The following is a 101,942-nucleotide window of genomic DNA, read 5'->3' as shown; positions in this document are numbered from 1 at the left end:
GAGGGATGGATTTTGTTGTAAGGGGTGTGCCGAAGGTAATCCAAGGGATATGATCTGCAGGAATGTTGGTGGGGCCCGCGTGAGTAGTTGCATTTTCTTCAGTGAAGAAGATCCCGCAGCATGCACTATCATGTAATGAGTGTATACACCATTGCTTGGTGTGTGTACCTTGAGGTGGAGACTACACCTTATTGAATCTCTACAAGTGCTGAATTTATTCAGTATTTTTCTTCTCTGTCTTTATGGGTTTTGATTTATAGATTCTGTACTGGAGTTTAATGAATGATATAATAAAAGCGTCAAGCGTATAAATTATCCAATGAGGTGGAGAATGCGTCCTTCTGGATATCTACAATGTAATTCTAGAGCAACATCCCCACTTTTGTCAATGAGTCTATACAGCATTGTTTAGTGTATATCACTTCTTTGTCCAAGCTCTATGCATTTTGACTTGGGATTGTGCGAGGGCAATGAATTTTCCTAGAGATGAACGATCTTTATATGTACTGTATACAACTTGTTTTAGTGTATAGTCCTTCCACGTTGTATTTCCATTAATTTTTATGAGGGTAAAAAATAAGGGAAGTTATATATTCCTTTTTCTTCCTGGGGCCACCCACCTTTAGTACTTTTATGATTACTCTTTCACACTACAAGTGGGTGTCCCACGGCATAAAATGGGCTAATATATCATTTCTCAAAAATAGAAGTCGAATATTAAAATAGGGAAATGATTCCAACACAAACATGTTTTGATACACGATGCTCATGTTTCTTGTCTTTTACATTTAAAGAGCTGTAAAAGTGTTTTTACTAGCACTTACCTGGCAATAAATGCTAAAAGAAAAGAAACATGAGCGTCTTGTATCAAAACATGTTTGTGCTGAAATCATTTCCCTTAAAATATAGGGTTTTGCTAACGAGTGCCCTTAGTTAAGGAGCATTAAAAGCTCTCTTTTTTACTCGTTTTTAGATGGCTGCCCCTCTTTTCCCACATTTTATTAAATGCCCGCTACTTTTGTCAACATCAAGAAAATATTGAAGCTTTAGAAGGGTGTCTATATCAAAAATAACTTTCTATTATTAGCATAGTTAAATTGTAAGAATAGTTGCTTTGATCTCGACACTCCTCAAAAGCCTCTCTTTTCTTACCTCTACCTATAATAGAGTTAGTATAGGAAAAGACAAAACCAAAGGGTGGAAATTCAGGGAAAGGGGTAGAAGAGAAATCATGTGATGGGTGGCCATACACCCGTATTTTTCAAAATGTACGGTTTGGCCCACTCCATAGGATGTTCCAAACCATCCATTTGTTGGGCCACAATGTAAATAGGTTGTGCCCCAAAAATCATGTTCATTGGCTGATCATAACCCTCCGATCCATAGTATGATCCTGAACCTTCAATCTATTGAAGTTTGCTATGGATCGGAGGGATATGATCATCCTACGGAAATGATTTTTGGGGCGCAACCTATTTACGTTGTGGCCCAATAAATGGACGGTTTGGATCATCCTATGGAGTGGGCCGCATCGTACATTTTGAAAATTACGGGTTTGTACTGCCACCCATCAGCCCATCACAACTAGAAAAAATGGAAAATAATGACAATAGATTTTTGGTCCATTTTTTACTTTTTACAGCCCCGTCCAGTGCATTTATGACTCATCTTTTATACTAAAGTGGGCTCTCCCAAGTAATAACAGGGTTGAATATGTCACAAAAACCACATCCTCTTATTTTGTAGAACGAATGGGACATTGGGACATAGACCTGGGAAACGTGACCTGTGCTCGCAGGTCGACCCAACCCACCTGCAAATTTGCGGGCACAGGTCGGGGTTTAAGTGACCCGCCAAAACCGATCCGCGGGTGACCCAACCCGCAAAAACACTGGTCGGGTCGGGTTAACCCGCGGGCACTTGCGATTTTTTGGATTTTTTTAACATTTCTTATTTTAAAATAGAAAATGAGATCAAGGGCTAAGAGCATCTCACTTTTTGAGCTGGAATAGTGCACTTGTGTTTGGAAATCAACCCTTCTAACAGCATCTCACTTTTTGAGGAGTTCCAACTTCCAGCAGGAGCATTAGTAATTTACTATGTATGAATACACTCCCTATTTTTCAAAATGGATGATTGGAAGGTACAACCCACACCATAGGATGATCCAAACCGTGCATTTGATGGGCCATAATGTAAATAGGTTGTGCCCAAAAAATCATTAGGATAGGATGATTCTAACCTTCCGATCTAAAGAGGGACTGAAAATATGGAAACTTCTATAGATCGAACGGTTGAGATCGTCCTATGGCAATATTTTTGGGGCACGCTATATTTACGTTGTGGCCCATCAATGGACGGTTTGGATCATCCTATGGTGTAGGTTGTACCTTCCATTTTGAAAATTAGGGGGTGAATTCATACATAGAAGGGGATGAATTTATCACCGCCCAATAAAAACTCTGTTTTGGAAAAACATGCGGGTAACCCGCGGGTCGACCCGACCCACTTGCACTGGGTATGGGTCATCTGGTTGCTGACCCGTAGGAATGCGGGTCATTTTGATCCGCAACCCGCGTGACCGCCTCCCACTAAGCCGCTAACTTTTCATTCAGGAAAAAGGGAACAAAAATCCGGCTTCCTAAATTGGACCTATCCAAACCCTAAATGCAGACAAAATTTGGGCAAAAATCGAAGGGGGGGTAGAAAACTCCCGTAGAATATGATCCAGCTATATATATGGGAGACCCACTTTTGTTTTGATATGAGCACTCCTCTCTTTAATAGGTAGGGGTAAGAAAAGAGAGGCTTTTGAGGAGTGTCGATATCAAAGCAACTATTCTTACAATTTAACTATGCTAATAATAGAAAGCTGTTTTTGATATAGACACCCCTCTAAAGCTTCAATCTTTTCTTGATTTTGACAAAAGTAGCGGGCATTTAATAGAGCTTTTAATGCTCCTTAACGAGTGCATGTAATATATTTGATGACTTCATTATTTAAGGTAGGTTTATAATTTAGGGCGTCATTATATTTGGGAAAGGGGTGTATTTTTCCATCACCTCATTACTCAGGAGGAAGTCATAATCAATAAAAGAACACTTTAAGTGGGGTGACCACATTAATAAGAAAACTAAAGTTGCTCATTTGGTAAAGGGAAATATTTTTCCTCCACCACCTGAATGTGAAGTCATTTCCATTTTCCAAGAGACAAAAAGAAAGGAGGATAGAATGCATCCGTTTTAGGAAAAGAGAATTAACAGGTGATGGAAATGCTAGAAGAGATGGGTGGAATATCATTTCAATTTGGTAAAAATTATGGATGTGGAAAATGATAAAATACCCCTGACTAAAGGGTTAGTATTTAAAAAACAAAAAAACAAATTATCTTTTTCAATTGCGCTAGATCAACATCGACCTCTCTCTATGCCTAGCCAATACAACATCAGAGGAAAGCCTCAGGTCAACTTGGCATCGAAATATCAAGTTAGGTGAGACTTCAGGGTCGGACCTGCAGAGTGCATTTATCGACGTGTCCTTTTTTTTTATCTCTACGCATTTCACCGTTCTACCAAAAATTCCTTCTACCCTTATCCTACTTCAGTATGGTAGTTTCCACCGCTTGTCCAAGCTTGAGCCATGGGACTTGACAACACCATCATCAACCAAAGTCGAAATATCAAGTTAGGTGAGACTTCAGGGTCGGACAGGGGTACCTACGTGCTTTATGCCCAATTGTTGAGTTGGGTGTCTTGAATTAAAACCCGTTTAGGGTCCGAAATATTGTGTGCGACCCGGATTAGGCCCGTTTATTCGCCCCTGGCAGGTTGACCCGGCCCGTTTTATGTGTTTTTCGGCTTGATAAGACTAACTTATGGCCCGCTTTATATAAAGGCGCTTTAAGGTCTTATTTCGTGTGTAAGTCTTGTAAAGAGGGTTGAGAGCTCAAAAGAAAGGGGAAAAGGGTGTGCTAGGGTTTCAGTAATGATAATAGACCAAAATAATCTGAACCCAAATAGTTCCTGATCATGAAGAGATACAAGTCCAGTTGGAAATGAAACAAAACTTTTTCAGTAGCAATAATAGACCAAAATAATATGAAGCCAAACAGTTCCTGATCATGAAGAGATACAAGTCCAGGTTCAAATGAAACAAAACCTTTTAGACCAAAATAATATGAAGCCAAACAGTTCCTGATCATGAATAGATACAAAGTCCAGGCCTTGCTAGTACAATAGGCTTCCTACAACAACAAGGGAGCTAACAAGACCAGCTCTCAGACCAAATAAATCATCCCTGTATTCTCAATTTCCCATAAAAGTGTTTTAATTGTCTCTAACTGATTAAAAGTTTTGCATCTGAAAAGTTTAAATAAAATAAAATAAATAAATGACAAAGAGACGCATGGAGATCACTGTTCAACTAATTTACCTCAAAAAAAAAAAAAATACTCTGGATGATACTAAATGATGAGGTGACCCAAGTTTCACCAAAATGCATTAGCAACAAGAGAAGCTCACTACTGATGTAATATCTCAATTCTCAACTAACTAGTTAAATAGGAGGCTTGACGAGCATGAATAGAATCTGATGAATGAGCAATTTTAAGTTTGGAGCCATGAAAGTTTCTTTGCCCATTCCTCTCCTAGGAGGATCACCTAAATTAAGAAATAGTGTCCAGCTGGTCAATCGGAGCCAAATCTGAAAACATAAGGGCAAATCACTTTGGGTGCATTTGAATTACCGGAATCAGGATTCGCTAGATCACATTCCATACCTATTCCAATTCCCCTGTAAATGGAATGGAAATTCCAATTCCAGTGTTTGGTTAGCACTGAAATTCATCAAGGGAATCTGTTATGACTCTCATTCTAGCATTTGGTATAAGGCAGACTAATGTCGGAATGGAATCAAATTTTTAATAAAATTTTCATATTTATCCTTAACATAGATTTAAGCCCACCCCCTAAAAAAACATAGAATCGTACTAATACTCCACATGCATTCACATCTACCTTCGTCGGAAAAGTTCAAATTTCAAACAAACCCGGAAACATTTGTGGTGAAGAAGCTTTAGAAACTTACGAGTTGCCATGATACGACCACAACCAAGACAAATGCAAACAAGGGTGGCAAGCAATAACACCCTGTAGCAAACAATTTAATCATGGTCAACCTTGTTAAGCATATGAATGAACAAAAGTTGAAAAAAATAATAAAAATACTTCAACTATAATAAAGGAACTTAATCATAATGAAAAATTGATAATTTTTATAATTATAATTTTCAGTCAACAAATTAGTTTTAGTTGTGGTGATAGCTCACAAGAAAATAGAAAACATAATCAATTTAAAAATTCCAGGGGAAAGAATATTTATTTTCAAAAAGGCATATTCATGCATGAATTTAAAAATCATCTTCTTGCATATTGTTCCAATGAATTTGGTTTTGTTTCAGCTTTCAGCTCCCGGGTCATCCACCAATTATAAAAATGGTAATTTTTATAATTACCATTTTCAGTCAACAAATTAGTTGTACTTGTGGCGTTAGCTCAAAAGAAAATAGAAAACATAACCAATTTATGAATACCAGGGGAAAGAATATTTACTATAAAAAAGGCAGATTCCTGCATGAATTAAAAAATCATCGTCTTGCATATTGTTCCAATGAATTTGGTTTTGTTTCAGCTTTTAGCTCCTGTGACATTCACCATTCTCTAGCACGTTCGACCAAAGTCGTCCCTGCAACTTTGATCATTTGGTCATTGATCATGTTGCGTTTCACAAAATACTCCTTTAGTATGCCAAATTGCCTACTAAATCAACACATGCTTAGTCATCATCACTTCCATCAACACATGCTTGATGGGAGACCATCCCTAAGCATTTCAAAGTTTTGGTTTAGTATCATTTTGGCTCTATTAATATCAAGGTGTCCATTGTGACCTGGTGGTCACGGGTTCGAGTCACGGAAATAGCCTCTCTGCAAAGCAAGGGTAAGGCTGCATACATCTAGCCCTCCCCAGACCCCGCAAGGGTGGGAGCCTCATGCACTGGGCCGCCCCTCAAGCATCATCACTTTTTTATTATACAATTTGGGCCATATTTTCATAAGAGTGTCATTATTAAGTCCAGGTGCCAATATCACTTTGGGACATTATTATCGTGGGCGTACCATTATCAATAGTGGCTATGCCCCATCAAGCATTTATGATATAAGGTGATGATGCTTAAGGGAAGAGTGGCCTGCAAGTAGTTTCTATGATGAGTTAGGAGTCGTAGTTTATTTCAAGTCCTAGTTTACTTGTAGGCAGAATCCATGTGATAGCAGTTTTATTTCAATGAGTTAGTAGTTTAAGTATAATTGTAAGGGATTTGCTAGGGACCATCGCAGAAGGCATTTCGTAGGTCGGCTGTTGCAATTCTGTCGCAGAGGGGATCAACAAGGTGATTCACACTTGCGTGTGGAATGATGATAGTATATGATACCACCTGTAGGAGTGTTCACCTAATTAACTAGGAGCAATTTTGTGTGGAATGATGATAGTATATGATACCACCTTTAGGAGTGTTCACCTAATTAACTAGGAGCAACTGTGCCGACCAAAGACATTTAGTGGTCTCGGTATTAAGAACAGCATAATCCAAAATGTAGCTCTTCTTGCAAAGACGTGATAGTGACTTTTCAAAAACAACGAGGAGTTATGGCCTAAGGTAATTTACTCTGATTTTCAAAGGGCCAGAGAGTGCCATTGACTAGACGAATGGGTGGCTGATGGCTTGTTCTCCTATGTGGAAGGCCTGAAAGTTTGAATTTCAAACCTTCTCCTCTCACATATCTTTTCTGACGGCAATCGGTAATCTTCTATTGGACGTAGAAATGGTGTGGGATTCTTTGGACACATCCTTCCCTAATTTTTTTTCCACATGCCATCAATCTAGGGCTTCGGTTGCTGACTATCTTGATGGTGAGAGCCCCAATCGAGTTATTATTTCATTTTTGGCTAACAATACGTCTCTTAGGCTATGTTTGGTTGTGCGGAAGTGGCTTGGAGATATGTCAAAAGGGAGGAGAGAAGCATAGAAGATGTCTAGAATTACAACTCTGAGAACAGTGGAATAGTGGTAAATAGTGTTTGGTTGGGTGTAGACACCCCATTTTGACCGGACCCAAATTCGTAGAGTTTGTGTGAAACCTTGTCAAATTGGTGAGTTGGGATCCCAAATTGAACCCTAGGGTAGCTTAAGGTCTCCCATAGGTCTCCGTAAAATTTCGTCGAGATCCGAGCGCGTTTGCTTAGTGAACGAGCCAAGGGAGTGAGCGCAATGCAAACCAGAAGGGGGGTGAAGCATCTGAAAAGGGGGTTGTCCACAGAAAAAGGGAGGCAAATATATCATTTTTTCGTAGAAAAGGAGGATTCATTTTCGTGAAGGAAATTTCGAGAGGGAGAGGGGAGAAGGAGGAGATTTGAAGGGGAAATCTCAGATTTGGATCTGAGATTTTGAGAGAAAATCTCAGATCTGGATCTGAGATTTTCAGAGATTAAGGAAGAAATGGAGGATCTCATTTTTGTTTTTCTCAGAGAGAGAGAGGAGGAGAAAAACCCATTTTGCAGAGAGAAATCACAGAGGGAGAGAGAGAGGCTCGGTGATTTTCCTTTCTTCTTCACTCTCCTCCGGCCAGCCACCTCTGACCACCATCATCCCGGCCATCCATCTACACCACCACCACCATCGCTTCCCCATCTCAGAGACCCCATTGGATTAAACTCATTTCCCTTTTATCCCCATCGAAACCCCCTTGCCACCATTGCAGCCGCCATCTCCATCCCAAACCCCATTCCATTTCCGCCCAATCCGCCACCTCCATCTCCACCTTGCCGTCGATCATCTTCAACCCCGATCGCCACCTTCTTCCACCGCCATCATCCTCCCCATCTATTCTATCATCCCCTCATCTTCCTCAAAACCCACCCCATTTCTAAATCTCTCCTATGCCATTTTCTGGTCACCCTTTCCACCATCAAACCCACTCTCAATTTCCAACCTCCACCACTCTCTTCTTCGTCTACCACTACCACAAAACCCTAACCCATTCTCCATATTTTCCGATCGGAAAACCTCCATCTCCGACCCAATTCTGATCTGAAGATTTTTCATGAGAATCAGAGTATTTTCTCTGTCGGTGGCCGTTCTAGCTTCAATTTCTTCTTTCCGAGCATCTTTTCTTCACGCAGCAGAAATTTTATTTGAATCCAATCATTCCAAACTAGGAGAAGTAGCGTGCACTTGTAGTTCAAGATATTATAGAAAAGAAAGCTATAATCAAGAGCTGATTCCGGATATTCGATTCAGAGGAAAAAAAAAGAGCTTGATGAGGTGAGCTTAAGAAAAGAAAGAGCAAAGGTAAGAAGCAGAATTCAACACAAAAAAATAAAAAATAAAAATCAGGTATCTTCTCTGTTTATCTTCAATACAGTTTTTGCTTTGAATTTACCCTAAATTCTTATGATTTTGGCGCTTGTGTCGGGATAATTGAGCTTCTGAATATGTTTGTTATTTAGCTTGTTTTAATTCTGTGCTTTTGATTCTCGAAATCCTGATAAACTGATAAAGTTTTAGTGATACTCTTGTTTTAATTGAAGCTAGTGGTTTGGTTTGGTTTGGGTAATATTGTTGCTGGATCATGGACTTGTTCAAATTTCACATGTTCTTAATAAGTACCTTACAACAGGGAAAACCATGAACATGGTATTATTTCAAGTTACATGTTGATTGACCTTCATTGAGATTAATCACATTGGAGGGCTGATACTTGCCCCCCATATCATTAGAGCATGGTCATGGGTCTGTCATTCAGTCTATGACTTTCCTTGTGATTTGTGTGTTTGTAATTCTTGAAGTGATTTTTGCACCTCTACATGAGGACTCATGGGTCTTGCATTCTGCTTTGGTTAAGGCTATGTTTTTTTTTTAGGCTTGGTAGCTGGGCATATCTTTCAAATGAAACTATTCAGAAACTCTATTATCTATCTGCCTGTTCCGAAAATGATATGAAATCAGTTGTCATTTCCTCAATATCTTCGTGAGGGTCTTTTGCATTTAGAATAGCATTCTTCAAGAGTATTCTAAATGATTATAAGGTTGAATGATTGCTATTGCTAAAACAGGTTATCTTGGCTGTCAATTAAATTCCCAACTTGTGTTATTATATGTCATTGTCCAATCTGTTGAAGATTAATGTAATATAATGGAGGGTTGGTTGCTATTATCTTCATGCACCTCATGTGCTCATGTGTATGTGAATTGCATAGTTTTTTAATGCCCAGTTTCACAATATTGAATCTTGATTTCTCCTCAAAAAGTTTAAAACTTGTGCTTTTAGAGATTCGGCTTATTTGCTAAGAGTTGGGCCTTTATGTTTCTTGATGTTCTATTTCTCTGAAACTATTCTTGTCCTCACTTTGAGATAGTATACCAATTTTGTTGTTGCTCAGAGAATCCATGGGAGGTGATATTCTAATGATAGCCTTGAGGTGGCATTGAACATGTGTTTAATGACATTCATTTTTTGAGTTTAGGACTTTGTGATGCCATTTTTCTTCATAGAGGGTCAGCAGTTAATCAAGCAACCGGGCGAGGAAGGCGATAGCCCAAGCCCATCCTTAGGGGACTTGCTCAGTCTTAGTAGAGCTTCCCCTCTTTTATTTAGAGACTTCTCTAGTCTTTTAGAAACCTTTAAGTGGTAGTTTCTCTTCCTCATTTAGGAGACCATTGTGGTCTTATTAGCGAGTTCCGTGCTAGGAGATACACTCTGTCTCATTGAGGTAGTTCTCTTTTGGAGACAAGCCTCATTTTGGACCTACCCTTAGGGAGGTCGCTTTAGTTTGGTAGGGAGTACACCCATAGGAGGCATGCCTTGCCTCATTTATAAAGCCCCTATTTGGAGACAAGCCTTGTCTCATTTAGAGGGTTTCCTTTTTTAGAAGGCTTACCCAGCCTTATGTTGGAGCAGCTCCTTTCAGAGAGTCTTTGACTCATTCCTCCTTTAAGTTGTAGTATTAGAGAGTCTTTAACTCATTTATCCTTTTAGTGGTGTTATTAGAGAGTCCTTGACAAATTTGTCCTTTTAGGAGTGTTATCGGAGAGTCTTTGACTCATTCATCTTTTCGTGGTATTATTAGAGAGCCTCTGTTTCAGTTATACTCCTTCCTTGGTATTATCTGTTAGGAGTTTCTCCTTAGTGTTGTCGTCATTCTTCTTTGTTAGAGACTAGCACAGTCTCATTAGAGCTTTTCTTATTTGCGATCTTAGATCATTCCCTCGTCTTTGGCATTAGTTTACTTGGTTTATGGGTTTCCCTTGTTAGCCCTAGGGTTCGGCCCTAGGGTTTTGCTTTGTATATTCCCTTAGGTCTTTGACCAAAAGGGTGAAAACTCTTTAAACTTCAAAAGCATTGGAAAAAAGTTTTAAAATCCAAAAACATTGAATATTTTAAAACTCAAAAACATTAGAAATTTAAAACATCAAAAAAATTTGAAAAACCTTAAAAAATCCTAAAGTGTTGAGTGTTTTAGAAGTAGTAATTAGGAGAGTTCATTTCGAACTACGTTGGCTTGATCCTCTTCCACGAGGTACGTAGTGCAACTTGGGATCTATATCCCAAGTCCAGCCAAACTTTTTGTAAATAATGTTTTAAACCTTCTTCAAAAACCTTTAGAATCTTATTTTTAAAAGATCTTTCTCTAGAGTTAGGAGTTTCTCCTAGATAGAGAGTTTTAGAGTTAGGGTTTTTCTTTTGATAGGTTGTTTGATTGTTTGTTTGTTGTGTGCTTGTTTTAGAGTTATTGGTCTGTCCTAGAGTTATATGAGCGCCTCCGTCCGGTCAGTCGGCGATCCACATCGCCGAGTGATGACTAGAGTAGGATACGCTAGTCCACCCTTGGTTTTCTTTAGAAAATACAGCCTAGTTACACATAGGTTATAGGAATCACCTGCATTAGCTTAGGGCTAATCTGCATTTAGTTAGGGTATATAGGGTGTCATAAAATTCACAATTCACTGAAATTTAAATAATCGTACAAGAAACTTTAATAACTGGTCCGGTCTTTTAGATCGAGTCTAGGATAGAGGTCTAGGTGTCTTAGGCATCCTAGCTTAGAATAGGTGCGAAGAACTACGTGGCTCTGATTCTTGCGGAGGCGGGGATACGTAGGCTTCTTTGGATGAATACCAGACCATCCGAAGACTCGGGCTAACCATTTAGAGTCTTAGGATTGTTGTGTAGTTATTGTATTTTTTTTATGTGTTTTCTTACTTTTTTGTACTGATCCTATACCTTTAGCTATAGCCTGCATGTGTTTGCACATCAGAACTTAGACACCCATTAGGCATGTCACTCATAACCTAGCTATGCTTAGGTGACACATCTTTTATTTTATTTTATGTGTACTTATTATTTTATCCTCAGGAAATGCATGCTTAGGTAGACGACTCCTGAGGATTATTCCCAGTTCACATGATTTTTACCCAAACTTCTTTGGAGTTAATAATAAATAGCATAAGAGACCAAGTGCTTGCACTCAGACGAATTGGGGGTGCTCTCAGACCTTCTCCATTCGTAACCAGGCACGAACCCATATATATTTCTGGTTATCCATTGCACAGAGGATTTGATTTTAGGGTTCCATGGCATATCCATGGATGACGACTCTGAGTTTATTTTAGGTATGTCTCGGTTTCGAGCTTTGGCTCCGGATCAAGACATATCTCTTTCTTTTTATATCGCCACTCGTGCTATGCTATGAGGGTGGCATCCATTTTGAGAGTTCCTTGGCAGAGCTCTCCTTCACACGTGGATGATCCAGAGGGTGTTAGGGACTCGTTCCCTCGCCGTCCTCGGATCGGGGTCTACATTGGGTGACAGTTCTCTCGGAGAGTAGTAGAAAAAGTAGGGGTGTCATTACCAATATAGAGTGGAGAGAGAGATAGGGAGGAGAGAGAAAGACAGAAAGAGAGAAAGATAGAAAAGAAAAACCTTTTCTTCTACCAAAATTTTCTCATTTTGATAGAATTTTAGTTGGACGATGAGAAGAACGGACATGAGTGCCACAAGGGCGCTGCATGGGCAAAAAAACAATAATGATGTCTCAATCATGTTGGGAAGTCTCCTAAAATTTCAACTCAATATTGGCAACCAAAAAAGGAATTGGCAACCGTCGGCATTTGAAATTCCAATGGATGTCTAGCGTTTGTGCAACCAAACACTTCCTTAGAAATTTTAGAGAGTTCCTTGGGCTATCTTGATGGTGAGGCACTGACTCAAGTACTCTGGCCGAATAATTGCTCAACTGATGAGATGGATATGTCTACCACACTAATAAAAGACTTCGTCAAATCCTTACCTCCAAATCACCCCTAACCAAACACAACATTTCAAAACAACTGAAGGGGGTCCAGTCAGGGGCTCCTCCAGTTCCCTCCAATGAATAGAGAGTTTCTCCATAGGCTTCGAGGCTGGCATACTCGAATGGAGTGCCTGATCATCTTCCTCTGGTTCCCTGAATCATTTCGCAAATTCAGCCTCACCCTAGGAAGGTTCTTTCTTGTTGCAAAGGACAAGATAGGAATTTCTATCACCCTTCGATCAAACCTCAACCAATTTGTAAGAAGGATCCTTCACCATTTCCCGTTCAGCACTTCTAATTAAGACCTCTGCTTCTTTCTAATTAAGATTTAAGACCTCTGCTTCTTTTCTCAAGAAGAACTAATGCCATGCAACTTGGAAGGAAGAACTGGTCCGCGCCATCTTCCAAAACAATACACATCACCCTTTACTCACCTCTCCTCTCAACTCAACTCAACTTAACTCAACTATGCCTTTGTCCCAAACTAGTTGGGGTCGACCTTTAGAAAATTTTCATGAAGAAGGTGAAAGAATCTACCCAACTCAAATTGGCTAAGTCTAATCCTGGCACTAGTTGGGTTCATTTCCTCTCCATGAAAAATAATTTTATGGCATCATTTCTGCAAAAGTTATCCCTAGTCTCAAGTGCATCACTGAAAGAACACTAAAAAATTCACCAACAAATTCCCAACCCTTTCGCCTACTATTGCGCAAAATACCATTTGCAAGATATAGACAACAAGACACTCGCTAGTCTTGAAGAGAACAATGAAACTTTCTATCAATTGTCTCCACAACTTGCTTTGCTTTCATTCCAAGGAACATACACCGATGCTATAATGTCTACATGCTCTGTTGTAAATTTGCTAAGCTTGTCAACTAAAATGTGTCCATTAAATTTAGGGTACTGATATTGGCACCATCATGTTTTGATAATTGCACTAACTCATCTTGTATTTTATTGTTTAAAGCTTGCCAAAAGTTTTTACATTTCCCCAAAAAACTCTCATAAGCCAATTCATTAAAGAAAGACAAGCTGAGTTCATGCAATTATTAAAACATGGTAGTGCCAATATCAGTAGCCTAAATTTACCATTCGTTGATTCAAGTATAAAAATCGAAAATCTAATAAACTAATTGCTTTCGGAGAGAGCGGATGATTGACGGAGATACACTATCCAATCAATCGATAACATCCCTATTTGCATACGATTATCACTGGATTTTTGGAAGGGGATTAGGGTTTTTGTGTTGGTTTGTCTTTTTCGTAATTTGGTAATCCCATTTTGATACTGGATAACCCCAACTCCAGAGACTTGAAAACCCCCTTCCAAAACTCCAGTACCCTTGGGCAATTTTAAGGGACTTGATAAGTCCATTCGTAAATTGGTAACCCCATTTTGATACTAGATAACCTCAATCCCAAATACTTGACTATCCCCTTCCAAAACTCTAGTACCCTCGGGCAATTTTTCAGGGACTTGATAAGCCCATTCGGAAATTGGTAACCCCATTTTGATACTTGATAATCCCAATCCTAGAGACTTGAAAACCCCCTTCCAAAACTCCAGTACCCTCAGCCAATTTTCAAGGACTTGATAAGCCCATTCAGAAATTGGTAACTCCTTTTTTTATACTAGATAACCCCAATCCTAAAGACTTGAAAACCCTCTTCCAAAACTCTAGTACCCTTGGCCAATTTCCAGGGACTTGATCACCCCATTCGGAAATTGGTAACCCCATTTTTTATACTAGATAACCCCATTCCTAGAGACTTGAAAACCCTCTTCCAAAACTTCAGTACTCTCGGCCAATTTTCAAGCACTTGATAAGCCCATTCGAAAATTGGTAACCCTACTTTTGAGAGTTACTAACCCCCTTCCAAAAAGTTGATAAACCCCTTTTGCTACAAAACCCCTTGCCTATAGCAACTCTTCTAATAGCATTACAATTTTGCTCATGATAGAAATAACAAAAGAAATGGATGTTGTTTTCATTAAATGTGCTTCATTATTAAAGATTTTTTTGATACGGTTGTTGAGAGGTTGCTCGTTTTTTTGGAATTGAACACCCAAAAAAGTGGAGTGGCCTTCTTAGACAAAAGGTGTGGGGATATTATTTTCACTAGTGTGACACCCCGTGCGATGCACAGGGCGAAAAGAAATATGTTTTAAATTTTTTATTTTTTTTTAAAGATGCAGTTTGGAAATGTAGGCTATGCTAAAGAAAAAAAGAGGAAAACAATAGTAGAACAAATATAAACTATTCTTATGGGAAAACGCTGTAATATCCTCAAATACAGAGCAAGAAATATGGAAAAAGAATCATACATACAGCTAGGTAAAAAGGAGCGCCCTCATGGTGATGGAGATAGCATGGCTTCTGAAGACAACATTTGAAGTGCTATTTGGTCATTCAACTGGGATAGGAGGATGATTTGCATAAGTGGCAGTCCAATATATGTAAATAACATCATAAAATAAGTCAGGATAAGGATTATTCATCCAAATAAAAGAAAATGGTTCAAGTTTTGTAGTGCTCTATTAGTGGGTGGGTGTTTAAGTGATCTCTATCTTACGTGTTATTGGAATTTGGAAGTAGGATTTCACTTATTAAAAAAGAAAAGAAAAGTGGCCTTTGGATTCTTATTTGAAGGTCACTTGCTCTGTAAGTTGGATTTATCTCTATATTTATCTTGTTTCCTTTAAAAGGAAGAATTTCAGTTATGCAATGAAAAAAAGTGAAAAGAATTAATTTGGCATGTGAATTTCTGAGTATATCATTGTCTTTCCGACAATTTTTAGTAACACCATCCAACGTATTACTCTGTTGGTTAGCATTCAAGTGATCCTCTACATGATTTGTTCTGTTTTGCCCCACAGATTTTGGTGATTCGTTCTTAAGTTACTGTATATTAATATTTTACACTTTTCCATTCACTTTAACGGGTTTGGACACACTGAAGAAGAATGGCATCTTCATTATGCTGTCCATTGTGTCTGGATAAATAGGTCCTAGAATATGGGATGCCGGCATGAACACCAAAAGAGAAATAAGAATACACCTATAAATCGCCAAGACCCTGAAAATTTTCAATTTGAATTCCGAAGAACATTTGCTGTTCTTCTTTCTTCCCTATGTTGTTTCTTCTTTATGCTGCTCGTAAGGACAACAAAAGCATCCCATCTATCCCAACTCTTAGAAACCTTCCCAAGGGCAGATTGAGTGCTGATAGTATTTCAATAAAATAGAGTGTGCCACTATATATCTGAAGTAAAAGTAACCAAAAATACATATGTAAGAGGCAGCAGTCATCTTGGCGATTCAACATTAAGAAAAACTACAGAACAATAGGGATTGAATTGAAATGAGAAAAAAATCATACCGGAAGCCATGAACTGGGGTTTTTTTTTTCCTTTTTCTCTGAGTTTCTCTTTGCTACACAACCGTCGGTGATGGGGACCGGTTTCTTTCTCTTCAAGCGTGGATTCTCAAAGATTGAAACGAATTTGTTGTGAGCAAATAGGACCCAAGAGTTCCCTTTTATAAGCATTTGTGGGAAGAGATGGACTCCTCATCGCGCCGATCCCTCTCCCCAAACGTCTCTTTTTTTTTTAAACGTTTATACCTTTTCACACCAAATGATCTTGACCGTCGATCTTGCAACAGCCATATCCACCGTTAGGATTATTTCCTAACATTCTCCCACTTGGCTAGCAAGATCTTTGAGCTAAACATAAGGATCATAACTTTAAATTAGTTAGATAATAAACACAACATTCCGTTTAGCAAAAACTACCAACAATAAACCATGTAACCATTGGGTCACCAATTCTACCCAATAGCCTACCCCATGATTATATTATTAGTAATTCTTACTAACATGAATGTAAAAGCAAACATGTATAAGATGTAAACATGGTCCAAAATAGTCATACAGACACATTCTACCTCTTATTAATAATCCATTTACAAAATGTGCACGAAATGGAGCGGTAGAAAATAATCATAATATATATCAGAATCATAAAATATAATGTGATCACAACAGTGTATCTCAATACCAAATGCAGACTCCCACTATCATAGGCTATCAAAAGTGTCAACCAATCTCATGCGCGCTACATGCTCTCTGAAGAGCTTTGGTGACAAGCCTTTAGTCAAGGGATCCGCCAACATAAGTGGGGTGCTTATGTATTCCACAGATACATGCTGATTCTGAACTCTTTCCCTCAAAACAAGATACTTTAGATCTATATGCTTCGAGCCGTCTCCAGACTTGTTGTTCTTGGAAAAGAAAACTGCAGCGGAATTATCACAGAGAAGTTTCAGCGGCCTCTCAATAGAATCAATCAAATTAAGCCCTGAAAGAAAATTTCGCAGCCATAAGGCGTGAACCGAAGCCTCCGAACATGAAATAAACTCTGCCTCCATAGTGGATGAAGCCGTCATTCCCTGCTTGACGCTTCTCCAAGAAATAAGTCCTCCTGAAAGCATAAAAATATAACCAGAAGTGGACCGATGGGTGTCCCGACAACCAGCGAAGTCGGAATCAGAATAGCCAATCACCTCAAGACTATCCGATCTCCTAAATGTGAGCATGAAATCTGAAGTTCCTCGCAGGTAACGCATAACCTTTTTGGCTGCCTTCCAGTGATCCAGACCTGGGTCACTTTGGTATCTACCAAGCATGCCAACTGCAAATGAAATATCTGGACGGGTACAGACCTGAGCATACATGAGACTACCAACAGTGGAAGCATAAGGAATATGTCTCATCTCATCCCATTCCAGTGTGTTCCTGGGACATTGTAACTGACTGAATACATCGCCCTTAACTATAGGGGCAAGACTAGGGGAGCACCTCTCCATGTTGAATCTCTTAAGGACTTTTTCTATATAGGTCTTCTGAGAAAATCCCAGCAATCCTCGAGTCCTATCTCGATGAATCTCTATTCCTATAACATAGGAAGCTTCACCAAGATCTTTCATATCAAAATTCCTTGAGAGGAATTGTTTTGTTTCTTTCAGCATGCCTAGGTTACTACTGACAAGTAGTATATCATCAACATATAACACTAGGATGATGAATCGACTCCCACTAACCTTAAGATATATGCATTGATCTACAGCATTTTCCTTGAACCCAAAACTAGACACTACCTCATGAAATTTCAGATACCACTGCCTAGAAGCCTGCTTAAGTTCGTAAATGGACTTTTTAAGTCTTTCCTTGATACTGGAGAGCAAGTTGTTAGAGAAATAATTCTGTATCTGTTGGAAAGAAAAAGCAGTAACCAGTTTGCTTCAAGGCGCGAAATCGCTTTCCTTAAGACAGATTTCGCCCCCACTAGAAGTGTGCAAAGGGGATCCGCGAACTGCCTCCAAGATACAATGAAGCCAGTAGGAATATCCTACTAATTTGACGACGCTATGCACAAGCGGAGTCAAATCCGAAATGCCCTTAGAATCTTACAAGCCTGAGAGAATCAGTCTAATTTCTGTTACTGTAGTATAACAGTAATTAGATAAACAATAAGAAAATAGTTTAGTAAAACGAATTTTGGTGGGAGCAAGAAAGAGAGTATAATGCACTAGAAGTCTTAAGAATTTATCCAGAAATGGGTAAATTCGATTGTACTTTGAAATGGTTGGGTTCTACAACTTTTATAGAGCCTCTGGTGTCTTTTCAATGTGAAAAGCACCCCTGTATAGAGTCTTTCCAGATCGGTTTGAATTCTGGCCGTTAGATCGCGCCCATACGCGATTCAACGAACCAGATCAATCCTAGAGAGTCTGTTGGGATATTTAAATTCCCGTCCTCCCATCTAACCGTTAGATGATCCATCTATGGTACAGATCGCACCCCTTAGATCCTTGACCGTTGGGAAGGGACACAACCCAATGGATCGCACCCACTGACCGTTGGAGCACTGGGCCCGCTGGGCCGACCGTTGTGCTCGAATCAAAGCCCAACCCAATCGAACTATTCGACACTGGGCTTGATGGGCCTTTGAACTATTCGGCCCACCCACTAGACCGATCCACAATCGTCTAGATCCAACGGTCCAGATCAGATCTGAAAAAATTAAAGGCTCCAATCGCTCCTCGCTACGATGCGGCGTGCGAAGTGCAAAGTGCGCCTAAAAAAGCGCCAATAAAGCGCCACTATGCGCCCTATAGCCCATTGCCCACGCCGCGCGTGCGCGTGCGCGAACGGTGCGTTGCACCGTCCCGCGGGTCCAACCATGGGTTCAACCCAATGTGCAATCAAACAAGTAATAGAAAAGTGTAGTGCTTTATAAGCTCTTCTCTTTCTTTTCTCTCATCCGATTGGGGACTATCTTTTCAACTACATTACACTATTCTCTTTCTCTTGCAAAAAGCAACTATTTCCAAAGAAAAGTTTTTCTTTTTCCAAAACACACTTAAAGAAAATATTTTCCAAAAATTGTTTTGACCAAAAACACTTGATTTTGAAAAATCTTTAACAAAAGTCTCTTTGAAGTCTATTCCCTCTTTTTGAGTGAACCCCTTAGCGACTAGTCTGGCCTTATATCTTTCAATACCGCCCTTAGAGTCTCGTTTGGTCTTGAAGACCCATTTACAGCCTACAGGCTTGACCCCTATGAAGTAACAAGAGATGGTCCTAGCGTCTAACTTTCTCAACTGGGGGTTATATATTTTGGCTTCAGCCGTACAACCCCAAACATGCAAATATCCTAGCTTCGGCTTTTTACCGGCCCATAACTCATAAGGGGTCTTAGCCACAGCTTTACTCGGTACAAGGTTTAGGATATGAACGGCTGTTTTCAATGCTTCTCCCCACAAGGACTCAGGCAATGGTGAATTGCAAACCATGCTCCTCACCATATCCATAAGAGTACGGTTTTGTCTCTCAGCAACACCATTTTGCTCAGGTGTACCTGGCATCGTGTACTGAGAGACAATACCGTTCTCCTGTAGGTAAAGTGCGAACGCACCTGGACTGCGGCCCGTATCGGATTATCTGCCATAGTACTCCCCACCTCTATCGGACCTCACAACCTTAATCTTTCGGTCAAGTTGTAACTCAATCTCAGCCTTATAGATCTTAAAGGTATCCAGTGCTTCCGATTTTTCTTTGATGAGATAGACGTAGCTAAAATGTGAGAAGTCATCGATAAAGGTAATGAAATATCTCTCGCCACTTAGGGCAGGAGTAGGAAATGGCCCACATATATCAGTGTGAATAACTTCTAACAGGCCGGTACTCCTAGTGGCGCCCCTCTTACTAGTTTTGGTTTGTTTACCCTTAAGACACTGCCTACAAATCCCGAAATCAGAAAAGTCAAGAGGAGGAAGAACTCCATCCTTTACCAGTCTTTCCATACGACTAATGGAAATGTGGCCTAAACGCTTATGCCACAAACTGGAAGAGTTTTCATCAACTCGACCCCGTTTATTGCCACAGTAACTGATTTCCTCATTCACATGCATGGATAACAGAGAATGTGCAAACGAGCTATCTAAATTAATCATATATAGATTGCCCACAAGAGGACCAGAACCAACAACATTGGAATCATGGAGTAATGTAAAACCTTTACTCCCAAACTTAAATTCAAATCCAGAGGAATCAAGTCTGGATACAGATATAAGGTTTCTGCTCATGGCAGGTACATAAAATGTGTCTTCCAAATACATAATGAAGCCACCATCTAATAGAAGACGAAAAGTGCCAATAGCCTTGACGTCTGCTTCTACTCCATTTCCCATCTTAATGGTTCGCTCCCCTTTCCTGAGTCTCCGTCTCTCTTGAAATCCCTGCAAGGAATTCGAGATGTGAATAGTGGAACCTGTATCTATCCACCAGGTATTTCTAGGAGCATTTACAAGGAAAGATTCATGACAAACAAAAACTGAATTATTACCTTTCTTATGCAGCCACTCTTCATACTTGGAGCACTCTTTCTTTATGTGATCAAGTTTCTTACAGAAATGGCACCTAATGCGACTTTTCATCCCACCGGTCAAGCCCTGAGCCGAACCACTTACTACCTTCTTCTTGCCTTTCCCAAAGCCCTTTCCTTTGGTTTTCTTCTTGAAGTGACCCTTCGATGTTCCCTCTGTGGTGTAATGAGCACTTTCAGGTTGCTCGGTCTTCAACCTCTCTTCTTCTTGAACACACATGGCTATGAGTTCACTCATTTCCCACTTCTCTTTCTGCGTATTGTAATTAATTTTAAATGGAGTAAACTGCGCAGGAAGAGATGTCATCATGAAATGAACAAGGAGATCCTCAGAGATCTCCATGTTCATTTTCTTTAGCTGGGAGGCAATGTCATTCATTCGCATAATGTGCTCTCTCACACCACTACTACCATTGTACTTCATAGTGATCATCTTCATCATCAGTGTACTGGCAAGAGCCCTAGACGATCCCTTAAACTGATCATCTACTGCCTGTAGGTACTCTCTAGCAGTAAATGCCTCATTTTCCTCTGAGTCGGGAATGCCTCCTCTGATAGAGGTAGAGATCGTGCTTTTCATAATCATAAGGCTCATGCGGTTTGACCGTTCCCATTTTTCATAGGTAGCCAAATCCGCAGCAGTACTTTCATTAGAAGGCACTTCAGGTTTGTCATTCCTAAGTGCATAATCTAGGTCCAAACACCCTAAGACTATGTGAATATGATCCTTCCATTTTCCGAAATTAGTCCCACTCAAAACCTCGATCCCGGACAAATAACTAGAGATAGAACTAGGGTTCAATGCTGTAGACGAAAAAGATAGACAGTTACAATTTTGCTCACTATCTAAGACACCATTTAAATCCACAAAAGGAGTTTATTCATTAAAATCCACGATTTAATGTAATCCAACTTTAAAATAAATGACTAAAGTAAACAGAAACACAAAATACATAATTGTGTTCTTGATGGAACACCCGATGTGTCACCGTGGGATGTCCGTTGGGCCATGCCACGATACACATTTGGTTTCATTTTTAAGTCAATTTATCTTTAGGGAAGTCAGTTTGATTGCCTAGAATCACAGAAACACATAAATGTGATTCTAAGGAGACACCAGCGTATCATCATGGGTCGTCCGTTGGGCCGTGCCACGACACACATTTGGCTCTCATCCATGAGACTAACTAGGGCCAAATAACTCTATACTTAAGGTACACATCACCGTTGGGCATAAGCGCAACCCCAAACCAAGTTATCCAGGTCTAGCCCTCTCACACCGCATATTTGTGCAAAGCAACAGTCATCCGTTGGGCTGAGTGTTGCTCTTGGACAAATGGGCGGAATTTAAAGTGGTTAATGTGTCACTATATGCGACATTGTTCTTTATTTAAACCACTAATCCTAAGCGATTCAGTTTCCCAGTCGGAATCACAATTCTTTGTTCATTCACAACTAAAATAATGAACAAAGTGTACAAACATGTGTACATAAAACCCGTTTTCAAGTTCCATAAAAAAACAGACATCAAATTTGGATTCAGAGGGGTGGAATCCCCTAAATCCGGATTTACCCAGCCCAAAACCCAAAAAACATTTGACTCAAAATCAAACAAATAAAACCAAATTTTGTTAAATTTACACTGTAACCATATAATACAGTGCTCAAATGTAAAAACGGACTCCAAAAATGGGTTCAGGAGGGTTCCAAACCCCTAGAACCAATATTAGTCAGACCCAAAACCCCAAAAATGGCAGAAATGGCCCAAAAAATGGTCCTGGGCCGGTTTGGGTTGGGTCTGTTGGGCCCAAACAGGTTTTATGGGCCTTATCTGTTAACTGGGCCTTTCAAAAATTCGCGGATCCTTGATAGATCCTTAACGGGCCTGCGCGGCCCATCGGCCTCGGCCCATCACTATTCATCATCTTCTCCAACAGCAGTTATTAATTCCAGAAAATCCCAGAAAAACAACAAATTTCAATTTCAATTTCTGGGTTCATTTGACATCGGATTTAGGCACAGTTTGTTGCATTGGACTCGTCTCTCGACGAACTTCACATCCATGCCGGAAAATCACCGGCCGGAGCAACCGTTTTCCGGTGGCACGCCGTTTTCAGGCGATGTCAAAAATTCCCAAAAAAATAAAATTTTCAATCAGATTTTCTCGCCTTTTTCTCGCTAGAACCGTGGCTCTGATACCACATGTAAGAGGCAACAGTCATCTTGGCGATTCAACATTGAGAAAAACTACAGAACAATAGGGATTGAATTGAAATGAGAAAAAAATCATACCGGAAGCCATGAATTGGGTTTTTTTTTTCCTTTTTCTCTGAGTTTCTCTTCGCTACACAACCGTCGGTGATGGGGACCGGTTTCTTTCTCTTCAAGCGTGGATTCTCAAAGATTGAAACGAATTTGTTGTGAGCAAATAGGACCCAAGAGTTCCCTTTTATAAGCGTTTGTGGGAAGAGATGCGACTCCTCATCGCGCCGATCCCTCGCCCCAAACGTCTCTTTTTTTTAAAACGTTTATACCTTTTCACACCAAATGATCTTGACCGTCGATCTTGCAACAGTCATATCCACCGTTAGGACTATTTCCTAACATTCCTTATAATGAGTGTCATGTGAACAGAGATTGTCACAAACCTAAGGAGACAAAGAGAATGGAAATTTATTTAATTAATGATATTAGAGATTTTTTTTTTACAATTTGAAAATAATGATATTAGAGAAGAAAGATGAACGAAAAAGGCTATCATTAATTCACCTTTACGGTATCAGCGACTCCTTAGAAACTTGACCAATTTGACAATACAACACCCTATTATTTTAGAAGAGTAAAAGAGGAATCAGAAATCCAATTGAATATTTCGATCCAAAACAACAAAATAAAGCCAAAAGAGGGGGCGGCGGGCGCGCAAACAGTTGGGAAATAAATAAACGAATAGGGTGATAAACAGATATGATATTTACTCAAGATAGGGTGACAAACAGTTGGGAAATAAATAAACGAATAGGGTGATAAACAGATATGATATTTATTCAAGATAGGGTGATAAACAGTTGGGAAATAAATAAACGAATAGGGTGATAAACAGATATGATATTCGGCAAAAAATTAGGAATGCAAAACGGAAATCTTTGGTGGTCGGAAGGAGAACGCATCTCAATTTCTCAATTCCTCAATTCCCTCAAGATGATCTGCAATCAAGATCAAATGTAAATAGTAGGTTGTAGTGATAGAGAGAGTGAGATAAATGTAGAGGGAATGGGGTTGTGATATAGAATTTTTGTACACGTCATGCATAGCACGGGTGGGGCCCTCATGATTAGATGGGGTAGGGCCTACCATTTTGCACCTGATTTTTTTTTATGTAGTGAGCCCGATAATCACCCAAACCCGCACATAGGATTGGGTCCATCATTTTACACCCATGCTATTCATGGACCAAGAATGCTAGTTTGATCGCTAATTTGCAACTAACTATATGATTTTCATTCCCAAAATGCACTCCCACTAAAAATTACAGTTTTTACCCTTTTTTATTCATTAAAAAGAAGGGGTGCAGCTCGAGACAATATTTGGGAATTTGGGTTGAGCTTTTGCCTTGCCGACCCCAACTAGTTTGGAACAAAGGCTTAGTTGAGTTGAGTTGAGTTGGGCTGAGCTTTTATGTTAAATTCGGGTCTGATTCAGGTTGATTCCAATTTATTTTTGAGCAAAGCTCAACCCGACCTGACCCAAGTTGCACCTCTATTAAAAAGATGGTGCTTCGGGTTGCAAATGAATCAAATGCTACTGTTATTAGACTACGGGGCTGTTTGGATATGCGGATTTTAGAATCCAGGTTTTTAGTTTGAAAACAGTATAAAAGAGGGTTCATGATCATGTTGTCGTATGTTGTCTTGGCAATGTTTCTTGGATTTTAAGTGAGAAATTCAGGTTTTAAAAATCTCTCCTGCATCCTGAGATTTCTAAAACCGAGAGATTTTTAAAACCTGAAAATATGGGAGGATTTGCTGCTTTCTTGCTGACGGAAAGAAGGGCGAGTAGTTAAAAACGAGTCAAAAACGACGGCTGATCTGCTTCTTCTCTTGTCTCTTAGCTACAGTTTTGAAGAAATCCAGGATTCTAAAATCAGCGTATCTAAACGGTGCCTAATTGTTTGGGGGACTTGAGCACTTCTACCAATCCATTCCCAAAATGCCCCCACTCTATGACTGCAAATGCACAATCCCTAGCTTTGTTTAAGAAATGCCCTCAAATTTAAATGCACCGGATTTGTAAATGCAAACCCTGATGACATCATTTGGAAATTATGATATCAATTTATGATACGTAAGAAAATACCATCTGATTAGGACACGTGTCACTGTATACGTGCACACTTTCCACGTTTGTTTTCAATCCTTGTATTTAATGGGGCTTCACTATTGTATTTTGATCGCGCTCTCCCTCTCTCTCCCTCTCTCTCTCTCTCTCTAGGGAGTTCAGATCTTGATCTCTCAAGAATGGCAGAGAAGGTCTACTCGTCATTCTCAATTTGTCTATAGAATCTCCCCAATTTTACAATCAAAGGTGGGTTTTGATCAAAACCCACCTTTGATTTTGGAATTTTTCAATAGCCTGGGTTCAATCCTTTTGTGTGTGTGTGCGCGCGCGCTCGTGTGATATTTGAACTCAAATCACCTTTTTTCCTTAATTTTTTTTGTTTTGGCACAAATTGGGTTTGTTTTTTCTTTTGTCTTCCCCACATTAAAAACCTTAATTTCTCCTTGTCTTCCCCTAAAGTCCACAAATTTCTTCATAATTACAGTGGGTTTTGCTTCTCTTGCACTTTTGTTTGTTCCCTTCAAGAACCCACCTCTCTCTAAACTTGTTTTTATATTAATTTTGTCACAGGTTTCCACCTTGATATTGGATGTTGATCTTGATTGCCATCGATGCTGTAAGAAGATAAAAAAAACTCTCTCCAAGTTCTGTGGTGAGTACTCTCTCCTCTCTATATATAGGGAAATGATATCAGCACAACCATGTTTTGATAATTGCACAAACCTACCTTGTATTTTCCTTTTTAACTGGCTTGTGAGAGCCTTTGAGGGACTGTAATAGCCTTTGACAGCTCTTTAAATAATAAAAGACAAGATGGGTTAGTGCAAATATCAAAAATGGTTGTGCTGATATCATTTCTCCATATATATATATATATATATATATATATATATATATATATATATATATATATATATATCTCTGCAGTACTCATTGCAACCAAAGAATAAGAAGATTTTAGATAAATTGATTCAAATTTACAAAACTGAGTTCTTTATGAATTTTACCATTTGAGAACGAGAGATATCAGAAGCCAGACTTTTGACAAGAAGCAAAAGAAGGTAATAATCTCAGGCCCTTTTGATCCGGAAGAGCTTGCCAAAAAACTCCGCTGCAAGGCCGGAGAATGCATTCAAAAAATCGAAATCAAAGAAGAGAAGCCCAACCCACCAAAAAAAACAGTGGTGAAACCCAACCCAACAAAACCTGAGGACCCACCGGTGGTGACCCACCCAGAACCGTTTCGTCCATGCTACCCACTGTACCTACCTTACTATCCAGCGTACCCACCATGCCAACCTTATGTTCCGGTTCCAGTTCCAGTGGTACCTTATTATGATGGTTATCCGAGGGATGGATTTTGTTGTAAGGGGTGTGCCGAAGGTAATCCAAGGGATATGATCTGCAGGAATGTTGGTTGGGCCCGCGTGAGTAGTTGCAATTTCTTCAGTGAAGAAGATCCCGCAGCATGCACTATCATGTAATGAGTGTATACACCATTGCTTGGTGTGTGTACCTTGAGGTGGAGACTACACCTTATTGAATCTCTACAAGTGCTGAATTTATTCAGTATTTTTCTTCTCTGTCTTTATGGGTTTTGATTTATAGATTCTGTACTGGAGTTTAATGAATGATATAATAAAAGCGTCAAGCGTATAAATTATCCATTGAGGTGGAGAATGCGTCGTTCTGGATATCTACAATGTAATTCTAGAGCAACATCCCCACTTTTGTCAATTAGTTGTATATACAGCATTGTCAATGGTTAAGAACTTAAGATCATCCTATGAAGATGATTTGCAGGGTACAAACTATTCACACTGTGGCCGGTGCATAAGATGAACAGTTTCTGAAAAATACTGGACTTCATATGAAATCTCAGTAAGTTATGGAAGAACAAGATGGAAATGTTGAAGACCAAAGCATTGCCTCTGACGACTCTCTGCCAAGGAAGAATCTGATGCGGAATTGGAAAGAACAAAGTAGACAACATAAAGACAAAACATTTTGCAAAGCTGAGGCAAAAGTGGTCCCCGGGATTTGAACCAGCCCAAAAAGCTTCACCAAGCATGAAACTAGGGATACAGTCCCCTTTCAAAGGTCTCATTCCTTCTAAGACCTGAGTCCATGATGACTTCCTCAGCATCTGCCCCATCCTTTTACTAGTATTAAAAATGCAAGGGAGAAATTGAAATGGGAGTCATTATCAATATCTAGGGGTACTTTGCTAAGGACAAAAGATGGGTCTAGAGATAAAGATAAGGGTATGATTTGTCTAAAGATGAAATAAAAGGGTCGTATTGAGAGTGAAATGAGGGGTTCTAAGTTTCCACCTTTATCCACATCTTAATGACAGATGACCTCATTATAAGAGAAACCCCATTATTAAATGCAACTTCTTCTCAAATGCAGTCATCTCTCAATATGATCAATGCTTTGTCCATGTTTAAGCAATCATTATGACCACCAACAAACGCCAAAACACAGTCGAGCTCCACCTTAAAAGTATTGCTGAGTGAATTCTGTATTTCTTCTTCTTTATCTTTATGGGTTTCAATTATAGAAACTATACTTGAGTTTTTAGAATGAGAATATACAGCGTTGTATAGTGTATAAATAATCCCATGAGGTGAAGAATGCATCTTTTTGAATATCTATATAATGTAATGTAATTCTAAATTTCTAATGCAATTTCCTCACTTTTGTGAATGAGTTCTATACACCATTATTTAGTGTATGTCACTTCTTTTTCCTCCCTCGGTATTTTGACTTGGGATTGGAATGAATTTTTCACACAGGTAAAGTACCTGTGATTGGACGAAAGAATATACACCAGATAAATATATACTGTTTACATCATCCTAATTTATTTAGGGAAATGATATCAACACAACCATACTTTAATAATTGCACAAACAGAGTTTCTCTTCTTTTTTGAAAAATACTGGACTCTACGGGCTTACACCACGTGAAAACTCCCTTTCTAATTGCCTTGTAAGAAATTTTTGGAACAGTAATATAATAACCTTTGACAACACTTTAAATAATAAATGGCATGGTGGGTTTGTGCAATTATAAAAGGGATTTGTTGTCCATCGCAAAAGGCATTTCACTAAACGTCTCTTGCATGAGAGAGCAGCCACCTCGAGAATAATGACAAAATGTGTTGGAAACCCTATGTGGCTGCTCTCTCATTCCGCGAAATGCCTTTTGCGATGTTCCACTATACTGAGAATGGCTGGAGAAGCAACGTTGAAACTCTGACATACAAAGTACTTGGCATATACGCAGACTATCAATATCCTACGCCGATATTAGAGAAGACTCGGATAAGCTGATCGGAAAGGATGCCCTTGTCAGTTATGAAGGTTGTGGGATCGTGGTAGGGCATGCCGATCAACTGCTGGAACATGATATGGTACCCATCTTTGATCGTTGGTTTGATCATAGGTCCGTCAAGAGGGATTTCCAATAAAGTACACCATTCTTCAAAAGTGGGACAAATTTCTTCGGTGCCGAAATAGAAGACATCATAACGGGAGTCCCAGAATTGCTCGGAGAAGATTTTGGTCTACCTGGATGAAGATAAGAAAAGGGAAGAACTTCTCACTAGGATTAGCCAACCATCCGAGGAACTCAGAATTCTCAGTAGAATGGTAACGTTGGTAGTCCCCTCGAAACCATAAGCCGCCCTATACAGGAGATAAGGAGTCAGAGGTAATAAAACACTAGGAAACCTAGAGAAAAATCATTTTGTTTGTTGTTTTCGTTTTCTTTTAAACATAAAAAATACTTTTAGGAAGAGATGGGGTGGTGCCCCAGGACAAGCATCAGGTATGAGGGAATGGGCCTGAATCCTTAGTTCAGAAATATGGTGAGAAATGATCCAAAGGAAGGGACCCGAAATTGAAATTTTAGTAAAGAAGAGATGGTGAAAGGATGCCCTAGCTACAGTGTAGGCCACCGGAATGAAGGGACTGTTTATAGGGCTTACAACCTTCCCTAGGGTTTATGATTGTTTATCACAGAGATTAAATTTGATGATATGGGTCGCAATCATGTACCCTGTGATTCAGATTAGGGTGGTGAAATCCCTAGTGAGAATTGGCAGTCCGGAGACACCTTTATAGACTCAATGGACATACCCTACATGGGCCAAAGGCTTAGGTGTGTCCCTATTACTTGGAATCCTTACATCACTCAACACGAGTTATGGCAAACCTAGTCTAGGTTCAACATACCCTAGATAGGCATGGTATATTGCTATGTGAATATGTTGGGGTATGCAATAGGAAAGGCCAAAGTTCTCTCTTAGCGCTAGTCCGTGGTCCGATATACCCACCGAGAATCCCATCCTTAAGGTACTTGGACACGAATCGAAACTTGTTTTACTCACTAAAAAGTGCTAGGCTAAGAGGTGGAACAGTTCACAAACACGGTGTCATATCCGACGGCAAGCATGTCATCACTCGTGCAAGCTACAAGATAGTCCTGTGTGCTAATAACTCCGGAGGTAAAATAGGTATGCAATAATGAGTGTGTGCAAGTGACGGTGATATGTGAGCAATGGGCTGCCTAGGTTGCCTCCCGGGGCATTTTCGCACATTCGGCTGCAATTTTGAGCATTGGCTCAAGCAAACAAGCAAACATGGAAAGAAAGGTTCTAGTGCTTTGGTTTCTACATTGCAATTAGGTGTTTTAGGTTTTGGCAAGAAAGCCAAAAAAATACATCTTTTCCTTTTCTTTTTCCTTTCTCTGTTTGCTAATCGCAACTTGCGAATGGTTCGCAACTTACGATTACCTCCAAACACAACCTGAGGTCAAGGCTAATCATAACAAAAGTTTTAAATCCAAAATTTTTTGAGTTTCCTCAAATATGGCCATTTCAAGTCATTTCAGAGCTTTATCCTTGGGGTTTCCCCAACAAAGTCACCAGTCTGTGGATCTTGCGATCCGGGAGGTCGTTCCTCTCGTACCATGCCCTCACAAGGGGATCGTTTGGTGTCTCGGGGTATGTTTCTCTCTCTTTTGTCTTTATTGGGGCGTTCGCTCTAGCCCCCGTTAGTTGATTTTTGAACACGTCTGCGTTTCTGCTGGACTTGGAATAAAATTTGAAATTCACCAAAAATAAAATGGCTAGAGTCGCCAGCTAGGTTAACTCTGTAAACATGGTCTCAACAGAAACCTGGGTAAGGGATATGGTTACATGGGGGAAGGTGTTAGGCACCCCTCATGCTAGGGTAAACCCATTCAAACTATGGAGGCAAAAAATGGACTAATTTGTGAAGGTTTATACACGTCCATTTTACCTCCACAAATCTTAGGGTAGGGATGATCCTATGGATCTGATTTTTTGTGGACACCCTATCTATGTGAGGACCATTCAAATGAATGGTTTGGATCACCCAAACAATGTGGGCCCCCACTGTATTTTAAGCTAGTGTGTAGGAAATGTTCTCTCTCTCTCTCTCTCTCTCTCTCTCTCTCTCTCTCTCTCTCTCTCTCTCTCTCTCTCTCTCTCTCTCTCTCTCTCTCTCTTTATATATATATATATATGAGAAAAGTGTCTCTAGTCTGCCGACTAGAGATTATTCTCTAGTCTACCGACCCAAAACACATGGGTCCCACATTTTTTGTGGTGATCTAAAGCATTCATTTGATAGGCCCCATCATAGATAGGGTGTCCACAAAAAATTAGCTTCATAAGATCATCTTAACCCTTCGATTTGTGGAGCTAAAAAATGGACAGATTTGTGGCAGTTTATAGCCGTTCATTTTAAGGTCCACAAATTATAGGGTTGGGATGATCCTATGGAGCTGATTTTTTGTGGACACCGCCTCTATGTCAAGGCCCATCAAATGATTGCTTTGCATCACCCAATTAAGGTGGGACCTATGTGTTTTTGGTCGGCGGACTAGAGAATGATCTCTAATCATATTTGAATTCATATTATATATAAAAAACAACTCATGGGAGTTTTGCATGATATGACAATGGTATGTAAAGACACATCACTGTTACGTGCGTTAAAGATTGATGGTGACTGTGGACAACTTAGCACTATTTCATGTGATTTGGAACATCCTACATGACACAATGATCTAGACCGTTCATATTATAGGCCCCACGACCGGGATGTGGCTTAAAATTTGCATTCATCAGGCAACTCAACTCATCGGATCACGAACATAAATATATGTCGTCATATAAGTTCTTCCTAAACATCTTTTTCTCTTTCTAATGCCATTATTTATTATTTGAACATGTGCCCCAGCATGCCTATTGAACTTATATATAGGAGAGGGAGGATGATAGGCCATGTCCTAAAAATTGGCCCCTGAGGATGATCTTAACCCTTTGATTAGTAGTAATTTTTTTTAAAATTAACAGGTGACGGAAATGCTAGAAGAGATGGTTGGAATATCATTTCAATTTGGTAAAAATTATGGATGTGGAAAATGATAAAATACCCCTAAGTAAAGGGTTAGTATTTAAAAAACAAAAAAACAAATTATCTTCCATGTAGGTGTCTGTCAACTTGGCATCGAAATATCAAGTTCGGTGAGACTTCAGGGTCGGACCTGCAGAGTGCATTTATCGACGTGTCCTTTTTTTTTATCTCTACGCATTTAACCGTTCTACCAAAAATTCCATCTACCCTTATCGTACTTCAGTATGGTAGTTTCCACCGCTTGTCCAAGCTTGAGCCATGGGACTTGACAACACCATCATCAGCCAAAGTCGAAATATCAAGTTAGGTGAGACTTCAGGGTCGGACAGGGGTACCTACGTGCTTTAAGCCCAATTGTTGAGTTGGGTGTCTTGAATTAAAACCCGTTTAGGGTCCAAAATATTGTGTGCGATCCGGATTAGGCCCGTTTATTCGCCCCGGCCGCTTGACCCGGCCCGTTTTATGTGTTTTTCGTCCCGATAAGACTAACCTATGGCCCGCTTTATATAAAGGCGCTTTTAGGGCTTATTTCGTGTGTAAGTCTTGTAAAGAGGGTTGAGAGCTCAAAAGAAAGGGGAAAGGGTGTGCTAAGGTTTCTAGTGGGTTTGGTGTGAGAGAGAGACTGATCTTCCCTTGTAATCCCTGAATCTTATAGTGGATTTTCTCGTCGCCTCTGCAGTGGAGTAGGCTTTTGCCGAACCACATAAATTTTTGTGTCTTTGTGTGATTGCTTGTGTTTATTCTTTCGTTTTACTTTGCCATTGAAATCACATATTGTTATTTGGGTTTTTCCCAACACCAATCAATCTGGATAATGCTTGCATCCTATGTCTTATCATAGTTTTTGGCATAAAATTAGCCAATGCTTATTCTTCCACTATACACGACCCAAATGTCTATCCCATCATTTTTAACAAAAAAATATTACATTCTCTTCCTCCTCTCTAAAGGCCAACCACAATTTTCGCCCATCACATTTTGGTGTGTCCCATCACTTGTACCGAGACAAATTTGTGGTGTAACTTCCTAAATAAAGTTTTGAGAAGTTGCATCTATTACTTATCTTTCATAGAATACATCTATCAACCACCGTCGACAACATTATTAATAGAATTCATATATCAACCACCATCGACAACATTATTAATAATAAGCACTATACATATGAGAACGACTATAAAGAAACTCACTTTAATTGATAGATGGTAAAAGACAATTTGTGGGTCCTACAAGGGGTGTAAAGGAGCTTTTATGCGAGATCAAGACCGTCAGTCTTCTAGAGAACCTCATGACTCGACCCATATGGTTTTGGTCACATCTCAAACAGATATCCCATGGGTCCAGTAAAGGGCTGTGAAAATCAACGGTTTTGGCACTTTTGGCAGAATCCTAAATGAGGCATGATGGAAGCTTGACGGATCAAGGGCCTAGATCATCCCATAAAGGTGATTTCAACACCTTCTGGCCGGCCCTTGAATCGACGGATCCAATCACATATACGAGGAAAAAGTGGGGCCCAATAAGTGTCTTTTTGAAAGGAGCATAAAAGCAAATTACTTTTTAGGATTTTCCGGCCAACAACAGTTGATATCATTAGTTTAAGATAAGCTAGGCAGCTAATTTCTATTAGCATTAGCTCTTCCTAATGTTGAATACAATCCAACGGTCAGATCTTCATAGAGCTAGCATATTCTAACAGATAATATACCATGTTCAAATAATCCTAAGTCCTTGATCCATCAAGCCTCTTTCAGGGTCCTGTCAACAGAAGCTTAGTTGTTGATTTTTGTACTTCTTTATATTAACATCTGTTCATCATGGTAGCTTTGTTAGCCCTGTCATTCTCTATACATGCATAAGAAAAATTTTAATATTTTTACCCTGGAATTTCTTTTCCACAGAATATTACTTTTTATCAATTTTTCCTATAATTTCCTCCCTAGATCCAAACTCCCCTTTGTTTTCACGAATCAAAATTGAAAACTTAAGGCATATTTGGCAACCAGGTAAAAAAAAACCTATATATATTCTAAACAAGAATTTATTTTTCTTAGATTTCTAGCCACATCTTGTGCTTTCCTCAATCATTTTCCCCTCAAATCGATCTATCTCACTAGCCTGTATGCTTTATTTCATGGTTTCTGAACATACCCTTAGGGGGGCTCTTTGGATGTAGGGAAATTTTTATTTTTATTTTTTTCATGTAAAAAGTGATTGTTAGTGAATGTTTTCCCAAAATCGAGAATTTTTCTTATTTTCAAGGAAAAATTAGAAATTAGAATGCTTTTTTTTTTATTTGCGATAATATATCAAAAGTTGTAATATATTTTGGGTGATGATTTTTTCGCCCTCTGTAGGATAATGCGCCCCCTGTTAACGCGATTCACGTTAATTGGGTCCCACTCTTGTTTGATGTGGACCGTCTAGTAGCAATATATTACTAAAATAGCCAACCATCCAATTCTAACATCTAATAATCCGTGTTATTTTAATACGAATTATAAAAAAAAACTACACATAAGCAAACAGTTCACATTCAGTGACAAAAACTACACATTATTTGAAGCTACATATGATTGGCTTGATTTTTGGGTCATAGGAGATCCAAAACTAGGCTTGTCAATGAACAGTTAGGATCAATCAAAAGTGAACCCACTATACTGTGGTCGTTGTGACACATTATATCGACAGTCCTTTTTGTAGTGGCCCATTTTGCCACACTGGAAACAAGTGCCTTTGCGCTTCTTGTTCTTATCAGAACCCTTGCCATTTTGATGCTTCCTCTTCCGATTACCTTTCCAAGGTTTAGTATGGGGGTTTGAATCTGTTACATTGGCAACTTCCACCATCATATGGACTTTAGAGGATTGATTTGCCATATCATCTTTATTGTCTTGCAGCCTTGATTCTTCCTCAACTTGGAGGGTTTGAATCAAATATTCGAGTGTCATTTCCTCTTTAGTCTTTCCAAGATGGTGGTAATTTGTCAATGATAGATGGAATAATGACAGTGTCATCAAGGTTCACCCATTGTTGGTGAACTTGACTAATGATATGTTGGATCTCATGGACTTGATCCACTACCAACTTATCATCAGTCATCTTGAAATTTAAAAAATAACTTACAACAAACTTTTTGGCGCCGGCATTTTCCGATAGATACTTCGTCTCCAAAGCCGTCCAAAGTTGTCCCGCCGAACCCATGCTTTGGTAGATATCAAACAATTCATCCGTCATAGCATTGAGGATGTGTCCTTTGCACAGATAATCGTCTTGTTCCCACTTACTCCTTCTACGGGCTTAGGCAAGCGTCTCGTTTTCAACTTCTGCCGGTTTGGGTGAAGTCGGTACATATACCACTTTGAGAGTGGTGAGAATGAAATGTACTTTTTTCTGCCATCTTTTGAAGTTCCCCTTGTTGAATCATTCCAACTTTACAAAAGCTTGTGTCATCTGCTTCATCGATTGCGCCATGAAGATCTCCAACAGTGGAATATCGTGTTAAGATTGTTGGAGAATTTTTGTGTAGTGGTTGAGAAGAAGATAAGAAGATGCTTCAAGGCGCGTAAACCTCTCCTTAAGACAATATTCGCCCCCACTAGTAGTGTGGAAAAGGGACCACGAACTCGCCTCCAAGATACAATGAAGCCTGGTTCCAAACCGATTGCTTGACGACGTTTTGCACTGAACGGAATCAAGCCTGAATCACCTTTGAATTTTTCAAGTATTTGAGACCCAAGTGTTCTGTTTCTGCAGAAAACAGAATACTTGAAGAGAACTTCTAAAACAGTAAAAACAGAAACTTTGTAGGGGTTTAGAGAGAGAGAATTGTGCTGGAAATAGTAATTTTGGGTATACCAAAGTGGAAACCCGAAATCTGTGTAGAATGAGTATTTTCTACTGTTTTTATAGAGCTTCTAGTGGCTTTTCCCGTTGGAAAACACTCTTTCTGGACATCCTTTTAGCAGGCTTGAATTCTGACCATTAGATCGTGTCTAATCGCGACTCTACAGATCAAATCAATCCTGGAGTGACCGTTGGCTTGTGTAAAAACCTTTCCAACTCCGAACCGCTAGATTGCCCATCCATGGTGCAGATCGCACCCTTTGAGCCTTTGAATATATGAGACACCATCCAACGGTCATCTTCCACTAGCCGTTACACTACGATCTGCAAAGTGTGCCTTAAAAAGCGCTACTATGCGCCCTATAGCCCATTGCCCACCCCGCGGGTGTGCAGGTGTGCGAACGGTGTGTTGCACCGTCCCGCGGTTCAACCCAAGGCTAAGGCCCGTTGTGCACCATAATAAAGAAGAGAAAAGAGTGAAGCTTTATAAGCCCAATTTTTCTTTTCTTATGAGTCGGTACGGGACTATTTTTTTCACACTACTTTTGCACTCTTATCTTTCTCTTGCAAAAAGCAAATCTTTCCAAAGAAAAGTTTTTCCTTTCCCAAAATACACTTAGAAAATATTTTCCAAACACTTTTTTTTGACCAAAAAATAACATTTTGAAAATCAAAATCTAATAGAAACTATTTTCTGTTCTGAAGGAGTTATGTACTTAATGTTTTTGTTGACATGCTGTTGGGTGTGAATTTAGCAATGTGATTAAGGGGATAGATTTTGTATTCAATTTATATATTGACAGAGAGTTTCCATAGTTATATTATTTTGTAAGATGATTCATTCAAAAGGATGTAAATTTTTTCATTCAATTTTTTTATAGAGAATTTTTGAGACTTCGTATTATTATAAGATGATTCATTCAATAAATGTGCTATATTCCTGCTCACTTCCACTGTTTACTCTAAAAACCTGAAAATATTCCATAGTTTCTTTAGGGAAATGATATCAGCTCAACCATGTTATAATAAGGAAAATGATATCTGCGCTGAGGTGTTTCGATAAACAAGCGCTCCACTTGGTTGTCGTGTAGTATTTAAAGGGATTTCAGAGGATATTACGATTCTCAAAAAGTTCTTTAAACTCTTTAAATATTACACGACAAACAAGTGGAGCGCATGTTTATCGAAACACCTTGGCGCAGATATCATTTCCCTATAATAATTGAACAGACCCAGCTTGTCTCTTCTTGTGAGAGCTTTTTGTGAATTGTAATAACCTTTTCACTGCTCTTTAAATGCTAAAAGACAAGATACATTAGTGAAAATATCAGAACATGGTTATGCTGATATCATTTGCCCTTTTTTATAACTAGTAAAAAGGCCCGTGCACCGCACGTGCAGCGTCTTAATGAACTATTTGGCAGAAAATGAATTTAATAATAATAATCTTTAAGCAAGAAAGGCAAGTTTATGAAGGTCGCACATTTTTTTGAAAAGTATAATACAGAAAAAGCCTAAGATGACCATACTCCAAGCATGAGGCGTCACATAAGTGCAATTACAACTTCAAAATAACATGTATCAAAAGCATCTGTAAATTTGTATTCTAATGGAAAGTATTGTTGAAACTACATATATATAATCTGTATTCTAATGGAAACTATTGTTGAAACTACATATGTTCATGGAAATCATGAAGTCACATAAATTTTAACTCATACGCGCTTTGACCTATGTATCATGCAGAATCTCTTGCTGAACACTGATTTGAACAATTCCTCACTTTGGATGGAAAATTGGTCTCAAAATCTTGTAGAGTGCAAGTACAATTTTGGAAGATCGTCAAAATCTTTAGAATGAAAAGTTTACAAAAGGTACATGTTCTACGGATCATCATCACAATAAATTTTTACAAAGAATAACACATATATAAGTAATCTATAAATGATATCCATTAACTTATCTTTTGAAAACATCATTGTATTCAAAATGAAAGTTTTTGAGTAATAGGACATGATAGAAAACATCATTGTACTGGAAAAAGAAAGTTTTGAGAAATAGGACATAATAGAAAACATGTCGTACGTTAGAAAAAGATTAAAAAAAACTGGGCGTTAGCTAAAGACTTGCATAGGGGCCTCCCATTATCCCTATTAGTAAGTGATGCTTGCTGCTTGCTGTCTACTTTGCAAGCCATCACTGCCCCTTTGGACTTTTCTATCTTGTCATTGTGCAGAGAACAAAAGGATAAAAATACATTTTTAGCATTTTAAAGGATGATAATTTCAATCGAAAAACTTTGTTTCTATATTCTTGCGAAACCTTCACTTTTTTTTTAATGTGAAAAGAATTAAGATTGATTTTTTTAGGCAGGAAACATGATGTTTTAATTCATTATAGTGTAAATTTAGCAATTCAAATTGGATATGCTGTATGAAAAATATATTTTTATACATTAGGGAAATGATATCAACACAAACAAATAAATCAATACCCATTACGCCTACATATCAAATAAATCAGTTCAACATTCCTAAGCTTCAACGCTAATCATCCCATTAGACCAAATAAACCAAGCCAACCTTGCTCAAACTCAAAACCCATAACCCAATCGATCAATTGGGTCTGTTCTCCACAGGTTAGCAGGCATGAATTTATTTTATCTTTGACAAGACTCATTGTGCTGTGTTCTTGGATAAAAATATTAGCAGAACAAAATTAGTGAACAATAGACAAGATAATCTCTTGCACATATAAGGCCAAAACCATCAAAATCCACAACCTGATCTGGTCCCACCATTATATAATATAAAACCCAATGCCCAAAAATCATAAAACAACCCCTTTTTCATCAAATTTATAACCTTCCAGTGCAATTCATAAGCTAAAATATGATTTCCAAATCAAAGAAATAGCTCATCCAATGCATTTGAAAATACCCACCAACAGAAAGAAGAAAATAAAAACGAACATTGTCAACCTCCAACTCTTCTTATCTGTGAAACCTTCAAGCATGCCCCACTGATAAAAGCGGATACAGTAAATCAAGGGCATGAAAGTCCTTTAAGTCCACACAATACCACCTTTTAATAAAAAGCCTTCTTACTTAAACCCATCACAAAAAAGAAACCTCTCAACAGAGAGCCATAATGCAAAGGAAAGATACAAAAATGTCTTTACCTTGAGTTACATCGAAGAAAATGCTTCTTTGTTGCTCACCCAACTCTTCTTTTGCACCAACTTGTTCTTCAGGTTGAAGTTCCTTTTTAGTTTTGATCTTTCGTGTCCTCATTTTCAAGCTCACCCATTCCTCTACTTCCTCTAATTCTGTTTCCATTGAAAAAAAAATGGAAAACCAGAGGTGGAAAAAATGCAAAGAAATGTAAATGCCAACTAAACAATAATGGGAAAGAAAGCTAATGACAAATGCATTCAGTCTTCCTGAACTAATTATGTAATGGGAAAAACAATAAAAAAGTTAATCTGCAAGTAGGTGCAGGTTATGGAGTAGAGGACAAAACTCTCTCTCTCTCTCTCTCTCTCTCTCTCTCTCTCTCTCTCTCTCTCTCTCTCTCTCTCTCTCTCTCTCTCTCTCTCTCTCATGCTTACACACCCCCATGACTTTTATCAGAGTCATTTATTATTAGGAAAATGGTATAGCACAACCATGTTTTAATAATGGCACGAACTAAGCTTGTCTTGTCTTTTAAAATTGCTTTTCAGAGCTTTGTGGGAACAGTAATAACCTTGGCAGCTCTTTATATGATATAAGACAAGACGAGTTAATGCAATTATTAAAACATGTCTGTGCTGATATAAGCATAGAAAATTGATTCTATACAAATTTTCCATTTTCCAACTAAATAACGTAAGTTGACAAGTAATGAAAATAAGGTGATCGAGTTAGAGAATTGGCAATATCAAATACGTTGATTCTAATCCAAGCTTACTATTGAACCTGAACAATAGAAGGACAATGATATATTGCATTCCCATACTACAGTAATGACTGTACTCGTTTTGTACACTTCTCTAATTGAAATAAGCCTAACAGCTCTGAAACTCAGCAATCATATAGGGTTTGATATCATGCAATCCAAACATGGCCTTTTGTGAATCTTATTGATTTTTCATAAACATATATAATACTAATATGCCCCCTACCATTTACCAAATAAAATAAAATTTTAAAAGTCAATTTAGGACCAAAATAGCAAAATGATCCCAACGGTCCGGTCTGTAGAAATTTCCATAATGTAATTCTGATTTATAGTTGTAGAAGTTTAGCATGTCTTTTATTTTGTCATTAGCTTATCAAAACCTTTTAGGAAGTGCAATAACCCTAGTACAATTATTAAAATATTGTGGTGTTGATGTCATTTCGCTTTCAATATAAGCTTTGAATGCAGCTTTTTTTTTTTTTTTTTTCTAATGCTAAGTGGGTGGACAGTCTCTACAACATTCCTCTCAAGCTGGTACATTCCTCTCAAGCTGGTGTATAGATGTCATCTATGCCCAACTTGGAACAAATACTTCCATATTGACAGTGCAACAGCCCTTGTAAATATGTCTACCAGTTCATCTTTAGATTTCATATATGGTGTACCTATCACTTTTACCTTGTCTTGGTCACTATGACAGTCGTCTTCAATGTGCTCTGTCTTTTCATAAAACATGGGATCGATGGCAATGTATATAGCAGATTGATTGTCTCTGTGCATCTTCATAGGTTGGAAATATCGAAACCCAAATCTTCCATCAATCCTTTTAACTATATTAACTGACCCATTGTGCTTTTAACAGAAATCGTTTTCCTAGGGATCCTTTGAGGTATCCTAGGATACATTGAAAACTTCCCAATGATCATCAAAGGGTCGTGTGTGATACATCGGTGCATCTATAGACTTGGCTCCCAACATATCCATCGATGAAAATTTATGCACAAGTACAACAGACTATAACGATGGAGATTGGGTGCGGCACATGGACCCTTGAAAATTAATCGGGGCACAGGATCCATCGATCAATGGAGGTGAAGGTAGAAGACTCACATTTGAGGAATGATGACTGAAGGTCCCCCTTGATAAAACCAGCTACAAGGACCAATGAGGGCACCCTTCTAGCTTGGTTTTACAAAGGCGCCCTTCATTCTATTCATCCTCTAATCAGAATCATGACCATATAATTTTAATCAACAATAAGGAATTACGGAATAATTTTGTATTCAATTTCTTTTTTGGATTGCAGGAAAAGCATTTCCGACGTAAATTTCTTTTCCTGGAAAAAAAATTCCTTATATTTATGGTTTATTTAGTGTAATTTCATCTTAAATTGAAGGTCCCTCCTAATAAAATTAGAGCAAGCAGCTTCAATTTATCTTTTTCATGTGTCCAATTCAATGAAAAAAAAATAAGAAATTTAGGAAATATTTTTTCCTTACCATTTTTTTTTCCTGGAAAATTCCAGCAAACCAAAGAGGCCCTTATTGAGAGAGTTTCCATAGCCCTTCATTCAATTAGAACCCAATTTCCTATTTCTTGATGTATTCTAAGGGGAGGGAAGTGATACTATGAGAAGCTCTGAAAATCAAAATCTTAATCTTGACACACCCACAAGATCTCAGAATGATTTTAGAGTGGCTCGTGAGATAATAAATGTGATCTCACAAAGTTCAAGTATACCATACCAGTGCCTTAAATCATGCATTAATGCATCAAAAAAAGAGTCAAACATGAAAGATTTGACAAAAATGAAAACACATATGAGAATTATCAGTGTTGATCATTCCATTAGGCATAAGTTAAGCCAACAGAAAGCACTCACACATAGCTGTCTATCAAAGATTCCCTCATCTCATCAACAATTGCGCTTGGTTGAGCTTCCCTCAATTTGAAAACGCTCTCAATGACAGAGAGCTCAGTTGCAGTAGTGTCTGAACCACAGAAAGCCGTCCAGTCATTGACAATCATACCAGCAGCGACGACTTCACTGCCTCTGTTTACAGTTCCGGCCACAAGAGGAACTTGAAGCAGCGTTGAAAGTTCGTCAAGGTCCTCTATCGATGTATGAGGGTGTACCTGTTTCAAGCAAGGTTAATTTCGGCCGAAATCATTTAAAAAATGATAAATTTCGGTTTTTGAAATTTCCACCGATATTTCAAAATTACTGAAATTTCTGTTATTTCGGTGGGGAATTAAAAAAATCAGTGAAATTTTTTCAAATTTTCAAATTTTTTCAAATTTCTGAGGACATTTGTAAAATTTCAGTGGAAATTTTGTGAAAATGGGAAAAACGAAATTTTAACCGAGATTTCGGAATAATTTCGCAAAAATCTTGTAAATTTCCAATAAATTTTTTGTCGGCCTTAGCTGAATTGTTTCAGTTTCGGCAGAAATTTAAAACTATGGTTTCAAGCGGGGTTTGGATGGGAATGGGTTTTTAAAAGAACGCAGTTTTAGAGCGCTTTGAAGGGAAAAAAACATTACCAATCCGCCTCTGTTGGAGAATGCACAGTAACTACCCACGAGAATGTTTCCAGTAATTGTCTGTCGGAAAACCTCTACTCCAAGAACATCAGCAATCAGCTCCTCAGTTTCCTGGAAATCATAAGAAAAATAAGAAATGCAGAATATGGATTTTAATAGCAGTGTCGCTTTTAATTACCTCCATGCAAGTTGAAAAGAGGGAAAAGTAGAGAAAGGAAAGTGACGGAGAAATGGGAAGAAGAGAACATAAATAGATGATGAAATCCTGTGGTTTATCATCTAACACCACAATCATATCATACAAGTGGGTGGACAGTTTTTTTTTCTTTTCTAATGCTAAGTGGGTGGACAGTCTCTTCAACATTCCTCTCAAGCTGGTGTATAGATGTCATCTATGCCCAACTTGGAACAAATACTTCCATATTGACAGTGCAACAGCCCTTGTAAATATGTCTACCAGTTAATCTTTAGATTTCATATATGGTGTACCTATCACTTTTATCTTGTCTTGGTCACTATGACAGTCCTCTTCAATGTGCTTTGTCTTTTCATAAAACATGGGATCGATGGCAATGTATATAGCAGATTGATTGTCTCTGTGCATCTTCATAGGTTGGAAATATCGAAACCCAAATCTTCCATCAATGCTTTTAACTATATTAACTGACCCATTGTGTGGGCCGTCGTAGGGTACTCTACTTATCCACTAGATCGCAAAACTACATTTTGTTGTGCCAACTAGATTTCCTCCAATGATTGTAGAATAACCAGTAGTTGATTGTCTATATGAAGATGATCCAACCCAATATACATTTGAAAAACTTTACTTTTAAATGCTTGTTTTTTTTAACAGAAATCCTTTTCCTAGGGATCCTTTGAGGTATCCTAGGATACATCGAAAACTTCCCAATGATCATCAAAGGGTCGTGTGATAGTGATGTAGATCAGGTTTCCAACTAGGCGACATCTGCAAAGATCTTCGAACGGTTATATTTTGTCCTTGACCAGCTGTGTCGCGTGATATATCGGTGCATCTATAGACTTGGCTCCCAACATATCCATCGATGAAAATTTATGCACAAGTACAACACACTATCACGATGGAGATTGGGTGGGGCACATGGACCCTTGAAAATTAATCGGGGCACAGGATCTATCGATAAGAGTGAATTAAAAATAAGACAACGAGAGATCAATGGAGGTGAAGGTAGAAGACTCAGCTATCATACCGTTTGACGCACCCGAATCAATTATCCAAAGAGAGGCACAGTCAGAAACAAGCAAGGAAACATTACACGTATGAGCCATTGTAGCCAAAGAGGAGGATGGGCAAGGAAAGGTCGGATGAAAGGTTTCTAAAAGATTCTCATAAGTCATAATCGTCCCAAGAAAGCACAACTAAATCATGAATAGGGTAGTTGAGTCTCAAAGGAAACATGAGGGGAAGTGTCATTTCCATCAATGTAATGAAAAGGCTTGTCGAAGTTTTCCCAACATTAATCAGAAGAGGGATTCATCCATGCACAATAAGTACACCTCTGATCACACCATCCGCGCCACCATTGCAACTTCTCCATGAGTCATGGCCAAGACCATTTCCGCCACGACCAGTCACCACTACCACGCCCAACAGTCACAATGTGATTGTTAACAGTTCATTAGCAGTCCACAAACAGTCCAATCAGGTAATCACTAATCACAGCCCAACAATAACTTAATTGTCACGTACCAATCTGCTTTGTCATAATGTAACAGTCCTATACATATTCATAATATGTCCACAACACAGTCCGTTTGATTTATCAATGATAAATTGAATGTGCTTTAAGAAACCTCCTTTAATTACTACAGAGGAGGAGAACAGATGGACAGCTTAAACTCCACAGATTACAATGGGCCCAATGACGAATTGGATCCACAAAGAATGAAAGTGAGAGTTGAAGGTCTAGAGTAGATCTATTGAATAAGGGCTTAGATCGACAGAAAGGAAGGAGGTGGGAGATGGGAGTTATGGGAATAGGATGGTCGACACCAAATTTTTCTAATACCAAGAAGAACTAGATTCAGCATCCAAAAGCATGAAAAATCATATAACAGCATAAGCTTTTAGAAATGAACAGATCTGTCAGAGTACAGGGAGAATCCATCACAAACGACATGCATGGTACAAGATAACATAGGAATCAGTAATAGTTGTCAATGATATGCATCTCTACTTGAAAAATGTTTCCCACGGTTATCTAGAAAAAAAAAGAATAAACTGAAACACCAAATAGAATAAAATCCCATCCATAAAGTGAAAATGAGAAGCCGTTAAAACCAATGTTTAAAAACCCAGATGCGGGTCAAAACACAGCCGAAGAAAATCCTAGTCAACTCGGCAAGACACGGCTGAGTACTCGGGTGATGTGATCATAGCTAGGGAGAGTCAAAGGAGTTTTTATTGACTTTGTAAGGCAAAACATGGAACGCGCGGCCAAGGAAAAGGATAGTCGACTCGGGGGAGTCGACGATGACGAGGGGGAGTTTTGAAAATATGCTTGAAACCACAACTGCAAAAACCATCAAGGTTACACATTTTTACAAATGTATAAATCAAATATTGAGTCAAATTGTACAGCAATGTAACACTATGAACCCCTGAACTCACAGATACAGTTTGTTTTCTTGAAAAGTAAAAAAAAAAAAAAAAAGGGATAGCAATTTTACCCTGTCTAGATCTGTATGTGTAAGAGCGACATGATCATTGCAAGCTATACAATTTCCGAGAGCTGATAGTCTCTCTTCAATGCGCTGAACAACCACTTGATCTGGTAAACTGTTCCTCAAATGTTGAAGCTCTATAAAAGCAGCAATGAAAAATTTTAGGGTGCCAAATCTCGGTTACGAATCAATTATCTTGATACAGGTCTTAATATAGAAATGATGAAAGTATTCCACCAACGGGCTGCTTTAGATAACAGAAGGAAATAGCATCTAGGTGTTCAGAGCGCATGTAGTAACATATTCGTGCTTGTAACAAAAACAATCATCAATCTCAAGAATAATATTATAAATTATAATAAAGAACAGCAATCATTATTCTCAAAGTGTTAGGCAGGATTTCGCACTATTAGTTAAAACCATGGTTTTAAATTTCAGCCGAATTTTAGATTTTGGTTGGGACCGAAACCGAAATCGCCAAAAATTCGAAATTTCATCCAAAGTCCCAAATTTCGGCGGTAATATCGGCCGAAATTTCGTGAAAATGTGATTTTTTACTTTTTTTTCCCAAAATTTCAGCTGAAATTACTGAAATTTTGCAGTACATAAATGAAATTTGCTGTTATTTATTACCGAATTTCGGTTTCGGCTATGTCCGAAACCGAAATTTAAATCCTTGGTTAAAACTTAAACCAACATAACATTGAAACACAGGTACCCACAGTAGCAGTTAAGTGCATGAGATGCACCAAACAATAAACAAGGAGAGCTCCCTCCAGACAACTAACAGTGCATAATGGGCATCCTTGTCTTGAGCTATTCTCTGTGGAAGGCTCAATTAGATACAAGTATTCATATCAAATGCATATCGCCTGCGTAATAAAATCATATTACATTGTGCCGGTGTATTAAGAATACAATCTATATTTTGGTAAAATTAATCATTTCTACGAGGCTATTTAGGACAATATTACAGACAAGTCTGAATTTTTCTCACTAGCGAAGAAACGCATGTGTAGGGTCATTTGGCTGGACTGAAATCGATTTCAGTGGGAAACCAAATTCAGAGGGAATCGGATTTAGAGAGAAACAATTTCAGGGGAAATCAATTTACCTTATTTGGATGGGCAGAAGGAATTAAAAGGAGAGACCAACAAGTGTGTAGAGGCAGATCTGCCGACGATCCTGAGCAAGAGTTCCCTGCATCCACTAATCCCCCATTAGTGCTCGCAATGAGCCAAGCCATCTTGAGGCAAAAAAGGTGCAAGGATGGAGAATTTGAATGCGGCAAAACAGGCCTAGGGTGAGTGTCATGATGACGTCAACGTCCTTGGCGCGGCCAAAGTAGAAACCGAGATTTACTGCAAAGAGAAACCAACAACGCTGGATGAAGGATGCAAAGGTAGGCATAACACGGGTAGGTGGAGTCGAGGTGCTACAACAATCGAATCAATTAACCACATCTCCATCTATGATGGTAGCCTAGGTGGAGTCAAGGTAGAGATGGAACTATGAAAGATGGCGCCAAGGGAGTAGAGGTGGGGGACGGTGATAGAGGAGAGGGGTAAGTTGGTGGTGGGTCTTAAGCCGAAGAGGGGAGGTAGGGGTCCGTCTTGGTGAACGAGAGGCTCTGAGAAATTAAAATCGAGTTCCCCAAAAATCAATTTCAGGCATTTTAATATGAATTCTATTTACTGTTTTTTTTTCCCGTAAAGCTCATGAAACTGATTTCCAGAAAAATTGAACGATCCAAACAATGTAAATAGATTTTCACAAAAATCCCATTTTAACCGAAATAATTTTACCTTCTTTCATTCAGTTGCCTCCTAAGTGAACAACTTGTCTGATAAACTAAGTCAAAATGGCTTTAGCTCTATGCTATGATTTAGCCGATACTTTGAATTTATTGCTGACACGTGTTGTGTCGTGTCAACACTGACACGTGTCGACATGTGTTGACACTCCTTTGGACACGTGTAAATGGATAATGCATTGCTAAAGTGTCAGACTTAATGTGGGCATGTCGACATGTTTTTGTTCCGTGTTAAGTGTGACGTTATGTTTTCTGTTTTTCTTTTTTTTTTAACTGAAACATTCTGTTTTATTATTGAATATTGTGGTTACTTCTTCTATTATAAACTTTTCTTTTAAATCTTCTTTAACTAATATTTGTTGTTATCTCCCCTCCCCTGAAAAAACTTTTCGGGTGTGATTGGATTGTCAGAATAAGAAATCGGAATTAACATCACATTCAATTCCTATTCAAATTCACCAATAAACAGAATGGCAATTCTGATTCTAGTGTTTAGGTAAGCTCTGAAATTCATCAAGGGAATCGGTCATGATTCTGATCCTAGTGTTTGGTATTGTCCGGACCAGCGTCCCCCCAGCATAATCAAATTTTTAATAGTTCTTCCTGTCAAACAACCAATTACTCCAAAAGCTTAAGCGGTTGGAGTTGGAATTATTTAATCTTTTATACGTTAAAACTCCCCCTCACGTGTGGCCCCTCTTTTTAGGGTTAGCCTGTTAATCTTTTATACTTTAACACTCCCCCTCACGTGTGGCCCCTCTTTTTAGGGTTGGCCTATACGTGGCAGATGTGGCCCCTTTTTTGGGTTGGCCATTGCATGTGGATTTTTACTAACAAGGAGGTTTGAACTCAAGACCTTTGCTCTGATACCATGTCAAACAACCAATTACTCCAAAATCTTAAGCTGTTGGAGTTGGCATTGTTTAATCTTTAATACTTTTAACACTCCCCCTCACATGTGGCACCTCTTTTTAGGGTTGGCTTGTTAAACTTTTATACTTTAACATTTCCATATTATCCCCAATTAGCAATTCTCCTCAATATGGGGCTCTATCATAACAGTTAATTTTCTACCATTTAAATACACCATCAAAGAGTAGTAATCACACGAGAATACATTAGAAAACATCAAAATCAACATAAATAGTAAAAACTAACTCAACTCAACTAAGCCTTTGTCCCAAACTAGTTGGGGTCAACTAATCAATCCTTTAGAAAAATTTCATGAAGAAGCTGAAGGATCTACCCGGCTAAAAATGACTAAGTCTAATCCTGACACTAGTTGGGTTCATCTACATGGATCATTTTCTTCCATTCTATCCTATCCAAGGTCATGTTCTTTGTTATGCTCCTAGCCCTCAAGCCTTTCCTCATTGTTTCTAGCCAAGTTGTTTTCGGGTCTGCCCCTACCTCTTTTTACTCCATCAACTTGGCACGAGTCACTTCTTCTCATTGAGCATCCAAAGGCATACGTTGGATATGCCCAAATCATCTTAAGCGGTGCTCTCTCATCTTCTCCTCAATTGATGCCACCCCCACCATTTTACGGATGTCTTCATTTTTAATTCGATCTAGCCTTGTGTGGCCACACATCCACCTAAGCATTCGCATCTCCATAACTCTAATTTAGCATTAACTCCTGCACTCATAACTTGGTTATTACCCTGATATTGCATGAGGGGGTGTCTGTGTCTCTAAGAGCTTTCAATGAATTCCTTGAACTATTTAAGAGCTTGTCCTGGATACCCTCCATAAGTTCATCTATAACTAGAGTAAAAAGATAAGGGCTTAGAGTTGATCCTTGATGTAGTCCTATTGTAATTGGAAACTCACTAGACGTGCCATCCGTAATTCTGACACTAGTTATTCTCCATCGTACATATTATTAATCACATCAACATATTTAGTTGGCACTTTTTCCTTTCAAGGACCCACCACATAACACTACTGGAAATACGCTTCTCCAAATCAATGAAAACCATATGAAGGTCCTTTTTTATTTTCTCTAAATCTCTCCATTAACCGCCTAATCGAGAAGATAGCTTCCATAGTCAATCGTCCGGGCATGAAGCCAAACTGATTCTCTGACACTTTAATCTCTTTTCTTAGTTTATGCTCAATTACCCTATCCCAAAGCTTCATAATGTGACTCATTAGCTTAATTCCTCGGTAATTGGTGCAACTCTGGATATCCCCTTTATTCTTATAAATAGGTACTAATGTACTCTTCCTCCACTCATTAGGCAAATGAAGGGTCTGATGGTGATTGTATGGTGATGGTGAAGAAGCAATGGAGGTGGAACCAAGGTAGAGGATGGGTGGAGGTTGATGGTGGCTAGGATGCGTGGAGCTCGAGCTCCCTCTCTCTTTCTCTTCCCAAAATGAGACCCACCCCCTAGTGCTTCCTTGGACAGCCCCCCATGGTGTATTTTTTTTTCTTCTCTTATATTTTCTAGGGGTGGCTCAGGTAATGAATGATGCAGCATTTGGTTTTTGTTTTTGCTACACATGGGGTTGGTATTGGCACACCCAAGTTAGATATTTCACTCCACTTCTAGTTTAAACAAAGGAAAACAATGTCAGTCATGTTGCTTCTTGGTGGCCCAACATTCTAAGTCGTACAGCGTGGCTAGCCTCACAGTTGTCTTATAAAACTTTCCCTTCAACTTGGTAGGTATTTTGCAGTAGCACAGAACTCCTAAAGCATGCTTCCACTTCAACCAATCTGCTCTTATTCTGTGATTGACATCCTCTTCAATCTCTCCTTCCTTTTGTAGGATTGAACCAAGATAGCGAAAGATATCCCTCTTAGGTACCTACTGTCCAGTCATATTTACTACATCCTCGCCCCGCCTCATTACATTACTAAAGTTGCACTCCATATACTATGTCTTAGTCCGGCTCAGTCTAAAACCTTTGAATTCCAAAGCAGTTAGTCTTCAAAATATTGTTAAATAATCTAGTTAACTAAACCAAACCCACATCACCCAAGCATCTCCAAGTCTCAATAGTAAAAACGTAAATACAAAGATGAAAAGAGAAGAAAAAAAACACCTTGCATCCAGTGAGATCATGGAACAAAAATGGAAGCACGAAGGAGGAATTCAATCCTTCCAGACTTCGTTGCCAAGTAAAGAACAATGTTTTTCTTTGTTGCTAAGTAAACTAGCAGTTCAATCCATCATCTTCAACCTCTAGCCAAACCATTTTCACAGTTTTGGCTGTGTTGCTATCGTCCTTATTTTTTCAACGATCGGTGACAAGACGATCATTTCACTCAGCTAATGATCTGACCTTCTGGCCCACGACAATGGAGAAGGTCGATGAATAGATCGTCGTCGGCAACCTTCATTTTCTGGCAGCAAACAACTTTGTAACCCCCCTTTCACGGATAAAAAAAAAAGGCCACTCCAACAATATTATTCTCACAATTTCCAGCCCCTTCAGACATTCAAGGCTGCCATAATCATGAGTTTTGCATTCAGTAACAGCCTGTAACTAGTGTCTTTGAATTTGTGAAATGAGTCACGGAGACAGTTTTCTCTGTACGATTCTCCAGTAGCGGGCCAAAGAGCACAGCAGACCCAGCCGCCTTCTTTCGGCTATCAACCCACAGATCCTCACAAATCCATCCATCATGGTGCCTGTTGCCGTTTCACCTAGCCACTAAACGAGGCGACAGTTGTCGGATTTTTCACTACTCCTCAACCATTACTGTTGCCGGATCATTACCGGCGCTGCATCCAAAATCCGGAACCATCATAAGACCACAAGCTAATGCAACTTGGCCGAGAAAAATATGGTTGAAATTGAGGTGAGAGTTTTCCCATCATTAAGCGAGGACCCGGGGGGGGATTGCCCTTGCCCTGTGCCGCCCCGTACAAAACTGAATTTTTCGCTATTAAATTTGGGTTTGCCACTTTTAATTTGGGTAGCCGCACTCACCATAGAACAAATTTCTTTTGGTATTCCTAAATTTTCCCTAATATCTTTCTGAAATGCATATTTAGTAGAATTTTGATGGTGAGGCACTGACTCAAGTACTCTGGCCGAATAATTGCTCAACTGATGAGATGGATATGTCTGCCACACTAGTAAAAGACTTCATCAAATCCTTACCAACAAGTCATCCCTAACCAAGTTACCAAACACAACATTTCAAAACAACTGAAGGGGTCCAGTCAGGGGCTCCTCCAATTCCTCCAACGAATAGAGAGTTTCTCCATAGGCTTCGAGACTGGCATACTCGAATGGAGTGCCTGATCATCTTCCCCTGGTTCCCTGAATCATTTCCCAAAGCCAGCCTCACCCTAGGAAGGTTCTTTCTTGTCTGCAAAGGACCAGACGGGAATTCTATCACCCTTCAATCAAACCTCAACCAATTTGCAAGAAGGATCCTTCACCACTTCTCGTTCAGCACTTCTAATTAAGACCTCTGCTTCTTTCTAATTAAGATTTAAGACCCCTGCTTCTTTTCTCAAGAAGAACTAATGCCATGCAACTTGGAAGGAAGAACTGGTCCCTGGCATCTTCCAAAACAATACACATCACCCTTTACTCACCTCTCCTCTCAACTCAACTATGCCTTTGTCCCAAGCTAGTTGGGGTCGGCCTTTAGAAAATTTTCATGAAGAAGGTGAAAGAATCTACCCAGCTCAAATTGGCTAAGTCTAATCCTGACACTAGTTGGGTTCATTTCCTCTCCATGAAAAACAATTTTATGGCATCATTTCTGCAAAAGTTATCCCCAGTCTCAAGTGAATCACTGAAAGAACATTCAAAAATTCACCAACAAATTCCCAACCCTTTCACATACTTTTGCGCAAAATATCATTTGCAAGATATAGACAAAAAGACACTCACTAGTCTTGAAGAGAACAATGAAACTTTCTATCAATTGTCTCCACAACTTGCTTTGCTTTCATTCCACGGAACATACACCAATGCTATAATGTCTATATGCTCTGCTGTAAATTTGTTAAGCTTGTCAACTAAAATGTGTCCATTAAATTTAGGGTACTGATATTGGCACCAACATGTTTTGATAATTGCACAAACTCATCTTGTATTTTATTGTTTAAAGCTTGCCAAAAGTTTTTACATTTCCCCAAAAAACTCTCATAAGCCAATTCATAAAAGAAAGACAAGCTGAGTTCGTGCAATTATTAAAACATGGTAGTGCCAATATCAGTAGCCTAAATTTACCATTCGTTGATTCAAGTATAAAAATCGAAAATCTGATAACCCAATAAATTTCGGAGAGAGCGGATGATTGACGGAGATACACTATCCAATCAATCGATAATATCCCTGTTTGCATACGATTATCACTGGGTTTTTGGAAGAGGGTTAGGGTTTTTGTTTTTATTTCTCTTTTTCGTTCTCTTCTCTTTTCAACAGAAAAAAACCTTACAATGGCGATTTTAGCAACGAAAAAATGTAAATAATCAAGAGAGAGGGAATCTAGGCGTACCTGTGAGAGCTGAGCGTCTCTCTCTTAGGTTGAAGTGTACAGAGAGAGGTTTAGGATTTAAGGTTTAGGGTTTTGGACGGATAAACGATTGCCTGAGATTAAATCTCATAATACATGATACAGTGGTGATATCTGCACGACTTATTTTATAAAAGGACGAATCGCCGTGTTTATACGTCTCTAGTTGGAAGCTGGGTAGCTTGGAATCGCAACAACCCTTGACAGCTGGTTAAAATGTATAAAATAATAGGGTAATGATAAATACGCACCCACTTTAGTATGATTCGCACCACTGTAAGGTTAAAGTATGTGGGAGACTTCAAGGGGTGCGAATTATCCTATAAGGGGAGCGAATTTATCACCTTCCAAATAGTAATGTGAGATATTGATCCCTTACCAGAATATCATACTGCGGAAATCGGTGGGTTTTTGTATGGTCAAACTATGATAAACGGACTCGCTCCTCTGACCTTTCGACAAGATGCCTATTGGCCCCAAATTATACCTAAGTCGGCATGATAAAATCAACACTCCTCTGTTTTGACAATCGCACTCCTCACATTATTAAACACTTTTTTGATACGGTTGTTAAGAGGTTGCTTGTTTTTTTTGGAATTGAACACCCAACAAGGTGGAATGGCCTTGTTAGACAAAAGCTGTGCGGATATTATTTTCCTATTGGCTACTACTAATTTATTAATTTGCAACCTACCCCTGCTCGTTTATAACAGACTAAAATATAATTTTTTATTGGAAAATTTTTTAAGGAATTTTTTTATTGGAAATTTTTCCCATAAAAATAAATTTTCCAGCATTTTATGAACTTATTTTCCATGGCATTTGCTTTCTAGAATATAATTTTTTCTTTTTTTCAAGAAAATTGCAAACCTAATCGACCTTGGATTTTTTTTTCCATAGAAATTTTGTACACGTCGTGCATAGCACGGGTGGGGCCCTCATGATTAGATGGGGTAGGGCCTACCATTTTGCACCTGATTTTTTTATTTATGTAGTGAGCCCCATAATCACCCAAACCCACACATAGGATTGGGTCCATCATTTTACACCCATGCTATTCATGGACCAAAAATTGCAGTTTTTACCCTTTTTTATTCATTAAAAAGAAGGGGTGCAGCTCGGGACGATTTTTGGGAATTCGGGTTGAGCTTTTACCTTGCAGACCCCAACTAGTTTGGAACAAAGGCTTAGTTGAGTTGAGTTGAGTTGGGTTGAGCTTTTACCTTAAATTCAGGTCTGATTCAGGTTGATTCCAATTTATTTTTGAGCAAAAGCTCTACCCGACCCGACCCAAGTTGCACCCCTATTAAAAAGATGGTGCTTCTGGTTGCAGATGAATCAAATGCTACCGTCATTAGACTAAGGGGCCGGTTGGATATGCGGATTTTAGAATCTAGGTTTTTAGTTTGAAAACAGTGTAAAAGATGATTCATGATCAAGTTGCCGTATGTTGTCTTGGCAGCATTTCTTGGATTTTAAGTGAGAAATTCAAGTTTTACAAAATCTCTCCTGCATCCTGAGATTTCTAAAACCTAGAAATATGGGAGGATTTGCTACTCTTGCTGACGGAAAGAATGTCGAGAAGATAAAAACGAGTAAAAAACGACGACTGATCTGCTTCTTCTCTTGTCTCTTAGCTACAGTTTTGAAGAAATCCGAGATTCTAAAATCAGCGTATCCAAACGGCGCCTAATTGTTGGGGGGGGGGGGGGGGGGACTTGAGCACTTCTACGAATCCATTCCCAAAATGCACCCACTCTATGACTGCAAATGTACAAACCCTAGCTTTGTTTAAGAAATGCCCTCAAATTTAAATGCACTGGATTTGTAAATGCAACCCTGATGACATCATTTGGAAATTATGATATCAATTTATGATACGTAAGAAAATAGGTGTTTAAGCCCGTATTGGATTCACATGCATTAGGAATGAGCAATCAGCACGCAATGTCATGGGAATCGTAAGAACCGTCCGATTAGAACACGTGTCACTGTATACGTGCACCGCTTTCCACGTTTGTTTTCTATCCTTGTATTTAATGGGGCTTCACTCATGTATCTTGATCGCTCCCTCCCTCTCTCTCTCTAGGGAGTTCAGATCTTGATCTCTCAAGAATGGCAGAGAAGGTCTACTCCTCATTCTAAAACTTAGGTTTTTATGCTCCAATCATTTCATGATTTATCATATTTGTATTTTGCTTGGTGATTATATTTGTCTATAGAATCTCCCCAATTCTCAATTTTACAAACTGGGTTTTTTTCTCTCTCCAATTTTATCCTTTATATTGTCTTCTTTTTTTTTTTCTCATATTAGAATTGAATTTTACAATCAAAGGTGGGTTTTGATCAAAATCCACCTTTGATTTTGGATTTTTTCAATAGCCTGGGTTCAATCTTTTTGTGTGTGCGCGCGCGCGCGCGCGTGTGTCACTCAAATCGCCTTTTTCCTTCTTCTTTTTTTGTTTTGGCCCAAATTGGGTTTGTTTTTTCTTTTGTCTTCCCCCACATTAAAAACCTTAATTTCTCCTTGTCTTCCCCTAAAATCCACAAATTTCTTCATAATTACAGTCGGTTTTGCTTCTCTTTCACTTTTGTTTGTTCCCTTCAAGAACCCACCTCTCTCTAAACTTGTTTTGATATTAATTTTTTCACAGGTTTCCACCTTAATATTGGATGTTGATCTTGATTGCCATCGATGCTGTAAGAAGATCAAAAAAATCCTCTCCAAGTTCTGTGGTGAGTACTCTCTCCTCTCTATATAGGGAAATGATATCAGCACAACCATGTTTTGATAATTGCACAAACCTATCTTGTCTTTTCTTTTTAAACTGGCTTGTGAGAGCCTTTGAGGGACTGTAATAGCCTTTGACAGCTCTTTAAATAATAAAAGACAAGATGAGTTAGTGCAAATATCAAAAATGGTTGTGCTGATATCATTTCTCTATATATCTATCTGCAGTACTCATTGCAACCAAAGAATAAGAAGATTTTAGATAAATTGATTCAAATTTACAAAACTGAGTTCTTTATGAATTTTACCATTTGAGAACGAGAGAAATCAGAAGCCAGACTTTTGACAAGAAGCAAAAGAAGGTAACAATCTCAGGCCCTTTTGATCCGGAAAAGCTTGCCCAAAAACTCCGCTGCAAGGCCGGAGAATGCATTCAAAAAATCGAAATCAAAGAAGAGAAGCCCAAACCGGACCCACCAAAAAAAGTTGACCCACCAAAAAAAGCAGAGGAGAAACCCAAAGAGGACCCACCAAAGAAAGCTGAGGAGAAGCCTAAGGAGGACCCACCAAAGAAAGCTGAGGAGAAGCCTAAGGAGGACCCACCAAAGAAAGCTGAGGAGAAACCCAAAGAGGAGAAACCAAAACCTAAGGAGGAACCAACAAAACCGGTCGAACCGGTGGTGCCCCACGCTGAACCGTTTCGTCCATGCTACCCACTGTACCCACCTTACGATCCAGCGTACCCACCATACCAACCTTATGTTCCGGTTCCAGTTCCAGTGGTACCTTATTATGATGGTTATCCGAGGGATGGATTTTGTTGTAAGGGGTGTGCCGAAGGTAATCCAAGGGATATGATCTGCAGGAATGGTGGTGGGGCCCGCGTGAGTAGTTGCAATTTCTTCAGTGAAGAAGATCCCGCAACATGCACTATCATGTAATGAGTGTATACACCATTGCTTGGTGTATGTACGTTGCGGTGGAGACTACACCTTATTGAATCTCTACAAGTGGTGAATTTATTCAGTATTTTTCTTCTCTGTCTTTATGGGTCTTGAATTATAGATTCTATGCTGGAGTTTAATGAATGAATGATATAATAAAAGCGTCAATTGAGGTGGAGAATGCGTCCTTATGGATATCTACAGAATGTAATGTATTTCTAGAGCAACATCCCCACTTTTGTCAATGAGTATATACAGCATTGTTTAGTGTATATCACTTCTTTTTCCAAGCTCTATGCATTTTGGCTTGGGATTGGGCAAGGGCAAATGAATTTTCTTAGAAATGATCAAATGAACGATCTTTATAGGTAGTGTATACACCTTGTTTTAGTTTATAGTCCTTCCACGTTTTATTTATAACATGGGAAATTATATTTCCACTAATTTTTATGAGGGTAAAAAATAAGGGAAGTTATTATATGTTCCTTTTTCTTCCTGGGGCCACCCACCTCTAGTACTTTTATGATTACCCTACAAGTGGATGTCCCACGGCATAAAATGGGCGAATATATCATTTCCCAAAAATAGAAGTCGAATATTAAAATAGGGAAATGATTTCAGCACAAACATGTTTTGATACAAGTTGCTCATGTTTCTTGTCTTTTATATTTAAAGAACCGTAAAAGTGTTTTTACTGTCCCCAAAAGCACTTACCTGACAATAAATGCTAAAAGACAAGAAACACGAGTGTCTTGTATCAAAACAAGTTTGTGCTGAAATCATTTCCCTTAAAATATAAGGCTTTTATTTAGGGCAGTGATATTTTCCCCCCTCTGACGGCTATTCCCTCCACCCCTTTAACTATGGGTGTAAATGGATATTCGAAAATTCGATTACCGTCCGCATCCGAATCCGTTTAAAGCGAATATTATCCGAATTCGTTTCAAGCGGATATTATCCGAATCCGTTTATGAGATATCCGGCTCTTAGCGGATGCGAATCTGGTAAATGGTATATCCGATCCGTTTAACATCCGAATCCGAGAACTAAATCCTTTTTATTTATTATTAATAATATCATTAATATTTATTTTTAGTAATGACACACTATCTTTTGTTTCTATAAGAAAAGTGTTCTTTTTAGAAAAATAAAAATAAAAACAAAAATAGCCCAAACCCATTCCATCATATACAAAAAAAAAAAAAAGGAAAAACCCAAAGACCACTACCAACACTATCATCCATCCCCATCGCCTCCCTCTCTCTCTCTCTGCCTTTGTTTTAAAAGGAAGAAGAGGATCTCATATATTTTAGGGTTTGAGAGTTAATTTTGTGAAGAGAATGTAGAGGTCTAGTTTTAGGGTTTGGAAAATTCATTCGAGTAAGTAGGAGAAAAAAGATAAAGTGCTGCAATAAAATGTTCAAATTTACCGGATAAACGGATACGGATAATATCCGAATTCGAACAATATCCGACGGATACGAATTCGGTAATAGATATTAAATATCCGTCGAATCCGAATCCGAATCCGAATTCGGATAGTGTATACTGTAATCGAATTCGGAAATAGCCATATCCGCTCCGAATTCGATCCGTTTACACCCCTACCTTTAACGGTTTTTGTTAACTTTTATGCTTTTGGGGTTAACAGTTGCTTCTCCAAGCTATTCCGCCTCCTTTAACGAAAACTGTTAAACCGGGGGGAGGGGTTGGAATAGCCATCAGAGGGGAAGTCCTGTATTTTGCAGAAGGTACAGTGAGGCCCACTTCTTAGGGTGATCCAAACCGTTCATTCGAACATAAATAGGATGTATTCTCTGTAGGATGATCCTAACCCTCCGATCTATATAGGTTTCTATAATGTAGTCTTATTACATATCTAATGGTTAAGAACTTAAGATCATCCTATGAAGATGATTTGCAGGGTACAAACTATTTACACTGTGGGCCGTGCATAAAATGAACAGTTTTAAGTAGTGGGCCCACTGTACTTTCTGAAAAATATTGGACTTCATATGAAATCTCAGTAAATTCATTTTTTTACATCAGTGGGTAACTTATTTTCTCATCAAATCTAGACCGTCGAGAACATTGCAGAGCAACAAGTCCAGTGATGAAACTTAAACCCCTTTGATGGAAAGGAGATAAAACGGCTTCTAAGATACACGATGGTTAAAACGTCCACATTTATAAGATGTTTAACAGTTAATGGATACTTTAATTTTTAGGGTTTCAAATAACGTCGGAGATGACCTAACGTTTCCATTGTCTATGATCTTTTATGATTCATACAAAAAAAAAATATTTGTTTTATGCAAAAAATCTTTGCTTTATATGTCTAAGGTTTTTTTTATTGAGGTCGAAACATAGAAATCTGGTTTTATTTGCAAATGAAATTATTTTAAGTTACTCTTTTTTGTAAATGGGAAATCGAAGCCACTTACTAAGCAAAGAACTAAGACAAATATAAAAGTACAATCTTAAAAGTATGCATTCTCCAATTCACAAATATAAAAGTATGTTATCCGTTAAGTTTAAAGGCAAAGAAAAACGTTAAAGGGGGTGAATTTATCCTCAAGCTGTGAACCATTCTCACAGAAACCGTTAGAAAAGGAAGGGGGAAGGGGGGGGAGGGAGGTATGGGTGTAAACGAGCCGAGCCGAGCCGAGCCCCTCGGCTCGGGCTCGGCTCAGCTCGGCTCGGCCAGGCTCGCGAGCCTTATCGAGCTCGGGTTATATTAAGTTCACACCCCTCATCTTCCTTGGACAACCCTATCTAGTGTAATTTGACTACTCTTTTTACACTACGGGGGGTGGTCCAAGTAACAAATGGGGTTCTAAAAAAGAAGTGACATATTTTGCCTCCCCTTTTCACTCCCTGGACAACCCTTTAAGTGTATATATTAATATATAATAAATATATTTAAATATATTAAATTATTAACGAGCCGAGCCGAGCCTGGCCTAGCTCGGGCTCGGCTCGTTAAGCTTAACGGGCCTGGCCAGCCGGCTCGGCTCAGCTCGGCTCGTTAAGGATTCGAGCTGAGCTCGAGCAAGCTTCCGAGCCCGAGCCAAAATTGACACCCTTAGAGGGAGGGATGGATTTTATCTGTTTAAGGTGGGGAAATATCATTTCCCATTTTAAAGGTTTATGAATTTTTTTGCAGGTGTCAATATCAAATTTGAGGGGGTATTTCACAAAGGATAATGGAAAAGGTGTTTGCATGACAAATGATACAATATTAAGAATGCAAGGGAGAAATTGAAATGGGAGTCATTATCAATGTCTAGGGGTACTTTGATAAGGACAAAAGATGGGTCTATAGATAAAAGATAAGGGTACGATTGGGCTAAAGATGGAATAAGGGGTGTGTTGAGAGTGAAATGAGGGGTTCTATTTTTTTCACCCTTTTTCCACATCTTGGGGACAGAAGACCTCATTATAAGAGAAAACCCATTATTAAATGCAACTTCTTTATAATCAATGCTTTGTCCATGCTTAAGCAATCTTTATGACCACCAACAATTCAACAAACGCCAAAACACAGTCGAGCTCCACGTTAAAAGTATTGCTGAATGAATTCTGTATTTCTTCTTCTTTGTCTTTATGGGTTTTCAATTATAGAAACTATACTGGAGTTTTACGAATGAGAATATACAACATTGTATAGTGTATAAATAATCCCATGAGGTGGAGAATGCATCTTTTTGAATATCTATATAATGTAATGTAATTCTAATGCAATTTCTTCACTTTTGTGAATGAGTATATTATATACACCATTATTTAGTGTATATCACTTCTTTTTCCTCCCTCTGTATTTTGATTTGGGATTGAGATTGTGCAAGGGCAACGAATTTTCCACACAGTAAAGTACCTGTGATTGGACAAAAGAATATACACCAGATAAATATCTATTGTTTACACCACATCATCCTGATGATGCCGAAATCTGCTCTATTCGATCTAGTAGAGATAGAGTTATTCCGGTAAGCAACTTGCACTCACAGAAAGATGTTAGTTGTACCGAAATTATGATACTTCAATATTTAAGCTAGAAATCGGAATCACAGGTAAATTGAAGGGAAAGAGATGGGATTCAGGAGCATTAACAACGAAGAAGAGGGAGAGATGATTGTGACTGAACCTGGTTTTCCCAAGTTGCCTACGTACCCCTTTATTGAGGATCAGGTTTAACGTAGTTCCATTATGAATATGAGGATCCCTTTTATAGAGAATAGAGTCCATGATGATTAGAATCATACTGTTTTGGGAGTCTTTCTCAATTGGTCGACTTCCCCGGGAGATAAGTTTATATCTATTTTTAATAGATATCATTTTTTCTTGTTCGAGTAAGTTACTAACAATGGGACCCCTTTATTTGGAAAGCTACCGCCTGTAAACACCCTCATTTTGCTCCACTTTGAAAAGCAAATGATTTAGTAGTTTCATTGAGTTTTGAGTCGGTCTTCCTCGTTAGGTCAAGCATTCTTGCATTTTAGGTGTTTTGAAGTTAATTCACAATCCTGAAGGTTTCTAGGGAGTTCTGTTGATCTTTGGAAAATAAGAATTCGAGTTTCCAATCAAGTGAAAAAACCTGCTATTTTTAGAATCTCTAAGGGTTTTTCCCATTTTGTGTATCTTGGGGGCATGTTGGTCGTTTCTGATGTGTCTGAGATTATCCCGAAGGTATGACTGAGGAGTCGTAGTTGATTCCAAGTATTTGAGAAAACCTGCTATTTTTAGTATCTCTCAGGGTTTTCCTCATTTTTATCATCTCAAGAATAATTTGGTCATTTCCAATAAATCCAAGATTATAGTATGGCTGAGAAGTCATTTCATAAATTTTGGGAGACATGCTAAATTTAGATTTCTCAGTGTTTCTCCTATTTTTTGCACTTCAGGGGTATTTCGGCCTTTTCTAGTATGATTCATTTGATCCCTGGACCGTGTTTGAGAAATCTCGAGTCGTTTCGTGAATTTTGGAAAACCTGCTAAATGTGGAATTTTTCAGGGGTTTCACTTGATTTGAAAATTTCGTGTGTTAAAAGCATTTTGGGCATTTTTAGGGGATTCCAAGTGATCCTGTTTGATATCACCCACCAAAAGAAGCAAACTTAAAAACTTTCTATTTTTTAGTTTGACCATGAAACTTTCTATTTTTAACTTTCCCCTTTAGGGGCAATCCAATTTAAGGTCATTTTAGTTACCTTTGGGTGCGTAATGATCAAACATGGGCATTTTGGTCCGAAAAATTATTTTTCTAAAGGGGATGGTTCGACCATATGTTGAGGGTGTACCGTAAATGTCATATGGGTTGGGTTCATCAATAAAAATTTTGAATTTAAAGTATTTTATTGAATTTTCATTGAAAAAAATAAAAAATACATGTCATATGGCCCATTGGGCTAAAGCCCACAAGGTGGGGGTCCATGTGGACCCACCCATGTGGGTCGGCCACATAACGCCCCACATGGGGAGGCCACACATGCAAAAACGTCCAACATGGGATGAGGTGGTTGGTACATCATATTTGTTTTGAGAAAAATAATAAAGAAAGGAAGACGTATAATTTAGAAAGGGCTAGTACGGTCAGATTACTAAAACGGTCATAACGTTTTACGTTCTCATCCAAAAAAATTATAATTATACTTGTTTCGAACGTATCGAAAAGGTCTACAACTTTATAGTTTATGACTTTTCTTTATTATGTCCCTAAATAGGTTAAAAATCCAGCTCCAATGTTGGGCAGTCCTTTTTGGACGGGAATCTTTCATGTATAAGTTATTTCCATTGTGTGAGAGCTTCTAGAAGAGTTTTGAAAGATCTACCTTATACAAAATGGCATACCTTGCTTTGCAAGTAATCTTAATTAGAAGCTAATCTAATTTAGTAACTAAAGAGAAAGAAAGCAAAAGAAGAAAATTGGAAACTAGCAAAAGGTAAAGAGCTCTCACATTGGAAATTACTATTCATTTTCCAAACCTAACGTTTTCTATAGAAGCAACCGCACATCAACCCTTGGGCGGCTCTAAAAAATTCGTCCCTCTCTCTCTCTCTCTCTCTCCCCTTGGAATTCGTTTCCCCTCTTTTGGTGCTTTGGTGCTCATCTCCTCCACTTTGTTCTACATGAAGTGCTCTCATATTTCTTCATATATTCAACATATTAGAGGTTATACAATCATTCTTCGGGGTTTTCTTTTGCGATTATAAGGGCTGGACTAAGCATATATTTCGGAATACCATCCATAGAGATAAGGATTCGTGATCAACGGTAGGTTCCTTCATCTTTGTAATATCGAAAGTAGAAAAGCATGCTAGGGTTTTCATTTTTGTATATGGTTTAAATCAATGATTTTTTCAATGAAATTTCAGTATGTTATAAAATAAATAATAAGTTTCCAAAATCCAGAATTTTATTGGAAAATTAAATTTTCTCCATTTAATAATGATTTTCTGTCATTCTTTATTCAATATGGATTTGAATCGGGTTTTCAAAGCAAGTGTTTGAAAACATGGGTTCTTTTTTTAAAAATGATATTTTCTGAGTGTAATGTAAATAAAAAAACCACTGGAAATTTAATTTTCAGCCACTATTCGATCGTTTCATTTTTTGTTCTATTTTTCAAAAAATAACCCCGAAAAGGGTTATTTCTCAAAAAATGAAACCAAAAGTATACCAAATTAACTTCAAACTTCGTGAAATTTTATTTTCAGTGGTTTTTTAGGATTTTTAGATCACCCAAAACTTTTCATATTTTTTAGAATTTATTTAGTCTGAATTTAAATTATTTTAAATTTGGCTTGTTTTTAATGAATATCAAATGATTTTGAAGATTAATAAAAAATTTCAGAGTTTAAGTTTAATTATAAATTGATTTTTTCATGAAATAAAATTTCTAAAAAAATATTTTCTTTACTGTTTTCTAATCGATGCTCCGTTTTGCGTACCATAATTCATTTTACATCAAATTAAATGATTTTCAAAATTCTTCTTCACAAACCCGTAACATAGGTTACTGAAACATCAGAGAAAAATTTTCAAAGGTTTTTACAAAGTTTTGATATAGTTTTTGATTTATTCATAATAAACGGGTTTTGATTACAAAAAAGCATATTGATCTTTTTCCGTTTTAAAATCGATTTTATGGAGGAATTTAAATTTTTAGATTCTAAAATTTTGATAGAAAATCTTATAATTCATTTTATATTATATGTGATTTTTTTTTTATCATTTTAGGATGTTAGCAATCACGTGTTTGTGATTTTGCTTTCGAAATAGTCTGATTTTGTGAGATAAAAATTGATAGTAAATCACCTCAAATATTCATGAACATTTTACAGTAATATTCTCTGGTCATGAGGAAACCACTGCAAAAATTTGAGATCATTTAGATTATATTTTCTATAGGTTACTGTGTAAATCTAAGCTGGACAGATATCTTCAAAATTGGAAAATTGATAGTAAATCACCTTGGCAATTCATGAAAATTTTATAGTAACTTTCTCTGGTCAAGATAAAACTACTATAAAACTTTTAGCTTAATTGGATTAGAATTGCTATAGGTTGCTTTGAAAATCTACAATCTAGACTGAAACCTTTAAAATCCATAAGAAAATTAAAATTAATTCAAAAACCATGAAAATTTTCAAAACATGTAAAATTTTCAATAAGAATGTAATTCTTAAACCATTTAAACAGAATCCATAGATGTTAGTGGTTTCTTTTGGAATTTAGAGTGTTAGCTTATTCTAAGTGCAAATGTTGAGTTCACAATCGTTCATTAATTATATCCATCTTGTATAGTTTAGGCATCTAAACTATAGCATGTTATTGGCTCCGAGGTCTTTTGTCCATGAAAATTCTGAGAACGTGCCAAGCAACAAGGTGTTATAATTTATATGCTAAATTGTATAAGAATGGAAAGCATGATTCCCTTCCATGAAAGCAACCTATGCATAGGAATATGTCAGCCCTTAGAGCCTTAGGTTTTTCTTAAATTTTAGATATTAAGAGCCCCTTTAAAAACTAAAAAATCAGCAACTTAACAAATTAAGTTCATTTGATCCATGCTTTTGGAACCGTTGGATTGCGGTCTCCCATTGTACGAACCTTTAGGGCCCCTTAGGAACATTTACGTGACGTTGTGTTCTAGGTTTTAGGGTGTTCTAGAGTTAGGAGTCTAGCCTCATCACTGTTGTTTGCTATGGATAGCAACCGTGCCATAGATCTAGTTACACTAGTTAACCCATTTTCCTATATGACAAGCCTAGTTAACATAGGATGTAGGTTCACCTGCATTAGTTTAGGGAACGTCTTTCACTTAGATAGGACCATATAGCATCTTAGATGAAGTCCTAGGATAATAAAAGCTATTCAACTTGAATTAAATGAATTTCCTTAAACTGTTGAAGCAGTCAGTGTAATTTAGATTGGTGTCCTAGATGTCTTAGGCATATAGCTTAGTTTAAGCACCGAACTACGATTGACTCTGATTCCAGTGAGGCTTGGATACGTAAGCAGCTTTGGATGCTTTGAATGGCATACCGAGCACGAGTCAGCCCACCACAATTGGTGGGGTTTTGTAGGTTAATTTTAATTAATTAAAATATATAGGATTTTTCACAAATTAGAATTTTATGAGAACATTCACTTAGATTGAATCCAAACAAATTAAGAAAATCAAGATACACATTAGGGATTACATTGAAATTGAATTTTAGGATGCATGTCACATAGTTCGCACATTAATATAGAGTTAAATGAGCCATTTAAAAGAAATTCAAGAGAGTTAACTTTTGAAATTGAAGACCGGATTATCAGGCAAGAATTCCATTCTTGTAATCAGGTAATGAATCTAGATTTCCGGTCACTTATGGGTCCTAGATCTCTCATTTAGGTGGCGACTCTGTCATTCTCTTTTGTGTGAAATTCGGATTGCTTTAGTGATTCCAAGTTCACGAAAAGGATGAATTAAATTAACAATAAAAAGCACTTGCCAATCGCGTGGGTACGAGAGACCAAGAGAGGGAGGCGGGTTGCGCCCCCTCTCACGGGATCGGGTCCCACACCGCCTTAGGGCGCATTGCCTCTTTGAGAGGCGGTTTCCCAATTATGGACGTCGTTATTTATAAGGAGAGGATAATATCTCATTCCCTTATCCCGTAGGTCGGTTTCTAATTACTCGGAAGTTCGGCGTGTCATTCATCCACGGTAAGTGCCGATTTTACCCCTAAGACATCCTAATTTATTTAGGGAAATGATATCAGCACAACCATCCTTTAATAATTGCACAAACACAGTTTGTCTTTTCTTTTTAAAAAAATACTGGACTCTACGGGCTTACACCACGTGAAAACTGCCATTCTAATTGCCTTGTAAGAAATTTTGGGAACAGTAATATAATAACCTTTGACAACACTTTAAATAATAAATGACATGGTGGGTTTGTGCAATTATAAAAGGGATTTGTTGTCCATCGCAAAAGGCATTTCACTAAATGTCTCTTGCATGAGAGAGCAGCCACCTCGAGAATAATGACAAAATCTATTGGAAACTGAGCCAATGTGGCTGCTCTCTCATTCTGCGAATTGCCTTTTGCGATGCCCCACTATACTGAGGATGGCCGGAGAAGCAACGTTGAAACTCTGACATACAAAGTACTTGGCGTATACGCAGACTATCAATATCCTACGCCAAAGCAGCTGATACGTGAGAGCCTCACAGTCGTCATCAGTAGAGAAGACTCGGAGAAGCTGATCGGCAAGGATGCCCTTGTTAGTTATGAAGGTTGTGGGATCGTGGTAGGGCATGCTGATTAACTGTTGGAACATGATACGGTACCCACCTTTGATCGTTGGTTTGATCATAGGTCCGTCAAGAGGGATTTCCAATAAAGTACACCATTCTTCAAAAGTGGGACAAATTTCTTCGGTGCCGAAACAGAAGACATCGTAACGGGAGTCCTAAAATTACTCGGAGAAGATTCCGATATACCTGGATGAAGGAAAGACAATGGAAGAACTTCTCACTAGGATTAGCCAACCATCTGAGGAAATCAGAATTCTCAGAAGAATGGTAACGTTGGTAGTCCCCTCGAAACCATAAGCCGCCCTATAAAAGAGACAAGGAGTCAGAGGTAATAAAACACTAGGAAACCTAGAGAAAAATCATTTTGTTTGTTATTTTTCGTTTTCTTTTAAACATAAAGAATACTTTTAGGAAGAGATGGGGTGGTGCTCCAGGGCGAGCATCGGAATGCCAAAGACTGACGTATGAGGGAATGTGCCTGAATCGTTAGTTCAGAAATATGGTGAGAAACGATCCAAAGGAAGGGACCCGAAATCAAAATTTTAGTGAAGAAAAGATGGTGAAAGGATGCCCTAACTAAAGTGTAGGCCATCATAATGAAGGAATTGTTTATAGGGCTTACACCCTTCCCTAGGGTTTATGATTGTTTACCACAGAGATTAGATTTGATGATATGGGTCCCAATCATGTACCCTGTGCATCGGACTAGCGTGATGAAATCCCTAGTGAGAATTGGCAGCCCGGGGATACCTTTATAGACTCAATGGACATACCCTACATGGGCCGAAGGCTTAGGTGTGTCCATATTACTTGGAATCCTTACATCACTCAACATGAGTTTTGGCAAACCTAGTCTAGGTTCAACATACCCTAGATAGGCATGGTATATTGCTCTGTGAATATGCTGGGGTATGCAGTAGGAAAGGCCAAAGTTCCCTCTTAGCGCTAGTCCGTGGTCCGATATACCCACCGAGAATCCCAGCCTTAAGGTCCGTGGACACGAACTTGTTTTACTCACTAAAAAGTGCTAGGCTGAGAGGTGGAGCGGTTCACAAACACGGTGTCACATCCGACGGCAAGCATGTCATCACTCGTGCAAGCTACGAGATAGTCCTGTGTGCTAATAACTCCGGGGGTAAAATAGGTATACAATAATGAGTGTGTGCAAGTGATGGTGATATGTGAGCAATGGGCTGCCTAGGTTGCCTCCCTAGGCATTTTCGCATGTTTGGCCGCAATTTTGAGCATTGGCTCAAGCAAACAAGCAAACAAGCAAACCTGGAAAGAAAGGTTCTAGTGCTTTGGTTTCTACATTGCAATTAGGTGTTTTAGGTTTTAGCAAGAAAGCAAAAAAAAAAACATATTTTCCTTTTCTTTTTTCGTTTCTCTGTCTGCGAGGATTGACCGCAACTTGTGAATGGTTCGCATCTTACTATTACCTCCAAACACAACCTGAGGTCAAGGCTAATCATAACAAAAGTTTAAAATCCAAAATTTCCCGAGTTTCCTCAAATATGGCCATTTCAAGTCATTTCAGAGCTTTATCCTTGGGGTTTCCCCAACAAAGTCGCCAGTCTGTGGATCCTGCGACCCGGGAGGTCGTTCGTCTCGCATTGCGCCCCCACATGGGGATCGTTTGGTGTCTCAGGAGTAACTTTTCTCTCTCTCTCTCTCTCTCTCTCTCTCTCTCTCTCTCTCTCTCTCTTTTCTCTTTATTGGGGCGTTCGCTCTAGCCCCTGTTAGTTGATTTTTGAACACTTCTGCATCTCTGGTGAACTTGGAATAACATCTGAAATTCACCAAAAATACAATGGCCAGAGTCACCAGCTAGGTTAACTCTGTAAGCATGGTCTCAACAGAGACATGAGTAAGGGATATGATTACATGGGGGGAAGGTGTTAGGCACCCCTCATGCCAGGGTAAACCCGGTCTCTTAACTTGACTTGGCAGATATGAGAGAACTTGACAAAATTTGGTTTCAAAGTGTTGTTATGATTAAGCTTATTTCCGAGTTGGGATTTAATAGAAAATGAGAGAAAATGAGAAAAATGGGTTTGCCCTAACTGCGAGTGGGTTTCTGCTCTATGACCTGGGGCTATAGGAACCCCAAATCTTATGGCTAGGTAAAACGAAATATAAATGACAGATTTTAAATGAGGATGAAATTTTCTAAGGGTGGTCCCGAGTACGGCAACTATGAGGAGTGAAAATTAATTAGGTTTCTAACAAGTTTTAATCCTTTGAAAACTCAAACCTAAATTGAAGATTAAGAGATCAAAAAGAAATTCAAGCACACAAGTTAAATCTAAAGGTGCAATGCAAATAAAGAGCAAGAGTTCAAGATAGAGTGCACCCGAGATTTAAAGTGGTTCGGTCCTCAAAACGCGAGGCCTACTCCACTCCACCAACCAAACACGTTGATGGCTTCACTATGCGATCTTCTTAACTTCGGCGAAGATCGGTGCCGATTACAGATTCCGATTACCTTTAACCTTGGTGACAATCTTCACCACGGAGAGTGGGCTACGCTTCTCCGAACACTCGCCCGATACAAAGTTCTTTGAGTAAGAAAGAAAGAACAAAAAATCCATCACAAGGGTTTACAAGAATTGCAGAAGATGTACAAATTGAGCCTATGATCCAAATCCTAAGCTTTAGAGGATGAGAGGCATAATCAAGTTTGATTCACTCTTTGGATGTTCAAATGAAGTTTTAGAGTGTTAGGATTAATTTGTTGGAAGTTTGGAATGCCCATATATATAGGAAAAACCAAATATGACCGTTCAATGGCATTGTTGTAATTCCAGGAAAAATCGCAACTGCTAAAAATCCGACTGTTGTAGTGTTCTCGGAGTTCCGAGAAAAAATCTCGGAGTTCCGGGAATACAAACAGAAGTTGAAAAAAAAGTCTACTGGACCATTTCTCGGAGTTCCGAGAATTTCTCTCAGAGTTCCGAGAAGCCTATTTCATGCAGATTTTCATTTCTTGTTTTTAGGCTTCCAACTTAACACCAAGTTGGGATTGCTATGAGGGTTCCAAGGTGTTGGAACTCCACAAAGACAATCACTTATATATTTAGGGTGTGTGTTTATTTACTTAATTATGCCTCTAAAATCTAAAACTAAGATTGGATCTTTTACAATCTCAATAAGACTTTGGTCTTCAATGGATTCTTCAAGTCTTCATTTGTCTTGGACTTCGATGTCTTTGGCCTTCATGATGTGGTCCAATGAGATCTTCTTGGCCTCAATCCAAGCAATGTTGTCTTAGCACCAATGTGATCTTCAACTTAGACAATCAAACACATTAGTGATCATAAATCACTTGTGTATTGGAATCATCAAAATAAGATGGGAATGCCAATGTGGGAACCATTGGGCTTACAGAGGAAAAGCTATTAGAAGAAATGAGTTTATCTCCACTTTTCCCTCGCCTTAAGGAGCGTCAAGCTCTCTTCTCTATCTCTCATGACCTATGGGGAGGGGGATAGAGTAGGGGGATAGGAGAGAGAGAGAGAAGAACCCTAACTGTGAAAAAGGAGGGGATTTAAGCTATAATGTTTGGGGCCAATGGATCCCCAAACCCTATAGCTACCCATACTGAATTGTAATTGAAATACTGGGAAAGCAATAAATAATGTCGTAAATATACCTAGGAATTGGGTTACAAGAAATAATTACTTCTACCAAAGAGGGATCTATAACTTCTATTCAAATTCCCTTTGCTTTCCGATGTGAAAGTGGGCGCCGCTCCGACTCCTTAGAATTTCGGAAGAGTGATGATGTCCCAAGGTTTGCAAGGGATTCTGAAAGAAACAGGATAGTCAGAGGTGACTTATCCTAGTGCCTTTGAGAAACTAGAAGCTTTTTAGAAGCTTCTCTCTACTTTCTCTCTCTTTTTCTCTAACTATCAGAAAAACCAAAAAAATTAGAAAACCAGAGAAATAAACCAAAACCTTTGATTTTTCGGTCTGCATTTAAAATGACCCGGATGCCTCTATTTATAGACAAAATTTTTCACTACATGCGATTCTGGAAATCGCAGGCTGCGATTTCTGGAATTGCAAATACCCTCTACGATTTCTGGAATCGCGATACCCTCTGCAATTTCTAGAATTATAGTCTGCGATTTCTAGAAATCGTAGATGCCCCTGCAATTTGTGGAAATTACAGTTTGGTGTCTCATAGATACCCCTCTGCAATTTCTAGTTGTCCAAAGTTGTTCTCGGTTCCCAAAAAGTGGTTTTTGGTGGCCAAAAGTGATTTTTGGTTCCCAAAAAGTGCTTTTTAGTAGCCAAAAGTGGTTTCTGGTTCTTAAAAAGTGGAATTTTCTGAGTTGGGGTTGGATCATCGGGATCATGGGTTTCCGTAGGAGGCGGGGTGCCGTGTGCTAACGGGCTATTGGGTTAGATCTCCAGGATCTCGTTTTGGTAAACTCAAAACTCGGTTTAAAGATTTTGGTGGATTCAGGTGGTTTTAAATGCGAGTTTGGTTAAAGGGATCTCTGGTTTTTCAGTAACTCTTTGTTTGAAAACCAGAGAAATATCGAGAGAAGGACTAGCGAAGCTTCGGGAGTCATCATAGGAGTCGTCATCACGGCTACCTATCATTAGTACGATCTTGACAAAATGGGGTGTCTACAAAATATATATATATATATATATATATATATATATATATATATATATATATCTAATACTATAAAGAGGAAGGGAAAATTACTATTCACGCTTACATGGCGACCTCCCCTTCCTCCTCAAGTCTATTTTCATTTTTTTTAAAAACACCAAAATTCAGACAAAAGAAAAACGGAAAAAGGGGAAAAAAGGAAAAAAAAAACTCTACAATTGCCGCTTCGTGGCGATATATTTGCTGGATTTTCGCAAAATCTCGGCCCCCCTTCCTCCGTTTATTATAGCTGCCATTTTCTCAATCAAATATTTGCTTCTGACTACTCACGACATTTAAGACGTGAAGGTTGAAAATCTCTTTGTTTTCACGTCTCTGGTTTTTTCCCGTACTTTGGCCCTTTCATTCACGTCTCTTTTGTCCCATAATTTTCATATGTTTATACATTTCGTTGTACTTTTTTTGGTAATTCTGCCAGACAGGTATCTCTCTTCGGTATTATTTCCCCTACTTTTGCTGATTTATTGCATTTGTCCTGTCATTTGTGCCCAAAACTTACTACGCATGATTATTATTACAGAAGAGAAGGGAATAACCGTCAGGGGGGGGATATCAACGCCCTTTTTAAAATTGCTTTTTAATATCTTATATGTCTCACTCAACGTCAGATGAATTAAATGCATGAGAGGAAAAAAAACAAAAAAGTGGCCTTATCTTATATGTCCTAAAACCTAGGACACAACGTGACGTAAGTGTTCATAATTGGCCCTAAAAGGTTCCTACGAAAGAAGACCGCAATCCAACGGCTCCTAAGACTTAGATTAAGTTAATTCAATTTGTTGATATTGGTGATTTTTAGATTGACTGATTTTTAATTTTCAAGATTTTTCGATTCCTAAATATCTAGGGAATACCAAAGGTTCTATGGTTTGCCAGTTTCGGCCTCGAATCGCAACCATGGATGGGAATCGTGCTCTCAACCCTTGTATAATTTAGCACGTAAGTTATAGTATCTTATTGCCTGGCATGTTTCTCAGAATTTTCGTGGACAGTGGACCTTGGAGCCAATATCATACTATAATTTACGTACTCCAATTATGCAAGATTAATCGCAATTAGTATATGATTGTGGTTGCGATCTCGGCAGTTAGACTATCGCGGTATAGCGAATTTACATGTGAGATCTATGAACCCTAAGGTTTCTGTTTCAAACAAGTTGGGGATTAAATTCATGATATAAAGTTAACATTTTTTGGAGGTTTTTACTGACGTTTGTGTTGATTTGCTATTAAATTATGATTTATTAACATTAAGACCATATTGCTAGGATTACACAGAAACCCTAAGCAATCGAACTCCAAATCAATTGAAACATTTCCAGTAATAAGATATGGTTGATTGTGACTTACTGAAAAAATTTCATAAATTTTCATTAAGATTTGATATCAATCTCCGATTTTTTAAAATTCAAATGAGTTCATAGGTTAACACAGTAACTTATAGCATATCAATTTCAAATTAATCCAAACTTTCACATAATAGAGATATAGATGATTATGGCTTACTGGAAAAATTTCATGAATTGGCATTAAGATTTGATATCAATTTCGGATTTCTCAAAATTCAAATAAGTTCATAGATTAACATAGTAACTTATAGCATATCAATTTGAAATTAATCCAAACTTTTACAGAATAAATATATAGATGATTATAGCTTACTGGAAAGTGTTCATGAATTATCATTAAGGTTTGATATCAATTTCTGATTTTTCAAAATTCAAATCAGATTATAGATTAACACAGTAACCTATAGCATATCAATTTCAAATCGACTCAAACTCTTACAGTATAAAGATAATCATGATATTAGCCCACGGTATGAATTTCATGGATTTTTATTACGATTTGATGCCAATTGAAATTCACACAAAAATCGGATGAAACCAAAGAATTACTTAAAAAGCAAACCTAATGGTATCTTAAAATCAAATAAAAAACTCCAGTAGATATATAATAGATTATAAATTTTTTTATCAAAAGTTCAAAACTTAAAAATTAAATCTCCTCCATAAAATTGATTTTTAAATAGAAAAGGGCAATTTGTTTACTAGGAATTGAAACCCGTTTATTAAAATAAATTACAAAACTATATTAAAACTTTGCAAAAGCAATTGAAATTTTTTCTCTAATATTCCAGTAACCTAAGTTACTAGGTTGTAAAGAAATTTTTTTTAAATTTACTAATTTAATACGAAAAAGAATTACGGCACGTAAACCGAAGAATCGATTAGAAAACAGTAAAGAAAACATTTTTTTTTTGAAACTTTATTCTATGAAAACTTCAATTTATAATTAAACATGAGTTCTAGAGAGTTTCATCAATTTTAAAATCGTTTAATATTTATTAAAAATAACCCAAAATTAAAATAAATTAAAACCGGACTAAAAAAAATCCAAAAATTCCAAAACTTTTATGGTGAATTGAAAATCCAAAAATCGGTTTGAAACCAAATTTTCATGAAATTAGGAGTTGATTTGACCCGTTTTTCATTTTATTCTTCAAGAAATAACCATTTGCCGGGTTATCTTTTGAAAAATAAAACGGAAATCAAGGCGGTCAAACCGTGGTCAAAGATTTGACTTTCCAGTAGTGTTGAAATTTTTATTAACCTAAAAAAAATTCATTTTTTGAAAAAGATTATGTTTTCAAACACTTGCCTTGAAAATTGAATTTAAATTCATATTGAAGAATAAAGAAAGAAAATTAATATTTATATGGAGAAAAACTAATTTTTATTTGAAATTTTAGATTTTGAAAGCCTTTAATCTATACTATAACGTACTGGAATTTTAAAAGAAAACTCATTGATTTGATATTTCAAAAATAAAACCCTAGCATGCTTGTTCTACTTCGCAAAGAAGAGAGATCCTTACCGTTGAGAGATCATTACCGTTGATCGCGATCCTTGTCTCTAGGGTTGGCGATCCGAGATATACACTTTGTCCAACCCTTTTATACTCTAAAAAAGATCCAAAGAACACTCCATTAATCATTGATTATATGACGCCTTGGAGAAGAAGAAGTTCAAGAACCCCTTTTGTGAAGAACACTTGAGAGAGAGAAGAAAACACTTGAAGAGAGGAATGAATTCCAAGGAGGAAGAGAGAGAGGGATGAATTTTCTAGAGCCCGGACAAAGGTTGTGCTTACTTTGTTTTTATAGAAAAAGTTAGGGTTAAATTGGATTTGGAAGTTTCCAATGTGAGGACTCCTACCTTTAGTTAGTTTCTAATTCTCACCTATGGCTTGCTTTTTCCTTACCTTCTAAATTGCATTTACTTCTAATATTGATTTCTTGCAAGCCAAGTAAAGCTAAATTACACAATGGAGATCCTTCAAGATCAATCTAGAAGTCTTCTCACATAGGAAACTAGCTTTAATGAATGATTTTCGTCCAAAAAGGGCTGCCAGATGTTTGAGCTCATTTTTGACCTATTTAGAGGCTGATTAAACTAGAAAGTTATAGATCTTTTCGAGACGTTCGAAATAAGTATAATTGCAAATTTTTTAGACAAAAAGGTAAAAAGTTATGGCAATTTCAGTAACCTGACCATACAAGCCCTTTCTAATTATAACTCTTCATTCCTTTATTATTTTTCTAAAACAAATATGATGTCACCAACCACCTCATCCCATGTTGGACGTTTTTGCATGTGGCCTCCTCATGTGGGGTGCCCACTTATGTGGCCGACCCACATGGGTGGATCCACATGGACCCCACCTTGTGGGCTTTAGCCCAATAGGCCTTATAGACACCCCCATTTTGCTACACTTTAAAAAAGTAAAAGATTCGGTAATTGGTTAAGTTTCGAGTCCGTATTCCACATAGGATTAGGCATCTGTGTTCCAATGGTATCTAGAAGATGAAAATTCAAGTTTGCAAGCAAGTGAAAAAACCTGCTATTTTTAGAATTTTCGGGGTTTTCCCTAGTCTCGCCAAATTCTTGCACCTCAGGGTAATTTGGTCTTTTCCTGATTAATTATTTTGATCCCCGAAAGGTGTCTGAGAGATTATGAATGATTTCCTGAATTTTGAAAAACCTGCTAAATTTAGAATTTCTCAGGGGTTTCGCTTAATTTGGAATTTCTGAGTGTTAAGGGTATTTTTGGTATTTTCAGGGGATACCAAATGATCCTGTTTGATATTGCTCACCGAAAGGACCGGGATGTGGCTTAAAATTTGCACTCATCAGGCAATTCAACTCATCGGATCACGAACATAAATATATGTTGTCATATAAGCTCTTCCTAAACATCTTTTTCTCTTTCTAATGCCATTATTTATTATTCGAACATGCGCCCCAGCATGCCTATTGAACTTATCATAGGAAAATATATATCGGAGAGCGAGGGTGATAGGCCATGTCCTAAAAATTGGCCCCTGAGGATGATCCTAACCCTTTGATCAGTAGTAATTTTTTTACACTGTCATCCGTACCAAACACCCACTAATCAAAAGAGGGTACCTGTCATATAAAATCTCCTATTAAATAAGTTCAAAATGCAACTTATTTTGTAGCTATTTAATACCTTATATAAAATTTCTAGATGTAGTAGATTCCTTTATAGTAAATGTCTTACATGTGTAACCTTAACTATATTTATACTTTAAAAGAATTACAACAGCAAAAATATATTTTAATAACCTGAACCCAATCGATTCAAACATCTCCCATCATAATTTTTTAAGCATTGTATTCGTGGATTTGTATAGTTTTAAATGACCATAGGAGCCCCTCATGTTTTAATGCCATGGTATGGATTTAGAAATATAATTTCCATCTTTTTTCCTTCTGTCTTTTTCTAAAAAGGCATTATATAGAGTACTATAGAATGGGAAATGATACTTCCACCCCCTATTTGTCTTCCTTATCCTAAGGATGACAACATTTCAAGCCATTTTGTTTGTCTCTGCCTAAAAATGAAGTCATTTTTATCAGGAGAAACCAACAAAAAGGGGATAGAAATATTATTTCCTTCCCTGTTTGTATTGTGAAGAAGGGCGTCATTATTTAAGTTAGGTATATATTTGATGACTTCATTTATTTCCTAGGCCACTTTTTCTACGTGGGTTCAGTTTTGTAAAGATTCCTAGGTCACTAGCAATTGAAAAATAGAAAAGATATAAAGAAACAAGAAAAAAGATGGTTGCGTCGTTTCCTGGTTTGCTTCCCATCACTTTAAGAAGGTGAAGGATGTATTTTTCCATCACCTCATTACTCATGAGGAAGTCATAATCAATCAAAGAACACTTTAAGAGGGAGGACCACATTAATAAGAAAACTAAAGTTGCTCCTTTGGTAAAGGGAAATATTTTTCCTCCACCACCTGAATGTGAAGCCATTTCCATTTTCCAAGAGACAAAAAGAAAGGAGGATAGAATGCATCCGTTTTAGGAAAAGAGAATTAACAGGTGATGGAAATGCTAGAAGAGATGGGTGGAATATCATTTCAATTTGGTAAAAATTATGGATGTGGAAAATGATAAAATACCCCTGACTAAAGGGTTAGTATTTAAAAAACAGAAAAACAAATTATCTTCCGTGTAGGTGTCTTTTTCAATTGCGCTAGATCAACATCGACCTCTCTCTATGCCTAGCCAATACAACATCAGAGGAAAGCCTCAGGTCAACTTGGCATCGAAATATCAAGTTAGGTGAGACTTCAGGGTCGGACCTGCAGAGTGCATTTATCGACGTGTCCTTTTTTTATCTCTAAGCATTTCACCGTTCTACCAAAAATTCCATCTGCCCTTATCCTACTTCAGTATGGTAGTTTCCACCGCTTGTCCAAGCTTGAGCCATGGGACTTGACAACACCATCATCAACCAAAGTCTCTATGCCCAGTAAGTATAGTATATATCAGAGGAGAGCCCGAGGTCAAGGGAGATCAAGGTGAGTGAGAACCGGCAAAGTGCTTTCATCGTTGTGTCCTGTTCAACATCTATGTATTTTACTGCTCTAATGTAAATTCCCTCTGCCCCTACCGTACTCTGTTTGGTAGTTTTCACCGCTTGTCCAAGGTTGAGCTTCAAGACTTGACAGGAGTACCTACGTGCTTTATGCCCAATTGTTGAGTTGGGTGTCTTGAATTAAAACACGTTTAGGGTCTGAAATATTGTGTGCGACCTGGATTAGGCCCGTTTATTCACCCCTGGCCGTTTGACCCGGCCCGTTTTATGTGTTTTTCGGCCCGATAAGACTAACTTATGGCCCGCTTTATATAAAGGCGCTTTTAGGGCTTATTTCGTGTGTAAGTCTTGTAAAGAGGGTTGAGAGCTCAAAAGAAAGGGGAAAAGGGTGTGCTGGGGTTTCTAGTGAGTTTGGTGTGAGAGAGAGACTGATCTTCTCTTGTAATCTCTGAATCTTATAGTGGATTTTCTCGTCACCTCTGCCGTGGAGTAAGCTTTTGCCGAACCACGTAAATCTTTGTGTCTTTGAGTGATTGCTTGTGTTTATTCTTTCGTTTTACTTTGCCATTGAAATCACATATTGCTATTTGGGGTTTTTCACAACACCAATCAATCTGGATAATGCTTGCATCCTATGTCTTATCATAGTTGTTGGCATAAAATTAGCCGATGCTTATTCTTTCACTATACACGATCCAAATGTCTATTCCATCATTTTTAACAAAAAATATTACTTTCTCTTCATTCGCTCCAAAGGCCAACCACAATTTCGCCCATCACATTTTGGTGTGTCCCATCACCAAAATCAATTCGGACCTAAAATATTGGCACCCTCCATGTTGAGGCTAGACCCTTTACAATTACATTGGAAGGGCCCTCTATTAGGTCGGATTGCAGGAATTTTATGGAAAAGTTGGGAAAGGAAAAATATTCTAAATTTTCTTACTTTTTTACACACGCACACAAAAAGATGACTTGAACCAACCATATTCAATTTTTACTTAAGAGGGACCTTCAATTTACGATAATATCCCTCTAAATTAAACATAATCATACCATTTTCCTCTAAATTGTACAAAGAACAATTTTCCTAAGAAAACTTTTTTCTATCAGAAATGTTTTTATTCCAGCAGACAGGGCCCAGGGGAAGCCACATGTAGTTGAAGTAGTTGAGAAGTAATGAAAGCTTAAAGAAGCCACAACAACGACGCCGTGTTCCCTTATTGCTTAGGGCGTAAGGATGATGAAAAAAGACACATGAGATATTTACTCGGGCCCACAAGTAACTGCAAAAGTACTTTATTAGTCACCTAATCTTTCAATTTTGAGATAACTTTCAAAGGGTGTGAAGAAAGGCCAATGACATGGTGGTGGTTGATCCCTTCAAAAGATTACATTGCTAATGAAGTAGCTAACCGATATCCGAATGTCTTAAAAGTTAAGTCGAGAAGGGATTCTTTGAATTTTTCATCCAATAAAACAAAAGACATTAGAAAAGCTTCTCAACTCAACTCAACTAAGCCTTTGTCCCAAACTAGTTGGGGTAGGCTAATGAATCCTTTAGAAAATTCTCATGAAGACATTAGAAAAGCTTGTTCGTTATTAATTCAAAGGGAAAATTACATTTACACCCCCTCTAGTTTCCGACACATCCACTTCTACCCCTATAGTTTAATAATTTTCCCTAATTCAAAAGTATCATTTTTATGTTTTTTTTAAGGTCATGCCTTTATTTAGAGAGACTATTTGTCACTTTGTGGAAACAAGAAAATGAGTTTATGGGACTATCTCTCAAAAGCCTTTCCCCCATGCATGCTTTGCAAACCATTCTTCCTCCTCTAGACCCTTCTTCCTCCTCTAGACCCTTCTCAAGTGCCCTGATGGGGGTAAAAATAATGGCCCAATCACGGGCTGCCTTGTGTCTGAGGGTAACATAGTAACTCCACCACATATGTGGAAACCCTAGAGAGAATATCACCCAATCGCGGACTACATCATGTGCAGGGGTAATAGGGTAATTCCACACGTGGAAGGCCTAAAAACCCTAATGTAGTTTTCCAAAGCCAAGGCCCTCTGTCTATATAAACCCCCATAAGGCTCAAAGGCAAGGGACCGAAAACCAATATTGCTTTCTTTATTCTTACTTATTTGTTGCTGGTCATTGACTAGAGCATTGGAGGGCCTTCCCAGAGGACAAACTCGGGAAGTCTTTTGACCGTTCGTTTGTGTTTGCACGTAGCTCTTCATCACTTCCAAGGCCATCTCAGTAGATTCCAGTTATTGGCCGCAACAGATTGCCGTCATCTGTGGGACCGATATGAAAGTGAAAGTCGGCAGTGCAAATCGGTATGCACGGCGGAAGCTAGATTGCGCTACAAATAAAAATTTTCAATTCCACCAGCCGAACCACGGTCTTAGTTACTAGATTAATACATGGTGTTGAATTGAAAACATAAGTAGAGAAAACTTTACAATTTGATTGACCGTTACCGCCAATCTCTCCTTGATCTACTCCCAGCTAGGTGCTTGACATTTCTCAAAACCGTGCCACTTCAGAAGTCAAAGTAGTGGCTCCTCTCGTCACGTGGTTGAAGGAGAAAGAAGAGATGACCATGCTAAGATCCAATCCCAGCAAAAACCGAAATCCATATGGCTCCCATGTTCTTTTAGAAACTATGTGTTTAGCTTGGGTTTGGGAGTGGTATCTTGGTGTTGTAAAAGACAACCAACGGTTTCGCTTTCTACAACTGAGCCTGAGTATAGGGCAGCAACTATGGCGGCACATGAATGTAAGTGGTTCAGGCAGTTTATGCCAGACGTGAAGTGGGGAACTATTCAGTTGGGCTATACTTTGACAACAAGAGCGCAATTCGACTGGAAGAAAACCTAATCTTTCACACTCCTACAAAACATATTGAATTGCATCACCATAGAACAAATTTCTTTTGGTATTCCTAAATTTTCCCTAATATCTTTCTTAAATGCATATTTAGTAGAATTTTGCAATAAAAATCCATTAAACTTGTTTCCCCATAGTGTGAGGGGCAGGGCGGGCATGGGGATGAGATTTGATTTTCCACAATGGGGATTCCCCACCATCTCCAAAGCGGGGACAGGGAATTTTCTTTGAGTCCGGGATGGAGACAGGGAGTGCAACATCCGGCCCCGCCCCGTTGCCACCCCTACCATTATACAATAATATGAATGCCAAATCTCAATTATGAACAACAAAAATACAGGGGAAAGAAACATAAGAAACATGACCATAAAGGAAAAAATGTCTTATTTCTATCCATAAATCATCATTCAACTAAGAAAACAAAGTATAAAGTATTAACCTCAAAGACTTAAACATCTAATAAGACATTGCAAAATCTTTAAAAAATATCTAGCTCCTAAGTTGATTCACAACCCCCTCACATGCATATTTCCATGTGAAATTCCCCATTTCCATCAAATCATAAATTCACGAACACATCTACTACAAACAATATAAATAAAACGAAAGAACTTTGAAACATGGTTTTGAATTTCCACTGAAACCGACAAAAAACGACCGACGGAAATGTTTCCATTTCAATCCCCACCGAAACACATATTGAACCGAATCGCATAGCAAAATCAAAACCTCAAGTGTATTATTGGTATACTCATGGTTTTAAATTTCCCAGGAACAACCGAAATGTTTCCATTTTGATCTCCACTGAAATAAAATCTACATGATTTCCTTTTACGTCTTTATTTCTGCGAAATTTTGAACTAAATTCCCGAAATTCAACCGAAATGGTTGGAACTTGGAAAGATATTAGGATTTGCATTTCATTTCATTTTATTAATGTAGATAATGACATTTGGTAGGCAATATCATTGAATTGTTCAACAAAGTAATTGTATCTTATGGATGGGATGTCAGATCATCATGGGACCAAGAATACCTCATAACTCTATGTGGTATTGACACAGTTGGGGTCTTTAGAGGGGAGAAGGGTCATTGAACTTTCTTATACTTCATTACATTATACTTCTCGATTGACTTTACCGTTCCAGACATGTGTGACAATGCATGTCACTAGGTGTTCGATGTAATTAAGCGATTATGGATAGCTTTCTTGCTTATGTGATGGTTTCTAACTATGTATTTGTGCTTATTCTAGCATTTCCCAAAATTTCATCTTTAAATTTTTATCATTTGCCCATATTTTTTTAGACGATTAAAAAATTTCATCATTTGCATATATTTCCATACGTTTCCGTGACTGATATGTATCTGTTTATGAGCCGACCGAAACTGAAACCAAAATTTAAAACCTTGGGTATACTATGTCAATACATATGAATTGCATATGAAATGTAGCGTATGTATTATATATAGATATTTATATGAATTACATGTAAAATGTAGTATGCAGTAAGTACAAAATTACATATATGAATTACATGTGAAATGTAGACATGCGCAACGGTACCTGTCACTATGTACTCAATGTTGTTAAACAATATAGATGGATATCCCGCTTATGCGATGTTTCTAAGTGTATATTTGTGCTTATTCTAGCATTTTCTGATGTTTCATCTTAGAATTCTATTATTCGCATTTAATAACCATACGTTTCAGTGATTTGACAGAATTTCCATCGAAAATTCGAAACGAAGTCAAGATGTTTCTATTTCCATGGCGATTGAAACCAAAATTTAAAAAAGCTTGCTTTGAAATTTGGTTTAAGGGAAAGAATATGTACAATCAGTTTCCACATCCAAAGTTGTTATTGATCAGAGAAATGCCTTGAAGTGACGACAGTGTCTCAAAATGCAAAGGGTCAAAAAGTGATTGAAGAATATCCTAGTCAACTCGGCACGATGCGGGCGAGTACTCGGTTGACGCAGATGAGTACTTGGTTGATGTGGTCATAACTCTAGAGTCAAAGGAGTTTTTATTCACTCAGTAGGGCAAAACTCAGAACGCGGCCAAGGGAAAAGGGAGTTGACTCGGGGGAGTCCACGATGACGCGAGGGAGTTTTAAAACTATGAGTGATGGACTTTGATAGCGATGAATGAGAGAAATGTCTTGAATTGACGGACATTGATCGAGGTGAAGGGCTACGGAGTGATGAAGAAAATAGTGTTTCATCAAAAATTAGCCCAAAACATCAAAGCTTCTATAAATCTCATAAGAATATTTTTCTTTATGGAGCCACCCCCTTTCACCTCCTAATAATTAGGTTAGGTGTAAGTAAAAGAAATAATAATGATTTCCCCACGTACACTACCATTTTTAAGGCTATGAGGCATATGCATATGAGCTCAATGCATGCCATCTTGTAGGTGTACACCTCAGAGACCTGAACGTGTCAAAGTACGTTTCAAGTGTTGATGCTACACCATGCCTTACTGGCTGCAAATCTCAAGGCATATCCTAAAACATTTTAAAAAAAACTAGGTGAAAGATATTATCAACAATTTGCTGATTGGAGTCTCAAATATTATTGGTTCACAAATGACAGGCAATTAACCAATATCAAGCATGAAAACAAATAAATAACAGAACATTAATGATTACAGAAATTTATTCCAACTCCTAAGTTACCTTGGTCAGTGGTATTGTGTGGCACAAGAAGCCCGTTCTTGTTTCCTGTCATAAAAAGTGATAACAATGAGATGTGTACGATATTAAGGGTGGCTTTTTTGAGCCACCAACACAAGTAGACTCACAATACTTACCAGCACATAGGCTTCCAATTATTCTAGTGCCTGCTATGGAGGTCTTAACCACTGGGATAACGTCTGCGAACTCAGATTCAAATGTGCTGCAAGAATTTTAAAAAAATCATAGGCATTTTGTAAATAAACCAAAACTGGACATAATGTAAAATCTTAAAATCTACAGCAAATTAACCTATAGAAGTTCTCAGACCCTCCAATTGCTACCAAACAGTAGGCATTCGTCAATTTTGAGAAGACACCAACTTCACAAGAATTCTCAAACTGAATCCCTGCATTTACTCTCGTGAAAGTCGTTTATGTTAAAAGGCCAAATTTTAAGTGTTGTTAACAGAAAACCCATATCAGAAAGCACAATAGGTGAAGACCAAATAGCAAAGGTAAAGACTATTATAAGTGTGTCCACATGCTTTTTTAATGTCAATCGTTACAAAGCATCTCACTTCAATTCAAGCAAGGTTTATTAATTTGACTTAATTGAATAAGACAAGTTGATGCAAGACAATAAGTCATCCTGGTTTTCGCCCAGCCAAGTCAATCAAAATCTCAAAATCTAGGCCATGTGAATGTGAAACTCGGTATTTTCAGAAAAAGAAAATGCATTCAACTTGGTGATTCCATCACTGACTTGCAAAGTCTAGTCGCCTACACCGCTGTATTCCTCCTTGTCTGAGTCCGTCCTCAAACATTTTAAGCACAAATTCAAAAGAAATAAGGCCACGTTTGGATACCCACAAGATTTAGATTTGGATTTCTCACATTTACAGTTGAGATTTGGAACTGGCCAATTTAAAATCTGTTCTGCAAGGCATTATTTGGAAATCAATATTTGTGGCAATCACCTTCACCCTCACTGCTCCTCGACCTTGCTGCTGCAGCAAGGTCTAATGATGTAATGAATTTTTTCAATATTATCTTATAAATGTACTAATGTCTGAAAGAGTTCGTGATTAGGGTAGCCATATCTAATGATGTCTCTGAACCTGACACATGTTTCAATGTCTAGGTTACAAAAGCCACAAATGTCCTAAAATCCACACTTAGTGACCTTTTTCGCAAGTTTGGAAATGCTTCACTTTTTTAAAACAAGTTCGAGAGGTTCAAATGAAACAAACCTTTTAGACCAAAATAATATGAAGCCAAACAGTTCCTGATCATGAAGAGATACAAAGTCCAGGCCTTGCTAGTACAATAGGCTTCCTACAACAACAAGGGAGCTAACAAGACCAGCTCTCAGACCAAATAAATCATCCCTGTATTCTCAATTTCCCATAAAAGTGTTTTAATTGTCTCTAACTGATTAAAAGGTTTTGCAGCTGAAAAGTTTAAAAAAAATAAAATAAATAAATGACAAAGAGACGCATGGAGATCACTGTTCAACTAATTTACCTCAAAAAAAAAATACTCTGGATGATACTAAATGATGAGGTGACCCAAGTTTCACCAAAATGCATTAGCAACAAGAGAAGCTCACTACTGATGTAATATCTCAATTCTCAACTAACTAGTTAAATAGGAGGCTTGACGAGCATGAATAGAATCTGATGAATGAGCAATTTTAAGTTTGGAGCCATGAAAGTTTCTTTGCCCATTCCTCTCCTAGGAGGATCACCTAAATTAAGAAATAGTGTCCAGCTGGTCAATCGGAGCCAAATCTGAAAACATAAGGGCAAATCACTTTGGGTGCATTTGAATTACCGGAATCAGGATTCGCTAGATCACATTCCATACCTATTCCAATTCCCCTGTAAATGGAATGGAAATTCCAATTCCAGTGTTTGGTTAGCACTGAAATTCATCAAGGGAATCTGTTATGACTCTCATTCTAGCATTTGGTATAAGGCAGACTAATGTCGGAATGGAATCAAATTTTCAATAAAATTTTCATATTTATCCTCGACATAGATTTAAGCCCACCCCCTAAAAAAACATAGAATCGTACTAATACTCCACATGCATTCACATCTACCTTCATCGGAAAAGTTCAAATTTCAAACAAACCCGGAAACATTTGTGGTGAAGAAGCTTTAGAAACTTACGAGTTGCCATGATACGACCACAACCAAGACAAATGCAAACAAAGGTGGCAAGCAACAACACCCTGTAGCAAACAATTTAATCATGGTCAACCTTTGTTAAGCATATGAACGAACAAAAGTTCAAAAAAATAATAAAAATACTTCAACTATAATAAAGGAACTTAATCATAATGAAAAATTGATAATTTTAATAATTATAATTTTCAGTCAACAAATTAGTTTTAGTTGTGGTGATAGCTCAAAAGAAAATAGAAAACATAATCAATTTACGAATTCCAAGGAAAGAATATTTATTTTCGAAAAAGCAGATTCATGCATGAATTTAAAAACCATCGTCTTGCATATTGTTCCAATGAATTTGGTTTTGTTTCAGGTTTCAGCTCCCGCGTCATCCACCAATTATAAAAATGGTAATTTTTATAATTTTTATAATTACCATTTTCAGTCAACAAATTAGTTGTACTTGTGGCGTTAGCTCAAAAGAAAATAGAAAACATAACCAATTTAAGAATTCCAGGGGAAAGTATATTTATTATAAAAAAGGCAGATTCCTGCATGAATTAAAAAATCATCGTCTTGCATATTGTTCCAATGAATTTGGTTTTGTTTCAGCTTTTAGCTCCTGTGACATCCACCATTCTCTGGCACGTTCGACCAAAGTCATCCCGGCAACTTTGATCATTTGGTCATTGTTCATGTTGCGCTTCACAAAATACTCCTTTAGTATGCCAAATTGCCTACTAAATCAACACATGCTTAGTCATCATCACTTCCGTCAACACATGCTTGATGGGAGACCATCCCTAAGCATTTCAAAGTTTTAGGTTAGTATCTTTTTGGCTCTATTAATATCAGGGTGTCCATTGTGACCTGGTGGTCACGGGGTCGAGTCACGGAAACAGCCTCTCTGCAACGCAGGGGTAAGGCTGCATACATCTAGCCCTCCCCAGACCCTGCAATGGCGGGAGCCTCGTGCACTGGGCCGCCCCTTTTTTAGTATTAGGGTGTCCATATCAATACTGGGTTTTATTATAAAATTTGGGCCATATTTTCATAAGAGTGTCATTATTAAGTCCAGGTGCCAATATCACTTTGGGACATTATTATCGTGGGCGTACCATTATCAATAGTGGCTATGCCCCATCAAGCATTTATGATATAAGGTGATGATGCTTAAGGGAAGAGTGGCCTGCAAGTAGTTTCTATGATGAGTTAGGAGTCGTAGTTTATTTCAAGTCCTAGTTTACTTGTAGGCAGAATCCATGTGATAGGAGTTTAATTTCAATGAGTTAGTTGTTTAAGTATAATTATAGGGATTTGCTAGGGACCATCGCAGAAGGCATTTCGTAGGTCGGCTGTTGCAATTCTGTCGCAGAGGGGATCAACAAGGTTATTCACAATTGCGTGTGGAATGATGACAGTATATGATACCACCTGTAGGAGTGTTCACCTAATTAACTAGGAGCGATTTTGTGTGGAATGATGATAGTATATGATACCACCTTTAGGTGTGTTCACCTAATTAACTAGGAGCAACTGTGCCGACCAAAGACATTTAGTGGTCTCGGTATTAAGAACAGCATAATCCAAAATGCAGCTCTTCTTGCAAAGACGTGATAGTGACTTTTCAAAAACAACGAGGAGCTATGGCCTAAGGTAATTTACTCTGATTATCAAAGGGCCAGAGAGTGCCATTGACTAGACGAATGGGTGGCTGATGGCTTGTTCTCCTATGTGGAAGGCCTGAAAGTTTGAATTTCAAACCTTCTCCTCTCACATATCTTTTCTGACGGCAATCGGTAACCTTCTATTGGACGTAGAAATGGTGTGGGATTCTTTGGACACATCCTTCCGTAATTTTTTTTCCACATGCCATCAATCTAGGGCTTCGGTTGCTGACTATCTTGATGGTGAGAGCCCCAATCGAGTTATTATTTCATTTTTGGCTAACAATACGTCTCTTAGGCTATGTTTGGCTGTGCGGAAGTGGCTTGGAGATAAGTCAAAAGGGAGGAGAGAAGCATAGAAGATGTCTAGAATTACAACTCTGAGAATAGTGGAATAGTGGTAAATAGTGTTTGGTTTGGCGACTCTCGGAGAGTAGTGGAAAAAGTAGGGGTGTCACTACCAATATAGAGTGGAGAGAGAGATAGGGAGGAGAGAGAAAGACAGAAAGAGAGAAAAGAAAAAACCTTTTCTTCTACCAAAATTTTCCCATTTTGATAGAATTTTAGTGGGACGATGAGAAGAACGGACATGAGTGCCACAAGGGCGCTACATGGGCAAAAAAGCAATAATGATTTCTTAATCATGTTGGGAAGTCTCCTAAAATTTCAACTCAATATTGGCAACCAAACAGGGAATTGGCAACCGTCGGCATTTGATATTCCAATGGATGCCTAGCGTTTGTGCAACCAAACACTTAAAAATTTTAGAGAGTTCCTTGGGCTATCTTGATGGTGAGGCACTGACTCAAGTACTCTGGCCCAATAATTGCTCTACTGATGAGATGGATATGTCTGCCACACTAGTAAAAGACTTCATCAAATCCTTACCAACAAGTCATCCCTAACCAAGTTACCAAACACAAAATTTCAAAACAACTGAAGGGGTCAAGTCAGGGGCTCCTCCAATTCCCTCCAACGAATAGAGAGTTTCTCCATAGGCTTCGAGACTGGCATACTCGAATGATCATCTTCCCCTGGTTCCCTGAATCATTTTACAAATCCAGCCTCACCCTAGGAAGGTTCTTTCTTGTCTGCAAAGGACAAGACAGGAATTTCTATCACCCTTCGATCAAACCTCAACCAATTTGTAAGAAGGATCCTTCACCATTTCTCATTCAGCACTTCTAATTAAGACCTCTGCTTCTTTCTAATTAAGATTTAAGACCTCTGCTTCTTTTCTCAAGAAGAACTAGTGCCATGCAACTTGGAAGGAAGAACTGGTCCCCGCCATCTTCAAAACAATACACATCACCCTTTACTCACCTCTCCTCTCAACTCAACTCAAATACCATTTGCAAGAACATTCAAAAATTCACCAACAAATTCTAAACCCTTTCGCCTGCTATTGCGCAAAATACCATTTGCAAGATATAGACAACAAGACACTCGCTAGCCTTGAAGAGAACAATGAAACTTTCTATCAATTGCCTCCACAACTTGCTTTGTTTTCATTCCATTGAACATACACCAATGCTATAATGTCTATATGCTCTGCTGTAAATTTGCTAAGCTTGTCAAAAAAAAATGTGTCCATTAAATTTAGGGTACTGATATTGGCACCAACATGTTTTGATAATTGCACTGACTCATCTTGTATTTTATTGTTTAAAGCTTGCCAAAAGTTTTTACATTTCCCCAAAAAACTCTCATAAGCCAATTCATAAAAGAAAGACAAGCTGAGTTCGTGCAATTATTAAAACATGGTAGTGCCAATATCAGTAGCCTAAATTTACCATTCCTGGATTCAAGTATAAAAATAAAAAATCTGATAAACTAATTTCTTTCGGATAGAGCGGATGATTGACGGAGATACACTATCCAATCAATCGATAATATCCCTGTTTGCATACGATTATCACTGGGATTTTGGAAGGGGATTAGGGTTTTGTGTTGGTTTGTCTTTTTCGTTCTCTTCTCTTTTCAACAAAAGAAAAAAAAACCTTACAATGGCGATTTTAGCAAACGAAAAATGTAAATAATCAAGAGAGAGTACCTGTGAGAGCTCAGTCAGATTCAGAGCGTCTTTGTTAACTAACCAAACTTTTCCAATAGCTTAAACTTTTGGAGAAGTTGGTTATTTAACATGGTATCAAAGCCAAAGGTCTCGAGTTCAAACCTCCCGGACAGCAAAAATCCACATGCGATGGTCGGCCCAAAGTGGGACCACATGTGCCACGTGTTTGCCAAGTGGGCCACATGTGCGGGGGAGTGTTAAAATATAAAAGATAAATAATGCCTTTCTTCAAAAGCTTAAGCTATTGGAGATAAGTTAACACTCTTACGTTGAAGAGTGAGAGAGATAGAGAGGGGTTTAGGGTTTAGGATATGGTGATGATATCTGCACGACTTTTTTTTATTACAGGACGAATCACCGTGTTTTACACGTGTCTAGTTGGAAGCTGGGTAGCTTCGAATTGCAACAGCCCTGGACAGCTGGTTAAGAAGTAAAAAATAATAGGGTAATGATAAATTCGCGATGATTCGCACCACTGTAAGGTTAAAGTATGTGGCAGACTTCAACGTCTTTTTAACGTTCGGGGTGCGAATTATCCTATAGGGGGAGCGAATTTATCATATCCCAAATAATAATGTGAGATATGCCATTATCAAAGTATCATAGTGCGGAAATTAGTGGGTTTTTGTATGTATGATAAACGGACTCGCTCCTTTGACCTTTCTACAAGATGCCTATTGGCCCCAAAGTATACCTAAGTCGGCATGATAAAATCAAGGACCAATTACCAATGGGGGACAAAAATTAGGTGGAATTATCAACAGGTCCCATGCCTTTCAGAAATTATCAACGAGGGACAAAAGAGGTCTTGTCATTAAAAGCTAACGAAAATGCCCTTTTCTTAAGCAACACGTTTTGCTTTTCCACTTTTCCCTCTTCTCTCTTCTTTCCCTCTTTTTTCTTTTACTTTTTCATTTTCAACTTTGTTTTTTTTACCTAACCAGTCATCTTCTTCATCATTTAGCCACCATTGGAGGCGGGAAAACGCAAAAATTTGAAAAGCGAGTTCATTCCCATCCATGTCTCAATATCTAGGTTTTGTTTTTCATTTGTTTTAGGGTTTTGCATTTCTCTTTCTCCCTTTCAATGGAGGATGAGCAAGATGAATCGTATGGTAGAAAGAAAAAAATGTGAAAATAAACGTGTGAAAAAAAAAAACATGAAGTAAAAACGTGTTCATAAGGGACTTGATAAGCCCATTCGGAATTTGGTAACCCCATTTTGATACTGGATAACCCCAACTCCAGAGACTTGAAAACCCCCTTCCAAAACTCCAGTACCCTTGGGCAATTTTAAGGGACTTGATAAGCCCATTCGTAAATTGTTAACCCCATTTTGATACTAGATAACTCCAATCCCAAATACTTGAAAACCCCCTTCCAAAACTCTAGTACCCTCGGCCAATTTTCAGGGACTTGATAAGCCCATTCGGAAATTGGTAACCTAATTTTGATACTTGATAACCCCAATCTTAGAGACTTGAAAACCCTCTTCCAAAACTCCAGTACCCTAGGCCAATTTTCAAGGACTTGATAAGCCCATTCAGAAATTGGAAACCCCATTTTTTATACTAGATAACCCCAATCCCAGAGACTTGAAGCCCCCCTTCCAAAACTCTAGTAGTACCCTTGGCCAATTTTCAGGGACTTGATCACCTCATTCGGAAATTGCTAACCCCATTTTTTATACTAGATAACCCCATTCCTAGAGATTTGAAAACCCTCTTCCAAAACTTCAGTACTCTCGGCCAATTTTCAAGCACTTGATAAGCCCATTCGAAAATTGGTAACCCTACTTTTGAGAGTTACTAACCCCCTTCCAGAAAGTTGATAAACCCCTTCTGCTACAAAACCCCCTGCCTATAGCAACTCTTCTAATGGCATTACAATTCTGCTCATGATAGAAATAACAAAAGAAATGGATGTTGTTGTTTTCATTAAATGTGCTTCATGTATTACGTCACAATTTGTGTATTACAACAAAAAAAAAATTGAGTTAATAAAAAAATGTGTAGCCATCCATTCATGTATTACATCAACTTTTTCTTATTAAACCACTTGTCTTCCGAAAAAGTGAGTGAAGCCATCTATGCATTATCTCCATAACTCACCCTAAAAAACAAATAGCTTAAACCCTAAAGAAGATAAATCATAAACAGAGGAATGAAAAATAGTGCAAAACCCTAAAAAAAGAAAAGAAAAACAAAACCTAAATACAAAGAGATAGATGGTAAGAACTCAACATTCAAGTTTTCAAGATTTGCCAACAACAATGGTAATTGAACAAGGAGGAAGATGACTGGTAGGGTAAAAAATCAAAAAGATGATAATGGAAAAGTAAAAGAAGAGGGAAGAAGGAAAAATCAAGGTCAAAACGTGTTGTAAATGTCAAATGCTACTGTCTTTAGACTAAGGGGCCGTTTGGATATGCGGATTTTAGAATCCAAGTTTTTAGTTTGAAAACAGTGTAAAAGAGGGTTCATGATCAAGTTGTCGTATGTTGTCTTGGCAACGTTTCTTGGATTTTAAGTGAGAAATTCAGGTTTTAAAAATCTCTCCTGCATCCTGAGATTTCTAAAACCTGGAAACAGGGGCGACGGCACTTGAAACGCAAGGGGGGCAATTGCCCCCCTTATGTTTTTGTAAGAAAACAAAAGTTACAAAAAACCCCTTTTTGTTTTCACTTAATTACTTTCACAGTTTCACTTACCCCCTTATTCCCTTAACCCTTTTATTTTCATTTCTCACGAAAGCCTCTTCTGGTGAAATGAAAAGAACCCTAGCAGTAGCTGCCTAGCCTGCCTTGGCTTCTCAGTTCTCACCATCTACTCGACTACTCGCAGGGGCGACGGCACTTGAAACATAAGGGGGGCAATTGCCCCCCTTATGTTTTTGTTAAAAAACAAAAGTTACAAAAAACCCCTTTTTGTTTTCACTTAATTACTTTCACAGTTTCACTTACCCCCTTATTCCCTTAACCCTTTTATTTTCATTTCTCACGAAAGCCTCTTCTGGTGAAATGAAAAGAATTCCTTGGCTTCTCAGTTCTCACCATCTACTCGACTACTCGTGCAGCTCGTCGGCGGCCGGCCGGCCGGCGGCTTCATTTTTCCGACCACAAGCCAGGTACTCTCCCTCCCTCTCTCTCCCTCTCTCTCTCTCTCAGTCTCTCTCTCTCTCTCATTTTTCATTTTTTTGCCCTGTTTTTTGTTCTCTCCTTTTTCATTTTTTGCCCTTTTTTTGTTCAAAGCAGACATTTCTGCTATTCTAGATTTCTAGTCTTTTGGTTCTGGTGGAAGATGATTAGATTAGATGAACCATGGAATATCATCTCTTTGGGTCTGATTTGGGGGTTTTTGTTTTCGGGTTTCAACTATATGACTATATGCTCTCATTTTTTGATTTTTTTGCAACTGATTTCTGGTAGGGTTCTGAATTTCTAATTTGGGGGTTTTTGGTTCATCATTTTTATATTATTTAGTAAGGGTTTTGGGTTCTTTTTGTTCTTAGTAAATTTTGGATTTTGGGGTTTTTTGTTGGGGTGTGAGTCATCAGTGTAAATTCAGCGGTAACAGCTTCTATTGCCCTGTACTCGTGCTTCGGCACTGAATCTCGCTACAGTCTTCTGTTTCCGACTATTCCATGACACTAAATGTCTTCCAATAGATAAGCAGCATCCATCAACCAACCTCTTGGTGATTGAATCTCCTGCGCAATCTGCACCAGAAAAATGTAATTTTGAGTAATGATATCATTTAGAATACCCTTGATATAGCATAGCATTCGTTTCGGAGCCTCCACATATTATGCACACAGTTTGTGTATGAATTGACTGATTGATAATTAAATATTTTTGTGATATAGTGATAGAAGTTCTTTGTCTTTCTTGTTTGTTTTTTTAGGTATGGAAAAATATTTTTCAAGAGTACCATCATTAAAGTCGATAACCCCTCCTACAATTTCAAGTGCCCCCACCAAAGAACGAGAAAATTATAAAAGATTTCGATTGGAACTTGATCCTACAAATCCTCCTGCTGATCCCGGATTACGAAGGCCAATAACTGATTATCATCCTAATGATAGGGCAAAAGTTCGAATGATATACTTAGGAATGGGTCCAATTCAACCTCGTAATCATGATTTTCCTCAAATTATGCAAGGAAAAGAGAATAGGCGGTTTAATCCAAAGTGGTTTGATGAGTATCCTACTTGGTTGGAGTATAGCATTGCAAAAGACGCGGCTTATTGTTTGTGTTGCTATCTTTTTAAATCTGATAGTAAGGAGCATGTGGGAAGTTGTGATGCTTTTGTTGTTAAGGGGTTCTCTAATTGGAAGAAAGTAGAAAGATTTGGTAAACATATAGGGGGTCCTAATAGTGCTCATAATCAAGCTTCAAGTAAATGTGAAGCTTTGAGGAATCAAGAGCAACATATTGAAGCGTTGGTAAATAAGCAAACAGAGCAACAACAAAGTGACTATCGAATTCGCTTGCATGCTTCAGTTTTGAATGCTCGATTTCTTTTAGAACAAGGTTTACCTTTTCGTGGGCATGATGAATCTTGTGACTCGCTTAACCAAGGAAACTTTCGTCAGCATTTGAAGTTCATGACCATGATTAATGAAGATATAAAGAGGGTTTGTGTGGAGAAGTGTCCTGGGAATCTCAAACTAGTGACTTCAGATATCCAAAAGGATATAGTGAGTGCTTGTGCAATTGAAACCACTAACTCAATCATTAAAGATCTCGGGGATTCATTGTTTTCTATTTTGGTTGATGAAGCTCGTGATGTTTCTAACAAGGAGCAAATGGCCGTAGTTATACGTTATGTAGATAAGCTTGGGCATGTGATTGAGCGTTTGTTAGGTATTACTCACGTTCCCAACACCACTGCTACATCCCTTAAGGAAGAAATTGAAGCATTATTGGCCAAGCATAAATTGAGCATATCGAGACTTCGTGGTCAAGGATATGATGGGGCAAGTAACATGCAAGGGGAGTTTAATGGTCTTAAAGCACTAATCTTGAAGGAGAATGAATATGCTTACTATGTTCATTGTTTTGCTCATCAATTACAGTTGGCATTAGTTGGTGTTGCAAAGAAAAATATGAACATCTCCGATCTCTTTTTTTTAGTTACAAATGTAGTAAATGTGGTTGGGGGTTCTTGTAAGCGCCATGATATTCTTCAGGAGATTCAACTTGCCAAAATTAAGAGACAAGGACTTAATCAAGAGACCACACTCAAACGTGCGGGGGATACACGTTGGAGCTCCCACTATAGAACACTGGTTAGTTTGGAATATATGTTTTCCTCTATTCTTGATGTGCTTGATCTTATTGTCAAAGATATGAAGTTAAGTTCAGATCAAAGGCATGAAGCACATAATCTCTTGAAATCATTGCAAACTTTTGAATTCATATTTTCCCTTCATTTGATGATAAGTTTATTGGGAATTACAAATGAATTGTCACAAGCATTGCAAAGGAAGGATCAAGATATTGTGAATGCCATGACATTAGTGAGAATATCAAAACAACGGCTACAATTGATGCGAGACAATGGATGGAATTCTTTGTTAGATGACATTTCTTCATTTTGTGCCAAACATGACATAAAAGTCCCTAACATGGTTGATACTTATGTTGTTCCTGGAAGAGTGCGACGGCATGTAGATAAAAGAACGGTCTTGCACCATTTTCAAGTTGAGTTGTTCTTTCAAGTTATAGACTTGCAACTTCAAGAGCTCAATAGTCGTTTCAATGAAGCAAATACAGAGTTGCTTCTATGTGTGGCATGTTTGAATCCAAGTGATTCATTTTATGCATTTGATAAAGAGAAGTTGATTCGACTCTCTAAGTTTTATCTAAAAGAATTTCCAGAAGTTCAGTATTCTACAAAAGAATTAGACAACCAACTTGAAACATATATTCTTGATATGAGGTCCAATACTCACTTTGTGAATTTGAAAGGAATTGGAGATCTTGCTGAAAAAATGGTTGAGAAGGGAAAGCATGCCTTGTATCCACTTGTTTACAAGCTCATCACATTGGTACTAATTTTACCAGTCGCAACTGCAACCGTTGAGAGGGCCTTTTCTGCCATGAAGATCTTGAAGAATCGATTACGCAATAGAATGTCGGATCAATTTATGGCCGATTGCTTGATTCCATATGTTGAGAAGGATATTTTTTATAACATCGATGATGAGACAATCATGTGTCGTTTCCAAAAAATGAGACCACGTCGAGGAAGCCTATAAAATTTTCTTATGGGTTATGTTATTAGGTTTTGCACTCTACAATTGTAAGATGTCATTTTTGTTTACCTCAATGTATGTTGGTGATGGAATATATACGAGGGTTTTTTTTGGAAACTATAATATTGCTTTCATTTGTTTGGAGAAAAAAAATTACTATAATTTTTGCCCCCCTTGTGCAAAATTTCTGGCATCGCCCCTGCCTGGAAATGTGGGAGGATTTGCTACTCTCTTGCTGACAGAAAGAAGGGCGAGAAGTTAAAAACGAGTCAAAAACGACGGCTGATCTGCTTTTTCTCTTGTCTCTTAGCTACAGTTTTGAAGAAATCCAGGATTCTAAACTCAGCGTATCCAAACGGCGCCTAATTGTTTGGGGGACTTGAGCACTTCTACCAATCCATTCCCAAAATGCCCCCACTCTATGACTGCAAATGTACAAACGCTAGCTTTGTTTAAGAAATGCCCTCAAATTTAAATGCACTGGATTTGTAAATGCAACCCTGTTGACATCATTTGGAAATTATGATACGTAAGAAAATAGCTGTTTAAGCACCTGTTGGATTCACATGCATTAGGTGCACAGCTTTCCACGTTTGTTTTCTGTCCTTGTATTTAATGGGGCTTCACTCATGTATTTTGAACGCGCTCTCCCTCCCTCCCTCCTACGCTCTCTCTCTGTCTCTCTAGGGAGTTCAGATCTTGATCTCTCAAGAATGGCAGAGAAGGTCTACTCCTCATTCTAGGACTTAGGTTTTTATGCTCCAATCATTTCATGATTTATCATATTTGTATTTTGCTTGGTGATTATATTTGTGTATAGAATCTCCCCAATTCTCAATTTTACAAACTGGGTTTTTTTTTTCTTCAATTTTATCCTTTATATTGTCTTCTTTTTTTCTCATATTAGAATTGAATTTTACAATCAAAGGTGGGTTTTGATCAAAATCCACCTTTGATTTTGGATTTTTTTTCAATAGCCTCTGGGTTCAATCCTTTTGTGTGTGTGTGTGTGTGTGTGTGAAATTTGAACTCAAATCACCTTTTTTCCTTAATTTTTTTTGTTTTGGCACAAATTGGGTTTGTTTTTTCTTTTGTCTTCCCCACATTAAAAACCTTAATTTCTCCTTGTCTTTCCCTAAAATCCACAAATTTCTTCATAATTACAGTGGGTTTTGCTTCTCTTGCACTTTTGTTTGTTCCCTTCAAGAACCCACCTCTCTCTAAACTTGTTTTGATATTAATTTTGTCACAGATGATACTTTTAGGAAAATGGGCCTGAATGATACCTAGAGAAAAATCATTTTGTTTGTTGTTCTCGTTTTCTTTTAAACATAAAAAATACTTTTAGGAAGCGAGGGGGTGGTGCCCCAGGACGAGCATGGAATGCCAAAGACTGAGGTATGAGGGAATGAGCCTGAATCCTTAGTTCAGAAATATGGTGAGAAATGATCCAAAGGAAAGGACCCGAAATCGAAATTTTAGCGAAGAAAAGATGGTGAAAGGATGCCCTAGCTAAAGTGTAGGCCATTGGAATGAAGGAACTGTTTATAGGGCTTACACCCTTCCCTACGGTTTATGATTGTTTGCCACAGAGATTAGATTTGATGATATGGGTCGCAATCATCATGTGCATCGAACTAGCGTGGTGAAATCCCTAGTGAGAATTGGCAGCCCGGGGACACCTCCATGGGCCAAAGGCTTAGGTGTGTCCATATTACTTGGAATCCTTACATCACTCAACATGAGTTATGGCAAACCTAGTCTAGGTTCAACATACCCTAGATAGGCATGGTATATTGCTATGTGAATATGCTGGGGTATGCAATAGGAAAAGCCAAAGTTCCCTCTTAGTGCTAGTCCGTGGTCCGATATACCGACCGAGATTCCCAGCCTTAAGGTACGTTGACACGAATAAGAACTTGTTTTACTCACTAAAAAGTGTTAGGCTAAGAGGTGGAGCGGTTCGCAAACACAGTGTCACATCCGACGACAAGCACGTTATCACTTGTGCAAGCTACGGGATAGTCCTGTGTGCTAATAACTCCGGGGGTAAAATAGGTATGCAATAATGAGTGTGTGCAAGTGATGGTGATATGTGAGCAATGGGCTGCCTAGGTTGCCTTCCTGGACATTTTCGCACATTCGACGGCAATTTTGAGCATTGGCAAGCAAACCTGGAAAGAAAGGTTCTAGTGCTTTTGTTTCAACATTGCAATTAGGTGTTTTAGGTTTTGGCAAGAAAGCCCCAAAAAAACATCTTTTCCTTTTCTTTTTCCTTTCTCTGTTTGCAAGGAGTAACCGCAACTTGCGAATGGTTCACAACTTACGATTACCTCCAACACAACTTGAGGTCAAGGCTAATCATAACAAAAGTTTAAATCCAAAATTTTCTAAGTTTCCTCAAATATGGTCATTTCAAGTCATTTCATAGCTTTATCCCTGGGGTTTCCCCAACGAAGTCGCCAATCTATGTATCCTGCGACCCGGGAGGTCGTCCCTCTCGCATTGCGCCCCCACACGGGGATCGTTTGGTGTCTCATGAGTATCTTTTCTCTCTCTCTTTTCTCTTTATTGGGGCTTTCGCTCTAGCCCCCGTCAGTTGATTTTTCAACTCGTCTGCGTTTCTGGTGAACTTGGAATAAAATATGAAATTCACCAAAAATACAATGGCCAGAGTCGCTAGCTAGGTTAACTCTGTAAGCATGGTCTCAACAGAAACATGACTAAGGGACATGGTTACATGGGGGGAAGGTGTTAGGCACCCCTCATCCCAGGGTAAACCCGGTATCTTAACTTGACTTGGCGGATATGAGAGAACTTGACAAAATTTGGTTTCAAACTGTTGTTATGATTAAGCTTATTCCCGAGTTGGGATTTAACAGAAAATGAGAGAAAATGAGAAAAATGGGTTTGTCGTAACTGCGAGTGGGTTTCCGCTATAAGACCTGGGGCTACAGGAACCCCAAATCTTATGGCTAGGTAAAATGGAATATAAATGACAGATTTTAAATGACGAAAAGCTAGTAGAAGAAATGAGTTCATTTATCTCCACTTTTCCCTCGCCTTAAAGAGCGTGAAGCTCTCTTCTCTATCTCTCATGACCTATGGGGAGGGGGATAGAGTAGGGGGATAGGAGAGAGAAAAGAACCCTAACTGTGAAAAAGGAGGGGATTTAAGCTACAATGTTTGGGGCCAATGGATCCCCAAACCCTATAGCTATCCATACCGAATTGTAATTAAAATACTGGGAAAGCAATAAATAAAGCCGTAAATATACCTAGGAATTGGGTTCTTTACAAGAAAGAATTACTTCTGCCAAAGAGGGATCTATAACTTCTATTCAAAATTGCTTCGCCTTCCGATGTGAAAGTGGGCGCCGCTCCGACTCCTTAGAATTTCGGAAGAGTGATGATGTCATAAGGTTTGCAAGGGATTCTGAAAGAAACTGGATAGTCAGAGGTGACTTATCCCAGTGCCTTTGAGAAACTAGAAGCTTCTCAGAACCTTCTCTCTACTTTCTCTCTCTTTTTCTCTAACTTTCAGAAAAACCAAAAAAACCAGAAAACAAGAGAAATAAACCAAAACCTTTGATTTTTCGGTCTGCATTTAAAATGACCCAGATGCCTCTATTTATAGACAAAAATTTTCAGTACATGCGATTCCGGAAATCGCAGGCTGTGATTTCTGGAATCGCAGATACCCTCTACGATTTCTGGAATTGCGGATACCCTCCGCAATTTCCAGAATTATAGTCTGCGATTTCTAGAAATCGTAGATGCCCTTTTTTTACAGTGTTGAAAATATCATCTCCCTTTTGATGGGTTGAAAATATCATCTCCCTTTTTTTACACTGTCATTGGTACCTAACACCCACTAATCAAAAGAGGGTAGCTGTCATATAAAATCTCCTATTAAATAAGTTAAAAATGCAACTTATTTTGTAGCTATTTCATACCTTATATAAAATTTCTAGATGTAGACGTAGATTCCTTTATAGTTAATGTCTTACATGTGTAACCTTAACTATATTTATACTTTATAAGAATTACAACAGCAAAAATATATTTTAATAACCTGAGCCCAATGGGTTCAAACATCCCCCATCATAATTTTTTAAGCATTGTATTCACGCATGCATTGCACACACTGTCATGGTATGGATTTAGAAATATCATTTCCATCTTTTTTCTTCTGTCTTTTTCTAAGAAGGCATTATATAGAGTACTATAGAATGGGAAATGATACTTCCACCCCCTATTTGTCTTCCTTATCCTAAGGATGACAACATTTCAAGCCATTTTGTTTGTCTCTGCCTAAAAATGAAGTCATTTTTATCAGGAGAAACCAACAAAAAGGGGATAGAAATATTATTTCCTTCCCTGTTTGCATTGTGAAGAAGGGCGTCATTATTTAAGTTAGGTATATATTTGATGACTTCATTTATTTCCTAGGCCACTTTTTCTACGTGGGTTCAGTTTTGTAAAGATTCCTAGGTCACTAGCAATTGAAAAATAGAAAAGATATAAAGAAACAAGAAAAAAGATGGTTGCGTCGTTTCCTGGTTTGCTTCCCATCACTTTAAGAAGGTAAAGGATGTATTTTTCCATCACCTCATTACTCAGGAGGAAGTCATAATCAATCAAAGAACACTTTAAGAGGGAGGACCACATTAATAAGAAAACTAACTTATGGCCCGCTTTATATAAATGGGCTTTTAGGGCTTATTTCGTGTGTTAGTCTTGTAAAGATGGTTGAGAGCTCAAAAGAAAGCGGAAAAGGGTGTGCAAGGTTTCTAGTGGGCTTGGTATGAGAGAGAGATTGATCTTCTCTTGTAAACTCTAAATCTTATAGTGGCATGCTTATTCTTCCACTATACACGACCCAAATGTCTATTCCATCATTTTTAACAAAAAATATTACATTATCTTCACCTCTCCAAAGGCCAACAACAATTTCGCCCATCACTTGTACCAAGACAAATTTGTGATGCAACTTCCTAACTAGAGTTTTAAAAAGTTGATTCTGATACTTATCTTTCATAGAATTCATATATGAACCACCATCGACAACATTATTAATAATAGGCACTATACAGATGAGAACGACTATAAAGAAACTCACTTTTATGATAGATGGTAAAAGACAATTTATGGGTCCTACAAGGGGTGTAAGGGAGCTTTTATGCGAGATCAAGACCGTCAATCTTCTAGAGAACCTCATGACTCGACCCATATGGTTTTGGTCACATCTCAAACAGATATCCCATGTGTCCAGTAAAGGGCTGTGAAAATCAACGGTTTTGGTACTTTTGGCAGAATCCTAAATGAGGCATGATTGAGGCTTGACGGATCAAGGGCCTAGATCATCCGATAAAGGTGGTTTCTGAACATACCCTTAGGAGGGCTCTTTGGATGTAGGGAAATTTTTATTTTGGATTTTTTTCATGTAAAAAGTAATTGTTAGTGAATGTTTTAGTTGTCTGATAAACTCATTTTCTTTTGAATTTTTTCCCAAAATCGAGAATTTTTTCCCTAAATATTTTTCGTCATTTTCTTTTCCCTATCCAAACACCTCCTTAAATAATGACTTTTTTATGGTCCCGAAGAAATTAGAAATTAGAAATTAGAAATTAGAGATTAGAAGTGGGGCTTTGCTTTTTAGATAATGATATATGAGAACGGCCGGTGATATACAATCACTAAAATACAATAATGAGTACTACAATGAGCTGTTATGTGAATGTGATGGATGGTCAAAATGTTGTAATATATTTTGGGAGAAAATTTTTTCACCCCCTGTAGGATAATGCGCCCTCCTGCTAACGTGATTCACGTTAATTGGGTCCCACTCTTGTTTGATGTGGACCGTCTAGTAGCAATATATTACTAAAATAGCCAACCATCCAATTCTAACATCTAATAATCCGTGTTATTTTAATACGAATTATAAAAAAAAAACTACACAAGCAAACAGTTCACATTCAGTGACAAAAACTACACATTATTTGAAGCTACATATGATTGGCTTGATTCTTGAGTCATAGGCTTGTCAATGAACGGTTAGGATCAATCAAAAGTGGACCCACTATACTGTGGTCGTTGTCACACATTGTATTACAATGCAGTCGCACCCTGTGTAAGCATTCCTCTCAAGTTGAACACAGTTAGGACTTATCGTTAGTTAGGGTGCAAATTGTGCCAGGTTGGGTTGGGTTGAGACCAACTCTAGTCCTACCCTAGATAGAATTCCCTCAACCCTAAAGCCCTAATCCAACCCGAAATTAAATCAGGTTGGCTTTTACGAACCCTAACCCAACATAACATGAAGAAATGCAAACCCAACCCGAGCCAAAATTAGGTTGAACCCATCGGGTTTGGATTGAGACCAAACCAAGTTCCACCCCTAATGGATAGGGGAAGAAGTAGCAAGTTAAAAACTTCATTAACATTCTGATCATTTCGTCAATCAAACCATCTAATTCCATTGATGTTAGGAGACTCTTATATAAGTCTATGCATGAATTTTTCTTGACCGTTTGATATCTGATCCATAGATGATAGAAAAAGGAAAAAAAAAAATAGCTAATCTTAATTGCTTAATTTTTTCAGAGAAAAAATGGATTAATTTTCATTATTACATGGACTTTTGGAGTATGCTCTAGTGTTTAGCTGGAAGGGCCCATGAAGGAGATACGGAGACTTCTACATATCATTATTCATTACCAAGATCTACGTATATCTATACACCAATTATTCGGTGTATACACTTTTCGTAGGAAAATTGATATTGGCACCCTCCATGTTGAGGCTAGACCCTTTACAATTACATTGGAAGGGCCCTCTATTAGGTCGGATTGCAGGAATTTTATGGAAAAGTTGGGAAAGGAAAAATAGTCTAAATTTTCTTACATTTTTACACACGCACACACAAAAAGATGACTTGAACCAACCATATTCAATTTTTACTTAAGATGGACCTTCAATTTACGATAATATCCCTCTAAATTAAACATAATCATACCATTTTCCTCTAAATTGTACAAAGAACAATTTTCCTAAGAAAACTTTTTTCTATCAGAAATGTTTTTATTCCAGCAGACAGGGCCCAGGGGAAGCCACATGTAGTTGAAGTAGTAATGAAAGCTTAAAGAAGCCACAACAATGACGCCGTGTTCCCTTATTGCTTAGGGCGTAAGGATGATGAAAAAAGATAAATGAGATTTTTACTTGGGCCCACAAGTAACTGCAAAAGTACTTTATTAGTCACCTAATCTTTCAATTTTGAGATAACTTTCAAAGGGTGTGAAGAAAGGCCAATGACATGGTGGTGGTTGATCCCTTCAAAAGATTACATTGCTAATGAAGTGGCTAACCGATATCCGAATGTCTTAAAAATTAAGTCGAGAAGGGATTCTTTGAATTTTTCATCCAATAAAACCAAAGACATTAGAAAAGCTTCTCAACTCAACTCAACTAAGCCTTTGTCCCAAACTAGTTGGGGAACTAGTTGGGGTCGGCTAATGAATCCTTTAGAAAATTTTCATGAAGACATTAGAAAAGCTTGTTCGTTATTAATTCAAAGGGAAAATTACATTTACACCCCCTCTAGTTTCCGACACATCCACTTCTACCCATATAGTTTAATAATTTTCCCTAATTCAAAAGTATCATTTTTATGTTTTTTTTAAGGTCATGCCTTTATTTAGAGAAACTATTTGTCACTTTGTGGAAACAAGAAAATGAGTTTATGGGACTATCTCTCAAAAGCCTTTCTCCCATGCTTTGCAAACCATTCTTCCTCCTCTAGACCCTTCTTCCTCCTCCAACCATCTCAAGTGACCCGATGGGGGTAAAAATAATGGCCCAATCACGGGCTGCCTTGTGTCTGAGGGTAACATAGTAACTCCACCACATATGTGGAAACCCTAGAGAGAATAGCACCCAATCGTGGACTACATCATGTGCAGGGGTAATAGGGTAATTCCACACGTGGAAGGCCTAAAAACCCTAATGTAGTTTTCCAAAGCCAAGGCCCTCTGTCTATATAAACCCCATAAGGCTCAAAGGCAAGGGACCGAAAACCAATATTGCTTTCTTTATTCTTACTTATTTGTTGCTGGTCATTGACTAGAGCATTGGAGGGCCTTCCCAGAGGACAAACTCCAGGAGGTCTTCTGACCGTTTGTTCGTGTTTGCACTTAGCTCTTCATCACTTCCAAGGCCATCTCAGTAGATTCCAGTTCTTGGCCGCAACAGATTGCCATCATCCGTGGGACCGATATGAAAGTGAAAGTCGGCGGTGCAAATTGGTATGCACGGCGGAAGCTAGATTGCGCCACAAATAAAAAATTTCAATTCCACCAGTCGAACCACGGTCTTAGTTACTAGATTAATTCATGGTGTTGAATTGAAAACATAAGTAGAGAAAACTTTATCAACACAATTTGATCGATCGTTACCACCAATGTCTGCTTGATCTACTCCCAGCTAGGTGCTTGACATTTCTCAAAACCGTGCCACTTCGGAAGTCGAAGTAGTGGCTCCTCTCGTCACGTGGTTGAAGGAGAAAGAAGAGATGACCATGCTAAGATCCAATCCCAGCAAAAACCGAAA

The 101,942-nt window shown here is 38.1% G+C and overlaps 3 protein-coding genes and 1 long non-coding RNA gene across 10 annotated transcripts; 2 read left to right on the top strand and 2 right to left on the bottom strand.

Moving 5' to 3' along the window:
- The first annotated feature begins 24,828 nt into the window (after positions 1 to 24,828).
- LOC143846606 (Heavy metal transport/detoxification superfamily protein) lies at positions 24,829 to 55,431 on the top strand. Of its 7 annotated transcripts, none has more exons than XR_013234794.1 (3): positions 24,829 to 24,885; positions 54,139 to 54,220; positions 54,532 to 54,736. XR_013234794.1 is itself a non-coding variant. In XM_077355086.1 (3 exons), the coding sequence occupies exons 1-3, from the start codon at positions 24,874 to 24,876 to the stop codon at positions 55,154 to 55,156; spliced, it is 711 nt and encodes a 236-aa protein (XP_077211201.1). In that variant the 5' UTR covers positions 24,859 to 24,873; the 3' UTR covers positions 55,157 to 55,431. The 7 variants fall into 7 exon arrangements, 2 of the variants coding, with proteins under 2 accessions (XP_077211201.1, XP_077211200.1); XM_077355086.1 differs by having other exon boundaries at positions 24,859 to 24,885; positions 54,540 to 55,431; XR_013234796.1 differs by lacking the exon at positions 24,829 to 24,885 and adding an exon at positions 53,407 to 53,611 and having other exon boundaries at positions 54,444 to 54,736.
- On the bottom strand, positions 37,724 to 38,325 carry LOC143893045 (uncharacterized). The gene is made up of 2 exons (XR_013255690.1): positions 38,173 to 38,325; positions 37,724 to 38,013 (listed from the first exon to the last, which is right to left on the bottom strand). It is a non-coding gene; the product is annotated as an uncharacterized LOC143893045 (long non-coding RNA).
- Positions 40,610 to 97,040, bottom strand: LOC143846605 (eukaryotic translation initiation factor 6-2-like). Its single transcript, XM_077355084.1, has 8 exons — positions 96,608 to 97,040; positions 83,332 to 83,393; positions 81,468 to 81,564; positions 81,293 to 81,378; positions 81,159 to 81,203; positions 44,187 to 44,317; positions 41,478 to 41,588; positions 40,610 to 41,069 (listed from the first exon to the last, which is right to left on the bottom strand). The coding sequence occupies exons 2-8, from the start codon at positions 83,339 to 83,341 to the stop codon at positions 40,812 to 40,814; spliced, it is 738 nt and encodes a 245-aa protein (XP_077211199.1). The 5' UTR covers positions 83,342 to 83,393; positions 96,608 to 97,040; the 3' UTR covers positions 40,610 to 40,811.
- Positions 91,183 to 93,333, top strand: LOC143891940 (uncharacterized). The gene has a single exon (XM_077396430.1). The coding sequence runs from the start codon at positions 91,183 to 91,185 to the stop codon at positions 93,331 to 93,333; it is 2,151 nt and encodes a 716-aa protein (XP_077252545.1).
- Positions 97,041 to 101,942: the final 4,902 nt, after the last annotated feature.

The sequence above is a fragment of the Tasmannia lanceolata genome, unplaced genomic scaffold (genome assembly GCF_043159265.1).
Source record: "Tasmannia lanceolata isolate RefF3 unplaced genomic scaffold, GAP_Taslan_0.1 ptg000015l, whole genome shotgun sequence".
In the NCBI taxonomy this organism is placed as follows: domain Eukaryota; kingdom Viridiplantae; phylum Streptophyta; class Magnoliopsida; order Canellales; family Winteraceae; genus Tasmannia; species Tasmannia lanceolata.
This window is presented reverse-complemented; position numbering and strand designations above follow the sequence as displayed.

Bases quoted from the DNA above. Each gene is read 5' to 3' on its own strand.
- LOC143846606 (XM_077355086.1), top strand. The intron at 54,221-54,539 runs GTGAGTACTCTC...TGAGAACGAGAG, and splicing joins AATCCTCTCCAAGTTCTGTG to AAATCAGAAGCCAGACTTTT.
- LOC143846605 (XM_077355084.1), bottom strand. The intron at 81,204-81,292 runs GTAAGTATTGTG...TTTTTATGACAG, and splicing joins AATTGGAAGCCTATGTGCTG to GAAACAAGAACGGGCTTCTT. The intron at 41,070-41,477 runs GTAATGTTTTTT...TGCTTGAAACAG, and splicing joins TCTCCAACAGAGGCGGATTG to GTACACCCTCATACATCGAT.
- LOC143891940 (XM_077396430.1), top strand. From the start codon at position 91,183: ATGGGTCCAATTCAACCTCGTAATCATGATTTTCCTCAAATTATGCAA.